This window comes from Orbicella faveolata, unplaced genomic scaffold, assembly GCF_042242905.1.
Source record: "Orbicella faveolata isolate gen_17 unplaced genomic scaffold, um_ofav_v1 contig_3, whole genome shotgun sequence".
NCBI classification, from domain to species: Eukaryota; Metazoa; Cnidaria; class Anthozoa; order Scleractinia; family Merulinidae; genus Orbicella; species Orbicella faveolata.
Window position 1 is genome coordinate 9029879 of NW_028301558.1, and position 139728 is coordinate 9169606.

Here is a 139728-nt window from a genome sequence, read left to right on the forward strand (position 1 = left end):
CAAGAATCGCGCCTTATACGTTCATCTCACATACAAAGATGTCGATCGTTTTCAGGAAGGGTCGGTCCACGAATTATATTGCTTGAAAGTTAGCCAGGTAGGCAAAGTTCACGCTCGAAACGTTCTCGTGAGATCGATAACAACTGAGCCGATTGCGGTATGAGTTCAATCTATGAAAACACTGGCAACAAGAAGCTATTTCTCAGAAAGAAATCGTTTTTCGTTTCCGGAAAGAAATTCGAAGTCTGAGAAAGGCTTGGGTTTGATATCTTGTGCATGAGAAGTCCTGGGGTGAGGGGGATATGTGCTAATGTGCCGCTAGGTCCGCAAATGCTTGCGTGCACCTACATGGTCGCTACGCTTTTGATTTTTAATGCAAGCAGTTCGTACCCCAGGGCCTAAAATTTGTAGACTGCTTACCAACACTCCAACAGTCCCTTTTTTCACGATTATCAAAAGTCCAGCAGGGGGTGTTTATATCTAAACGCGACATTGGCGAGAAGAAGAATTGTCAGACCATTGGTTTGCAAAGGAAAGGAACTGCGTGCGAAACCGTGTTTGCTTTTCGAACCCTTGACGACAGTAATGATTTTCACAAGCATTTACTGACAGCCACTAAGTATGAAATATATCTTTCATATTATATTTTATAATGAATTTTACTCCCTTAGAAGACGTCATGGAATAGATACTGATATCAGTATATTTGGCCTCTTAGATTATTACGCGAATATAATCCGTCCGTTCATTATAACTAATTCGTCGATACTCAACTCTTAAAGATGTGTTGTTATAATCAAGAATTTAATAAATAGTATCGAGTTTTATCTTAATTAAATGTGAAAACGATATTAAATATAGTTTTCTTACTTAGTAACAAGAGAACGCACCTTTTACAAGCGATCGTTTTGTCTGTTCGTAAACTAAGTAAGTGGGGTCCTAGAATTGACACCTTTTCTTTGTAGACACTTGGTTGCAGATTGGCTTTCTGCGTGTCAAAATATATTATAAGGTAGTCTTAATGCTTGAATTTCGCGAATCAAACAGGAAGAAGTTTCAGGGCCGAATTATTCTGCGCCACATGCTTGGCGCTAGCCCAGGGAATGGAGGACAGTAATGTAACCGTAAGTGTAAGCGTTGTAACTTCGTGTGGTTACAAAAGCGACTTACCGTACAAGAAGTTTCTCTTTTCCAATATTTTTCTTCGAAATCAGCCTAAGCTTTGGTAACAGATGAACAATTCTGCGGATGCGTTAAATCATACGTCGTTATAGGAAAAATTTTAATGAAAGTCGGGGAGAAAAGAGTTTTAACCAATCAGAGAGCTTAATTACGTAAGATTATTCAATAGCAACGCCATTGCCCATGCGTCACGAAATGCTATTTCTGTAGCCGTCCTATGCAAAACAACAACGGAAAATTGTCAAGTTCTACGTATTTCGGAGAAAGCGTAAACAGCATGGCATTATTATAAATTATATTTAATTTTCTTTTGGAATTGATCGCTTGCATTACATACTTAGTTTGAATAGGTTTTTAAACCGATCTGCGTACTGAAGAGATCGTGACAATTGAGAAATATCGGGGTAAAATATAAATTCGTAGCGGACCTCCTGCGCGCCGAGGGCCTGCGAGCGGAGCCCCATACCTTAGAAAAATTTGGTCACCCATCGATCTAAAAAAATATGGTTTTCATGTGACTGTCCGTACATAAGTGCGTCCGTCCGTCCGTCCGTAAGTCCGTATGCCAAGCCTCATACCTTGGAAAAAAAGGAAGAGTAGTGCAATTACCATAGGTACATCTTTGATGTTGGACGTCCATATGTTATGGTTACTTGACAACTGTCAAAACAAGTTATCCGCTGACCGGTATCACGTGACGATATAACGGGCTCTGGTTTACAGCTCATCGACATCACGTGTTTTTTCAAGTTAACCGCTGACCAGGTACTGGTTTTCGATTGGATCGCAGGCTCAAGTCAGTTTATTACTCTGGGAGAGAAGTAGGGAGTGCGTGCAACTCCAAAATTTCGGCGCAAATAAACCTCTAGATGGCGCGTTGTTGACTTTTCTTCTGACATATGTACTCCTTGCACAAGTCCCTGATACATTGCTTACGCAATTTTCACAACCTTGGAAAAATTGGGTACGCTTATTAGGGAAAGTTTGTTATAATTTAACTGGAAACAAATCCTCTTTTTCAGTCTATGGTTAATTACTGCAATAAGAAGCTCCGCTTTTACGCTTGGCTAAAGCTATATATTATTTTACAAGGCGTCCTTGGTGTCGCCGTCGTCAGTGCTTAAGCTCTCTGATATATCTTGATCAACCCGAGAAGTCTAGATATGAATATGTGCTTGGAGAATATCTTTTCCATGAGGCTCTCAGAATGCTGTTCATTTCTGGAACAGATAATGTCAACCGGCAAATATCCGTGTATGTTTGGAAAGCGAAGTAATTATTTCAAAATAAGGATTACAGGTTGACAGCTAAATATATATACGCCCAAATGTTTCGACATTATCAAATGCAGATTTTTAAATCATAGAGATCGCCTATATTAAATCTAGACATAAAAGAGTCCAGAAAATATCAGCTGATTAAACAGTTTTCGCGCGAATAGAGTCAGCTTGTGTGTTTAAAGTTTTCAAATTGTCTCTGACATAAGTTTTTCTTGACTCTTTTGCACCAAACCAACTTAAAAACTTATCTGTATTTGATGATGGCGACAAGATGATGCAGAAACGTCATATACAAGGGTTTATGTTAATTTCTTTCAAAATAATTGTATTTGTAAACAAATCTGCGGTGAAAATGATCGTTTTGTGTAGGAGCTAGTAGGGTGATTGGTTCATAAAGTAGCCTGTGAACAGGCACCCGATTGGGTCGCCAACTGTTTGCCTACCCGGCCAGGAACCTGTTCAAATTAGACAGTACAGTAAAACCTATATATATAGCGAAGTCCTCGGTATAACGAACGATATTCCTCGCCCCCAAAATAGTAAAATACATGGAAAAGAACCCCGATGTAACGAAACCTCGTTATAGCGAACATATTTCGCCAGCTCCTTGGCCCTTGATAATATCGAGGTTCCACGGTACTTACATTTGAGATTTACTCACTGATTCCAAGTAAAACTGCCAATTTAAAGGAGCTCAGTCACGGTTTGCGCATATTGAAAAGTTTGAGTCTCAGACTGGAGCTATATATCAGGGGTTATAATCATCGATGTTTATCCAGTCTGATTGGGAGCACAAACAAATTTCAAAAGGACTAACAGTCATTTAAACGCCAAATCGGCCCGGAGAGAATTTTACCAGAGGTGTAGCGGATGACAAAACCTGGGTGCTGAATGTTTTGTGACTTTTACAGACATTTGACGCTATGCGTATTTTCAACCTTGGCCCAAGGGTCTTCTCTTTACGATTTATAAAATTGAAAAGTGGAAAAGACCTTGAGGACGAGGTTAGGGTGTTTATCAAAGATTATAATGCACACCAGCTGACATAAGATGGTACATCGCAGAACAAGTACTGCACAACGTTACCAGCCACATGTATATTCTTCAAATGTATATTCGTCAGATCGTTCTTAGTTTATATTTTGAACTGAGTTTTGGATATTGAGGCTCGACAAGTCATCAGCACATGTTATTGAGTTAATGCCTTAGCGAACAGCAGCCCCCTAAACCACCTCAATGGTGCACTCTGCACTAAAAACCTCAGAAATTTGCCATTTTGATAAGTTGGAAGCCTGCTCTCTTGTGAGTAATTTCTATCCCTTGATTCAACGTTTTTTTTTTCGGCCGTGAAGGAACGAATATGCTTGTAATAACGCGTCCTAAGGCCAGAAACATCGATAACAGAATCGCCCTAGACTCGAGTGCGATAGGGTAATTCTACTGAAAAGAAAGAAGACTTAGAATAAATGTGGATTTGGTCTCATTTGAAAGAAATAAAGTTCATTGTGCCGGTTATTTATCTGTAAAGTATTGTGTACATAACACATTCAAATTTTTCTTCGAACTCATTACAGTCGTAATGATCAAAACAGCTCTAGTGTTCCACCTAAATAAACTTAAAGATTATTTGTAAATTAATGATTGCTGGTCAATTTATGCTGTGTCACGCAAACCTTAGCCACTTACTTTTTGCAATGAAACTGCTACTCAAAAACCAACTGACAACCCTGCGGGACTCAGTTATTGATGTTATGTATTTGAAGGGGCTCAGTCACGTTATTTTGGGTTATTTTGGCCATACACAAAATTACCTTACAATGGTAGGAAACCTGAAAATAACAGTTTAATAAGATAGAAAAACACCAAAGAGATAATGATAAACCATGAAAGACCAAGGATGGCTAAGGATGGAGAAAATTAACACGGATTACAAACGCGACGAATTTGAAAAATTGAGGCTAAACTTTTCAATATGCGCAAACCGTGACTGATCTTGACTCTACATGTACAACACTGGGAGAGTTGAAAATTTACAAAGTATGTAAATAACATGTAATTAACATGTAAATAATCAAAAAGAGACTGTAAAGAATAATTTACATGATTTTCCCGTTTTACACGTTTCTGAGGTTCCATGTAAAAAAACATATTAATATTTCAAGTGAAACATGTGAATGGTGAGAGAACACTGTAATTTTTTTCAAAGCAAAGGGCTAAGATCATGTAAACGGCATGTAAACTGTTCCTGCAAATACTGTAAATAGCCTGTAAATTTCTTGTGATTTAACCTGCAAAACCCGTAAATAACATGTAAATTTAATACACGGAGGTTGCCAAAATACCGTAAATAACGTGTAAATCAAAAAAGGGAGGCTGTAAACAACATGTAAATAAGAAATGGGAGCCTGTAAATAACATGGAAATCGAAAAAGGGAGCCTGCAAAAAACATGTAAATCGAAAAAGGGAGCCTGTAAATAACATGTAAATCGAGAAAGGGAGCCTGTAAATAACATGTACATGTAAATCGAAAAAAGGAGCCTGTAAAGGGGACCTGCAAATAACATGGAAATTGAAAAAGGGAGCCTGTAAATAACATGTAAATCGAAAAGGGAGCCTGTAAATAACGTATAAATCGAAAAAAGGGAGCCTGTAAATAACCTGGAAATCGAAAAAGGGAGCCTGCAAATAACATATAAATTGAAAAAGGAAGCCTGTAAATAACATGTAAATCGAAAAAGGGATCCTGTAAATAGCGTGGAAATTGAAAAAGCCGGGAGCCTGTAAATAGCATGTAAATCGGAAAAGGAAGCCTGTATATAACATGGAAATTGAAAAGGGAGCTTGTAAATAACTTGTAAATCGAAAAAAGGGAGGCTAAAAGCAACATGTAAATAAAAAACGGGAGCCTGAAAATAACCTGGAAATTGAAAAAGTGAGGTTGTAAATAACATGGAAATCGAAAAAGGGAGCCGGTAAATAACATGTAAATAGAAAAAGGGAGGCTCTAAATAACATGTAAATTGAAAAAGAGAGCCTGTAAATAACATGTAAATCGAAAAAGGGAGGCACTGTTTACACATGTCAAGCGAACTTGCAAGTTCACTTGACATGTGTAAACAGTGCCGAGCTCAGAGAGTTAAACCTCTGTCTCACATGGAACAAGGCACAACATGCTGCACAAAATAGGGCTAAATTGAGAGATTGTTGTTGTGTTATGTCCCGCAGGGACTAACAGGTAAATAAATTATTATTATTAGGCGTAGAGGTTAAATCAAATAAGTAAACAGTGTTCTGCCATAAATTTCCCACTTTAGATTTATAACGACTTTTCTACCTTCTCACTTGTAGCAATTCAACTCCCAGATACTAACATTTAAAAACAACACTCCAACTGAATGGAATAAAACTAAGCATGACACCACAAGTACGCTTTGCGAACTTATTTTTATTCTAATGTTTATATTTTTACAGCCCCTTACAGGTGCTCATCAGTTCATGGAAAAATTCTAAGTTTTTAAGTCGAATGCAGGTCAACAATTTCCTTTCTCCAATGTTCTTAAAAATTCAATTATCCGGTAATATTTCGAAATCTTTCTCAGAACATCCGAGAAAAGAGAAAACGTTACCAATCAGTATGGACGACCCCCAGCCACTGCACACTAATGGCTGATAGTGTACGATAGCTCAACCAATAAGATTGCTGCATTTCCATTACTATACTACTGTAGTAAAATTCTACCAAAACCCAATAGAAACACGGAATATGTTTTTCAATTGAATTATTAATTATAACTCTGAAGAGCCATTGTGAATCTTAAACAATGTAATTAAACATTCTCCGATAGCTCGATGCTGTACAAGAGTGTTCGGAACAAAATTACATTCATCACGAAGAATCTCAATATCTGGCATAACAAACCCTCCATGGTTCACTGCTCTTACACCGAGTTTTTCTGCAAGCATTCCAACATATACATCGTCTAGTCTATACGGCTTAATCACATCAAATAAAGGAACCACACTCTTGACTACATCATATGACATAACAAAGCCAGCACCACTACAGAAATCTGGATGTTGTGTTTCTCTGTATTCTTCATAACTGACACGCCATTTTCCGTCTCGCTGTACAAACGGATTGTGATGAAGTTTACCCATATAAAGGCTTTTCTTAGGCGTTGATTTCAATTGTAAGACATCCAGTAAACGTTTAGAGTTGACGAAAATATCGTCGTCTGCTTTGAGAAGGTAAGAAAAATTACAATATCTGGCTGCCCATTCGAAGGCCATCTGTATCTTCAAACTCTGGTTCCAGTAATGTTCATAATAATCCGCACGGATCATGTCGCCATAGACGCTGTTTTCTGTTTTGAGCAAACCTGATCGTGCTGGATTCCGTGTTTGACCAAGGAGAAAGTATGTCTTCCACTGAGGAACGGTGCTGTTATCGGCACCCCATGTTTGACGAATCAAATATCTTCTTTCAAAATTTGCTGGTGCAGACGAGACCAGGATAAGCAGAGGGTAGTGCCGTGCACACACAGTCTTGGTTATCAAAGTAGTTTTGTGCTGGGGCGTTGCGTTCCACGGTTTAAAATCAGGAAGAATGGCAGGCAGTATTGTATTTAATTCAAAAAGAAAAAGAAAAAAATTAAAAGAAATATATCCTCCCTTAACGTCTTTGGCGCAAAAGGCTAGGGCCGCTAGGGAGGTTTGGGGGTACGCCCGAAAGAATGTTACTGTATTTATAATTAGGGCTCGGGAAATGTCCAAAATGATTGGAGGACGGGAAGGGGGGCGGGGAGAGGTTGGGCCGGCCGGAGCATTTGAAAATGTGGTGGATAGAAAACAGATGACCCAGTTTTTCCATTTGTCACCAAACTGAGTAATTCGCCCCTAAACGAAGGTTGAAAATTACATGACCCAACCCCATAATCAAGTTGTTGCATAACCCAACAAAATTACATTTTGTATATGAACTTGTGGTGTTATTTACGTTTTAGCTTTATTTCTTAACAATAATTCAACAGCATAAAGATATGATTGATCATCGCAGTTATGCACACAACTTAAACAGTTGTAAAATTAAAGCCTGGAAAAAATAATCTGAACGGGATTCGAACCCATGACATCCGCGAGACCGGTGCAGTGCTCTACCAACTGAGCTATCAGGCCAACTGGGAGCTGGTCTCATTGTGAGTTCGTAATATACCTGTAGATGGTATGTTAAACAATAATACAAAAGTATCTAGAAATGATGCAACCTTATCTAAAAATGATATTGCTTCCCTTTGCTCTTGCAACTTTAAGTCATGACCGCAACGTATAAACTCTTGTTCTTAATTAGGCAGTGATAAACATTGTATTCCAACGCATTTTAATACAGAACTTGATGTTTCGTATGCTAGTCAATCAACACAGATTTTCAAACACGACTCTTACAAATTTTTAAAACGGTCATTATAAAATGCAGACTGCAGAAAAAAATTATTGTGCCGTTTTTAAAAATCTGATAAATTTTACTTTGGGAGTTATCGTGAACATGGCCGGTTTCGGTCGGCTAGAAACCAATATGGCGGATCAAAGGACTTCTCGCCATCCGTCAATCCAGCTTACTATAAACGTAACTTTCACCATAAACCATTTAAACTGCTTGAGAGAGCTTTCTTTTCACTCACATTATAAGTCGAAAATTTCCCTGAAATTAAAAGTTTTGGTGAGCGAGCGAAATCCTGTAGTGCACATTCAGGCTGCTTTTGGGACACAAATTTACTGCGTAATGAAAGGCCGATATCTCTCATGTTATGTCGATTGAAAGTTTATTACAGGGTAACCTCGATATAACGAAGGGCCAAGGGACTGGCAAAATATGTTCGCTATATCGAGGTGACGTTACATCGGGTTCTTTTCCGTATGTCACGTTTACTATTACTGGGGCGAAGAATATCGTTCGTTATACCCAGCCTTTCATTATATAGAGGTTCGTTAAATCGAGGTTCCACCAGACTATTTAACCTGGGTGTAGAGTTTTATGGCAGTTTTGACAGGGCAAATTAAGAACTGGGAAACTTTTTTAGCACGAGAGAAAAAAATTAAACAAGTTGCTACGGTTTAACCATTTCACGCTCATTAACACGAACAATCATTGGGATGAAGGCAAAGATTTTAAATTATCCTTAATAATCGAGAAAGTGTAAACACATTTTACTAATTATTTAGATGTGAAAGAGTCAAGGAAAAAAATCAGCTGATTAAACAGTTCGACGCGAATGGAGACCGCTTGTATGTTTAAGGTTGATCTACATTTTTCTTGAAAATTATTCTGCAGTTGATAATATTAATGGCGACAAGATGACGCCGACAAGTCATGTACTAGCGTTTATTAATTTGTAACTTTCTAAACCCTATGTAAACAATAACGCATGAAGTTTGGCTGGGAGCACAAACAAATTTCAAGCGGACTGAAAGTCATTTTAACGCCGAAAAGACTTCTCCCCACACCAGAAGCAAGCTCCCAGAAACATCTAAAATGAAGAAGTCAGGACGGGATTTTATTAATAATCTCTTCCTGGAGAGAAAAAGTGGGTATCCAGACTCTCTTGCAAGTTTTACAAACACCTGAGACTATATGGGTGTATCTTAACGGTTATGTCGATTACACTCTTGCTATGGCAACTTCAAGAGACTAGTCACTTGGTAACGTTTAAGGTAACGAAACATCACATCACCCGATATATGATGGTAGAGCGATCTACCGTTGAACAAGTACCACATAGGGGATATTACTAGGCGGCGCGAAGATGTGAATTTTATTTTCGAGTGGTAAAAAAAAATATCGTGTTGTAGGAACGATCGCAGCGATAAAATATGTGGTAAAAGATTAGAAGCAGGCTGGCAACATTTGTCATATATAGCCTTTGAAGTATAAAAGGGCCGAATTTAAATTAGCTTTGTCGGAGTATGAAACACACTGCTAATTCACATCATCACTCCACGCGCAAGTCACGTGAAAGCTTCTGGAAGCTTTGCATCTTATGGAAAATAAATGCGAGTATCATAAAAGCCAGAGCGAAAGACAATTTACAAATTATTAAGGTTAATAGACCAAATTGATAGACCGAATTTTTCATTCGGTATGAACTGCACTACAATATTTTTTTTTTGGGGGGGGGGGGGGGAACATTAAGCTTCGCCAAGTGTTCACTTTTTTGGTGCTATGATTAATTCACCTGTACGTTATGTTTTGTTCTTTGTTTTGGGAACCGAATTAACTAGGTTTAACTACAACTTTATTTTCTTATACGCAAGAATAAATTACTTAGTCTTGAGGACACAATTTGCAAACTTGAACCGCTTTTTGTTTTCGTTATAGATTAAAATATTTAAGCACCGGCTAAGCCAGGAGGAAAAATGATTGAAAACGCGACACTCACCTTTTGAAATTTGCACAATAGCAACCGGACGGGCCAAGGCTATTTCTACACGGTGGGGAAACCCATTCATATAATTCACTCTCACGAATGACACGTACGTGTGTAAACTAACGTAAATTAGTAGAATTCTACAAGCACACTAATGTAAATGCTACAATCTGATTGGCTGAGCTACTCGAGCTACTCACTATCGGCCATTAGTGTGAATCAATCAATCAATCAATCAATCAATCAATCAATCAATCAGTCAGTCAGTCAGTCAATTACTCAGTCAGCCAGTCAATCAATCAATCAATCAATCAATCAATCAATCAATCAATCAATCAATCAATCAATCAATCACTAACTTTATTAACGCGTCAAAATTCTAGCTCAAGGTAAAACAGTAAGCTAATTGGGGACACCTTCACTAATAAGTGGTAGTGGCTTTCGGACAATTTTCGTATTTCTATTTAGAACTGAATAGATTTTCTTATAGACGTCTTCCTCGCCGTCTCCGCCATATACGCACAAGGTACCTTATTTATCCAATATCTACCGAAAGAGGAAGATTGGGTACCACCGTAATTCAGCGAGCATGTTTTGTGACATCAAAGCGTACAAGTGCAGCTGCTCATGCGAGGATAACTTCGTTCTGTTGGAGGACTTACAAGAAATTAAGTACTACTTGAACACTCTGTTAGTTGTATTAGTTGTAATCCCCTTTATTTCCTCTTAGATGATAACTATATAACACTACAACTGCTTAAGGTGGCTCCATAGGGTAATCATTTATGGCGTTGCGCGCCAAAGTGTTATGTTTTGAATGTTGTTTTTGCATTCGCTTTCACACCCAGTCCTTGCAAACTTATTACATGTAATAACGAATGATTAAATAGTGTTTTGCTATCATCTCTGTTAAAATTTCGGGCTTTAGTCTTGAATTATAAATGCCCAAACAAATGTGTTTTTTTACTGTTTGTGCGGCTTTATTTGTGATTTTCTTCAATTTTCTTCGGTGAAATTTTCCAAAATTTTTACAACACATCGCTTCCAGCGGGATACGAATTTTAAACACGAAAAAGGTAGGGTTTGTCAAGGCAGTTTTTTCGATTTTTTCAAATTTATGTCCTTTACCGCTGCAAAAAATCTGGTCTTATAGATTTCCCTGAAAAACGAGCTCCGACTAAAGTAAAATATTTACAACCAATCTGCCAAATTTTACGAATTCCACCGAAGGAAACGCGAGAAAATTCACTATCAGTTGTGCTTTTTGTGCTCATGTTGACGTCAGAAAATATCCGAAAACACTGACGTTTTCCTTCGAGCGCGCATAGATTACTTGAGCTTTCATCTTCAGCGCGCGTGCGATCGTTAAACTATAGGGAGCCACCTTAACACTATCCGAAAAATAACTCTCGCACGCGTTGCGTGCCTATGTTTTCGCAATACCAACAGTCAATACACACGTACAGCGGAGTTTCCTCTTAAAAGTCGCCATGTTTGCTCTTTACTCCAGGATGATCAATCCATTGTTTATTTTCTTGTCGAGTAAACGATTTCGATCAAAGAGTAGTCAGATTTTTCATGTGCTGAAAGGCTTACTCGCACACTGTGGAGGAAGAAGAAGGGTAAATGTGCTAATTACCTCACAGATATCAAATGGGTAATAAGTTGATAAAGTCACGAAGTCGAACGAAGACCGATAAACCAACACCTGCCGCTTTTCCGCGTCAACCAATACAGCCATTGAGAGGTACAAGCTCCGTTTTCTCTAATTTCCCTCGGGTCATCGCTGAGTTGCGCCACCATCGCGGTTCTGCTGCTGGAGAAAGCGAAGAAGAAGAAGGAGAAGGTTCTGATAGCGACGAAGAGGTTCACTGTTGTCTGTTTGCACCTGACGATGAATCTGTTCTCGTCACCTGCTCGACTCCAAGACCTTGTGGGCCTTTTAGCCCTGTCATAGGAGTCGGCCATTTGAGAGTGTTCGATATCAATTCGAGTTCTTGCACGAAGGAAGTCATCACTTTCCATTCGCAAGAATGCGATATCTCGAGGGACGGAGAACTTATTACTTTTCTCACAAACTCCGGACGAGGGGAAGTTGCACTTGTCAAGCGAAACAGAAATTCCCGCAGTGGAATTGCAGATCGAGTCGATAAATTCCAGCCTTGCTGTACAGGCATGACTGGCCAAGCGCTTTCTTGCAAATTTTCACCCGATGCCAGACACATTGTGAGTGCTGCTTCTTTAGATTTTCATAGTATGCGCGAGACAAACGAGTTGAGTTTGTGGAACGTCAAATCGATGCAAATCGAAGCCAAGGTAGTTCTGCGCGATGTCACAGATTTTTGTGGATTTGTTACATGTTGCGAATTTTCTCCAGATGGCCAGTACATCGCGGTGTCAACATCTAAAGAACAGCTGTGCATCCTGAGGAGCAAAAATCTGGACGTTGTGACCGTTTTAAGGAGAAGATGTAGAGGAAATATGTGCTGGAGTGTTTTTAATCCGACGTCCAGGCACGAAGTGCTTGCGTGTTGTTTACAGGATGGACGCGTGGAAATCTGGCGCAAATTGGATATTCAGTCTGGGGCCTGTGAACTGCGATATGTTCGTGAAAGAGAGCGTGTGTCACGTGTCAGGCTATACTCTTGTCAGTATTCACCTGATGGCCAAATGCTGGCAGTTGGAACATCAACTGCCAGCATTATTATGCTGAATAGTGACAGTTTAGAAGCACTTTTCTATCTGGACAGTAAAACATCACCAAGCCCTTTTGCACCCAGACACAATGCTACTGTGCACGGCATCGCATTTTCAAAGTCGCAACAGTATGTAGCAGCTGGTTATAGTGATGGGATGGCAAGGATTTGGGCTATGCCCATAAGGTTTGATTTAAAGCATTTATGCCGAGTTGTCATCTTGCATCATGTACCGGCCAGTAAAATCAGTTCTCTCCCAGTCCCCAATGGTATTAAGACATACCTTCTGAACAGGTGTGATAATTAAAACCATGTCCATAAACATTGTAGCTATATTACGATACTGTTATTCATCTGGGACAGGTTGTTCGAAAGCCGGTTAATACTAACCCAAAATCAAAAGTTAACCAAAGTATCAATTTTTCTTGTATAAAAATGTTTTTCATTGCTTATGTATTGTGCAGTTTAAGATTATTAAGGAGGGGGTAAACATGAATTTAAGTTTCATTGCTTATGTATTGTGCAGTTTAAGATTATTAAGGAGGGGGTAAACATGAATTTAAGTGGGTTATGGAACACCACCAGACAGTTGAACGCCCCCGAAAGGGCACCCCAGGTTGGTGGACAACTGTTTGATGTACGTCTACCAATTTTTAACTCCAAATGCTAATTTTCAAACAAGACCAATTCTTCAAAATTTCCTATTTCCATAAATTTAACTAAATCTTTGAGAAAAACTATTTATCTCCAAACATAACTAAAAATCACCAAAAAATTTACAAAACAGCCCAAAACATAGATATGTGGGGTGAGCAGAGAGATTATTGACTGCTTGAACGAGATTTTTGCATTAAAACCATAATACCCAGCCAAAATATGGCCTTCATGTAGACTCCTGCCTTAAAACTCAAAACTGAAAGACAAATAATATAAACAGAAAACCTCACCAAAAAGTTACAAAATTGAAATCAAAATTCTCACTAATCCTGGGTTAGCTTAATCGTGTTTTGAACAACCTGGCCCTTTACAGTACCATTTCACTGTGAGTTAGAGAAAACATGTGAAATGCAATAATGTATGATACCATGTCAGGTTGCCATTTACATGGTCTTACATGAAGTGAACAGTTGGTTTATGCTTTGGGCAAATGGGGAGCAAATACCCCAAATGGAAATCCAAGATCACCAGGATCATGGTGCATCAAAGGACCCGAAAAATGCACTCTAGGCAAGGATTCTTCGATTTCTTTGCTGAATGTGTGATCTTGGATTGATCTGTTTAGTAAAGATTTGGGATTTTCCCAAAGTAATGCACCCCAAGTCAGTTGATGTGAATTACTCATACATGTGTAGAAGTACACTGTTTGAATTCTTTGTACATGTAGAATATTTGTTTATTTACACTATAACATTTACTGGAAAATGTACAGAGAGTTGGTTTTGACATTCAACTACTGGTACATGTTGCATTTTCTAAGATTGTGCTACATTGTCTGAACCATGTCACATATTTCTGTACTTCCTTTCTGACAATTCTCTGATTAGATTTTTCCGAATTTCTTCAGGTTTCAAAAACTCTTTGGCCTTGTACACAGGTTCCGTCATACCTGGGCAAACAAATATCTCTAAATTAATAAAAACCAGAGTATCCATCAGTGTAAATGAAATCTGCAGTGTATAAATAAAATTTGTATCACTAATCAACTGGTAACTGTCCTGCAATTTATTGTTAAATGCGTGACCCTTAAATTCCAGATTTATAAGTAGAGTGTTTTTTGGCAGGGAATTAGAACAGGAAAAAATCTATCTTGGGAACAACTCATGAAGTACATGTGTATGTATGACTCCCAGGAGGAATTAAACAAGCGACATGTACACCAAATGTGGGGCAAGTTTACCAAATATGATAACTTAACACTTACCCAATAGGCCAATACACTCAAAATAATTAACAATTATTGGACGAGGTTGTCAGTGGCGAGCAGATCATTTATTTTCTGAAGCTGAAGGCTGAGGCAAATAATTGATCAGCGAGACACTGACAAATCATGATGTTTTGCGATATATAACCGACTTCAATAATATTGTTGTAATGTAAAAATGTAAATCTTATTTATAGTGGTCATGCACTTAGCTATACAAGCAACTAAGCTTAGCTAGTTTACAGGCATGCCACTGAAACAAGGAAACAAATATTTCAAATAAACGTAACATAGTTAAAAATCCCAATTGGCAGGAGGCAGACCAGTTGGCTATTAATTGAGAAGTGTGACCGAGGATTTGAACTCAGGACTAATGAGGAACAAAACCCGCAAGTGACAGGGTGGAGGACTTGAACCCAGGACCTCTGGATTACAACACCAGCATCCTAAACCACTTGGCCATGCTGCCTCCGTAATGGTTTTATATATAATAACAAATTAATATTTTAAATAACAAATTAATATTTTAAGAGGAGGCCTCCAATCACCTAGAGGCGATATTTAGGAGGGTCCTCTAAAAAATAAAAGTCTAAAATATATGTTTTATCATTCAATCACCAAGTTTGTTTTCATATTTTAATCATTCTGACAGCTCAGGGAAGCAATATGCCATTTTTCACACAAGAGCTTGGTTACAATAATTATTACACATGAACAGAATAATATTTGCAGCAAAACACATTTAGATGGTATTAAGAATGAGCAGACCATTATTTGTAGGCTGTTATTTGCACTCTTGGCCAGTGAAACAGAAGAAAAAATGCATCAAATGATAAGTATTATTATTAATAGTACACTGTAGGAAGGCCTGTATGCCCTAGATCAGGGATAAAATGAAAGGGATTTTCCACTTTTACAATACATGTAACATGTCAGATATCTATTGAGTATTCTACAAAAAAAATAGACCATAGACATATATAATTCAACATACACTAATATCATACAATGTAATGTACAAAAACGTTCAATCAGTGGTTATAAATAATCTTACTGTAACTGTAGCAGTCAAGACAATTAATACCCTTAAAAAGTTGATAAAAACATTCCCCACAGTTAGCAAAAGCAATTTTTTACTTTTGTTGAGCATCGTGAATATTTTTGTTGCCAATATCCGTTAAATTTGCCATATGATTCATTAATGTGGGCACGTGGTAACACAAAATACAAAACATCTTGTACAGGGAGGGGCTTGCAGTTGGTGAAATTACAGACCACATGTGTTAGGATAAGTAAATATATAGTACCAAGTTTCAACATCTATTAAGATTTACAAAGTGAAGTGCAAGGGACAGTGAATTTCTAGAACTTACATGTAGATCTATTTGAGTGTCAAGTGTGTTTATTATCTCACATTATATAGATCTACATATAGTACTAGAAGTAAGTTTTATTTTGAAGTGTAATATTTATGATTATAATAATATATCAACATTCCAATATGAAGTTGTACAAAGTCATGTACCTATATATTAAATAAACTATTATAGATACTTTAATACTGTACCTAACATTTCCATAAATGTTTGGGTGACACTCTCATCCCACGTGGCTTGAAAGAAGCACAAGCCAGCAGGAGTCAAATGGTTGTCGTGATCAGAAAGAAACTTAGCTAAGGAGAATGTACGACTGGTGATATCTCTGTTGAAAACAATAGTTAATTACTGGTTAGTCCACATTACAGAATAGTTTTTATCTGCTACTTGGAGGGTAAGCATCACGTACATGTACTGTAAGCCAGGTACATGTAAATGAAAGTACTCTGGATTACAGATTGAGTGGAGTGCAGTTTGAGCACAGGTAGGGGGTGTGTTGTGTTCTTTGACAAACATGAATCTCACAGAAGGGGTGATGAATGGTAAATGTGAGACTGCAAGAAGGCGAGACTAGCATTTTTGCAAGCCACAGGCATTTTGACCTCTTCAACTGCGAGACTGAGACTTCAATGTGTCATAAATGCGAGCTGCAAACAAACAAATTGATAACAGTAAACAAATCAAATTGGTACTTCAAGGCCCTTAGCTTTTCTTAGCCTCACAAAAAAAGAGACTCGGTGGTCTACAGCTTTGTAAAAAAATCAAGTGCGAGATGCACAAAAACGGTTACAAAACAAGACTGCACAACCTGTAAAATTCAATATAATGTTGTGATACCCATGGTTTTTGAAGGACCATTGGCCACTCCTCACAGTATCTCTGTTTGTCCACTCTTTACAACTCTTTACTAACTCCTAGAGCACTCTCCAAACTTCTTGTAACTTTATAACAGAGCATTACTGTTATACACATGTAGCTCTACATGTGTACAGTCACACACATTTGCCTGTTGTGTTCACCTCACTGTGCTAAGCTTGATTCACAGTCTGGTACGTACCTTCCATTTCTACAGAGGTCATTTCCTAGATCCAGTTTACCACTTTGTTTGAGCAAACAGAAAACAAATCTATGAAATCCTGTTCCCTGGGCTGACACTGGTGGCAGATATTCACAGAGAACCTCACCATTAGCTATTCTGGAGCCTGGAATATTTCCTCTGAACAGAAAGAAAAAGCAGTAAATATACAGGGGCGTAGCCAGGAGAGGGTTTCAGGGGTTCTGGAACCCCCCTTTTGGGTTATGAAAAATAAAGATATTATTTCAAGAGGAAAAAAGTATCAGAACCCCCCTTTCGAAATATAGCGAGACGAGATTTTCATTTTTGAAGAACAACAAAAGAAAATCAATTTAAAAAGGCATCACATGCTAGATCCCAGGTTACAATATTATAAGGGTACATAATGTAAGTTGGACGGATCATAGTATAGGAGCATGAAATGTGGAACTTTTCCATTGGCGGCACAATTGGCTAAAGGATCAAGACCTACCCAGCAGTGCAGATCAGGCATTAGAAGAATGCAACCATGAATTCTTTCCAAATGTACCTAAGTTGCTGCACATCTTATGTAGGTTGCCAATTACCTCTGAAGAATGTGAGTGATCGTTCAGCACATTGCGGCGATTGAAAACTTATCTGAGGGTGACCATGACCAGTGTGCGAGAGTCTGGACTTGCACTAATGAACATCCATTATGGTAGGCAAATTGACATTGGTGCAACAATGACATTTTTGCAAGGTCCTTGCAAAAATGGCAATTGTTGAAATTTGTGCTCGGAATCAAGGAAATGCCATTTATGAAAACCCAAAATTCAAAAATTTTCCACGGGAGTATGCCCCCGGACCCCCCTAGTAAAGAGCGCCTCCGTCACTCAATTGTCAATCAGGCAAGCAATATACATTAGGAACCCGTCTAAGCAAAAAGGCTGGCTACACCCCTGATGTATATTTAATAACAAGGCTTCTTAGTAATACAAAGTATGATTCATGATGCTTTCACAAACCACACAATGTGTTTGAAGTTCATATCTTATATTAAATAACAAAACATGTTTCAGATAAAATGTCATCCATTGTCAGTTGTACAAGATTACCAATTGAAAATGAGCAATAAATAATTTTAATAACAAATTATGCGTGATGAAAATAAGAATAATTAAGGATTATGATGCAAAACAGAAAAAAATGTGATAATGTTACACTAAAATAGCACAGTCAGACTAACTAATATGAAAGGGATAAATTAACTTGGAAATTAACTTGTACAGTGTACATGTACAAATAATTGCTTTTAATTAATGATTGCAGTACAAACTACAATTTTGTGGTTGATGACTCACATCATCCAGTGTAAAAATTCTGTATCCTTGTCTATCAGGTTGCCATCTAAAAGCAAAAATATGTTTATATAAATAAAATTTAATACTCCTTGGAATAGCTATTGATTACTTTTTCTTGAAATGACATACTTTTTATGCTTAGTCTACAGAAATTTTACAGTATATATAAAACTTTATATATCTATAAAAAATATGCACCGATCTTGGTCTTGAAACCCATTTCAGGGGGAAAAGGTTGGGAGAGAAAACAGAGATAAATTTAGGATTTCTGAGGACAAGAGCTAGAAGCAGGTCAAGGAAAAAGTGCTGTGAAGTATACATTCACCAATAATTATTGTACATACAGCCCAGAGGATGGGAAAGTAATGTACAATGTACAGTGTGTGAAATTGGTACAAAAATGATGTGGAGAGCAGAACCATCTGGTCCACTGCCTCCCCCCCCCCCCCCCCCCCCCCCATTACTGAAAGCTAAATGTTTATACCTGGATTAGAAAATACAAGTGTCCAATGGCTGTCTTCTGAGCAGACATAATTGACAGTTGGCTGACAAGAAGCCTATGACAATAAGAAAACTGTGACTAAAACATATCTTGATCTTGGACAATCACTGCACATGTTATATTTGATTTGTCCTAAAATAATATGACATTTTATTATATAGTTACAAGTGTTTTAGTGGAAAATACACCACTTTATGAAACTACATTTGTGATGTGAGTGGTGGACATGTATTTCTCATATCTTCATGTGTGACGAAAGGATATTGATGACTTCATTTTCAGCTTTTTTCACAGTTCTTTGTACAGACAGTCAATGAAAATGGCAAGCAATAAATTCTTTTATAGTCAGAAAAGAAAATTACATGGTGGCTGGTTAAAAAACCATAGTTCACTTTCTCGCAGTGCTTGTTCATAAAAATACTGTTATTTCCTACCATGTGACATCCTCTAAATAATGAGAGAATGATTTTTCATTCAAATTGAAAGTATTACTAACAGTATTGACCCTGACCTGAGAAGGTGTTAAAAAGTTCCCATTATGCACGTGATCTGTCTCCCCAAATGTAACTGACATCATCACTGTTGGTGTGAACTCTTCTCTATTGAACATGTGCTCAAAGATGTCATAATGCCTCGCAAGCTTTGTTGTTATGGAGAATTCACTCTTTGACATCCATTCCTTTCTCACTGTGTCCAGTGGTATGAGTACTGTTGAATTCAAAATCCCCTTACACTGTATGTCATTATAAGCTTAACACTATTAGTTGATTGTGTAAAATGCATATTAAAGGGCACAGATCCCGATCCAAGAATGGAGAAGGGAGACGTGGAAGAGGAGTGAACAAATGCAAGTGGTGCAATCTCTTCCTTCTGGACTTTTCGGTGAGCAACTGAATTTTGATCATTTTGTAAAAAGCCAAGAACATGTTATACTCATGGGCTTCAGAGTTGCAAAAACGTACTGCGCAGCTTTCTGTGCATCCCCAGCCCTACTTGCGGGCTCAGGTAATAATGCAGGCTGCAATAGTGGAAAGATCGGTGGACTGCTAATAAGCAGTAATAAGGTACAGTGTACAAGGATGTAGTTCGGTTGATTTACTTATACTTGGGCAAACATGAATTTTTTCGGCATTTCACTGTTAAGAAAAAAGCCTCCCCCTGCCAGCTGAGAGGCTCTCTTGCTTATATACACTGTATTCAGTGGGTTGCTTATATAGATTGAAGCAACATGCAAAGATGGTTTGTTGAAAATAATGTGTCTTTGTATACTGTGGGGAAAAAAAGAGTTCGGAAACCTTCTTAATGTTAATTTTAACCAAAAAAACTGATTCTCCAGGAAAACAATGCACCAGGTTTCCATTAGTGACATTAAAATGTTGCTGCTTACCTAGAAAATCAGGAAAGCATATAAAGTTCGTAACTCTTTTTGCTTACACAATCAACTAAATTCCTACCAAGTTTTCAAACTTGGGGCCTGGCAAACACACCAAAACTTGCATATACCTATTGCATTTTTCTGCTCTGAACTTATGGGCATAATGTACAAGTTAGAGAGGTTTATGTTAAAACACTAACATTCTCCTTGTCGTGCTGCTTTTTCCATGGCTGGATCTTGCCTGTTTTTCTTGTATATTGCTGACTTCATTTTCCTGAGCTCCTTCCTTTTTGTTGGCAGCTCACCATCTTCCTGGGATTTAGGAGCTGACAGAAATATATTTCAAGACATCACCTTGTAATTGACTACACAACCTAACACTTATCACAATTATCTCATTCAGTAATCGTTGGATGTTGTCTGAGCCTTGGGTGGAATATTTTTTCTTATCCCCGATGATGCCGCAGATCCGTGAAAGCTTGGATTTTTAAACGATTTAAATATCAATTTTACAGTAGTGTAAGGTCTCAATAGAACCTTTGTCAGTTTCATCTCATTCAGTGTAGTGTTTATCCCTACAGATTTTGGAAAGCCAAAGATATTCCGTCTCAGTATATTTGTATCAGGTTTTACAAAGCAGTGCAAAGTCTACATTCTTACACGTAGGTGGCAAATTGTAATATATCTAGAGTTTGAAATTGAAAAGGATAATTTTATGCTTACAAACAGAAGACATGCACAACAGCCCATTCCACTTCCTAAGGGCAACTTTACGAGATGTATTATTTTCTAGGAGTTGTACTTTCTAGAGAACTCCATGTATAAAGGCGTACTTACCTTCTGTACATGCGCTACGTGTCCTGATTTCAAACGTTTGCCTCACAAGACGCGAGGGGAAAGGAAACATTTCCTTCGAAACACGGAAAACGCACCAACTTTTCGCCATGTTGACCGCCATATTGAAAATGCTCGCTGGTTGTGCACATTGCGGGCGCGGTGTGTGACCAGATCCCCCACGGTCGACCCCACGGTCAAGACAATCGCCATCGAAGTAGGGAGAGCCGTGATTCAAGTGTTTTTAAAATTCGTTTAGTGTACTATGCCAACTTCATCTCAGTTGGTTTCTCTTGTGGTAAGTACTTTACAATTCAACGTTATCACAATCTGCCTAGAAATATTCAGCACATTGAAGTGATCATGTTTTTACGATAACTTGAAGTTCAGTGCAGTGAGCAATATCTAACGGCATATTGTGTCGGACAATTTGTGATCACGTTTGGACGGCCGTGTGGACGATCTTCTACTTCTTATTTGCCTGATTGGGCATGCGGAAGAGAGCTATGACAAAGGCATGGTACACCCTCAGTACCTCTCAAAGGGTTGCGTGTTGGGAGGCCCTGTAACTAGCCGCTGTTGTTATAGCACCGGTTATAGGCAATAGGAGCGGATCAGGTTGGTCCTGGTTTGGGGAGGTTGAGAGGGGTGTAGTGGTGGGGGGGGGGGGGGGGGGGGCGGGGCGGAGGGGGGCTGCTCTGTCAAAAACATTACGGGGATGCACCTTGTACCTTTTGGGGAAAAATTGTTGATCATTCTTGCTTAGCCTGAGTTATTGTGGTAATGTTCAGGATTTTGGTCGGTGTGAACTGTGAACTAATGTTTTAGAATTGTGATCACCTAGTGGTGAAGTGGTGAAAATGGGGCGCTTTCCATTCGACCAAAAAGTCCGAGATTTCCACTCCGAAATTGAATGGAACGGTAAAAATTCCGGGAAAAGTTTTCGAAAATTTAGGAATACGTTTTGAGTGCACCCTCTTTAATGGAATTTCCAGAATTATCAAAAATTTTGTGTTCCATTTGCAAGAGATGTCGGGTTTAGTCTCCCTACCAAGCGTGAGCTCACGTGGACACTTGAAAAAGCAATGATGGCGGGCGGAGTAGCGTTTGCCACACTCCAAAGGAACAGCAGTATTTGTTTTTCTGGTAAAATTGCAGGCCGCCCAGATGAATTGCCAGTTGGAATCCGCCCAGTGTGCATTATTTCTTGTGTCAACAACTGACACGTTTCCCTAGTCATCCAGAAATGGTTTTTGAACTCCCCCAACAAGTACACTGGAATAGTTACTTCAAAGTACCCATTTACACGAGTTAATTCCCTCCGCATAAAGCAGGCAACTGCAGCGAGAAGTATTACGTCGCTGTCGCTATCGAGAATGGTACAACTTGTTGTTTCACACTCATCCTGCTCTAAAGCCGTGAAAATGTTCAAAAAGTCCGCCATTTTCAAACACAACAAAGTTTCACCCAGCATGCCCTGTTTTACAGAGCATGTGACCTCGAATTCTGGGAAGCGGTCGGACACGTTCCATTCGACCAGCGAAAATTCAAAAAATTTGAACCAGTGATTTTTGTTGAATGGAAAGCGCCCATGGTTTTGAGCCATCTCTCTTTTCTGTTTGCCATCTTCAGCTTTGTAGGGGAGTATAGGGGCATGCCCATCTATAAACGTTCTGGTACCTTTTTGAGTTTTGTTGGGTAAGCATCCCTGTCATTTCAATAGATGCAAGCTTGTATGATCAAGTTCTCATAAATGACTGTCCTGTGCTTATGCCTGGCATGTATTTAACTTTTTAATTTTTTTTAAATTTTTCACTGTTTTACAAATGAACCAGCTCTTGGTAACCATGGGCAGGCTCCACAACATCAACTATTTTGATAAACTTCTCTTCTGTTTGTTCTATCCAACAACAAGTGACTCTTTGTAAGAAAGAGGGAAATAGAAACTTAATCATTTGCTGGGATGTCTCCTCATATTTGCAAGCATCTTTGATGGTTAAGATTCAAGGCGTATAAGTTTGGCATTTATGGTAAGTGGTACAGGCATTCCTTACATGTAGTTATTATTTGAACATTGTTTTCTTTTTTTTTTACACAGACTGGCCTTGCAGTGGGCAATGTATTTGGTGTGTATTTAGCTCAGACATATGAGGTAAGCTACCCTTGGTGGGATGCTGTCCAACTTTTATGTTGCAGCTTACAGGAGTAATATTATATAGGAGGGGAATTTGAAGAGTGCATCAAGAAAAGAGAAACATTAGGAGAGAAAGAAGCGAGGGCCCACTCAACATGCATTTTCTGTTCTCATGTACCTTCCCCTTCTTTATCAGTACCTCTCCAATGCTGTTATACTGCATATGCAAAGATTATCCCCATCATTCTTGCCATGTTTCCCTGGAGCATTTTGTCAGTTTTCATTCACACAACTGGGGGGAGAGAGACAATGAACATAGTGTCTTGCCCAGGAATAAGGATATTCAATCAGGGCTGTCAATAACGGCCAAACCTGTAACACCTGCTGTGGCTGAGTTTGTTTGATGGGTCCTTGATGTTTGTGGGTGAACCTGCATACAGTTGATACAATTCACTCACAAGTTTGTTACAGGTGTGAAGATGTACATGTAAAACATAATGGCAGCCCTGCTCCCTGCTCCCTGGCTTGGGAGCAGTCCAGAGTCTTCCCAACTCAGAGTCCAAGATACTGTCAATATGCCCACCATACTCCTCACCTAATTATTAGCAGTGAGATAGCTGTGTTTGGGCCAGTAACTCATGATCAGAGTTGAATCTGTACATGTAGGTCACCTTGTGATCACTCTTGCCAAATCATCCTCATACACTGAATAAGAACAGCGTCAGACACTTGTGGAACAACATACATGTACGTCCTTTATAATAGATGTGATTTAACACCATTCATCTCAACAGACTGCTGCTGGTTGGATCAGGCAACTACTAAGTCAGACCAATAACTTGTTTTGACCACATTGTTTGTAAAATGTAAAATACACTGTGTAAAATGTCATGACTAAACTGAATCAAAAGCCTTTACTTTATTCAATGACTTCTTCAAATCATTTTGGATTTTTTGGCCAGACAGTGAAAGCCATGATTCCTTCAAACAAGATTTTTGCACTTTAGCCACTGATTATCTTATTGGTAGTTAATGTAGTTAATTTACTTTTAATCTTCTAATTAATATATATTATTAGATAATCAGTAGACAATTGAACACAGCTTTTTTTATCTCTCATTACTACAGTTACCAAACTTACATAGCCTTGTGGAAGACCTCTTCTCCAGAGCAAAGCAATATGAAAAATCAACTAGAAAGTCTGATGATGAGAAAGAACAGTAACAGCAAGAAGATGCTGTGAGCTCAGAACAGCAAAGACGTGGAAAACAGAAATCATTACCAGAGTATTAACCCAGGGGGGGTCTCCCATATAAAAGGGACGGGGATGCTCATCAGAAATTTTGAAAAGAGAGTTACCAAAGAGTTACCAAAATCCTGTTTTGTGGGCGTGACTTGAAATGTTTTTCACCGCTAAGAGGTACCAGTTCTCAAACAACACATTTTATTTATCTCCTGTGGTATATTCTTTTGGCTCAATACACTAATAGGTACCATCAAAGTTCTGCTGCGGACCTTTTGTGGGAGAACACCCTAAGAGGGACCAAAAACACGTTTTTAACCCCTAAAGGGTACAACGAACACCCCTGTCCTTTTTATATGAAAGTTTCCCTCCCCCGGGACTATTTGTTCAGTGTGAAGTGAACAAAAACGGCGTGACCATGTTTTCAAGAAGTGCTGGGATCACTGATTTTTCTGGACGACTGGATACGAAAATCTCACTGATTTCAAGCTAGACCTGAGTGACGTTTTCTTTTGGAGGAAACTGAGCTCTGTTATAACGTAAGCTTATGAATGCGTTTCATTCACTAGAGGACACGTTATCAATACAAAGTATTGTTCACTGAATTTACTGGATTACATTACAACTGAGGTTGTACGTTGTTGTTGTTGTTGTTGTTTTTTTTTTCGATCTTTTCCACACAAATAAAGACAAATTTTAACATTTGATACAGACTATGTCACAACTCCATCGCAGGGTTACCCCCAGCATTAAGTTCACCGGTACCCATTTATACGCCTGGGTGGAGAGAGGCACTGTGAGACTAAAGAGTGTCTTGCCCAAGAACACAACACAATGTCCCCAGCCAGGGCTCGAACTAGCCGCCCACGCAGACGCACTTTGGGCTTATCACGCGTTCCTTTTGTGACGAAGTGGCTCATTTCTATCATCAATAAGAGTACAGACGGATAAAATTTTAATTTATGTAAGCTTTCAAGTTCAACTTTCAGTTGTCAAACTGTCAACTTTTTAACCAGTGAGATTTTATGGACTTTTTTATTCCACAGCCACTTTGAAAATGTTATGACGCAATTCATCATCAATAAGAGGCTAGGACAGACGCATAAAAAACTGACGTCAATTTGATACATTGAACTTATAGAAGACAAAACAAAGTGGAGGCTATTCAGTATCGATCCTATCAAACTCACGAGTATAAGACTCTTGAATAATGATATTGCCCCGAGGCCTGTTTTCACCGATAGGCAACAGGTAACCTTTGGTGTCTATGAACAGCAGTCAGTACCGTCAGTAGAGTTCAAACTGAATTATAGTTATGTATAGAGCGGTTTTAAATTGAGTGTCGTAAAACCAGAGCCATAGTAGGCACTCTATCCAAGCGCAAAGGACACGGACGATACAGTGAACCAATTAAAACTAGAAGTAATTAAATGTAGCTGACGCAAAGCGCGGGGAAATTTTGTTGGAATGAATCGCGAGAGAGGTTATTGGTTTTCTTTTAGTTCTGATTGGCTGAAAAAGTAGCCCGAAGTTTTTAAGCCAATCGTGTAGCGTTGTAATGCTTTTCGTTGTAATGCTTTTCGGTGTAATTACTCTTCGACAATCAAGTGGAAAGCCGCTCTATAATTAGCTGTTCTTCCTTGTAACAATTGAAACAATTTACAATTTTTTTTTCTTGTGTTATTCCCTTTCAGTAATGTGTTTTCTCTTTCTCGCTGAAAGTCTCGTACAAAATATAATCGGAAATCCTTGTTCAGACGTAATTCTTTCAAGACTCGGTATAATGTGAGAGATTCATCTTAGCTTTTCAATTGCAGAGAAACAATCCTTCATGTAATTACAATCGAGGAAAGAATTTCAATTTTCCGGTAAACTTTACTTTAGCATACCAAAGAATTCCAATTGTTCTCGCTCGGAATCCGAAATAGCATGATTGTTCGAAGGTGTGACATTAGCCCTACATCATGAAGGGGCGCCTTGTTTCGTAGCAACGCCGCTGTTGAATACTACTGGCTCAGTCAGCTCTCGCAGATGGGCTGCAGACAGAAAAATATTCTTGTTGACGTGAAAGTTATCATTAACGCCTTCGTCAGGCGACTTTAAATCTAGCTCGGTTAACTCTCGGAGGTGTGGTTCTGATCGGAAGAGATAGCTGTTGCCGCGATCGTAGTCATCGGGATCTTCGTTTGATAATTTTAAGTCACTGTGATAGTTCTCCTGCGGAATTAAACGACGAAACAAAATTTGAATTCATATTTAAAATAAAAGAAATCTGTTAACGGCATAGAGGTTCGAGACTTCTAGATCTTTTCGCTCTCGAGACATTTTACGTTTTTTTTTTGTAAAGAAACATTGTTTCTTAATAATTATAAGTGGTACAGAAAATTGTAATGAGAAAGAAGATTTAGAACGTGAGTATTGGAGTAAAGAGCAAGTAAGAAAGTGTTATGGGCATGGAACCCTAATTCCTCTTTAGCCCACTGGTTTGTAAAGCCCCGGCCACAAAAATTGATTTATATCATCCTCTTTTCAAGTAACCTTCAAATGATATATTATATTAGGAAACTTGATAAATGTAAGCTAAAGCTCCGGCTCAGTTATAAATAATAATATGGATGAAAAATCCAGGCCCACCTTCCTATTTATGTCATTCGGAGCTGAACGGGGCCTTACAAGTGTTGATTTTCTTGGAGGCAAGACCAATAGTTCTTCCTCTGATGGACACTCGGGCTCCGGCCGCACCCTCACTTCACGCAACCTGCTTCTCCTGAGAGAAAACGTGATTTAGCGTCTAGATGATAAATTCAGTACAAGTTGAGAATGCAGAGAAAGGATATTTTCAGTAGCTATACCCGACGAAGCCTCAATCCAGTTGTTCATGATCAAAAGGCGATGAACGCCAATCCAGAATTAAAAGTTTAAAAAGAGTTTTACTTCTATCGTTCGTAGGGTTTGTTTTCAAGTTAGTTTCACGACATACGTCGCTAGAAACTTTGAGCTACTTTGATAAAGAGGAAGGAGACTGGATAAAATCATGAGCGATATTTTATGACACTGTATTGTAAGTTAGAGTTTTATTCATCCTGGATAAGCTTTATCCGCATTCCATTACTTTGGTTAGTCATGTTCATTGCTGTGCGCGCATTTGCGCGTAGCGGATAGAAATTAAGAAATCAAACATGCGCAGATTTATATCAGTATTACCTGTAAAATGCAAAACCCACGATAATAGCTGCTGTCAGGCACAGGGCTACTAACAAGTAGGGAAGAAAGCCAGAGTAGTCTTGATTCTGAAGGATAGTTGGTATGTCTGTGACCGTCACTCGAACACTGAGGGAGAAAGATGAAGATTTCATAGGGGGTAGGGTAGGACGGTCCCAAACGACCTCTCTCACAGTCAGGATCTGTACTCCAAGGCGCTTTTCCAGTGGTAGTTCGTTCCTCAAAACTACTGTTTTGAAAACGATAGATGGCACGTATTCTGGAAAAGAGCGAAGACAGAAAAATCGACTTATGCTTTGTCTCATTTTATGCATCTGAATAGAAGCCAGCTATGCTTACTACCAATTAATGGAAGCGTCAGTACGACCGCTGCATCCACACTTCAGAATGAAATAAAGATCTTTACGTTTTTTGTGCACTATAAACAACTTGGGATTTTGAAACTGCACTACTGGTTGGCGCTTACGAATAATTATAGCCAATAGCCTGGAGTATTTGAAAGGCTATTCGGGACAACTGCGAACAGGTCAACTAGGAATGACTACGTCTAGGGATTAGCCCAGAGTTCGAGCCTCAAATCCCTACCATCAGAAGTTCTTAATTACATGTACAATGAACTGGCTACACAACGTTTGAATCGGAATATAACCATCGCGATACGAATTGGCGGGCAAGATCTAGGAGGCAAGATGTAGGTGGCAATCAGCGCTGTGGGAAATTCCCCGAAAGCCATAAAATTATTCCTTTATTTACCAAGCTTGCTCGGTCAAGATGGCTGGATATTGGTCTCTTTTTTGGCTAGTTTATGGACCCCGGCTCTGTTTTGGTCCATAATCACGCAAAAAAGGAACTTGGCCAATATCTTGACCTCACGCTTGGTCAATAACCCATATGTATTCTCCTGTTTCCCTGGCATAGATACCTGAAAATAGCAGACAATATCAGATACATATCTCACCTGATCCGGGAATGTGCGGTACGTTATCGGGAAGCTTCATTTTTACTCGGACAACGACTTCTCCGTTTGAACCATTTGTTACTCTCATGATGACATGCGACATGTTGAAGATAGTTCTTGAGAGAAAAAAGAGGTAGTAAAATATTTTACAACCTTAGACTTGTAAAATTTTTAAACGACATAAACTTTACTTATGAATGGATCAGATTGATTGGATGTACATGTAAACGCGCCCTTAGAATACTCTGGGTCAAGTTCATTTTAGTTCAACTTTACTCCCTCCTGAAGCCTTCTTGAATTCGCTGTATTTATGGTCTTGTTGCAAAATAAACAAACAAAGGCAATAACAGCGTATTGTTTATTACCTATTCACAGTGGTGTTCGATGTAATTTGGCATGGAAGAGGCTGTTTAGTACAATATTCATTGACTTTGTTCACCAGCTCAAGTCGTAATTCTTCCTCCGTTGCGGTCGTCCACTGTTAAAAGAAACAAGACTTATTGCGCTATGCTGACTACAGTGCCCGTGCTTCTCTTTGATTGGACAATAAAAATATTGGACAACATCATAGGTACGCAAAACGGGTAGATTGCTACAATAGTTTGTTGAAGTCCTTTCGCAAAACTGATTAATTTCGATTAATCAATCGACCAATCAATCAATCAATCGGTTATTTATTCAGGGAGTGCCCAGGAGTGCGAAGATCCCGTTAAATAACGTAGATTTCTAAATCTAATCGAGATCTTATGGTAAATATATCAAAAATAAAGAAGACCCGGAGTTAAGCACAAAAAAATTAAAGGCTGATCAGTGTACATGTAAGAGGGCTAAGTTACAGTATAATAACAATCATGATTGTATCACTTACATTGTGGTGAGGTTTAATTTCAATTTCTATTCCATCTGTTGGACGAACTGTGCTTGGACTGGGAGTCATCGAGGAACTTTTAACTTTTCTTGCCGGTGATGGAGTAAGGAAAGAAACAAAGCCATGCGAAGTTGTTTGGAAGAGGGTACAAGAAGACGATGGCGACGGTGTAGACAGCAATAATAACGATGACGATGAGACCAACGATAGTGATGAAGATGAAAACTTTAATGATGAAATTGAATCCAGAGTAGAAGTTTGGAAGCTGGATGCAACAATTATCATGCTAAGTTTAACAGGGTCTCTTTGGCTGTAAAGTGAACTGTAGCGCTGTGTTACAGATATCTCTGGCAGATTCAAAATCAACGAGCTTCCAGAATAGAAGGTCGTATGGTAGAAAGCTGAAGACTTTCGATCAGCAGTAGATGTCACCACGTTTACGTGCATTGTGGTGCATAACGAAGATGTTGCTAATGTTATGGACTTTAAAATAGAAGAACTTTCAGTGATGTAGTTTGTTGTTACTTCGGTTGTGACTAAATCGCAAGAGGAGGAAAGACATGCTGCAATATGAAAGAATCAAATGTTTGAACTATTTCCGTTTACAGTAGTTGTGCTGAACTTTACAGATCGATTACAGTTTCCAAGCTTCGCTTACATATATCCAACACTTACTCAATTTCTCTCCTCCGTATCTTTTTTAGCTCGGGATTACTAAAACTACATTCTTCTCTCCTTTTTTTTTTTTTTTTTTTTTTTTCACCTTCACGGTCCTTCACGTTTGAGAATGGATATTTTAGGATACACTAAAAAAGAGTTAAATCGAGAGAGTCTTGTGGCGGACAAATAGCGAAAAATGGACTATCCGATGCTGCTGATTTCCAGAATAGTTAGTCTCCGTCGAGAGTTGCTTGCTCTTTACACCCAGTGAAACGTATCTTAGTTGATGTTCTAACCTATCTATTTAGCTGCTTCTTCGTTTTGCTATAACCTACATACTCTTTCACACCTGTCTTCCAATCACCCACCATATCAACAAACTACGTACCTTGTGTGCAATTATTCCCCGTCCACCCATCTAGACACAGTATCTCCCCGCTTACAGGATCGCAGTTGTAATGACCAAAGGAATCATTTCTGGGAATGCAAACCTTCTTTTTCTTTACACAGTCTGTAAAAGGATCGTACCAACCATCGTGACACACCTTTCTCCCGGCCGTGAAGTTACAATGATAGTGACCAAGACTGTCATTGCGTGACGCACAATAAGTGTGACAGTCTGGCATAAGATAGTTGGCGCCGCAATGCAGCGTGACTGTCACAGTCATGCACGACCTTGCGCCACATAGCCTCTTAGTTTCCTGCATGGCAGATTTAGGATCCGGATCAGCGCCACGAGCTATTGTGAGAGTGTACTTGTCGACGTAATCATGGAGAGCACCTACATCTGACCGCCGTCATCATCCCAGACTTCAACTACAACAGTGCATCCCTAGAGAAGAAGAAAACGCATCAGATAAGTCAAAAAGGGTTCTCTGCATTTGGAGAAGAACAGTAGGGTCAGTTTCCAGCACTTTTCTAACAGTTATACTTTGATGGATCAACACGACCTATCTTAGTCAAGGGATATTATATCATGAATATTGGTATGATATCACACATAGCTGTTACCACAGCAACATTACTACTTGTTAAATAACATCTTTGAATTTCGTTTATAGCGCTTTTAACTCGAGAAAGAACTTGGTGACTACTACTATTTATTGTTGAATTATGATCAGCTCAATGAGATGCATTTTTGAAAAGTTTATAAAGAGGAAGGGATCCAAAGCCATCTTTTAGAAATTTTCAAACATTTGAAATGGCTCTGAAACTCCGCCTAAATTTACGTATATTTTTTTTACTGAACTTTGAGAAACGTTGCATCTTATCATACTTGTCCCACCTCCACAACAGGAAAATTTGGGTCACCCTCGTTCTTGAGTTATCAGCACTAAAATTAAGGGAGTTTCAACAGGCTGTACAGTTGATATGGAAACCTGATATATAAAAAAATGAACACATTTGTTCACCAATAAATGGGACATTGTGTGAAATTATTATTGTAGGATCATATGAGTGGCAGTATTGATCCGTCAATCCATCAAAGAGTAATTGCTGGAATTCGAATGAGCTGGAAACTGTAGTCAGTTTCAAAATTTTCACGAGCACAAAAGGTTTTGATAATCAGCATCTTACTACGTCTGTGTATACATGTACAATAGCCTCAAAGAAATGAGGAAATGTCATAAACAAGTGCCGTGCAGTCTCAAGAAATCATTAACGACTTGACAGCAGTAGAAATTGTCATAGGCTTTCGTACCTGCCAGGAAGAGAAGTTGTACGTCAGTGGATTCAGAAGATCGATGCCCAAGCTTCCTCCAATACCAGGAAATTGGAAGTCGTCATCCCCAAGCACTTTTGTTTTACTAGAGCCCAGATTACACTGTTTTGAAGAACCAAGTGACGTGACACAGAATTTGAAGTAGTTCTCACACTGATTGGAGGAACACCAAGTCAACGTGTCGCAGCATTCACCGTTGAATAATGTGTGGCCCGAATTTTTATAGTTTACCAGTGTGACTGATAAAAGCCCCCAACCATTGCAACGGCCCTAGAAATAGCGATAACAGTTTAAGAATTTTACAGCAGAAAAGGCAAAGGAATAGTTTAATAGATTATCATTTTCAGTTTACAGTATTCGACGTTCTACCATTTTCAGTTTTCAGAATTCAAGCAATCTGTTTGAAAATAATTTTCTACTACGCAACAACACCGCCAGTAACTACACGACGGCAAACATACCCTATAGGGTCGCAAATGCCTATAAGCCTATATAGGCAGTACCTCACCAAACATACAGCAATTCACTCTCTCAGGCTATCCGCTCACGAGAACAATAAACTACATTAAACAAATTTCTCCCGTTGGTATTTAGTACCATGTTTACATTACAAGGAAAATGCCGGTTGAAAACTTTGCCACAAGAAAGATACACATAATTTGCTTAAGAGCATTGCCTCTTTACTTTATAAAATTAAACACACACCAATCATGACGTCGACATCAATGCTGTTGGGGATTTTATCGGGGTGAAGGCTACAATATGCTGTTTTTCTCCGGAAACCTCAGGTAAGAGGACCACGAGGAAACTCACGTTAGTAGACACTTCACCATGCTTAAGCTACGACACACACCACATTTTTGACCTGCCGCAAACAGGACATTTTCTCGGGTTAATTCTAAAGATGTCCGCCTGCGGAAGGTCCCACTGTAATATACTGTTCTTTAGACTATTCAGACGTTTGTGTTATTCACGCAATCACAAAGTATCAAAGGTGCTCCGTCACGTTTACACTAAGTCAATTTTAATGATGTGCTATTTCTTTAATCCAACAAAATATCGACACACCAGGTTAACTTAGGCAGAAAAAGCCCAAAGGGGTGAAAAGAAACAGAACGAGACTGGCCCAGATCGATAGATGAGGATTGTGACAGTCTCCAAGATACCCAGAGCAAGTAACAGCTTAAAAATATCTACAAATGACATTTTAAAATAATAATAATAATAATATGCTAAACAAAATAATCGTTGATTACCAAGTCTCACCGGACACTAAATAGTATAATAAGTTGAAGGTGTTGATCTCATGGTTTTGTGAAGTTACAAGTATCTGGGGTTAGTATACTGGACTTCAGGGTTAAGGAGAGCACGTTACCTATTCAGACTATCCGGTCCATGAATCCGATCATGGGATGACCTTTAACTTACAGTACCGGTCGGTTAACCTGAGAATTCAAACACCACTAGCACAGGTCGACCAGAACTCTATTGAAGACCCCAAGCCTCAAATAAGCTCATTTTCTTAGAACGCCTTTTTTTCTTGCGCAAAATAATCATTCCCTTGCATTGAGGGTAATTTCGTTTTCGTTTGTTTGTTGACTATGAAAAACCACAGTTATCGCCCGATAAATGAAAAATGTTACCCTTTTGATACCCACGGAAAGAAAATTAAATAAAACTGTATAAACCTAACAACTGTTAAGCCTTTGGGAGGCTCAAAAGGCCATTAAAATGTTGCGTTGAAAGGTTTAGCTAAAATGTTGATTTGTTCAAACTTACCGGAATGAGTAATAATAGAACAGGTATGCAGCTTGTCAGCATGGCGAGATTATATCCCAGGTGTATACATATGCAGCGCGTAAAAAGAAGTGTTGTTTTGTTCCAATTATATTCCGCGCAGCAACTTTGAGACACAGTCCAGCTGAAACATGCACTAAAATGTTGCTAAATTCTACTTGTTGACGCCGAACATGATGACATGTTGAATGATGATTTCTTTTGTTTAAATACTTGATTGTATGTAAAACATGCATTGTGATTGACAGTATGATAAACATAATATAGAGAAAAGCTATCAAAAAATGTTATTGTTCGGCTCATTGAGGCACCCCTTCCAAAACAAAAGACCTGTTGCGCATGTCCTGACGTTGACACAACAGAAAATGTTCTCCTTTCTTGTCTTACTATAATGTTGAGACTTCATATGACGACACATCATCACTGAGGGAAATAATTGTATAAGATTTGAATTCATATGAAACACATGATTAGAGAGGTGACACGGAAAAAATGGATGAACAGCAAACGGCAACTAAGGGTGCGTTCCTTTGGGGGTGATCAGCATCAGGATCAGTGATCCAAGATAACTCAGATCACAATGCATCAAAGGAACCGATGAATCCACTCTGGTCACGGATTCATCGGCTCCTTTGATGCACCATGATCCGAGCGATCTTGGATCACTGATCCTGATCCAGATCACCTCAAAGAAACGCACCCTAAGTCTAATGCCAGAATTACTGATAGAGCAACAATTAACTTCATATTAGGCACTTCGTCAAGCACCTACGTACAGGCAGTGACGTTAATATACAAAAAACACTAAAGAAATCCTTAATCGCAAACTAAATGTATGGCCACCATGTTTGAGCGAATAGAAAAAAAAAAAGCGCGATGCCCTTTGTTTGGATGTTTTAGGCTTCTGACAGCCGACTTCTCGGACCATTGCCCTAAAATAGTCAACCCCAAAGCACAAAAAATCATTAAAAAAAAACAAAAAAACATCCTCATCTGTGAAATGGCCGAAATGTTGCGACGTAGCATGGTTATCCAATTTGATAAGGATTCCAAACTGTAAAACAAACATCAACGAGTGGAGTGGCCTAGTCTGCACAGTTCAGCACAGCTCATATCAGCTATGGAAAACCGTGAGTAAATAGCGATAGATTTTTGACTTTTTTAACTCAATATTTGGATAGATAAAAATAAGCAATGTTGAAAATCATCCAAGGCAACAACCGAGCGGTGTATTATTCTAAAGACAATGAGGCGTTTTTAAGCCAGAGACCTCTTCTCAATCATCTTTTGTGCTTTCTGGAGCAAAGGGTAAACAACATTAGTTCAAGATAAAAAGCACAAAATAATGATAATAGCCAGTGAAATAGGAAACTAAAAATATAATAAGAACGTTACAAAAAAAAGCTCAATCTAATTCTGTTGCATTTTACATGATTATGCAAAAAGTTAGAAGCAAAAAATTCTGAGGTGTTAAGGTGTGGTATCATCGAAGTGCTAATCCTTACATCTGCCCTCTGCTTTATTTGAGAAAAAAAATGACGATGCACAAGCCTGTAGGAATTGTCAACAATGCCCTGAGTAGTCTCAAGGAACAAACTAAAAAAAAAAACTGAACGGAGCCTATAGTTTTATTCAATTCAAAGAAATGATGATTATATTGAGAAATCAAGCATGCGCGGTCTTGGAAGTCTAGACCGATGGGATTTATCTTTCATTTTGTTTTTGGAGGGGAAAAATTAATCGCATCGGTGAGTGAATTTTTACGAGATCGTTAGAACTTATTGAGCAAGTAGATTTCCCTGCCATTCCTCCACTTAACCCTTAAAATGGTAGAACAAAAAAACCCAGAGTATAACAAACGGCTGCCCGGTGAAGTCAGTTTTTCTTTACGATTGACATACTCATGGCGTTTACTTGTGATATCTTTTTGTATTCACCCAAAGTCAAATGATTAAGTGAATATCGTAGCTTTGCGCTGTTGCCTTGAATTGTCGAAATAACAATTCAGAAATCTTTTATTCATGCATATATTTGAACTAGTTGCACCTGCGTGGATCTTTTACGTTACCCAAACAGCTTCGCGTATGAAGAAGTACCTTTTTAACACATTTCTTATTAATGCTGTGTGTAATTGTGTGTTATTGGGACCACCCACTAGATTAGATGACCTTTGCTATTTGAATGATTTCAACTCATCCCATATTTAGCTGTTACTAAAGTTTTTCTTTTAATATGTATTTCTGTCTATGTTAATTTCTTTAGAAATCCCTACAATCTGTAAAGCTGAACTGGGTAAAATAAATTATCTAGTCACAGTTTTCAGCTATTAAATTTGCTTCAGCTTCAAATTACCCTTACTGCTCTATTTTTGCAACTGCTTCACAGTGCTTGGCTTTCCCGTCGTTAACCGCGCTTTTAGTGCTTTTATCTTATTGGCTCAATCCACAGGCTATGCATGGCTGTTATGACCACCTTTCACCTCTTTTCCCCTGCTAGCTAGCGCTTTTCATTGATTGCCACTTCTTTCGTTCGTTGGCTCATACACCATTTGAAACCTAGACTAATGGTTTTATTAACGCCTCACTAAGGAAAGAATTGTATCCACGTTTCAATTTACAGAAACGGTAAAATTGTCGTTGTTCAGAGCGAAATTTCCCTTACCCGACCCCGAGAAGGGTGATATTGTCAACATCTGGTCGTCAACGAAGATTTTGAGTCTCGCGCTCGGAAATTTGCTAAGCGTTGGTTCTTTCAAACGTTTGTTCTAGAAACAAAAGAGCCTCAAAGCTGCAAACAATAAAAATGCCCACAAAAGGAAGTTAATCCCAGAGCATTCTCTCCCAAAGATTAAACATAAAGTTTGATATGATTTTGGTTATTAACTCTGGTATTGACCTTATAACGTGAGGAGGGCTCCAATATATGGATCATTTTCAACCTAACTTTGCTCCACTCAGCTCAAATCCTAGACATAACGCCACTTTTAACCACTGAATAATTAACAATAATTATTAACCGAAGTGGAAGTAGATATCTAACACTTTCACCAACACTGAGGTGAAAAATTGTTTAAGACTCTCCAGTATATACGACATAAGTTGAATAACTAGCGGGCTAAAACATTCTTCTTCGGTAGCCGATGAAAAACAGCAAACCATTTTGTTTCTCATCGGCTGCTCGGGGGAGAAAAACCAATCAGAAACCCTAAAATGCACTATTCAATTGTGTTATATGTGTGTACAATACAACTCAATGTTATGATACAATGAGAATTGAAACAATCAGAATCTAATTCATAGTGAGAATAACTAAGATCTCGCAACTGTTGCCAAGCGCAGAACTTGTCGACTTGTAATTTAACACATTCAGGTCACGATGGGACAGAGAAATTCTTTTAGTTTCTTTAAGCTTTGGGTTGCAAGAGAAGGGGCATAATTTCATAATGTAAATAGTCCAGATTTGATATCAATTTTTTAAGTTTTAAGGCAATAAAATATGAATTGATAAAGATGTTGCTGTTGGACTGTAGAATTCTGTAAGATTCAAGCTCCGCCATGAGTCAAAAGTCACCCTAGCGAAAGTAATTGACCAATTTTTCCAGCGACTGCATTACAAAGAAAAATCATAAATGCCAATGTCACGGGAATGAATGAGAAATGCCTTATTATATCTTTGAATGTTTAGCACGAGTTAGGAACTGTCCATTTGACAAAGCAGCAGCCTTTAACAAACTGAAACGAATCACGTGGTCTAGTCCGCTGTCAACCTGGTACAGCTGAACACAACTCACATCAGCTAAGAAAGAGAGTGCGTAAATAGTAATAAAGTTTTATTTTCGTTGTTGACACAAATGTAGTTCTCATTCCTATGTAGTGCTCAACAAAGAAAATATAATTTTTTTGACTGATTTTCATGCTAAGACCAACTTATGTGAAGACACTGCGACGTACTGAAGTGCTTCAAAAGTTTCTTTTTTCTGACGAACACAACATGGTTAACACGCAACGTGCTTTCGCAGGGTAATAAAAACCATTTTAAATGTTAAGTTACCGACTACCAAGAACGTCACAGTTCAGGCGAAAACTGAATAAACGCGATAAAAGTGAGTGTAAATGGCAAAATGCGATGGATTTCTGGGGGCCTGCTTTCTTATTTAAACACCTTTTGTTTCACCTGTGCAAATTACAAGCGTTTCATTGTAAAATGACACCTCCTCGCACTTAAAGACAGAAGCTAAGTTGGCAAAGACAACAGAACGCACACACTTCGTGCCTATCAGGAAAAGTTCGAGGGAGGCTTATCATTTCATCGTACGGTCAGTCATGTCCTGGAATACTCCTGTTGTGTTACTTGGGGCTCTATGCATCTTTGGTAAGACGTACGTTCTATTTTAAAGCGACTCTAGGTCGCGCTATGGTATGTGACTCTACTGCTTACAAACTTTCGTGACTGAAACAATGGTTTTAAAAGTGCACAGCAGTACAAAAGGAATTCTAGCAAGAGAAGAGATCAAAACTAAAAAAGAAGATTAAAACGGATTGCAATAATCAGTGCTTTATTTTTGTCATCAGCACAAAGAGGGCGTGACCTAAAAAAGTGCCTATAAGTTATGGACCACATTAAATATATGTTGAAAAATGCTAACAGTGCCTGTATTTGTCATCCTCTTTCAGGCGGACTTCTCAATGTTAAAGGTAAGGCAACAGGATTCAACAGAATCCACATGAATAGCGCAGGAAATATAAAACATATAAAGTGTTATAGCTTCAGGGTAGCCAGCTGTTCTACCCTCTTATACTATTAGTCAAACCAAGCACAAAGGGGTCTTTAAAATCTGAAATTATTTCACAGGCCGATTCCAAACCCAAATGCATGCCTAGACGTTAAACCTGTCTATTAAAAGACCTCAAATCCTTGCGATAATCACATAAAAGCAGCTTCATCGTCCAAAAGTGAAAATTGTCAAAGCATCCAATCTGATTATGACGAACAAATGGTTGAACTTCGTTTTCGTGAAGGGTTTTAACGACTTCACTTGCAAATGTTTGGTATTTTGTATGGGTGGTCGTTGCCTGAGAGGTGGTAGCACGTGGAGTTTCGTCATGCCAGTGAATCCCACTGATCAGTAAGGACGCACAGAAGTAAAGGAGACAAGTTCAATTTTCTTTGCACACTATGGAGTAAAGCCAGATTCGGAACCGCTCATATATGGCACATATGAACTTTAGAGTTGTTGGGTGCGTGTAAGCTAAAAAATTGGCTGCTTAGTTTCTCAGTTGTTTTTAATTTTCGTTATGGAGAATTACTTCACAATAGTCGAGAAACGGCTGTTAAGGTGGCTCAAAACAGTTTCCAACAGTTAGACTTTGGTGGGTCGCTACAACCACTCTTTATCACTTGATGCTACAATCATGGAATGAAAAAACTCCCCAAACATCGGTGAGCACGTTGGTATCATTTTAGTACCGCAATAGGTTACCATAGCAACAGTATGACCTCCTAAAAACACTCTTAATTACACGTACAGCGGTGAAATTTTTTATATTATCAACTTTTGATAACCCTGATAAGACGTAACTTTTGGCGAACTTCTGTAGGTAGGTTTCAGAGCCATCTTAAATTTTCGAAAATTTAAGGAGCTCTGAACCCTGGAAACTGTTTTGAGCCACCTCAAGTGCATGAAAAACGAACAGGTCGGGAAAAGCCGACAAACTTTGTTTTAATAATGAGAGCACATGTATGTATGTAAACTTTTCGCGACTAACCAACCAACCAGCTAACCGGCTAATCGAAAAAAACAATTAGCCAAGGAACCAACTAAAACATCATGCGCTCAACCAAGACATTAACGCTAACCAACTAACCAAGCAACCAAGCAACCTGCCCAATCAAGAAAAAGACAAACGAACCAACCAATCAAGAAATTAACCAGCTGACCAACCAACTAGCCAGCTGGAATGTATATAACTCAGGCCGCCTGATACTCTTGTTTGAATGAGCTATAGATGCAATCAGCTAGCAGAGAACCATACTTTAAGACCTTCTTGTTATATATTGCGATAATTTTCTTCTACCGCAAGAAGAACTTCAGTTCGGTCAAATTTTCAGTCTGACCATCAAGAGCCACTCAGATACGGCCACATTGTCACCGTTCAGAGTTTTGGGGCATGTTGCTTGTCCCCAGTGATGGACGGGGCTCCTCTCAGCTCTTCTCCACTTTGGCAAAATCAGTGCTTGTTAGGGTTAACTACTAACCTTCAGTTTTATTTAGGCTCATATGAAGAGGACGGCTTGACTGCACATAACAAGTATCGCGAGATCCATGACGCTCCTCCCATGAGATTAGATTCTAGCATGACCAGGCAGGCAAGGGCCTATGCTCAGCGGCTGGCAAGAATGGGCAGTCTACAGCACTCTAGTTCTAGTGAGAGACCGGGTCAGGGTGAGAATCTTGCCATGGCGTGCGGCTCAGGGGGCTTGTCAGCCCATAGAGCTGTAGAGATGTGGTGAGTAGCATCGTGCTACAGACAATATTTGCATGAGAGACTATGAAGGGTCAGATCCCTCACCTTAATCACAATTTGATCCCGGCTCTCAAATTAATTTTAAATCACTTAACTTGTGTCGTTTTTAACGTCTAGAAATAGTTAATCTAGATTACAAGTATGTATGTATGTACGAGTAGTCCCTCTTTCGCTTTGTCCGTCGTACGTCACGCGAAAGAAAACCGCGAGAAAAAAATGCCGCGCGAGCCCCTGGCGTCTCGACCCCAGGGATTTCACGCGGCCATTTTTCCTCGCAGTTTATTTATGGTCTCGCTAGTCGGACTAAGCGAAAGAGGGACTACTCTTTGTCTATAGTTAATCCTGTGACGCTGACTTTACTCAAGGGGACAGCCCAAGAACCTCAACGTTAAATATATGGCAACTAGTAAAAACATTTCCATCTGGATATCCCAAAGTTCATCCTGAGTTATGGATGTCAAATGAAATCGGACTAAAATGGGGAGTCAGCCACCTTAGATGACAATGATGCACTCATTCCACTGCAACTCATTCTTCCTGGAAACGGGTGTATAACTAAACTAACGATGTATTTCTTTTTGTTTCCCTCCTTTCTTTCTTCGTTTCTTCCTTAATTCCTTCCTTCCTTCCTTCCTTTCTTCCTTGCTTCCTTCCTTCTTTTATCCTCCCCTCCCTCCCTCACAGGTACAAAGAAGTTTGCCAGTTCAACTTCAACAATCCCGGATGGAGTTACGGCACAGGTCACTTCACTCAGATAGTATGGAAAAATAGTGTGGAACTGGGGATAGGAAAAGCTGACTCAGGACGCTGTACCTATGTTGTTGGCCGGTATCGTCCCGCAGGAAATATGATGAATGACTTCACGAATAATGTTGCTAAAGGTAGTTTCGATAGAAGTTATTGCAGTGGTGGAGGTGGAGGTGGAGGTGGAAATGGAGGAGGTGGCGGAGGTGGTGGAGGTGGTGGAGGAAACGGTGGAAACGGTGGAAACGGTGGTGGTGGTGGTGGTGGTGGTGGTGGAGGAGGTGGTGGTTGGATACCAGAAGGCGGTGGTGGTGGTGGAGGAGGATGGAGACCTGGAGGCGGAGGTGGTGGAGGAGGAGGATGGAAACCTGGAGGCGGAGGTGGTGGTGGAGGAGGATGGAGACCTGGAGGCGGAGGTGGTGGTGGCGGAGGCTGGGGAGGCGGCGGCAACGGAGGTGGATGGGGTCGACGTCGACGCTAAGCATCATATGTGTATCAAAACTGCTACCTGTGTTAAACTAAAAAACAAACCAATAAAGTAGTTGTTACCTTGTTTTTGTGTACCTTTCGTGCAAATTCACGTTTTGCAAGCTGAAGTACCTTACCCGTATCTGTTTTAAGGGTCCGAAGATTTTCCCAAGGCCACCGATGATTTTCCAAAGACTTCCGATACGCATGCTTGGAATCGGCCCTGAAAGCTATAAGGGTGATTTACTTGCAAGTTTTTTGTCCAAGTTCTTACCTTTTTCTCTAATAAATGAATCTGTTTGAGGTTCAGAAGTTCATAATTGTGATTACGAGTTAGGAAATTCGTTTGTTTGAGATCGACGTTTTTTGACCAGCTGCCAGTACCCGTTAAGCATGGGACTCATTGTAACTGTAGGCAGGTCATTCTCGTCCCCATAGCCCTTTTCGCTCCTCTTAGCCGGCAGGGCCTTGGCACGAGAATCGAAGGGCTCTGGAGACATAGGATTTTCCCGTCTTAGATTCTAGGACTTCCGGTCTTCATATATGAAGTCGTAATGTCTCTACATACTGTATGGGATTGTCAATGGCGGCCATCGAGGCAGGAGTCGAGGAATCTTTGTTTCAGGCTTTAAATGGTATCAATTTGGAGAATGTTTCCGTCAGTGTAGAACAGAAAGAGGTGATAAGGAACATTGCTGTTTTAGGGAAAGACACTAATTTTTTTACCTGCTTTGGCAAGTCATTGATTTTTCAGTTATTACCCTTTGTTTTTGACTCCAGGCATGGATCAACTGAATCGTTTATTTTCGTTGTTTCGCCTTAAAATGCGAGATCAGACCGTGAAACAAAACGATTTGCAAGTCAGCTGTTTAATGGTTCGGAATACTGAGTCATTGAACGAGGTTGAAATTTAAGATATCAAACAACCGAAGTATCCAATAAGTTATGGCCACCCGGAGGCATTTGCTGGAAAATTAAGGAAGTTTTGGATCGTGAAGATGTCATGGCAAGTATTTAATATCTGTCTTGAGCTATTCCCATTTACTACAGTATAATATAAGGCTTTGCAAGTGAACGAATTTTGCTCAGCAAATATGCATTGGGGCAAAAGAATGTGACAAATAAAATTTTGTACCTTTTTTGAAATAATTAAAATGTCTTCTTATAGATGGCTTTTTGTGTACAAGAAATGTAATTTAGCTTCTTTACTTAGTCTTGCCCCACCTTTAATTGAAGGTGGAATTTTCTGATTAGGTTAAAAATTATTACATTGAATGGTGGCATTGTTTATGCGATCATCATTTCTATTTTATTTCTGCACTCAGACAATCCCAATCCTGTATGAGTAGCTTTCAAACTAAAATTAGTCTGTGACAATTTGATATACTAGTATATACTAATGCAAATGTGGAAATTTAATTGGCTGAGCTACTTGTATGCTATCACTGATCACAAACTAATTATAATCATTGTTAAATTAGCAAACGTTTGCATACATTGTATTTACAGGAAGAGTTTTTGGCCTGCATATGCCCAACTAGGTATGCTAGGTACCATATTTGCCATGGTGCCTGTAGTCGCACTAACTGCAACAGTAAGTGAGCAAACAAAATGTTATACATCAACTTCCCTTGGAATGGTGGATCCAGAAATCATTGCAGTGAACCCCAATAGGCAGAAGATTTTCTACACATGTTCAACATGACCACACACTAGTGATGACAAAAATTATCAAAGTGCTCAAAAGGAGCACAAAAGGCTTTGATAATCAGCATCTTACTACGTCTGTGTATACAGGTACAAGTAGCCTCAAAGAAACGAGGAAATGTCATAAACAAGCGCCGTGCAGTCTCAAGAAATCATTAACGACTTGACAGTGGTAGAAATTGTCATAGGCTTTCGTACCTGCCAGGAAGAGAAGTTGTACGTCAGAAGATCGGTGCCCAGGCTTCCTCCAATACCAGGAAACTGGAAGTCGTCATCGCCAACCACTTTTGTTTTACTAGAGCCCAGATTACGTTGTTGTGAAGAACCAAGTGACGTGACACAGAATTTGAAGTAGTTTTGACACTGATTGGAGGAACACCATGTCAATGTGTCGCAGCATTCACCGTTGAATAATGTGTGGCCCGAATTTTTATAGTTTACCAGTCTGATTGATAAAAGCTCCCAACCATTGCAACGGCCCTAGAAATAGCGATAACAGTTTAAGCATTTTAAAGCAGAAAAGGTCAAGGGATAGTTTAGTAGATCATCATTTTCAGTTTACAGTATTCGACGTTCTACCATTTTCAGTTTTCAGAATTCAAGCAATCTGTTTGAATATAATTTTCAGCTACTACGCAACAACACCGCCAGTAACTACACGACGGCAAACATACCCTATAGGGTCGCAAATGCTTATAAAGGCTATATAGGCAGCACCTCACCAAACATACAGCAATTCACTCTCTCAGGCTATCCGCTCACGAGAACAATAAACTACATTAAATAAATTTCTCCTGCTGGTATTTAGTACCATGTTTACATTACGAGGAAAATGCCGGTTGAAAACTTTGCCACACGAAAGATACACATAATTTGCTTAAGAGCATTGCCTCTTTACTTTATAAAATTAAACACACACCAATCTTGACGTCGACATCAATGCTGTTGGGCATTTTATCGGGGTGAAGGCTACAATATGCTGTTTTCTCCGGAAACCTCAGATAAGAGGACAATGAGGACACTCACGTTGGTAGACACTTCGCCATGCCTAAGCTACGACACACCACATTATATGACCTGCCGCAAACAGGACAGTTCCTCGGATTAATTCTAAAGATATACGCCTGCGGAAAGTCCCACTGTAATATACTGTTATTTAGACTATTCAGACGTTTGTGTTATTCACGCAATCACAAAGTATTAAAGGTGCTCTGTCACGTTTACACTAAGTCAATTTTAATGATGTGCTATTTCTTTAATCCAACAAAATATCGACACACCAGGTTAACTTAGGCAGAAAAAGCCCATAGAGGTAAAAAGAAACAGAACGAGACTGGCCCAGCTCGAGAGATGAGGATTGTGACAGTCTCAAAGATACTCAGAGCAAGTAACAGCTTAAAACTATCTACAAATGACCTTTTAAAATAATAATATGCTAAACAAAATAATCGTTGAATACCAAGTCTCACTGGACACTAAATAGTATAATAAGTTGAAGGTATTGATGTTGTCGTTTTGAGAAGTTATAAGCATCTGGGGTTAGCATACTTCAGGGTTAAGGAGAGCACGTTACCCATTCAGACTATCCGGTCCATGAATCCGACCATGGGATGACCTTTAACTTACAGTACCGGTCGGTTAACCTAAGAATTCAAACACCGCTAGCACAGGTCGACCTGATCTCTATTGAAGATCCCAAGCCTCAAATAAGCTCATTTTCTCAGAACGCCTTTTTTTCATGCGCAAAACAATCATTCCCTTGCATTGAGGGTAATTTCGTTTTCGTTTGTTTGTTGACTATGTAACACACAATTACCGCCCGATAAATGAAAAATGTTACCCTTTTGATACCCACGAAAAGAAAATTGAATAAAACTGTATAAACCTAACAACTGTTAAGCCTTTGGGAGGCTCGAAAGGCCATTAAAATGTTGCGCTGAGAGGTTTAGCTAAAATGTTGATTTAACAATAGAAATTCTGTGCGGCGTAGAACGAGATTTGTTCAGACTTACCGGAATGAGTAATGATAGAACAGGTATGCAGCTTGTCAGTATGGCGAGATTATATCCCAGGTGTATACATATGCAACGCGTAAAAGGAAGTGTTGTTTTGTTCCAATTATATTCCGCGCAGCAACTTTGAGAAGTAGTTCAGCTGAAACATGCACTAAAATGTTGCGAACTTCAACTTGTTGACGCCGAACATGATGACATGTTGAATGCTGATTTCTTTTGTTTAAATATTTGATTGTATGTAAAACATGCATTGTGATTGACAGTGTGATAAACATAATATGGAAAAAAGCTATCAAAAAATGTTATTGTTCGGCTCATTGAGGCACCCCTTCCAAAACAAAAGACCTGTTGAGCATGTCCTGATGTTGACACAACAGAAAATGTTCTCCTTTCTTGTCTTACTATAATGTTGAGACTTCATATGACGACACATCATCACTGAGGGAAATAATTGTATAACATTTGAATTCATATAAAACGCATGATTAGAGAGGTGACACGGAAAAAATGGACAAACAGGAAACGGCAACTAAGAGTGCGTTTCATTGGGGGTGATCAGGATCAGGATCAGTGATCCAAGATCACTCAGATCACAATGCATCAAAGGAACCGATGAATCCACTCTAGTCGCGGATTCATTGGCTCCTTTGATGCACCATGATCCGAGTGATCTTGGATCACTGATCCTGATCCAAATCACCCCAAAGGAACGCACCCTAAGTCTAATGCCAGAATTACTGATAGAACAACAATTAATTTCATATTAGGCACTTGGTCACGCAACTACAGGCAGTGACGTTAATATACAGAAAACAGTAAAGAAATCCTTGATCGCAAACTAAATGTATGGCCACCATGTTTGAGCGAATAGAAGAAAAAAAAAAAGCGTAATGCTTTTTGTTTGCATGTTTTTAGGCTTCTGACAGCCACCTTCTCGTACCATTGCCCTAACATAGTCAACCCCAAAGCACAACAAACCATTAAAAAAACATCCCCATCTCTGAAATGGCCGAAATGTTGCGACGTAGCATGGTTACCCAATTCGATAGGGATTCCAGACTGTAAAACAAACATCAACGAGTGGAGTGGCCTAGTCTGCACAGTTCAGCACAGCTCATATCAGCTATGGAAAAGAATGAGTAAATAGCAATACATTTTTGACTTTTTTGACTCGATATTTGGATAAATAAAAACAAGCAATGATGAAAATAACATTGGGTTTCCCGTGGCTGAATCGCAAAAAAAAATGGCATGACTCGCGTACTAAACAAGTGGTCAGTCTCTACCGTACTGTGGCGGGAATCAGTTTTATTGTTAGTCTAGATATGCGCGCTCGAAGAAGCCTATGAGAGCGCGCTGCTGTGGAAAAAAATTCCAGTAATGTTGCAGCATAGTCTGGGTGAACGGCATCTCGTTTCTTGCGATCGGATCACGTGTCAGTACGTGTTGTACAAATAATGCAGATCAATAACGCTAAAGGTATCTGTCGCAATGTAACTAACTAAGCAAACAAACAAACCATATATAGCCCGATTGACTCAACAATGTCAACCACGCAATGAAATTAGCCAAACAACCAGCCAACCAACCAACCAACCAACCAAAAGCTCGATCGACTGGCCGACCGAAGGACCAATCGGCTTAGCGACCCTGACCAACCGACCGACAAACTGAAACATCCGACCGGCCTAGTGACCAAAGGACCGACCAGGAGTTGCTATCTGCAAGACACCAAAAAGATCTTGAAGAGTCGTAATTAATGGAAGCATACAATTACGACCTGTTGTCGTATGTGGTTTTATTCAACAAGAGTAGGACAATGACATTCAAGCTGGTAAATAGCCCGTCTCTACACCACAAAATGCATTGAGAGTTCAAAATTACTGCAAGTGAAGTCTCTAACTATGTAGTGTTATTTTCTTTTCTTTTCTTTTCTTTTTTTTACATCCGGGTGTCATTATATATGAGATACATAGAGAAACACATTTTAAATGCACATCTTTCTTGGGAGTTGTACCCATGAAATTTTAGTCAGTAAATTAGAATGATGGAATGAGTAATACATTAGTTTCTATTCTAGGTTTGTCTTAATCAGGAATGGCCTAAAAGACTCCGATTACTGCTTCATCCGTAGCTCAGTATTACCCGTAAGTTTGAACGAGATATCTCCCTCAGTTACAACAACACTAACGAATTTCTAAATATAGGGGCCCTCTACACAAGACAGAACGGTTATGTCTTGCTATTCCCATCCCTGCTTTAATTCGTCAGAACATAGACATCAGCACACGCATGCCCAGCATTGTTATGCTCGCTCTGGTAATAAAGATCCTGTCTATACCAGATTCGGAATTCCTCGCCGGCAGCGACTCTCAGGGGAGGTGATAGCGGACTAAACACCAGTTCAAATGAATTGATGTGGCAGCCACGTAGGAAGTAAGAGTTGTTGTTGTAATTTTGAGGAAAGATTACTTTATTCATGCCGTTTGTAACAAGCGTTGTTAAATGATATCGCTTTATACACCCCCAGTGGCTCCCGTGCGGATGTTCCTCTGACTGCCTGCATTTGAGATAGCCTGAGATGTACACAAGTCTTAACGATATGACAGCTCCGCTCCAAGGAATGGTGAAATTACCGTATGAGTCATTTCTGGCACCAAAGCAGATGTTGGCGGCGTTTGCTTTCAACCAAGGAGTAGCTATAAGAATCGGGAGAACAAACGATAACAGTATCATTATGATCGCAGGTTGAAGAGGGTAGCTGGGTAAGAATTGGTCCCTGGAATTCCTGGACTGCCTGATTGCCCCTCTTGAGCCATTTCACACACACGCGCGCACACAAATAAATTAAAATGCTGCATTGGAACCTCCGCTAAAGGACACCTTCCTGTAAGAGGACACCTCCTGTAAGTGGACACCTCCCGGGGGGGGGGGGGGGTACGCAATGCCCGAATGCGAGAGTGTTGAAATTAGGATGCAAACGCACTCAAATTGAATGAAAAACAAAAATGTTCGTAATTTCCACATCTAATGAAACTGCTATAATTCCAAAAATAGTTATATTCAAAGCTGACAGTCTCAATCCGAATAAAATCTAAAAATAATTAAAAGAAGAAATTAAAAGAAAAGTAAGTAACTAGAAACGTTATTTACTGGTTTTGGAGACGTTGCCCGAATCATTAGCGTTTTTCCCGAAAAATCACATAATTTCCGTAGCTGAAGGGGGGCTGCAGTCCCCCTCGTTTCCCCCCGCCCCCCCCCCCCCCCAGCCCGAACGCCTATGGACGGTCCCAGCCACATACCAGTCCTCCACTTTAACCCGCCTATAAGCTGAAACCTCTCTTAGGCGGGTGCTTTTCTGGTCACGAGGTCGTCTGCTTACGGGAGGTTCGATCGTAGGGTTTGAGTGCCTTTTAGTTTCAGATTTAATTTCTCCAAGACTGGTTTGTCCTTTTAGAATATTGTTAAAGGGGGATGGAAAGTGGAGGCCCAGATGGAAAAAAAAAAAGAAAACAACAAACAAGAAACAAGCTAAAAAACAAACAAAAACAAAAACAGAGCTCTGCATGGACCTTAAGTGATTTTAAAAGTTTATTCGATACAAATAAGGTAACTGCCTCCTTGTCTTGACTATCAATAGAGGAAGAAGTAAGTTTGACGTCTTATGCCCTACAGGGAAAGTAGAATATTAAATTTAAAATTCCCCTATGCGGCCTTACGCAGGGACGCAGGGACGCAGGGACGCAGGGACGCAGGGACGCAGGGACGCAGGGACGCAGGGACGCAGGGACGCAGGGACGCAGGGACGCAGGGACGCAGGGACGCAGGGACGCAGGGACGCAGGGACGCAGGGACGCAGGGACGCAGGGACGCAGGGACGCAGGGACGCAGGGACGCAGGGACGCAGGGACGCAGGGACGCAGGGACGCAGGGACGCAGGGACGCAGGGACGCAGGGACGCAGGGACGCAGGGACGCAGGGACGCAGGGACGCAGGGACGCAGGGACGCAGGGACGCAGGGACGCAGGGACGCAGGGACGCAGGGACGCAGGGACGCAGGGACGCAGGGACGCAGGGACGCAGGGACGCAGGGACGCAGGGACGCAGGGACTCAGGGACGCAGGGACGCAGGGACGCAGGTAATGCAATACTCTGTCATCCTTTAGTTTCACCATGACCTTGAAGTAGCACAAACTGCCCTTGTGTTGTAAAATCGGCTTAGTCATATGTAACGGCCTGCATTTAGCCGGGCGGTTTTTACCTTCTTCAGTCCTTCCAGGACTCCGTTCGCATATAAAACTATTGGATCCGTACAGTGGAAGACATGTTGCACCATCCCTACAAGGACTGTATTCACACGGGCTCTGCGAAAAATGTCAAAATGGTTTTACTTTAATTTGGCTGCCTACAGATAATTGCTTCAGGTAAATGACTATCTATAAACCACTGAATTTCCCCACCAATTTACCGCTTTACGTAGCGAGCCAAAAATACGTTGCTTTGCTTGTGGATCTAGTGATGTCCAATTCATAGACAAAGATTTCTTAAATGTTACTAGAAGCGTAACAGATTTTATCGATTTAACATTTTGTCTCTGCCAGGCAAATTTCCTTCGCGAAAACAATTCTTTAACTTTCCTTCCTAGAAAAGCAACTATCGTTTATCTCCGTTTTCAAATTTCCGGACAACTTGGTTGGACGGAAGGTGCCCTTGGTTTGGGACACCAACGTTTCACAGGCTCCTTATTAAACCAGGAAAGGGCAAAACTAGCGGTCAGGAAAACATCGAATAGTTGTTTCTTTTCCACCCCTTGGAAATTAAAATATTTGAGAATGATTAAAATCTTGAATCTTCTATTATCAACAGCGACGACAATAAAAAGGAGTGGCTTCAAATGCATTTTGTAAGAAAATGGCTGATATCTGAATCGGAAGCACACCTTGAAAGAAATACCATTGATTGCAAGAAACGTTACTCTTGAATATTTCTTTCCATTTCTTTCCAAGTGTACTTTATAATCAAACTTTGTTCAAATACATCAGGACCAAAGATGTTAAAACTTTAATTCTCTTCGGACAAATGATACGGTTACGATTTTTTTTCTAGTTGTTTTAATGATGAAAACTTCAAGTGTACTTTATTATAAAACTTTGCTCGAATCCATCCGGAGCAGTTGCTAACAATAATACGCCCTTCTTTTCTAAACACTATCTGACACAAGTCATAACAACGTAGGAAATTTAGCCTCAGTGCAAAAAGCTGAGAGGTTCTTATATTGAAAATCAATGAAGATATCCTGTGAAATAAATTCCAGGACCGAAATAGCTACGTTTTTTCTCTCCTATTTTATATTGAGCTTACCTCAACACTGTAGTGGTGGAAAGAATAGCTTGTCTCAAATTTCTTGGGAATTGTATATTTGTCGGATGACAACAACTCCCAAATGTGATATCCTCGGACGTCTCGGTATCAACAGCAAAATTGACAGAGTGACAAAATTCATGGCGGAGACACTAAACAAGACATAACATCGAATCCTGTACTTGGACGGATGTTATGGGTGGTATGCCAAGGACTCTGGCATGATGCACAACAAATTGAGCATGACTCTCCGTATCAGACCTTAGATAAGTTTGCAGTCTTTCAACATTTCCATGGGAAACAAAGGTGAGGGTAGCAAGAACTGTCACAAATCGCGAGAAGTTGCGGTAACGGAGCATTTTTACAGGCTCGATTTTCTGGTAAAACGTTGGCGTAAAACGTTTTGCGACACCACCGCACACAGTCACTTGACAAATTTTAGCATAAAGAACTTCGAAGACAATTTTTGCCTGAAAGCAATTAACAGGAGTTAGAGTCATTGAAGACAATTAAAGGTGGAAAGAACAGCTGTGCTAAAACAACTGGGAAAATGACTAGTTCAGTAAATGCATGAGTAATAAATTGTGAAAACAACGCATGCCTATTTTAAATAAATTGCCTTTCTATTTTTGTAGAAAAAAAAAAATTGTGAATTATTTTAAATTCAGTAGCCTTTCCAAGTTCATCCAAGGCAGCAACCGAGCGGTGTATTATTCTAAAGACAATGTGACGTTTTTAAGCCAGAGACCTGTTCTCAATCATCTTTTGTGCTTTCTGGAGCAAAGGGTAAACAACATTAGTTCAAAATAAAAAGCACAAAGTAAGGATAACGAGTAGCGATAATGATAGCCAGTGAAATAGGAAACTAAAAATATAACAAGAACGTTACAAAAAAAAGCTAAATTTATCTCTGTTGTTTTTTGCATGATTATGCAAAAAGTTAGAAGCAAAAAATGCTAAGGTGTTAAGGTGCGGTTTCATTATCATCGAAGTGCTAATCCATGACAATATTTACATCTGCCCTCTGCTTTATTTGAGAAAAAAAAATGACGATGCACAAGCCTGTACGAATTGTCAACAATGCCCTGACTAGTTTCAAGGAACAAACTAAAAAAACTGAACACAGCTTACGGTTTTATTCCATTCAAAGAAATGATGATTATATTGAGAAATCAAGCATGCGCGGTCTTGAAAGTCCAGACCGATGGGATTTATCTTTCATTTTTTTTTTTTTTGGAGGGGAAAAAAATGGTAGAACAAAAAAAACCCAGAGTATAACAAACGGCTGCCCGGTGACGTTAGTTTTTCTTTGCGATTGACATACTCATGGCGTTTACTTGTAATATCTTTTTGCATTCACCCAAAGTCAAATGATTAAGTGAATATCGTAGCTTTGCGCTGTTGCCTTGAATTGTCGAAATAACAATTCAGAAATCTTTTATTCATGCATATATTTGAACTAGTTGCACCTGCGTGGATCTTTTACGTTACTCCAACAGCCTCGCGTATGAAGAAATACCTTTTTAACACAAAAAAATTTCTTATTAATGCTGTGTGTAATTGTGTGTTATTGGGACCACCCACTAGATTAGATGACCTTTGCTATTTGAATGATCTCAACTCATCCCATATTTAGCTGTTATTAAAGTTTTTCTTTTAATATGTATTTCTTTGTCTATGTTAATTTCTTTAAAAATCCCTACGGTCTGTAAAGCTGAACTGAGTAAAATAAATTATCTTGTCACAATTTTCAGCTATTAAATTTGCTATTAAATTTGCTTCAGCTTCAAATTGCCCTTGCTATTGCAACTTACTATTGCAACTGCTTCACAGTGCTTGGCTTTCCCATCGTTAACCGCGCTTTTAGCGCGTTTATCTTATTGGCTCATTCCACAGGCTATGCATGCTGTTATGATCCACCTTTCACCTCTTTTCCTCTGCTAGCTAGCGCTTTTCATTGATTGCCACTTCTTTCGTTCGTTGGCTCATTACACCATTTGAAGCCTAGACTAACGGATGTTATTAACGCCTCACTAAGGAAAGAACTGTATCCACGTTTGATTTTACAGAAACGCATTTATATTTTGGTTGTTAACTCTGATATTGAGCTTATAACGCGAGGAGGGCTCCAATACATGGATCATTTTCAACCTAACTTTACTCCACTCAGCTCAAATCCTAGGCATAAATCCACTTTTGACCACTGAGTAATTAACAATAATTATTAACCGAAGTGGAAGTAAATATCTAACACTTTCACCAACATTAAGATGAATAATTGTTTTCGACTTTTTAGTATATACCACACAAGTTGAATAACTAGCAGGCTAAAACATTCTTCTTCGGTAGCCGATGAAAGACAGCAAACCATTTTGTTTCTCTTCGGCTGCTCGGAGGAGAAAAACCAATCAGAACGTCTGAAAAGCACTATTCACTTGTGCTATACGTGTGAACATTACAAATCAGTGTCATGATAAAATGAGAATTGAACCAATCAGAATCTAATTCATAGTGAGTATAAATAAGATCTCGCAACTGTTGCCAAGCGCAGGACTTGTCGACTAGTAATTTACACATTCAGGTCACGATGGGACAAAGAAATTCTTTTAGTTTATTTAAGCTTTGGGTTGCAAGAGAAGGGCATAATTTCATAATGTAAATAATCCAGATTTCAAATATCATGTATTCAAGTTTTCGGACAGCAAAGTATGAATTAATAAAGATGTTGCTGTTAGACCGTAGAAATCTGTAAGATTCAAGCTCCGCCATGAGTCAAAAGTTACCCTAGCGAAAGTAATTGACCAATTTTTTCAGCGACTGATTCCGTGGGATGCCTGTGGCAGGCCACGGTAAGGTTTCGCCGCGGCAGGTTTACTTTGCAGGTTGCAGGTTGCAGGTTAAATTTAATTATAACTGGAAAACCGCTGGCACTAAAAATAATGAATAACCTATATACTCGTCAGGGGTTCTTACATAAAGTAGTTCGCCTCTTTCACATAGTGAAAACACGATCGATCCGCTATAAGTACTTATCGATCGACACGCTGAGACTAGTGAAATCTCTTCAAAGCCATCTGGATGGCCGCTCCACAGATGTTTCCATCGATTCCAGATTTGGCTCGGGTCTTCCCTCAAGAACAGAAGATTGCCATCACAAATGAAGCAAAAAAATAAAGAAATGAAACAATTTTTAAAACAAGATTTTAAAAGACGGAATATACTAGCACAAGCTCAGTGTACATCTACATCTACATCTACATTTATTTAGTTGATAAAGTCCCGCAAGACATCACATCAACTGTACCAAACATATATGCACATATGCATAAGCTAGACAAAAAGGATAATTAAAAAGAAATAATTGTTAAGTACAATTTACTTTACTCATTTCACGTGTTTTCCTAAATTTAACTTAAAATCAGATAATGACTTGCAATTTACTAAGTCAGCGGGCAGTAGGTTCCACTCTGTTATTGATCTAGGAAAAAAAGAAAACTTAAAAACGTCCTTAGATACTTTTGGCATCCTATACTTAAAAGCATGGCTGTTGCGTGTTCTTTTTTCACTGTTTAGTATTAAGTGTTCTTCTGTGGTTATGTCCATTAAGTTATGACTAAGTTTGTACATTAGAGTCAGTCTGTTTTTCTTTCGTCTTGTTTCTAATGTGTCCCATTTCAAGTCAGATAGCATGTCTGTCACGCTTGCTGAGTTGTTGAAGTTTTGAAGGCAAAAACGAGCAGCTTTCCTTTGAACTCTCTCCAGGGTTAAAATATCTATTTTGTAATGTGGGTCCCACGAGGCACTTGCGTACTCCAATTTGGGTTGGACGATGCTGGTGTAGGCCGTTTCGCGTACTTTCCTGGGGCAGTTCCAGAGATTTCTCTTTATCACCCCCAAGGATCGACTCGCCTTGCTTGATATAGATGAGATATGGTCAGACCACCTTAATTTACTGTTAACAGTAATTCCTAAGTACGATGCAGAATCTACTTGCTCAAGTTTGGACCCACAGAACAAATATGACCGTTGGGGAGGGCATTGCTTATTTGAAATACAGATGATGTTGCATTTAGAAGGGTTAAGTTGCATCTGCCACTTATGTTGCCAGGTTTCTAGTTTATTGAGGTCGTCTTGGAGATTTTCGCAATCTGAGTCTTCAACCACCACTCCGTACAAAAGGGTGTCATCGACAAACAGCTTTACTGTAGAGGTTAGACCATTTGGCAAGTCGTTGATGTATGTTAGGAACAACAGCGGGCCTAGTACTGATCCTTGTGGTACACCCGAAGTCACTGGGGAGGAGGTAGATGTTGCACCCTCACAGATGACAGTTTGAACCCTCTTAGTGAGAAAGGATTCCATCCAGGATAAGAGGTTACCATGGATACCATGACGCTCCAGCTTCATTAGTAAGCGTTGATGTGGGACTTTATCGAAGGCTTTCGAAAAATCTAACACAGCAGCATGAATAGGTTTGTTTTGTTGTAGAGAGCTTGCAATGTCATGAATAGTAAGTATCAGTTGGAGTTCTGTAGATCTTTTTGATCTAAAGCCATGCTGACAATCTGTTAGTATGTTATAATGTTCAAAATGTTTCATCACATGGCTATGTACAATGTGTTCGAGGATTTTCGATGCTATGCAGGTTAGAGATATGGGTCTGTAGTTTGAAGGATCAGACTTTTTCCCTTTTTTAAAGACACCACATACGTTTGCCGATTTCCATCTACTGGGTACGGTTCCACTCTCGATAGAATCTTGGAAGATATTAGTTAGGATAGGAGCAATCTCGGCTGCATATTCTTTTAGAAACCACGGTGGAATGGCATCTGGTCCAGAAGCTTTATTTGTCTTCAATAGCGATAGCTGCTTTGCAACTCCATTGATGGTGATAGACAGACTGTCAATAGCTGGTATCCTGTCATATTCAATATCAGGGACGTTTGATAAGTCTTCCTGAGTAAAGACACTTGAGAATTGATTGTTTAACAAGTCAGCCTTTGACTTGTTATCACTGATTATGGAGCCGTTTATTTCGAAATCTGCAATCCCCAGCTCTTCTTTATTCAGTTGTTTAATATAGGACCAGAATCTCTTAGGGTTTTCTTCAATAGCTTCCTCTAAATGATCAGAGATATATGCATTTCTTGCTTCTTTAAGCCCTTTATGCATTTGTTTTCTAGCTAAACGGAATGCCTCCCAATCATTTTGATTTCCAGAAGATTTTGCTTTATTATAGAGCCTTTGTTTACGTCTGGCTAGACATTTCAGAGAATGATTGAACCATGGTAGATTATATCTTGAGCTAGTCCACTTTGAGGGGATGCAAGAATCCATTATACGGTGGATGTTGTCTTCGAAGCAGCTCCATCTATCGTCGACTGAATTAAAGCCCCGTGTATCCATATGAAGTGATAGATTTGTAAGTTCTACTTTAATGCGAGTAGAGTCGGCTTTCTTTCTAATGTATATTTTGCGTTTGGCATTTTTCTTTCTACGGCAGGAAGTGTTCACAGTGAATAAGACAATGTCGTGATCACTAATACCAGGGACGACGCTGATATTTTCAATGATATTGGAATTATTTGAGAAAATTAGATCTAAGATGTTTTGTGAATTCCTGTCCCTTCTAGTTGGTTCTTTGACATGTTGACTCAGATCGTGATCATCAATTATCTCTAACAGTCTGTCAGAGGCAGGAGAGTGACTTGAATATTCAGTATCCCAGATGATATCAGGAGCATTGAAATCACCAGAAACAATGTTATTTTTATGCACGCTTGACCCAAGTTTTAACAGTGATGCATCTAGTTCATCAAGGCTTGTGACGCTGGAGGAATTTGGTCGGTAATATGATCCAAATAGCAGTGATTTTGTTTTCTTGTACTTTCATTTTGGTACTCACAGGGAAGAAACCACATTCAGCAGATATTTCAGATGATATTTCAGATGTTTCTTCGAAAACAATAATTCATTGCATGCTTAAAATCATAGGAATATACTCTCCTCCCATCGCTTCGGCCGGTTTAGCACTTACACCTTTCTGAGCGATTGTAATCAGCGTCATGTAACAGTCACGGTAAGTCTACCACCTGTACGTTTCTTTTAAGTGCCAGCGGTTTTCCAGTTATAATTAAATTTCAACCTGCAGCCTGCAACCTCCAAAATATACCTGCCGGTTTCGCCGGGGTTCCTTTTTCATTGTCGACACAAAACGACAAATTTGATTCACAATGAAATCCACGTCACAGCTGGAACTGATTTCGAAAGACTCTGCGATTCTGGCAAGGAGTAGCTTGTGTAGACAGTATAGTGCTCGAAGCAACGTGTACGTATTTAGGAAATAGACGGAAGGTAAGACACCTTAGAAAGTGTTCTGAATTTGTGTATTGAATTGAACTGTGAAAATTGCATAGAGTTTCGCGGATCATCCGTTTCGTGTTACGCATCGAACCAACGAGTTCACTGTTCACTCGGCCTGCTAAAGCGAAACAACGAGTTCATCGTTCATCCGACCTACGTGACTAACGCTTAGTCTGAACAAGCAACACATTGACACACGGTATTAATACAATCTTCACACGATATTCATAACGATATTCACACACGATATTTCGATCAATATCAGCATGTGGGCAAATGACATTATATAAAAATAACTACATAAAATTATCAAAATCGCCTTATATAACTCATGACTCCGGGATAGCCCTATGTAACTTTATTCTTAAATCGGTCGAATTAATGTCCGTAAATCGGCCGAATTAACAACTTTAAATCGGCCGAATTAACAACCTTCAATCGGCCGAATTAAAAACCTTAAATCGGCCGAATTAACATCTTTAAATCGGCCGAATTAACAACCTTATATCAGCCAAATTAAAAACCTTAAATCGGCCGAATTAACAGCCTTATATCGGCCGAATTAACATCTTTAAATCGGCCGAATTAACCTTCAATCGGCCGAATTAACAGCCTTATATCGGCCGAATTAACATCTTTAAATCGGCCGAATTAACAACCTTATATCAGCCAAATTAAAAACCTTAAATCGACCGAATTAAAAACCTTAAATCGACCGAATTAAATACCTTAAATCGGCCAAATTAACAACCTTATATCAGCCAAATTAAAAACCTTAAATCGACCAAATTAAAAACCTTAAATCAGCCGAATTAACAACCTTCAATCGGCCGAATTAACATCTTTAAATCGGCCGAATTAACATCTTTAAATCGGCCGAATTAACAACCTTATATCAGCCAAATTAAAAACCTTAAATCGACCGAATTAAAAACCTTAAATCGGCCAAATTAAAAACCTTAAATCGGCCAAATTAAAAACCTTAAATCGACCAAATTAAAAACCTTAAATCGGCCAAATTAACATCTTTAAATTGGCCGAATTAAAAACCTTAAATCGGCCGAATTAACATCTTAAAATCGGCCAAATTAACAGTCTTAAATCTGCCGAATTAAGAACCCTAAATCGGCCGAATTAAATACCTTAAATCGGCCAAATTAACATCTTTAAATCGGCCGAATTAACAACCTTAAATCGGCCGAATTAACATCTCTAAATCGGCCGAATTAAAAACCTTAAATCGGCCGAATTAACAGTCTTAAATCGGCCGAATTAAAAACCTTAAATCGGCCGAATTAACAGTCTTAAATCGGCCGAATTAAAAACCTTAAATCGGCCGAATTAACATCTTAAAATCGGTCGAATTAACAGCCTTATATCGGCCGAATTAACATCTTTAAATCGGCCGAATTAACAACCTTATATCAGCCAAATTAAAAACCTTAAATCGGCCGAATTAAAAACCTTAAATCGGCCAAATTAAAAACCTTAAATCGACCAAATTAAAAACCTTAAATCGGCCAAATTAACATCTTTAAATTGGCCGAATTAAAAACCTTAAATCGGCCGAATTAACATCTTAAAATCGGCCAAATTAACAGTCTTAAATCTGCCGAATTAAGAACCCTAAATCGGCCGAATTAAATACCTTAAATCGGCCAAATTAACATCTTTAAATCGGCCGAATTAACAACCTGATGAGATCCAGAAGGATCGAAACCGCGGTCTTGCCTGATCTACAAGGCTACGAGCCTCCTAACAAAAGAGGGACTATTAACAGTCTCAAGAAAACCTGACTGTCACGTTCCACAACCGATGGAACTGGTCTATTGCAATGAACTGATACGACACACGAATCAAATCTAGAAGTCCGCCATGCTGCTTTAATAATCAACTTCCCAACTTACATTGCGCGCTTAAGTATATTATGTATGATGCACCGAAATGTACCTTACAAACACTACACTGACAGCATCGCAAATAAAAGCAATGACAACCACAACGTGGAGCTGGATGAACAATCATAGGAAGAACACCTAAATTCAGAGCTTTTGCCTGAACAAAACCACACAATATCATAAACAACACGCAAAACAGTCCACAGACTTGCGCGTCAACACCTACATTTGCAGTTCCAGAACGAACAAACTGGAAGGACAAAAAGCTCGATGAAATTGATGCAAGAAGAATAAGAACGTCTCTCTAAGACAGACTCATAGCTTTCAACAAGGAAAGCTACAGCTATCCACGTTGCAGTATTATTTCAGTTAAACACCATGCACACTCTCGTTCCATCTTGTAGATCACCCGGAAAGAAAACAATAGGAGCCGGGGAAGGAGGCTCTTCTCGCACTGTAATTTTCCGCCTACCCTACTTTCCACTACAAACACAGTGACCGTTACTGCAACACTTTCTACGGTGATTTCTATGGCTGATCTAACTGGTTAATCGTGGCATTTTACTGTAACTTCACAATTAATTCCAATGCTACGCTCCCGAGCAAAAGCGTCTCACGGAATCGCCTTTAGGCGTCTTGTTGACTAATTTTTCCAGCCACTGCATTTAATACAAAGAAATATCATAAATGCCAATGTCACGGGAATGAATAAGAAATGCCTTATTATATTCTTGAATGTTTAGAACGAGTTAGGAACTGTCCATTTGACAAGGCAGCAGCCTTTAACAAACACAAACGAATTACGTGGTCTAGTCCACTGTCAACCTGGTACAGCTGAACACAACTCACATCAGCTGAGAAACAGAGTGCGTAAATAGTAATAAAGTTTTGTTTTCGTTGTTGACACAAACGTAGTTCTCATTTCTACGTAGTCCTCAACAAAGAAAATATAATTTTTTTTTGATTGATTACTATGCTAAGAACAACTTATGTGAAGACACTGCGACGTACTGAGGTGCTAAGTATATTATGTATGACGCACCGAAATGTACCTTACAAACACTACACTGACAGCATCGCAAATAAAAGCAATGACAACCACAACGAGGAGCTGGATGAACAATCATAGGAAGAACACCTAAATTCAGAGCTTTTGCCTGAACAAAACCACACAATATCATAAACAACACGCAAAACAGTCCACAGACTTGCGCGTCAACACCTACATTTGCAGTTCCAGAACGAACAAAGACTAAGACAGACTCATAGCTTTCAACAAGGAAAGCTACAGCTATCTCTGGCGAAGCCGGACAAAGATAAATATGACACCCGTGATAACAAGCAACATAACTTGCAACAGTAAATCAAACAGCCGGGCCCGGCGTAATAATACAAAATGCAAGTAACCAACATGCCCACGGAATATTTCAAACTTTGTTCCTCCAGAGCTAATATTTAGAGAGCTGAAAACATACCTTGCAATCAAATGAGCCAAAAAAAGTAGCACGTGGCCAAAAACGCAGGTGTCAAACTCAACAAATTACACGCGGATAACAGCGGAAACCACGCAGACCTATGACCTCTAACGGTTCTACTCTGGTGAAATGTCCACCTAAAAAACAGGATTATTGCTTAGCGAAATATTCAAAGATCCCCCTATCGTACAATAAAAAAGGGGCAGATCCTCAAAGATATACTAGTTCGAGCAAAACTCTCAAAGCGGCTATTACACGTGGATAGGAGTTGTGTAGGCCTGTCACCCCATTGTTATCACTATTAATTCGGCCGATTTAAGGCTGTTAATTCGGCCGATTTAAGGAAATTAATTCGGCCGATTTAAGGCTGTTAATTCGGCCGATTGAAGGTTGTTAATTCGGCCGATTTAAGGAAGATAATTTGGTCGATTTCAGGCTGTTTATTCGGCCGATTTAAGGCTGTTTATTCGGCCGATTTAATGAAGTTAATTCGGCCGATTTAAGACTCTTAATTCGGCCTATTTAAGGTTGATAATATGGCCGATTTACGGACGTTAATTCGACCAATTTACGGAAGTTTTGACCGATTTAAAAATAAAATTACATAAGGCTATTTTGGAGTAGAGAGTTACATAAGGCCATTTTGATAATTTTATATAGTTATTTTTATATAAGGTCAGTTGCCCACATGCTGATATTAATCCAAATTAACAACCTTAAACCGGCCGAATTAACATCTTAAAATCGGCCGAATTAACAACCTTAAATCGGCCAATTTAACAATCTTAAATCGGCCGAATTAGTAACTTTAAATCGGCTGATTTAAAAACCTCAAATCGGTCGAATTAACAGCCTTAAATCGGCCGAATTAAAAACCTTAAAGACTGTTAATTTGGCCGATTTAAGGTTTTTAATTCAGTCGATTTAAGGCTTTTAATTCGGCCGATTTAAGACTATTAATTCGGCCGATTTAAGGTTTTTAATTCGGCCGATTTAAAGTTTTTAATTCGGCCGATTTAAGACTGTTAATTCGGCCGAAATAAGGTTTTTTAAGTCAGTCGATTTAAGGATTTTAATTCAGCCGATTTAAGACTGTTAACTCGGCCGATTTAAAGTGTTTGGTTCGGTCGATTTAGGTTAATTCGGCCGATTTAAGACTGTTAATTCGGGCGATTTAGGGTTTTCAATTTGGTCGATTTAAGCAGTTTTAGTTCGGCCGATTTAAGACTGTTAATTCGACAGATTTAAGGTTGTTAATTCGGCCGATTTAGGGTTGTTAATTCGGCCAATTTACGGACGTTAATTCGACCGATTTAAGAATAAAGTTACATGGGGCTATCCTGGAGTCATGAGTTATATAAGGCGATTTTGATAATTTTATGTAGTTATTTTTATATAAGGTCATTTGCCCACATGCTGATATTGATCCCGATATTTTTAGAATCAGCATAATTATTCAAAAGTCAAGGAGTCCATCACAGTAAACATCGACACCAACCATTTAAAAAATTCGCTCAAATATTTGTTGGTTTGCAATTGAAGATATTTAAGCCTCAGGAGTTTTACTCTATCGAAACTTTCACAGTTCAATCTATGAGTCGACAATCACGCCACGTGTATGTTTAAGGTTTTGTGTATTCTTGCTGACATTGAGCTTACCTGTTTACCAGAACGCACATTTTGTGTTTGCGAGAAGGTTTATTCCGGTCGATGTTTATTTTATTTTCAGTGTTCCACTGTTAACATTTATAAATACAAAAGGGAAATATTTGTTTAGAAGAATTCCTCATGTTTCTCATGTTTCGCTTTCGTTATCTCGAATAAACAAGCACACATTAGCAATGGGAATATACTAGTTGCGTTACGTTGCGTTACCTTTTTTCTCACACAAGTGAGCCTCTAAAGACAATCAGTACTTTTGTTAATGTGCTTCAGTTCTTCTCTCACACAAAAGAGCTTGTAATTATAGAACAGACAATCCGTACTTTAGCCTGTTAATGTTTTAGTAGATTCGTTACGTTCATTGACGGCAATACAGCCCTTCACAATATTTAAGTCTTCAAATGATTAAAACGTTGCGTTACCATTCACGTCTTTAGATTTCCTGGCAGTTCTCAACGTAAGTGATATGGTCTTATTAGCGAACAAAAAAAAAAATTCCATTTTCCACGTTGCAATATTATTTCAGTTAAACACCATGCACACTCTCGTTCCATCTTGTAGATCACCCGGAAAGATAACAATAGGAGCCGGGGAAGGAGGCTCTTCTCGCACTGTAATTTTCCGCCTACCCTATTTTCCACTACAAACACAGTGACCGTTACTGCAACACTTTCTACAGTGATTTCTAAAGCTGATCTAACTGGTTAATCGTGGCACTTTACTGTAACTTCACAATTAATTCCAATGCTACGCTCCCGAGCAAAAGCGTCTCACGGAATCGCCTTTAGGCGTCTTGTTGACTAATTTTTCCAGCCACTGCATTTAATACAAAGAAAAATCATAAATGCCAATGTCACGGGAATGAATAAGAAATGCCTTATTATATTCTTGAATATTTAGAACGAGTTAGGAACTGTCCATTTGGCAAGGCAGCAGCCTTTAACAAACACAAACGAATCACGTGGTCTAGTCCGCTGTCAACCTGGTACAGCTGAACACAACTCACATTAGCTAAGAAACAGAGTGCGTAAATAGTAATAAAGTTTTGTTTTCGTTGTTGACACAAACGTAGTTCTCATTTCTACGTAGTCCTTAACAAAGAAAATATAATTTTTTTTTGACTGATTACTATGTTAAGAACAACTTACGTGAAGACACTGCGACGTACTGAGGTGCTACAAAAGTTTTTTTTTTCTTTTTTCGACGAACACAATATGGTTAACACGCAACGTGCTTTGGTAGTTTCCAGCGTAATAAAAACCAGTTTAAATGCTAAGTTACCGACTACTAAGAACGTCACGGCCCAGGTGAAAACTGAATAAACTCGATAAAAGTGAGTGTAAGTGGCAATATGCGATGGATTTCTGGGGGCCTGCTTTCTTATTTAAACACCTTTTATTTCACCGGTGCAAATTACAAGCATTTCATTCTAAAATGACATCTCCTTACACTTACAGACAGAAGCTAAGTTGGCAAAGAAACAGAACGCTCACACCTTGTGTGTTTCAGGAAAAGTTCGAGGGAGGCTTATCATTTCATCGTACGGCCAGTCATGTCCTTGAATACTCCTGTTGTGTTACTTGGGGCTCTATGCATCTTTGGTAAGACGTACGTTCTATTTTAAGGCGACTCTAGGTCGCGCTATGTTATGTGTCTCTACTGATTACAAACTAACGTGACTGAAATAATGGTTTTAAAAGTGCACAGCAATACAAAAGGAATTCTAGCAAGAGAAGAGATCAAAACTAAAAAAGAAGATTAAAACGGATTGCAATAATCAGTGCTTTATTTTTGTCATCAGCACAAAAATGGCGTGACCTACAAAAGTGCCTATAAGTTATAGACCACATTAAATATATGGAAAAATGCTAACACGGCCTGTATTTATCTTCCTCTTTTAGGCGGACTTCTCAATGTTAAAGGTAAGGCAACAGGATTCAACAGAATCCACATGAATAGCGCAGGAAATATAAAACATATAACGTGTTATAGCTTCAAGGTAGCCGGCTGTTCTACCCTCTTATACCGCTATAAGTCAAACCAAGCACAAAGGGGTCTTTGAAATCTGTAATTATTTCACAGGCCGATTCAAAACCCAAATGCATGCCTAAACGTTAAACCTGTCTATTAAAAGACCTCAAATCCCTGCGACAATCACATAAAAGCAACTCCATCGTCCAAAAGTGAAAATTGTCAAAGCATGTAATCTGATTATGACGAACAAATGGCTGAACTTCGTTTTCGTGAAGGGTTTTAGTGACTTCACTTGCAAATGTTTGGTATTTTGTATGGGTGGTCATTGCCTGAGAGGTGGAGTTTCGTCATGCCAGTGAATCCCACTGATCAGTAAGGACGCACAGAAGTAAAGGAGACAAGTTTAATTTTCTTTGCACACTATGCAGTAATGTCAGATTCGGGACCTCTCATATGTGGTACATATGAACTTTAGAATTGTTGGGTGCGTGTAAGCTAAAAAATTGGCTGCTTAGTTTCTCAGTTGTTTTTAATTTTCGTTATAGAGAATTACTTCACAATAGTCGAGAAACGGCTGTTAAGGTGGCTCAAAACAGTTTCCAACACTTAGATTTTGATGCGGGTCGCTACAACCACTCTTTATCACTTGATGCTACAATCATGGAATCAAAAAACTGCCCAATCATCGGTAAACACGTTGTTACCATTTTAGTGACGCAATAGGTTACCTTAGCAACAGTATGACCTCCTAAAAACACCCTTAATTCCAGTTTTAGGGGCTTATAATTCAAAAACAGCAAGGTGGAATTTTTTATATTATCAACTTTTGATCAGCATGATAAGACGTAACTTTTGCCAAGTTTAAAAAAACACCTGTAAGTAGGATTCAGAGCCATGTTAAATTTTCGAAATTTAAGGAGGCTCTGAACCCTGGAAACTGTTTTGAGCCACCTTAAGTGTATGAAAAACGAACAGGTCGGGAAAAGCCGACAAACTTTGTTTTTATAATGTGAGCACATGTATGTATGTAAACTTTTTGCGACTAAGCAACCAACCAGCTAACCGGCTAATCGAGAAAACAACTAGCCAAGGAACCAACTAAAACATCATGCGCTCAACCAAGAAATTAACGCTAACCAACTAACCAAGCAACCAAGCAACCTGCCCAATCAAGAAAAAGACAAACGAACCAACCAATCAAGAAATTAACCAGCTGACCAACCAACTAGCCAGCTGGAATGTATATAACTCAGGCCGCCTGATACTCTTGTTTGAATGAGCTATAGATGCAATCAGCTAGCAGAGAACCATACTTTAAGACCTTCTTGTTATATATTGCGATAATTTTCTTCTACCGCAAGAAGAACTTCAGTTCGGTCAAATTTTCAGTCTGACCATCAAGAGCCACTCAGATACGGCCACATTGTCACCGTTCAGAGTGTTGAAGCATATTGCTTGTCCCCAGTGATGGACGGGGCTCCTCTCAGCTCTTCTCCACTTTGGCAAAATCAGTGCTCGTTAGGGTTAACTACTAACCTTCAGTTTTATTTAGGCTCATATGAAGGGGACTTCCTGACTGCACATAACAAGTATCGCAGGATCCATCGTGCTCCTCCCATGAGATTAGATTCTAGCATGACCAGGCAGGCAAGGGCCTATGCTCAGCGGCTGGCAAGAATGGGCAGTCTACAGCACTCGAGTTCTAGTGAGAGACCGGGTCAGGGTGAGAATCTCGCCATGGCGTGCGGCTCAGGGGGCTTGTCAGCCCAGAGAGCTGTAGCGATGTGGTGAGTAACATCGTGCTACAGACAATATTTGCATGAGAGAAGATGAAGGGTCAGATCCCTCATCTTATTCACAATTTGATCCCTCTCAAGTTAATGCTAAATCACTTACCGTGTGTCGTTTTTAACGTCTAGAAATAGTTAATCTAGATTACAAGTATGTATGTATGTACGAGTAGTCCCTCTCTCGCTTTGTCAGTCGTGCGTCACGCGAAAGAAAACCGCGAGAAAAAAAAGCCGCGCGAGCCCATGGCGTCTCGACCCCAGGATTTCACGCGGTCATTTTTCCTCGCGGTTTATTTATGGTCTCGCTAGTCGGACTAAACGAGAGAGGGACTACTCGTAGTCTATAGTTAATCCTGTGACGCTGACTTTACTCAAGGGGACAGCAAGAACCTCAACGTTAAATATACGGACAACTAGTAAAAACGTTTCCATCTGGATATCCCAAAGTTTATCCTGAGTTATGGATGTCAAATGAAATCGGACTAAAATGGGGAGTCAGCCACCTTAGATGACAATGATGCACTCATTCCACTGCAACTCATTCTTCCTGGAAACGGGTGTATAACTAAACTAACGATGTATTTCTTTTTGTTTCCCTCCTTTCTTTCTTCCTTTCTTCCTCAATTCCTTCCTTCCTTCCTTCCTTCCTTCCTTTCTTTCTTCCTTGCTTGCTTCCTTGCTTGCTTCCTTGCTTGCTTCCTTGCTTGCTTCCTTGCTTTCTTCCTTGCTTGCTTGCTTCTTTTATCCTCCCTTCCCTCCTTCACAGGTACGAAGAAGTTTGCAAGTTCAACTTCGACAATCCCGAACAGAGTCGCGGCGCGGGTCACTTCACTCAGATAGTTTGGAAAAATAGTGTGGCGCTGGGGGTAGGAATAGCTCACTCAGGGCGCTGTACTTATGTGGTTGGCCGGTATCGTCCCGCAGGAAATAGGAGGGGTCAGTTCAAGAAAAATGTTGCTAAAGGTAGTTTCGATAAAAGTCATTGCGGTGGTTGAGGCGGAGGTCGTGGTGGAGGAGGATGGAGTCGACGTTGACGCTAAGCATCATATGTGTATCAAAACTGCTACCTGTGTTAAACTAAAAAAGAAGCCAATAAAGTAGTTGTAACCTTGCTTTTGTGTACCTTTCGTGTAAATTCACGTTTTGCAAGCTGAAGTACCTTAGCCGTATCTGTTTCAATGGTCCGCAGATTTCCCAAGGCCACCGATGATTTCCCAAAGACTTCCGATGCTCATGCTCTGAATCGGCCCTGAAAGCTATAAGAATGATTTACTTACAAGTTTTTTGTCCAAGTTCTTACCTTTTTCTCCAATAAATGAATTTGTTTGGGGTTCAGAAGTTCATAGTTGTGATTACGAGTCAGGAAATTCGTTTGTTTGAGATCGACGTTTTTTGACCAGCTGCCCGTACCCGTTAAGCATGGGACTCAGTTGTAACTGTAGGCAGGTAGGTGTACGGTGATGATGATCATGTCTCTCTCGGTCGAACTGCTTGCCTTCTAAGACCTGTCATAGTAAACTTAATTTCTGCTACCGTGATGTCACGAGTGCGCTTATGACAAGTAGAGTTAGGAGCAGCCTGGATTCTTTCAAAAAAGTACTTAGACTAAGGATGTCGTGAAAACCCTTGACTTGAAATAAATGTTGGGCAATTTTGCCTAAGCGTTTGGAACACAACCAAAGTCGATTCTGATCTGTTTCTACATGCCACGATCAGAACAACAACATCACCCACATTTAAAAAGGGAAGAGTCGCGATCTTGATCTACAGTTAAGTTAAAGTGGGAAATATTGTTAAGCCTGCATTTTTGTAAGTTGATTAGTTATAGTGGGTCGGGTGGAGTAGGGGGGGGGGGGGGGTGGGGGACTCGTGATTTGTTGCTTTTTCGTTTCCCTCATATGTTCCAGTGCAAATCGCAAATAATAACCCCTTTGCGAATCCGATATGAAAAGGTCGGGGATGTTCGTCGGAAAATTTGAATTAAACCCCAAAGGAGACCAATCTGAGCGAGGTTTGAGCTTTATTTAACCCCAAAGAGATACCACTTAAAACAGAATAGGCTCGATCACCAGCCGCTGTTCAGGAAGGTGCCCGCGCTAGTAGACTGGACTCGAGTGACCGACGGAAAGATGAGAATAAGAGCGGTTTTTTTTAATCATTTAAAATTTCTTCGAGTGCACCCTAAAAGATACTTTGACAGCTAAGAATAGTGGCGTTTCGTCATGAACACCTTACGTGAGACCAGAATCCTTGATTTATACCTCTAGCGAGACAAAGAGTCATCCTGGACCTTTTCATAGTCAGGTACCTAATTACACCAGGGATAAGGGGGAGTTAATATGCGGGTGACCCTAAAGCTCCTAACATTGCCTTACCACGTATAGCTTAATACCCGCTATTAAATAGGCAAGCAAAACCGACCGATGGCGCGATGGAAATGCCGATTACTGCAGAAGTGCAAAGACAAAGCCAAGCGAAACTTTCGCTGTAATGATATTTTTTTCTTTCCGATTTTACGGGGATCGAGACGGGCGCGAAGAGAGTGATGCACGCGTCAGGAGAAATGACTGGCACGTTAATCAGCAAAAAGTCGCCTGTTTTGCAGGCTAGTGCGATTGAGCTACGATTTGATAAATAATGTAAATATTTTGGTTGGAAGTGGTTTACTTTAAGGCATAAAAATTCCGAGTAAAACTGTTTTGAAAATCAACATTGATAGGCTTTTAATTTTGGCCAATGTTATTACAATCGCGCGCAGGAGGTCAGCGAAAACCTACCCGGATCACTTTCGTAATCAGTTCTTATTTCATTTCCGCTTTACACATAAAAGAGACTATTCCATTATCGCAGCCGAGTAAATGTTTGATGAAAAAGCTTTCGAAAGGCAAACAACAGGGTCAGCGCTTCATTTTCCATATAAACTGCTACCTTTCCTGTTTGTTAATTTATGAACGTGTTAAGCTCTGTGCCCCTCAAGCTGTGGGGTTACCAGTGGCGGACATCTGTTTTGCGTTTTCTCAGAGGTTAATCCTCTCTTGAAATTATTCTTTGCCACCGACGTAAAAAAGCCACGTTGTTGCGGCGACTATTACGTAAATATCTACTATCACGTAAAATTATTCACCATCACGTAAATATCTACCATCATGTATTAAAATATTAAGTCAGCTTAAAGACCTTCGCAAAGTCACGTACAGTAATATTATCCATTTGAGATCCGTTGCGCAAAATGAGAATATCCAAAATCTTATGCTTATTTCAAGACAGTTCTTTTTATACACTTTCAATAAGCTGTGAGCAAGGCAAAGCAAATCTGAACTGAAATTGATCGATCAGGGTATCATGACTGAACGTTCGCGCCCGGGGGGGGGGGGACCCCCAGAAAAGTTGGGTGGGGGTTGTGCGACCCACTTCCCAAAACCCTTACCCTATTTATGACCGTTGCGGCTGGCGCAGTTGTCTTAAACATAAGTTATGAAGGGCTTTTGTTGACGGTCTTATTGATAATGATGAAAAAGTAGCTACTTCTAAGAAACATACCCAATTTAAGACTAGAGTGATAAAACCATACCTTATTAAAGACCAAAATGGCCAAAATCGATACTCTATTTATGACCAAAACGGCTGAAAACCCCTACCCTTTGGGGCCGCACATACCTATAGGAGTATCCCCCCCCCCCCCGGGAATTCTCGTCGTTCACTTTTGCGACTTTTAAAAGCCCGAAGCCAGCTGATTTCACATTGGAGGTTATCATGACAGATGGCCTTCTTCTCAATGAGTTGATCGAAGACAAATTAAATTATTAAACGTCACCTCTTTTCAAAATGAAAAAACGAGGATATCACAGTCAAATTTGTTTGTAAAGGACTGCGTAACTTTACTTAAGGTAAGCCATTTACAATCCACGCAAAGAAATACGGATCTGTTTTATTTCTGCAGTATAGAGGCTACAGCTGCCGTCAAATCTCCCGCGCGCTCAGAATAAATGTTGCGAAACTAGTCTACGTCTTATATTTTGTCTTTGCTTGCTAGGCAAAAAGTTTATTTTTCTACTAAAAGCTTTACGTCAACGGTATTTCACCATATAATGCTTGTGATTGGTCTGAACGATGAGAAGGCCTACAATGCTCCCGGGACAATACTCCACTTTTCCCTGAGGAAAAAAAATGCACTGCTAACGGTTAGGTTACAGGGTGATAATCGAAATGCTTCGTAAAGTAGCAAGAATGCTGCGTAATTAAAACAGGATTCGTTCCAGTATTTTGTAGAGCCTGGTGGTGATAATATGCGAATTGCGCCAACAGTGCCAACAGAGCAAAGAGGAAGACAAGATCCACTATATATTTCGTCACAAGCACTTGTCACATGTATCACGCCTTCTTTGAAGGTTAAGTACTTCTCATCCGATCTATTGCAAAAACATCACGAAAGTTTCATGCCACCACAGGTAACGTCAGCGAGAGATATCTCCACAGACGAAGAGATCTGCTTAAAAAAGAAAAAACCTCAGGGTTGTTGAATTGCAACATGGAACAATTGTGTTGGGGGAGAGTTGTTGTTAACCGATGTTTGTGATAACATTCAAGTCATTGAACGTAATTGGGTTGTCAAACTTCGTGCGTTTTAGCTATTAGACGGATCAGAGTTCATGACGCGCGGATAAAATTCTGATATTTCATAACAAGTTCGTAACCTGTTTCCGTGAGAGCGCAAAATAAGCAGACTAAAGTTTCTACCTGAGTTAGGCGTTATTTCGACCATCAACTTCGTCGGCAAACAATGCAATGCGTCCATTCAATCCCCTTCCCGGTAGAGATCAAAGAAAACAAAGTGTTGACCTACTAACTGAATGCAAACGACGTACTCCCATTTCAAAACAACGTGCAATCATGTTCTCAAACCGGAAACGAGCCTGGCCTGGCCTAGCGCACATGGGTTGCACAAGGCCGCGTTTGAGAAAGATCACGTGATCAATGCGTGTATCCTAACTCAGCTAGCCACTGCCAACATTTTGTTATTTTATCGTGGACGAGTGTGCGTGCACTGCGAAAGCAGATTTTGTCGGGATTTGCAGAAAGCTCACCTATACCCTTAGTTTCGGGGTTGTGCATTTTCCTTAACCTATATCCTGGTTGAGTTCTAATTAAGGAGAATCTGAAAGACTCGATGGAACTTTTCTTTCCCTCGGACGCCAGCGGAATTTTGCTGCTCTCTCTCCTCGTCGTTTTTCAGGTAATTGAGTTTCCGAGAAATGTGTTTTTGTAATAATTGTGGGTGTTGAAAGAATGGGAGATTTTTTGCACATCAGTTAAAGGCCGCAAGTACCTCTCAGCTTTAAGGAACAAAATTTCGTTTTCTCATATGCCCGACTCAAAAATCTTTTTTACGTAATGGGTGCAAAGTTTTATAGAAAAATACTCTTCATTGCCAAAGGAGATATTGCGAACAAACCGGCTATTTCAATGTTTGAAATATTGAAACACTAGCTTCAAACAACGTTGCGATACGTTTCAGTCTGTCTCTGTGTGTGGTGGAGGCAATTTGATTTATAGGTCGGTGTTGGGTCACCTTAATTTCCTGTTCTGTGATCAGGGCATTTTATAAATCATTAAGCAACATATTTCTTATAAAAGGGCATTCAAATTTACAATATCTTTTCTCCGTCAGCCCAAGTTGTAGCAAGTGAAAGGCGCGAGTTACAGTATGCATCTGTGTCAAAGTACGGTGTCATATAAGAATGTTGTGTGTAGTATTTACAGTGAACAATAATTCACTTCTCTCAATAGTCCTCAATAGCAATGTACCGGTAAGGACGCATATCTTGTTTTACAGTTTGGTTTCCGGTTGGATTCAATTAGGGTATCAGCGAATCGATTTTCAAAAATTAGAAGACTTGCGACTTCTTCTTCCACGGCCGGACTCTCTCTTAACTTGTGCAAAAGTGGCCAGATTCTTTGGGCAGCCAACTTTTTTCTATCAAGTTGTGACATCCGTTTCATGGTCTAATCGTGACATATTTCTTTCAACGGTCGGGCTGGAGAGTAAAACGGATTAGCGAGAGGGTTATGTTGCATCAAGAAAGGGGCGTGTGTATATTACGAGAGACTTGTACTTGTTTGGCTTGGCTGAACCTCGGATATTATATTGGCGAAACACGTATTGAATCCAGTGCTTCAGAAGACTCGAGCAAAAGGACAAATATTGGTTATGTCTCTCGGAAATGAATATTTTTACGAATTTAAAAGAATAATTGCCACTCATTATTCAAAGTATAATAACAGAGGTCATTCTGTTGCGCACGCCAGTCTGAGGCCAAATAACAAACAATGAACGATGACAAGCTTAGGTTTACAAACGACACAAATCACCTCAAATCCATGGAAAACTTCATTTCTTTTCTTTTCTTTTCTTTTTTTTTTTTTTTTTTGTAAAAGATACTGCGAAGATCAGGTGTCAGTGACTTTTTGATTCTTTTAATTGTTATTCATTAATAATGAGTGTACACTGGATCGAACCCCTTTAATACGGTCACCAAAGGGACATGCAGAAGTGTCCGCATTATCCGGGTGACCTTTTTAGTTGTCGGGACAAAGAAAACTGTCCGTTACACTGCGGTTTTGATTCGCAGCAGTTTCATTTAGCCAACACAGAGAAACCCGTTTGTTTTTATTCAATGAAAACAGACGTTTATTCAAAACATTATTAAACCTTAACGTTTGTTTTGTTTGGTTCAGTTGGTCACGATCAGTTCGCGTGTGGATTGATTGGGGGAGAGGATTAGACGATTTGTCACGATTATACTGGTTCATGCCCGCAAGGTGCCATAACTGATTCACGTTCTCAACAATCAAAAAAATACTAAAACTACACACTTATATCTTTCAGAATGACTCTGTAAACGATTTCAAAGATCAGATGTTAACACCACGCTTGCCTTTATACTTTTTCCGACTGGATGAAGAGAAAATTTGCTATAGAAATGTCGGTGCAACTCACGATCACCAAACTAAAGGTGAATTTGTTAAATTCACCACGCGATCAAGACAATTAGCAAGGCAATGGTTACATTGTATTGATATCTGAGTGGCTGCTAACAGCTCTTGTCCAATCAAAGCTGTCTTTTTTGTTTTAGAACAGGAAATTTAAATCTAGCAACCAGCTAGAGACTCGTTCAGTTCTAGTTGTTTTTGCTTCTTTGGAGCTATTTTTAGAAAGACCTCCTTCAATTGCAAGTTGACTCCTCACCAAGAGATCAATTTTAATCGGCACAAAGTGTAAAGGATTATCGAGTCAAGTAAGCAGCTTTTCAAGCTTGCCCCAAGTGTCACTTTGTTGTCCATAGTGGCAAGTACAAGAAAGATCAAAAGAAATATCAGTTATTTTTAGCACTTTAATGCAGACGACACTGATTCAGTGCCAGAGTTAAATAAATAAATGATCACGCGAAATGTAATTTAATAGTCACACACTAGGGCAATATCAAGAGAGTAAAAAGTTAGATCGACTTTTTGGAGGATAAAGAGTAGCATCGCATGGAATTGAAGTAGTGCAAAATACCCGATTGCTAAAACTCATATTAAAACACAATCACTCTTTGCTGAAACATGCTAACTGACACAATAGTGTAACAATCCTTGTTAATGAAAGTTTGAAAATAGAGAAAATCAGGGGGCAATCTCTCCTACATGAGCAAAATCAGTCCAATGTGGACTGGAAAAATGTGATCAGCTGGTTTTCGATGGGCAAAGTGTATTACTAGAGCACAAGAGACACAGATCATGGTATCTTGTAGGAAATTTAAATATTATTCCTTGGCTCTGAGTACAGTGGTTGTCATTAAAACAGCACAGTAGGAAAACCAGCAGGTGAACTATGATGAACAATATTTCTCAATAGCCTGTTTCCTTTTCTTACTCCACAGGTTCCAGCATCAGCTGGCCCAGGAGGGAGATTGACCGTTCTTCTGAAGACTTTCTCGAATCCATCAAGTAAAGACTTAAATGGAGATTGTTGTGAATCGTCGTGTAGAGGCTGTGATTATTTTCTGCAAATCTGTTTGAAACAAACTTCCGGGGCATCCTGTGTAGCGTCTGCCACGACAAACATCTATTATAACACCAAGTATGTCGTCTTCAAAAACGGCGAGGGTTTCTCTAGTGGCGGAAAAAACCCTTTGATATGGCACTTCTCTTCGTGGACGGTAAGCTGACTAATAAGTAAAGTAACCCCTCTACCCAATCAACCTCTCATCTCGATAGACTCTGGAAAGAGGATTTAGAGTCCCATTAATTAATTTCTGTGCACCCGGTAACTATTTGTGCGTGGTGTTATTCCCTTTTTGAACACGAAATAGGGATTCTTTTATTCTCTACTTACTTTGCATGGCCCAAAAATGACTTTGAAAATGGCAAAATTGAATGCGGGTATGAGTGGGCCTCATTTGCATTAGAAACACCAAGAAAGTCTCTACCACCACCTTGCAGATGACATGTTTATTTTCTTCCCCTGATTCGTTGACAGTGTATTTATGTTGCAAGGACAATTAAGATGATAATCACAAAAACGATTTAAATTAAACACCATCTTTTCTTCTAGGGATCATTTGTGGCGAGCATCAAAGCTTTGGACTATGATCCACTTTCTTCTGATGATGTCATTGACAGGTACCAACAGAAAGTCAACGTTAACCCAACGTCATGGGTGTCTCCCACCAAATGGCGACAGATTACTCTTGGAGGTAGCCCCTCAACTACTATATTACAATACTCCGTTCAATGTAATCAAGATTATTATGGACCCAGTTGCACCACGTACTGTGTTGCACGCAGTGACGACTTAGCTGGTCATTACACGTGTGATAAAACCACCGGTCACAAGGTTTGTCGAGCTGGATGGCACGGTGTCAGCTGTAAGATCTATTGTATGCCTCGTGATGATGACACGCACGGACATTACAACTGTGAGTCTGGTACAGGAAGAAAGATTTGTTTAAAATACTGGTATGGATCTAGCTGTAACGTGCACTGTGCCCCTAGGAATGACTCCCTGGCTGGTTACAACTGCAATTCCCAGGGGCAAAGAGTTTGTTTGCAAAACTGGTATGGGAAAAACAAGTGCGACGTTTATTGTAAACAGACCAATGATTCCAAAGCTGGTTACATCTGCGACACAAATGGAAACAAAATATGTTTACAAGGCTGGTATGGACCATCTTGTGATTGTACGCCAAGGAATGATTCGTCCATGGGTTACATGTGTAATATTACCACTGGCAAAAGAGAGTGTCTGAAGGGGTGGTTCGGTGATCGCTGCGATATTTTCTGTTCACCGAGGAACGACCCTGCAGGTCATTACACTTGCCACAGTGGTACTGGAGCTAAGGAGTGTTTGCCCAATTGGTTCGGGAAAAACTGTACCGTGTACTGCAAGACCAGGAATGACTCTCTAGGTCAACACGAGTGCACAATAAATGGAACCAAATTATGCGCCCGCAACTGGTATGGACCGAATTGCACTGTTTATTGCACCTCAAGAGATGATAATGCAGGACATTACAGTTGCCATCCACAGACGGGGGAGATGGTTTGTAACCCAAACTGGTACGAGAAGAGCTGCACAGCATACTGTGTGCCTCAGGACAGCGATTGGTACGGTCATTACAACTGTAACAAGATCGATGGCAGCAAACAGTGTCATAACAATTGGTTTGGAATCCAGTGCTCTATCTTCTGTGTACCACGCGATGATTCACGCGGGCACTACGAGTGCGATAAAATCAACGGCAGTAAGATTTGTATGGAGGACTGGTTCGGAACTGAGTGCAGAACGTATTGCAAAGCAATGAACAACTCACAAGGACACTACCACTGTGATGTCGATGATGGGACCAAGATATGTAACAAGGACTGGTTTGGACCAAACTGTACAGCGCACTGTTCATCGAGAAATGATTCGCAGAGGCATTATGAATGTGATTCTGGCAATGGAAACAAGATATGTCACAGGAGTTGGTTTGGCCCTAATTGTTTAACGTATTGTATGCCAAACAATGACTCTAAGGGGCACTATGATTGTGGGTCAGCGGATGGTGCTAAGATTTGTCATCCAGCTTGGTATGGCCGTAACTGCTCCGTGAACTGCATCCCAATGGATGGTTTAGCCGGGCACTATAGTTGTGATGCCGCAGATGGAAGCAGGCTGTGTTACAGGCATTGGTACGGACCTAACTGCACGGTATTTTGTAGATCACAAAATAGCAGTCGAGGGCACTACACCTGTGATAAAGAAACGGGCCAACAATTGTGCCTCGAAGGCTGGTATGGAGCCTTGTGCCTTCAGAGTAAGTGGATTCGATTGGCTATGCCAACGTAACATATTCCAGATTTATTTATAAAACAAACAACACACTAAATGACTGTTCAGGTTAACAGATCACATTTCAAAAAATGTCCTCATCCAACCTGATTCCACTCTCAACTAATAAGTGCTTTAGTAGTTAAGCGCTGAAAACGAATTTAATAGGTGGACCCTGTCGGGGTCACCATACTAAATCGTTCACATAATATATAGAAGTGTCAAAGCCATGTATGATATCGAGATCCTATGCGCTCTTTTAAACACATTTTGTCTGTTCAAGCCCTACTGATTTGCGTTCCGGGCAAATACAGATGGAAGAGGAGAAATACTTTTATTGCTCCTTAAAAGTAAACTGGCGTCTTCACGATTTGGAATCATTTAACGAGATCGCATTCAATGTGACTATGTTACGACTGTTTCAGTTAGAAGGAATACGGAAAACAAACTGTTGTCCTTGACCTTGAGGTATCTAATACCTTTAATTCCTTCGTTATATGTTTTGCGCCTTACTTATAGAAGTTACTACAACTTACGCACATGAAAGGATACCTTCGTCATCACCGCTTCCATCAACCGAGTCGAAAACCATGGAGCCATCTCCGGTCTCTTCAACAGAACTGAGATCTACAGAATACAGCATCCTTCCTCCGTTACCAAGTGAGGAGCAAGTTCCAGTGCAGAAAGAAAGCAGAAAGACAGCTAAGGGAGGATGGATGACAAACACGCGTATTGGTTTGATCACTGGTGGCTTTGCGCTTCTGTTGTGCCTTTGTGCTATAGTAATGATGTATTTGTTAAGGTAAGCCGCGAGAAAAGGTTAACAAAAGTACGTGTTTGTATAGCTTGAGAACCCCGACTGTATTTCGATAGCCAATGCAAGCCCGAATCGAATCGCACTGCGGGGGAGGTAGGGGGAGGTGAGGGGAGGGGGGGGGGGGGGAGGCGTTCAAGTTCTCGTTAAAAACTTGCAATAAAACTTCATCAAGAGGTCTACTTGCCTGACATCTAAATTTCTTATTCCAGTTGTAGACCCAGAATGAAGAGGATTCGCTACTCTAGACAACGTGATAAAAAAGAAGGGCGTTCCTTGAAGAGGAGGAATTCATGCGGCATAGTAAACACAGCAGCGGACATCCTTTCACAATATGAAATGAACGACATGTTCTGTAAAGTTCAGCAAGTGTCATGGTAAGTAATGTGAAAATTTCCAGAGACGCAATTGTAACATATATTTTATGTAACATAGAACAGTCTTAAAATATGTTTTTTTTTTCTGGAGGACAAAACATATTTGCTTGAAATGTCCATAGCAAAATCATCGCGTACTAAGCCATACTGTGCTACTCGTTGCGTATTTTTGCAGTGAGCAACAGTCTTATAATGCTACTCATGATCATCGTCTTTCAAAACAATGGCTTTTTTTGTAGCTTTGAACAACCCTCGACAAAAAAAGCGATATCGTATGGTAAAGATGGGAAAGCCCTGGTATTATTTTACTCAGAAAATGAAAGTTTCCAGCGCTACCAACTATGAATAAACGTGGATAACAAGATGCCCAAGAGCAAAATAGAAAATAACTTGTTGGGAAGAATTACAGGATTCATTTATCAGGGTAGAAGTGAAGAATTTTCACGGATGAGTACTATCCATCCGGGTATTTTCCTCGGACGGGTACTATGGGCTTATAGTGTCTCTCCGCGGATGAAGACTATCGCGTCACGTGGTCAATTTAAACCAATAAGAATCGGAGAAAATTTAGTGTTTAACTATAATTTGTGATAGGATCTCAAGAAATCAAAATTGCCATTCTGGTTAAATTGTGAATCCTTCAGTCGTTATATCTTGTTTTTGGCTGATATTTCTTTGCTTTCGATATCTTTTTGTTTTACGTTTCTATGTTGCAACTTACCAAAGCAAGTTTATAAGCAAACGTCAGGCCCTATTTATTAATACATGATATTTCCGCTGGAACACGCCCCTTTAATAATTAACTGATCACGAGAGATTGGTTTTCTTTTCCAGGACTGAAGACGGTTCAAGGCAGGTGGATGATCACTTGGTAATGTACAACAACCCTTTGTCTAGCGCCCGAAAACAAGTCAAACGCGGTACTGGTAAGAGACAACTGACCTTGGACAGTGATTGGAACGTGGTATTTGACTTATGAGCTAACACGTGCGTCCACGTGTCCTATGACATAAGTCCAAAGCGTAGAACATTAACACGACAATAATTGTCCAATAAAAGGCGTACTCAGTAGGCTCTGATTTTACTTCGTTCACTGTATTATTACTTGTAATGGAGTAGAAAGCGAAGAACCCTTCCATCGAATCGTGTTAATATGGTCACGTTTTAAGAACTGTTCAGCAGGTTAGATCTAGACTATGAACTGTCCTTCTGTTCATTTAATTCCTATGGTGGACGTCATCATGGAGCTACTGCGAGAGCAAAATACATCGAACAGTACTGCGTTTTGTGGGGATAGAAAGGTAGATATAACTGCAACAAAGTCAGTACAAAATATTGGTAAACTATGGATTGGTAGCGGTCTAACTCTCTCAAATCTTAGTCAGCTCTTCGAGCGGGCAAGGTTAACCGCATTCTTCGCTGTGATTGGCTATCCGAGAGGGTAACATGGGTACGGGATATGTCTTGTCCGCTGGGGATTGCTGGTGTTTCCGGCAACAAAATCGTGCCCTGTATGCAATAAAATGAATCCCTTATTGACCAATCTTTTTCGCTCAAGATGGTTGGGTATTCACCTCGATCTTTTGTTAAATTGTTTATGGACTCAAAAGAGATCTGCGACAATTATTTCAAGCCGTCTTCACCTCACGCTTGGCCAATGCTCCCTAAATCTATATTACGTTTTTGAATGTATTCCGGCTCACAAGTTATTTCGTCTGGTTAACGAAAATGACGAGTAAATTAATTTAGGAATACATTAAGAAACAAAGTGATTAATGTAGTCGTTCAATATAAAGAACTCAAGAGGCTATGATCTAGATCATAGTAGTCTCTTGAGTCCTAATATTTTCCTTGGATAAAAGGTGCGTATGTAGTGTTGGTGTAAATTTTTAAGCTGTTCTTAAAGGGATAGTGTGTCTGTATTCATTTTGGGACAGACTATGTTATTTGCACGCTACTGAGAGCGGCAAGTTAATAAGAATTAAGGATGATGCAACTGAAACAAAAAAAAGAAAACAAATTACACCGTAAATGTCTTTCATGGCCACCGAGAGGCTTGTTCACCGGTACTGAACTATGTAAAATACAGGTAACGATAAATGAAAGAAAAATGACAAAGAGAAATTGGCTTCAAAGATTCATCGAAATGTTCAATGTCCAATTGTTTAAGAAAGTAATTTAATGCCCGATTCGAGAGAATTTGTAAAACATATTGTAAAAGGGACTTGGCTTTAAGCAATTTTTGAGATTTTCAACATGTACCTACAATCAGCGACAAAAGTGTTGAGACATTTTGCAGTAAAATTCGATTTTCGAGCGTTCTGAAAATATCCCCCCACCCCCCTAAACAATATTGGTTTTATTATTTCTAAGACTGCACAGACCACAGCGCCTACAAAACATTGAATTTGGTTACAGGGGGTATCAGAGAATTAACGCTAGATGTAAATAAAATATAAGAAGAGGTTAATTATGGGAAGCGTCATCTTCTAAAAGTGTCTCAACTCTTCTTGTCGCTTATTGTAGTTTAAGTTAAAAGTAAGTGTAAAAGTATTATTGTGAATCCATAGCCTACGAGAATTGATACTAAGGCGACAGAGGAATGGCTAAAAAAATGCTGAAATCCCTATAGTGATACAGGAATTTACCACCTAAGTGTAATTAAGTTAGTGTTATTTCTGCAATGAAGTATTTCTGCAATAAATTATTTTGATATGTGTACAGTGTGACAAAATGAAATTGACTATAGGAATAAGAGAATGTATGTAATATAATCTACATTTCAAGTAATAATATCAATGGAATTCAAATATAATAGCATGTTATATAATAAGATTTCGTGTTTCTTCTTTGACGCTAAATGAGGGGTTTTACCATGTTTGCTTTACAATATACTAGCTGCAATGAAAACGTTGCAAGATACTACATGACAATGGCTTTGACAATTGCACTAGGAAATTTCCGCGTTGCGTGTGCAGTAAAATCAAGTGCTGGAATTTTCTCTAACTCTAGTAGCTTCTTGTGCTATGTAATACCGTAATACAGCACTCTACGGTTACGATTACACCTTTAAGCAACAAAACTAAAATTTATCTAATTAAAATGTCAAGTTTGGTTATTATATAAAGGCCATGGCCGGGAATACGTCTAATTGGACGACGCCGGGTGAGAACAGATTTAGAACATACTAGCTTTTCTGGCTTTTGTTGAGTGTGTCCGGCTATTGAGGTTCAGTTGGATTGTTGCAAACTGGTGCAGAGACTCCTAGCCAAGCGCGATCCTGAACAAAAAGGCATAACAATGCTGTGGTCGTTTTTCACCGCAACTGTAATCTTTCTGAACTTGGTGGTAAGTTAGTTACTTCATAATGCCGACATCACGCTGCCTTACGGGGCGGGTACGTAAATATATGTTGCATTTTGGTCTAAAATGGAGTGTCCCCTAATTCAGAAGACTACAACAAGGGGTCCAATTTTCGCATTTACCCTGAAACAAGTGACAAGGCAGCTAAATGAACTTCACTTTTGGTTCGAACTGGCAGATTCTTTTGAACGAGGGAGACACCCTCTGCTAGAGGCCAAGCGCTTCAGTTTCCTATTGAAATTTCGGGTATTCCACTGACTTAGTCTTTCAAACAAGTCGCTCTCCGCACAACATTTTGTTGTAGGTAATGGATGAAATATTTTCCAACTGCTTTAGACTGTTGCCGTAAACAGCAAATGCTATAAAGGCGTCTTTGTAAAGAAGAAAAGTTCTAGAGAATAAATCTTGTTAACACCGGAACCGCTGGAATTTAAACTAGCAGCCGAACAACTTGATTTGATTACCGAGCTACTTTTAGATTGTAAAATCATTTGATTCTGCGGGAATTTTCACAAATAAACTGGAAGTTTTAAATCCTGTGGGAGATACAGTGAGCTGTAACACAAAAATAGAGGAAGAGGGTTAGGATGTACGTGTGAATAAAACGCTGGCCATCAAATAAACAAAGTCCCGGAACAAACCCTATATCTGATGTCCAGGTGCAATGAAATATCCTCAATGAAACTTCACGCCTTCATAAACTGATCTTCTTGAAGCTAGGCCAAGGGCAAAGTTTTTCTTGATACGAACCGACTTAAGTCCGTAAATAACGCTTTTATTTCTTTTTATTCTTTATGATTCTTCGTTCAAAAAAGCTCCTAAAATTAATAGCGAAATACTGAAAATACGAAGTGAAATAGCCATTCAAATATCGACGCATTCGGAAATCTTGCGAAACACGGCTTAACACTTGATTTTTTGCTCCCAGTACAGTTTCTAAGAACGTTTGGCCTTGAGAAGCACAAGACCGTAAGTTATGATGCCGTTTCTGTACCTTTGCGCAAGTATCGTCCCGGCACCGCTGCATGCCTCGAGCAGTCCTGAGGCCTCGAGAACTCCAGGCCATCCCCTTACATCCTCCTGGCCGGGGCATTAGGCCCTTTTTTTTTACAACAAATGAATTTATTCACTCTTTTTTTTTAAATGTATTTTATAAGAATATCGAGGCTGAAGTTTGCGAAATTATGTTGTTAACTAAACCTTATAAAATTCTTCCTTTCTCTAAACGGCAAAACTAGCCAAAAACCAAAACTAAAGAAAAAAAACTATGTTCGATGCCAACAACATTGCTACAAGAAGTTATGTGCGTCATATCAGGCTTAAATCCCTGCGGGCTGGCTCCAAAATTACTTTTATTAACACCATCCAGACACCAAATTCATTCGAAAACAAATGTAATACGCTATAACCTAGCTAAGAATATTCACAAAATATATTTTCAGCTTCAGCCAGAGAACAATATTTTTAAAACAGAGTGAACTATGGAAAAAAAGAGTGTACACAGAGGATATTATATGCCCACGCGTGGATACGAATTCTAGCTTCAAGAGTTCAACTCCATATCTTGCGAGTAAGCGCAGCGAACGAATGAGATATGAGAAGATAGAATTCGTATCCACAAGCGGGCATGTAATATTCTGTTATTATATAAACATACTCAGTAGTGACGACGTTTTTTGACGATTTTCCGAAGATTTCCGACCACTTTCCGAAGATTTCCGAAGATTTTCCAATATTGTTCCAAAGGCCAGACGGACGCTTCCGAACATTTTCCAAAGATTACCGAAGATTGCCGAAGACGACCGAAAAAGATCGGAAGATGTTAAAGGACAAAAGAGAAATGTTATCAAAAAGGAATGATATCTTCACAGTGTGAAAGATAAAAATAGTATCTTCACTGCGCGCGATGAAGATATAATTTTTTAGTAAATAATGGTGATTGAACAGAGTGGAGTGCAGTTTGGTCTGAAATCATACGAGTGACTTCAAAATCGAACGAGCGCGCAGCGCGAGTGCGATTTGAAATCACAAGTATGATTTCAGACCAAAATTGTACGACACGAAGTTCAATTGCCACTTTATTAGCTCCATTTTGAAATCGCACAATTTTTCAATTTAAATTTTAGATTTTTGTATAGCGGAACCGGAAACGCCTTTACGTCTCATTTAGTTTGCAAAACGATGTCATGTGACGAAAACTCATTCGAGCATGACAAAGAAACAAGCAGTTCTGAAGTCAGAACGAAAAGTATAAAAGTTCAATTCATGTCGCCTGAATCAATGATGGAAGGCCTTCCTTTCTTCTATGGTTGAGGCGGAGACTCTTCGTTGTCTTTGGAGAAGGAATCTGAGCGTGCATCATGTGTAATTCTGCGATGGATTTCTTTTGAGTTGTGAAACTTCCTCGAGTGCACGATGCCCAGTGGATAGTACGTTTTTTTCTTTTAAACACCGTTAAATTGCATGATTTTAAGCGAGTCCAGCTCGTTATCATCTCCGTTTTTTTTTGTAACGACCACTGAATAGGACTCAATACTCAGGACCTTGTCAAGTTCTTGCGGCGCCATTTATTTCATGATATTTTCAAGATGGCGGGACTGGCACCAGATTCGTAAGACGTTCGCCCACTCACTGTTTTGTGCAGTAGGGCGTATTTTGACTATGTTTATTCCTGCTATTCACAGTGACAGAGTTGAGAGCTCATGTGTTGCTTCGTTTGAAACTACCGGAAACCTAGCCTGCGAACAGGCTTCCAGCGAGGGCGGAAAAAAAAATTCGGCGAGCGAAAGCGTGATTCCGTGAGCGAAGCGAGTGAGAGTCGGAGCGTGAGTCCGCGAGCGAAGCGAGTGGGACGCGGGGGAACCTGTAGACATTGTTTTTGATACGCCGTTCCGCCCCTTAGTGATTAGCCTGTTACAAATCAGTCAAGTAGGTAATTAAACCCGTCAAAATTGATGGTTTTTCCCGCGCTGATATATCGGCTTTTTATAGCATTCTACCGCACGCGGGTTTTGCGGTAAGGGGAAATGCAAGGCGAACGGGAACGTATTTGCCGTTTCTGCATAAAGTTATTAAATCCGCTTGAAGGGAAAAGAGTGCCGGTGGTGTCAGTTTTTAACAGGGTAAAAAACAAAGAACTGACTGGGGCTTCTGGTCAAGAGAGTGTGGTTTTGGCTGCCGAAGTTGAAAAGCTAGGACATTGTTTACACCGTGGAATGAATTTCCCTGAATTGTCTTGCCTTTCTTGTGCCAGGCAAGTCGTTCGCGTGGTTTATTCTTGCACAGTAATAACAAGCCGACATGTACATAACAGCGGAAACCATGCAGACCTATGACCTATAAAAATTTGCCATAGCACGATCTAACGGCTCAACTCCACTTAAAATTCTTCCTTATTACACAACATGAAGTGCCCTTCATGAACACGAGTGAAGCGACAAGAAAGGTCGAGTGACCGAACAGAGAACGGCAAATGTACAAATGTCACGAACCGTAGAAGTCGTGTAGGCTAGTCAACCCCATTTTACACAGAGATGTGATGAAAATGTTGCAAAGAATTGCTCAAAGCTGCCTCGAATTCCACGTCAGTGAACTGTACATTGCACGCAGAAGCCATCTTTGTCGGTCGCGGCAAGAATTATGCAAATTTACATGCAGTTGTCAGTATCTGTCAAATATTTATCTCAAAGCTTCTCAAAGCTGTCAACAGTCATCGATTCAACCAATCAGATCTTGATACCAGGAGCTGGTATCATGGAACGGCAGCATCAATGGAATGTCTACAGGCTCCCCCGTGCACTCCCTCGTCACCAGACCGCTCTCGGCTCGTCCCGCTCGCCCTGTTCTACACTCGGCTAGCTCGGCTCTGAAACCAACCGGGAGCCTGTTCGCAGGCTACCGGAAACCTGGAAACATCTACCTTTTTGGCTGTGAATTTATTGTTGTGTGGTTTTCGTTTGTTTATGTTTTACTGAAGTCGGTATCATATGGATCTTGAACAGATGTTGGAGAAAAATCGCCAAAATATTCGTCAAAATGGGCACTGAAAGTTGGAAACTTCCATTAAAGGAGGTCTTCAGCCTGAAGGGTTCTTAATCTTCATTCAGAAACTGTAATTAATTCAATTCATCAATTTTCTGGGGAAAAAACAACAATAACAACAAAGTTTTGGCAGTAGTTGCAAAATTCTCCACACAATGGCTTTTTGCCTTTCATTTTCCTAAAATTTTATTGATTACTTTAAATTAACCTTGAAATCTGATTGCTTGTTCTGTTTTACTGTCCCATCCTACTCATTCTCATTGGCTGAGAAAAAGATGCGATTTAGAGCAAAAAATAGTGCGATTCGTGAATAAATCGCACCACTGAGAGCCAATCAGATTGCAAGGATAACCAGTGATTTCAAAATGGATTTAATAAAAGGAAAAATCCTGGTATTTCACTGGTGTATGTATAATGATATAAAATGTAATATGAAAAAAAAATTGTGTTATCAATAGGTATCCTGTGAAGGACGTGGCCATGTGGTAGTGAAAATAAGAAGCTACAAGAATCCGACCCATCGCGGGCTCGATAATGAATGTTGCGACAGAAAAATCTTCGGTTGCTCTGCATGTGATGCATACTTTAAATTGTGCGTGACCCTTTCAGCATCCAGCCTTGCTCACAACTGCAACCTCGGAAGACTCGACACTGGCGTGGTAGGCCGCGGGGATGATCATAGCTTTGACGAAAATCGCTATAAGAAGAGCTTTGCCTTCAGTTCCTTCCTGGTAAGTGTATTACTATGGTAAAAGAATCTTCCCCAGAGCCCTCTCGTATAAATTCAGGCAATTCCATCTACCAATAAAGCATCAAAGAGCTCTTAAAACTTGGTTGTTAAGTGCGGACTAATCGAATCGAGATCAAGCTGGAATTTAAAGTGGTACTATGACGAAAATCGCATCTTTCCTGTCTAAGCCCGGTGGCGGCACTGCCATATATCGGCTATATAGGTATGTGCCGCTGTGAAGGGTATGGTTTTCAAGCTGTTTACTCTAGGATAGGGTATATAAATCAGAGCATTTGGGTCTAGAATAGGGTATCATCACATCACAAAACTGACCGGTTAGTTGAAGATTTTATCTAGAGTAAGGAAACCAGGAATTGCCACTCAAAAATATTAAAAAATCAAATCGGCAAGTTTAAATTTACGCAAATCAGCCTCAACAGTGTCGATAGATGGGGGGATTTGGGGAGTTTACTCTAGTATAGGTTAGCAAAATTCAGCTGAACTAGCTCTGGTATAGGCTAAGGGTTCCAGGGTCCCAGCGGCACATCCCCACCCAGAAATTCCCAAAGTACCCCCCCCCCGGGTGTCTAAGCCATTTTAAAACATAGACTAGTAGTCTGTACGAGAAGAGAAACGCTGTTTGCTACTTTCAAATATCTCTTTTCGTTCCAGAGAAATTCAAGTTTTTAAAATATGCATATTAGCTAAGTGATGCCTTAAACTTAACCGGATTTTGATCAAATATGAGGAACAAACATATCTCAGCCAATCTGAATCAGAAATTTTTGATTCTTGGAAGTACAATTCTACTAGAGATACTCCAGAATATGAGCCTAGCATTTGTGTTACCATGTAAACATACTGGTTTCCAGACTTCCCCGATATTCAAGACTTTTCTGGCACATTTAATGTTCTATGTTGATATTCATTTGCCAATGGTACCTGATCTGCATGATACAGCAAGCATATAAATATGTTAGGTCAAGTTTATGGCCTTGTTTAATGTTTTTCGAGCTGAAAATCACTAAAATATTAAAATCAGGTTGCATGGGGGGGACTGGACTTGAAGAGTGAGTTGCCAGTGCAGATATTTGCAAACGGTAAACGACGTTTTTAATCTTTCGTGGAATTCTATGTGATCAACCAGGAACCTAAAACTTCGAGGAGTGAAAATTTGATCATTGTATCACTTAAAAGACTTTTTTGGGCAAAATTATTCGGCGGAGTAAAGATGAGAGCCAATTAAACCTGAACAAACCCAGTAGAAGCATAATTTTGTGAGGCTATCATATGAGTTCAGGATTCGAACCGGGTCCACATTGTTGAGGAGCGGACCAGAGGGTCAGAGCTAGAGTGAATTAAAATCTAACAGCTCCTAAAATTTAAATTACAATTCGAGCGTGAGTGCAGTAAATTGCCTTCAATTCACCTATTTCCGAAGTACTAGCCTTGCATCTCAAATTGTCTTTTTAAACTGCAATTGAGATACAAGTGCAACTCGTGAATCAAGGAAGATAGAGAATAAAATTAGTCCTCCATTCAAACATTTGATTTATATTTTGACTTCAGGGAAGAGTTAATTTGAATCTGGAAGTTTGGGATAAGGACATATTTACTGCTGATGACTTAGTGGACAACATTAAAAAATCCTTTCAACCAAGGGTAACTTCTGGCAGCTTCAACAAGCAACTTGTGACGCTTTCTGGCAGTCGCGCCACCGTAACACTTCAGCTGGAATTACATTGCGCCAAGAACTACTACGGACCAAGTTGCAGCTTGGAGTGCATCCCGCGGGATGACTCAAGCGGACACTACACGTGTGACAACCAGGGAAGGAAGATTTGCAGGCAACATTGGTATGGAGGTAGCTGCACTCGGTGGTGTATCCCGCGAAATGATCCATTTAACGGTCACTTCAACTGCGACAAACAGGGAAACAAGATATGCCTACCCCGTTATGAAGGGCTTAATTGTAAGAGATGCGTGAAAAACTGGTTCGGTCCCCGCTGCTCTACGTACTGTGTGTCTCAAGATAGTCATGAGCAAGGACATTACAAGTAAGTAATTTCCTAATGATTAGGGTGGGAGGGGAAGGAGTTTCGCTGGGACGAACAGTGAGAAGAAGCCACGAACCTGACTTACCATGACCAAACTAATACCAGTGTACTGGTATTAGAGAACTTAAGCGGGAAAATAACAGGGAACATATGACAAATAAGACACTCGATCAGTTGTCAGGACCCTAGTCAGTGTCAATACGTTAACAGTGTCTGTATCTCATTTGTGTCCTACAGAAAAGAAATCCGCATCGGACAGATGCGCGTATGCGTAGACTGATAGAACGAACTAAGGGTTCAATTGTTTCCATAAATACTGTGCCCCGAATACTGCGCATGACAAAAGTGCCATATGCTTAGTTTGTTGGAAGTGGCGAACATCCAGCACAAATCGAATTAGACATCTTTAACTTCGATACAGAAAATGACTACGATAAAAGTCGACCGGCATAGCAGTGAACATGTCAACAATTCACCGAGTAACTAAGTTGTTTGTCTTTACAATGGTTTGGTTGAATCGAGTCCGTGATAATGTTTTTTTTTTTTTTTTAATTGAAATTTCGTATGCATGTGCTCAAAAGTCGACACAAGAACATACCTTGATACCCTCTTCTCTTGGTGCGGAAAATAATAGGTTAGTTCAGTTTAAAATCTCATGGAAAGCAAAACAAAAATTGCTCTTTATACAGATGTGGACGATACGATGGTTCGAAGGACTGTCTACCGTGGTGGTTTGGTAACGAGTGTAAAGCGCACTGCATTCCTCACGACGATGACGACAACGGACATTACAGCTGTGCGCCTGACGGAAGTAAGACGTGTCTTGATGGATGGTTTGGCGGGAATTGCACGGTGTTCTGTGTTCCCCGAGATGACGAAGGAGGGCATTACACTTGCGACAAGGAGGGTAACAAAGTGTGCTTAGATGGATATCGTCCCCCGGAGTGTATAAACTGCCTTCTGGGTCGATACGGCGCCAACTGTTCCTTGCCGTGTTTGGGGAACGATACGTCCACATTCCAACAAGGCTACTTTTACTGTACCGAAGATGGAGCGAAGAACTGCAATCGGTGGTGGTATGGGCCCGCGTGTTCGCAGTACTGCGTGCCTCATGATGACAGCATGAACGGGCATTACACGTGTGATGAACGTGACGGAAGTAAAGTCTGCAGGCCTGGCTGGGAAGGGCCAAGCTGTCTTGATGGAAAACAGAAGTGAAAATGCCACGCGGAGGCGAATATTAGAAACCATCATGCCTACGACAAGTTCAATATAACACAGCGTGAACTGTAAGAATCGTTTTATCCTTAGCCTGTTTCTTAAGTTGCTCCATTTTTATGATATGTCTAATATTTTGGAGTTATAATGTCCCCCTTTTTCAATTTTGTTTGATATGTGCACTAATAAAAGGCCACATGGATAGGCTTGGTACAATTAGCTAGCCGATACATTTTTAAAAACGTAGAAAAAAATGTATTCAGTCATTAAAGATTGCACAACAAAGCGAGAGATGATCAGCCTTCAGTTAAGGGCAAAATGTGTTTAAAATTATCTCATAGATCCATATGATTAGTTTTTCAGCCTTATTACATACTATGTCGATTTTAAAGAGACAATGTGTGTAAACTTATCTAATAGATGATTAATTTTTGCTGCTTGATACCGTTATCTTTAATTTTCTCGTGACTCCAACAAATGTATAGACAATAGAGGATTAATTAAAGAGATATAACCATATCGACTCTTATCACTGGTCTCCATACATCTTATTTCTTTTTTGCGGAAATAACAAAATAATTTCAACCTGTAAAGATAATTTCCCGGCCCACGGATTCAGGTATCTTTGCATACTTTTTTATCTTTTCATGACTCCAACAAATGTGAAAACAATAGAGGATTAAAAAGATATAGCCATATCAACTCTTATCTCTGGTTTCCAAATATGTATTTTTTTTTTTTTTTTCGCGGAAGAAAAAAAACAAAAAACAAAAAGAAATTTAAACAATACAATTTCCACCTTTATAGATTATTTCCTAGCCCTATTGACATTATTATCTTATACATGGTGATAACTCTGAGTCAACTCTTGGGTATTCCTTAGATGAAAACGATCCTAGTACAAGATGAAGTGATGAACACTGAGAGGCTGAGGTTGCCACGAGCGAGCTTCAATTTTCGGTGATCCTCCTCGTGGTACCCCTTAAAAACTATGCCGCTTCTCAGCCTTTCGTCTATAAAAGGCAAACAAAAAAAAGGCGAGAAGAGCAAGACGGCGGCTTCAATTCACCTTGCGTGCGTGTAAATCTTTTTATTGAATATCATTGCGTGGTATACGTCCATCTGTGTCCGTCTAGAACGATCTAGGAACTTTGCCAAATGCCAGTCATTGGGTATCTTATGACCACGGTGGACTATTTATGCATGGATATTTGCCACGCTTTTCACAGTTGTTGTTCACTGAGCGAGCAATCTAGCGATATCTCCCCAGATCTGCAAGGGTTCAATTCAGAAATCACAGCGCCGCTCTTCGATATTGCTACACGACTGGAAACAACACCAGCTTACTTTAAGGCAGAAAATGCTTGAGAAAATGCTCTTGACGTTCGTCAGTGTTGCTGTTGTCATATTGGCCTTGATGGTGAGTGAGTTCATATGAAGTACGACCTTTTCGAGAGTGATTTCAAAAAGCTTAATACGGAGGTCGTTCCACACTGCACACGACTCTCAATTAGTGAATATGAAATGTGGCTACCGGCAGTCGGGGTGTATTGAGGCAACGGTGTCGGCGTACTGGGAGAAATGATACTTTCAGTCATGATAGATATTGAAAGTTGAAGGTTGTACAACATAAACGGAAGTGAAGAAATTTGGCTTGGGTACTACGTGGTCTAGGTGAGGACGAGGAGACGAAAAGCAATTTCACCCTGTTTACAAAATGGTTTCAATAGTTTTTCAGAAGCTATCAACGAGTCCTTTCTTTCTTTTTCTTTTTACAACAAAACATGAGCCTTACGAATAATTAGAAACCATACTGGTCTTTTAATTCACTTTCGAGAAAACAGAAATGACAAATCACGTGCAGTCACGCACTGCTGAAAGTAAAGGATTCTGTTACACATCCCTTAACAAGTTCCTCCAACTCTTGGCCTTCCTAGGAGATCAAGAGGCAGCGCAGTTAGTTGGAGCGGAACAAAGTAAACACGGCAAAAATTGAAGTGATGAAAGTTTGACATTTTGAAACATTTCATCGCTTCAATTTTTGTCGGATTTACTTGGTTCCACCCAGCTGTGCTCGCTGAGCGATGACTTCTCACCGATAGCACTTCGTGTTGTTACACTTTCTTTCCCTTTTAGATCTTTTACGAAATAAAGCGCATTTGCTTCATCTCTCAGAGAATACTTCACCAACGTTAAAGGCGACGCGACGAGTGATGGAGAGAAGGGCGAGGGCGGGAGGGTGGGCGTTGGAGTATCAGTCTGTTGGTTTCCTGGAGGGGTACTCCTTTATATGGGCTTTATAGGTATGTGGGCCCGAAAGGGTAAGGTTTTTCAGCCGTTTTGGTCATTAATAGGGTATCGTCTTTGGTCATTTTGGTCTCAAATGAGGTATGGTTTTTTTACTCTAGTCTTGAATTGGGTGTGTTTCTTAGAACTTAGGGCAACTGTGCCAGCCATAACGGTCATAGATAGAGTGCTGTATTTTTGGTCTGGTCATAAATAGGGTAGGGGAAAATCGCAGATTTTGGTCAAAAATAAGGCAAGGGTTTTGGGAAGCGGGCCGCACCCCCACCCAATTTTTCTAGGAGTGCCCCCCCCCCTCCCCTCCAAGTGGAGTGTGGTTTGCAAAGGCTTGAAGTAGCGGCTTATCTTCTCTACTGTGTTCATGTGATTGAGTCATGATTTCGTTGCACAGTAGTCTCAATAATCTTAGTGCTGTCATTTCCGGCACTTCTTAGTTTGCTGGCGCACCTTATTCATATCAGGCCATGTGTAATTGTTTAGAAAAATTTACCATTAATTTCCATTGTTATAATTTAATCGAAAACATAATAAATAGCCTGCAAGCGACACAATCAAAATATGGTAGATGGAGTACGGGGAAATAAGAAAGGATCTTGAGGGCGAGTTCTAACTTCTAACTTGTTAATGTCTTCCTCACTATCCGTTAATTTTGTTTCCTTGCTTTCGGAAGCACTATGGAGGCTAATCCCGTTTTGTGGGTCAGAGAAAAAAAACACATCCTGTAGTGAGGTTTGATGAAAAAAAAAACTCACTTCCGTCGCGTGGGATTGCATGCTACCTTTATGTTTCAGACAGAATAAAAGATGATATGCGTACAGTCCATACACCCACTCATTAAGGTTCCAACAGCTCAATTTTTCTAGCTTGTGTTTGCCAAGTTAATATAAAAAGATAACAGTTCTTAACCTTTTGCGCAAAAGCTTGACGAGCAGAACAGATTTTTCAGGAAGTCCATGCTTGTTTTGAATTTAATTACCTGCAGATCAGGATCACTGATCATGATCGTCTGCATGTTAGCGAAGCGCTTGAAAAGGGAAGCGCTCCCTTTGACTTTCCGTTGCGTAGTTTGCATAACAGTGCAAAAGGTTCAAATGCGAGTTTTTCTTTGTATCAGTAATGAAAGTCTCGTTTTCATTTTGAACAGTTACCCTGTGAGGGCACTGGACATGCAGTCGTGACTCTGAGAAAATACAAGAATCCGTCGCATCGCATGAGCAATGGTAAATGCTGTGATCACTTGATGTTCAACTTTGGCCGGTGCTATCCGTGTGATGCTTATTTTAAACTGTGCGTGAGCCAGTCTGTTTCCGGATCCTCTGCGTACAGCTGCAACATTGGACGAAGTGAGACAGGCGTGGTGGGAGACAGGGACAACCATACGCCGAACATCAGGAGGGTGTTTCCTTTCAGCACTTTTCAAGTAGGTGTTCTTATCAGTATACAAACTCCACTCGATGAATACAAATTAGAAATCTTACAAGAGCGGTTTTTACTTGAACATCGAATGCAAGTCACATTCAGTACTTTAACGGTACATCTTGGACATTCATCTTAGATAAGTAGCATATTTCTACTAGTCGTGTCATATTTGGGAACTTGGTAGGTAATTTAACAAATGCAAGATATACTGAACAAAAATACTTTGGTTTTCCTTTCAGGGCGCTATTACGATAAGAGTGGAAGTCTGGGACAAGGACAAATACACGAATGACGATTTCGTGGGAAATCCGTCCATTACTCTCCGGTCTGTCACCCCAGGAACATTTCGCAACCCATTACGTAAAAGTCTGACCCTGAGGGACAGAGGCGTTAGCTTGGCGCTTGATTTGGAGCTGTCTTGCGACGAGAACTACTACGGGCCCAGCTGCCGTGTGGAGTGTGTCCCGCGGGATGACTCGAGCGGACACTACACGTGCGATAATCAGGGAAGGAAGGTTTGCAGGCCGCATTGGTTTGGAAAGAGCTGTACTCGTTCGTGTGTCCCGCGGGACGACCCGGATAATGGTCACTTTAACTGTGACAAAGTAGGAAACAAGATATGCCTGCCCCGTTGGGACGAGCCATCTTGTAAGACATGCGTGAAGAACTGGTTTGGTCCCCGCTGCTCTACGTACTGTGTGCCTCAGGATAGCCATGAACAAGGACATTACAAGTGAGTGTTTGAGGAACCGCGTACTTTTTGTTTAAAATGTTTGATCGTTTCTTTCTGAAAAATTTCGTCTGAAGATGGAGGGAGATAGTGGAATAATTTTAAAGAGGACATATTTTTCCGCGATAAGACTTCAGAAGACTTCGCGGTATTCTTTTTGCAACCTGCGTCATCAGTTTCGGTGGTGCTTATTATAATATACTTTTTGTTAGTGTTTCGCTTCTTTTCAACTGTTCTTCTCGCTATCAAGGTGAAGTTACATACATGTACAAACCGCTTGGCCGGTAAAAGATGAGAACTAGGGTCATATTCATACATATTCATATATCAGCTTGGTAAGTGTCAGTTTTTATAACTTTTTATACAGTGGTTTTCGCTTGAGTGTCAAAAAGTAATCGGTTTTGCATTACTTAGCTACAAGATTTGCTTAAACAACTTGGGCCGTTTTTTCATCAGGAGTAGAACCAAATCCAATCGTCACTCGCACGCACAGGTTTTCCCGCGCTTTGCGTCAGCTACATAAATTTACCTTCAGTTTTGATTGGTTTATTGGCTTGTCTGTGTCCTTTGTCATTGGCCAAAGTTATTACTTTGCTTTGCATGGCTTTACGACATTCAACTGAAAATCGCTCTATCTTTCAAAACAGATGCAAACAGTCCGATGGTTCGAAAGAGTGCTTACCGACGTGGTTTGGTATCGAATGCCGCACGAAATGCATTCCTCGCGATGACGACAGCGGACATTTTGGCTGTGCGCCCGACGGAAGTAGAACGTGCCTTGAAGGATGGTACGGCAAGAACTGCACGGTGTTCTGTGTTCCTCAAAACGACCTCCAGCTGGGAAATTACACCTGTGACAACGAAGGCAACATGGTCTGCTTGGACGGCGTTCGTCGATTCGACGCCAACTGTTCTCTGACGTGTTTAGCCGACGAGAAGCCAACCATGGAACAAAAGAGCTATGACTGCACTGACGAAGGAGTAAAACAGTGCTATCCGTCTTGGTATGGACCCGACTGTGGCGTGTACTGCGTGCCTCACAACGATACCAAACACGGTCATTACACGTGCGATGAACGTGACGGAAGTAAAGTGTGCTTGAAAGGCTGGGAAGGGCGAAACTGTCGATTTCGCTCCCAAGACTCGTTGTTTACGATTGAGTGATAGGTTCCACTCATTTCTTAGTTTTATTGTCGTTGTGAAGTTGTGAAGTATTCTCAATAAGCTCATCTGATGAACAGTAACTCGTAGGAGGAACATAAGTGTATCATGTGTATCATTACAAAGAAGTGCAAGAAAATCGGTAGTAAAAGAATAGTTGTAACTGGTGGTAGCTTCCGGTGTCCTTTGCAATTTGCGAACAGTAGAGTCATTTCAATGAATTCATTTAGTAAAGGAAAGAAGTATGTTATTTAGATCAAGCAATTAAAGTAATTTTTCTTAAAGAGCAATGTGTTGCAATTTTTGTCTCTTAAGCTTTGCATGAGAACTCTCTAGTATACATTGATTAGGTCCAGATCGATTAGAACCTTCGTCTGTACTTGTCTGGCTCGTCAACATCTTGGGTGTTAATCTACGCTACAGGGAAGAACGGCGGAGTGAGACATACCGTCAGAACTCCTGGTACTCTATGAATGAAACAAATAAAATAGCAGTGGGTCGTTTGTCTATATACGTTGAAATCATAAGAGATTCAATTTCTACGAAAGTGCATGCAGTGGTTTATGCGCCACAGTAAAGGAGAATAAAAAAGAAACAAAAAGTAAAAAAAAAACTAAAGGAAACCTGAAAGTAATTCGATTTACTTGATAAATGCATTCAATGCTTGCTAGCCATGGACACCTCTCTTTACTTAAGTAAAAAGGTCTTTAATTAGGGAAAAAATCTAAGAAAATAGCAGCAGGAGTGGAAATTTAAAACAAAGTCGGCTGCTATGGCATACTTATCTTGATTCGAATGTTGAGAAAGAAACGTTGCAAGAGCTAGAATAGTTTACGATTTTGTTAAGTATAAAAAGTAGGATCAAAGAATTAACCCATAATAAAAAAGTATAGAACATTTATATTGTTTTATCAGGGGTCAATTCTCTGGTCACACTCAAGCTGACTCACTTCTTCATCCTCATCAAAGACCCTTGATACTAAGGCGATATTGTCTCCTGTTGACAATTCGCTACATGCAGGCGTTACCTTGATCACACGTACACGAGATTTTCTTCTGTTAAACAGAAAGAGGAAAAAAAATGCCTGAACGCATTTTATATAAAAAAGAAGAGACATGGAAAAAATTCTTAACGCAGTCTTTTTACTGAGATTTTAGAGCAAGATCTACATGTTTTGGCATTTCACGATAAATTGAGCCTGAGCTGGTTTTGCACGAGAAATCCCCGGAATGTTTCCTGCTAATATAGCGCAATTCTGTCCGGCAAGCAGCGGGATGAATGGAAAGTGCCCGAAAATACGGTTAATTTTCAGTGCATGCGTTACGCGCCATTTTCTCCATAACTTGCATAGCGTCGCCCATCTAAAGCCTTAGCGAGTGCAGGCTAGTAGATATAGTGTAGCTGCTGCAGGACGTGGAATTATTCCAACTAAGCATGTTAACGAAGTTCAAAACACATGAGCAACAGTTTGACAAATGCACAACAAATGACACGAGGTACACGCAATTACCTGTACTTGATAATACTCCACAAAACAATGATGAAAAGAATAAGAACAGCTGTGAAACCCAAGGCGATGATGACATACACAAGAGAAGAAGACAAAGAAGTTGACGACCTCGTGGACACTGCTGACCCTGAAAGGCCCGGCTGCAGGCTCGGCGAAATAACGTGGACCTCTTTTACTTCCGCCGATGTGACATTTCTAATGGCGTCTTTGTTGATTATTACCACCTCTTGCAGCGTCCGACTTGGAACCGATCCTGAAAAATGCATGCGTGCGACACGAGTTTTGGTTAGAACAAGAACCGATCATTGGTTCCTGGTTAGTCACGTCGCTGGTTATCACGAAGACCTTAAGCCCCGGCCAAACGATCGCAACATATCAACACAACATATCCCAACATTGTTGGCCCAACATTTGCAAGCTCCGGCCAAACGATCGCAACATTACAGCACAACAGATCGCAACATTGTTGGGCGCAACATGTTGAACGCGTTTGGCCACCCTGTTGCGACGTGTGGCGACATGTTAGGTATTGAAAATCGAACTAGTGCGCATGCCCGAGTGCAACATTGTTGCACGAACCTGGCCAAACGACCACAACATCATGCAACATTTGAGGATGTTGCATGAAAAATTTGACCAGTTTCAAATTTGAGCCAACAACACCCAACATGTCGCAACACATCGCAACAGGGTGGCCAAACACGCGCAACATGTTGCGCCCAACAATGTTGCGATATGTTGCGTTGAAAGTGTTGCGAACGTTTGGCCGGGGCTTTACGCAACACTCAAAATATCGAACACAAGTGAACAGTTTACCTTTGACACTTGCGGGAAGCTTCACGGCTACTTCAACATTTAGAGTTTCGTTTGAAAGTTGAGTCGCTTCCACTAAAACACTGTCAGAGTCAAAGAGTGATCTGAAAAATAGATAAATAGGCAGCTGTTTTGTGTCTGTTGTTTGATAAAGGAAGATATATTTCATGAGATTCGTTAATAACAATTCTATTTTGAAATTATCGGCACATTTCGCAACATTGCTCTTGCGTGAAGGTGAAGCATTTGGTCAAAACAGTCCAAATTTTGAGATATCTGTTGATTAAGTACAGATGTTAAGGGTGAAACACTATAACTTTGTTCACCGTTAGCATTTAATTTCGCGCCATTTATCAGCTAACCTCGCCCAGACTTGAGTGAAGGAGCCCATTGCACTCCACTGTTCACTTATTCAAGCTGCCCGATGACAAGAACAAGTGATAATCCTGCAGATTCACTAGTACACCTAAGCTCATATGGGACAATCATGTGGCTAGTCAAACTCAAGAGTTTTAGAACTATTGTAACAACCTATTGCGAGAAAACCAACTTTCTGGAAGTCCACATTGGAAGTTTTTTGTCAGTCCACAAAACTTGTTCAGTTTCTTCGCAAAGAGAGTTTTGAGATTGTCGAGAGCCTCTCTCAAAAACTGTTAAGATATAAAAAAGAAGTGCTTAGTTGGCAGTTATTTACTTTAAAATAACTCCCTATTAGTAAGACAATCAAAAAAGAGCATTTATTTTAGCTATGGGACTCCACCTTTTCTCCTTTCCATTGATGCCAGAGCTTTATTACTATCCTTCCGTTGTCATACTGTGACGGCAAGGTTGGATGAGTCCATGGCAAGGAAATTGCTTTAGAAGTTGGAAAGGTTGGCCCTTTTGTCACTTGGTCGGTTTCTGCAAAATTAACATCACGTAAAAAATTGTCAATGAAAATTAAAGGAAATAATTTATTGCTCCTTTTTATTCCATTTCGCAGAGCACGTCTTTGGAAATGGGTATTCCTTCGAATTCTTAACGATTTCAGTCCCAAGACCGCCAGCACTACTGAAGAAAGATGCGGGTTCAATCTACGAGTAAACGGTTAACTCTAAACTTTGCCTAAGGTTTAGAAAACGAAGCACCAAAACTGCATATTTCCTAAAGCCCATAATTCTAAGGAAAGCAATTTAGTCGCGACACAATATGTATCGCTATTTTGTGGGTTGCTACACACAAGGTAACTATAGATACGCTGTTGTTACACTGATTTACTACTTTGTCAGACACGTCTACCTAGAAAGCTTTATCTATTTAATGGAAATTACTCACCACGGTTACAGAACTTCCCAGCCCAGCCTGGAAGACATAGTTTGGTTCCAGTCTCTGAGTCACAGGTGTAATGTCCCTCGGATGTGTTCCGTGGAGCGCAGTGAACGGAGCACCGGGGACCATACCAATCGTCCAAACAGCTCCAGCTCCCGTTCACCCCATTACACTCATAATGTCCCCAAGAGTCATTCCTCGCTTTGCAGTACACACTACAGTTTGGTCCGTACCAGTGCAGATGGCAAGTCTTACTGCCATCCTTAATGTTGCAGTCATAATATCCCTCTTTAATACTTTGCTTAGCAGAGCAGTGTGTTGAACAGTTTGGACCGTAAAAGTCCCGATGGCATATCTTGCTCCCATCGTTAGGATCACACTCATAATGACCTCTAGAGTCATTAACAGCCGTGCAATGTACTAAACAGTTGGTGCCATGCCAGTGTTCGTGGCATGTCTTAGTGCCATCCTGGATACCACAGTTGTAATGCCCTTTTGAGTTGTTCATTGCTTTGCAATAAGTTTTGCACTCGGATCCAAACCAATCTTTCAAACAAACCTTACTACCATTTGTCCTATCACAAGTGTAATGCCCATGTGTGTCATTGTGAGGTTTGCAGAAGAGCGTACAATGGCTCCCATGCCAGTCACTATGACACTGTTTACTACCATCTATCTTGCTGCAGTTGTAATGGCCAAACCAATCACTATTTTGAGGTACGCAGTAAGTGGAGCAGTTGTCCCCATACCAATCGTTCCCACAAATCTTCCCTCCCGTTTCTGGATGACAAGTGTACTGTCCCTCTTTGTCATTTCTGGAAGTACAGTAAACGCTACAACTTGGACCATACCAGTTTCTGGCACAAAGTCGGCTTCCGTTAAGTGTGCACTCTTGTCGACCCGAAGAATCATTACTGGTCTTACAGAAAACAGTACAGTTTTCCCCAAACCAGTTGGGAAGACACTCTTTAGCTCCAGTCCTATTGTGACAAGTGTAATGACCTACTGAATCGTTTCCTGGTAAACATTGGATGTTACAGTCGACGCCGAACCATCCTTTAAGACACTCTCTTCTGCCGTTGCTAATATTACACCTGTAACCCATGTATGAATCATTCTTTGGCGTGCAATCGCAAGATGGACCATACCAGTCTTGTAAACATACTTTGTTCCCATTTAAGCCACAATTGTAACCAGCGCTCGAATTGTTAGTTTGTTTGCAATAAACGTTGGACTGATTCCTACCGTACCAGTTCCGCAAACAAACTTTTTGCCCCTGGGAATCGCAAGAGTACCCCGCCAGAGAGTCATTCCTAGCTGCACAGTGCACTGTGCAGCTAGGTCCATACCAGTCTTGTAGACAAACTTTTCTTCCTGTTCCAGACTCACAAGTGTAATGTCCACGTGTGTCATCATCATGAGACACACAGTAGATCTTACAGCTGACACCGTGCCATCCAGTACGACAGACCTTGTGACCGGCGGCTTTATCGCAGGTGTAATGACCAGCTACATCATTGTCTTTTGCCATACAGTACGTCGTGCAATTCGACCCATAATAATTTGCATTGCATTGTACGTTATATTTCAATGTCATGGTGGAAGGATGGCCTCCTCCGCCAAGTGTAATCGTTCTCCATTTGATCGACTCCATCCAAGGGGTTGGCATCACGTTCAGTTTGTTCACACTGAAGCGATCAACGACATCAGCTCCGGAAAAGTAGTCATAGTCCATGACTTCAATGCTAAAGCTTAGCACACCCTGTGCGCGTAATATAAAGTAATTTGTATCAGTTGTTGTTGACTAAGGAAGTAGTTACTGCGCTTTTCTGGAGCTCAACAAAAGACTACTCTTACTGTACCAAGTTGTCACAGTAGAGATAAGCGAAATGAGACTCGATCATACCATACAAGTGTGTTGCGCGAGAAACCAGGTTAGCATGTATTTCTTTCATCGTATAACCCTTAGCTAGCTGATCGATGATAAGCCTGTTTAATTGATTTTCTTTACCTATCTGCTTGCACAATGTAGTGTGTATGTTACAGCTAAAAATTGACTCTTCGAGGGAATTATGGTTATTGAGAGTGGAACGCCACTAGCACAATCACCACCGGGTATCAAAATATGATATTTTGAAAGTGGCAGCCTTCAATGAGCAAATTACTGACAAAGCTTTTTGCCTCAAAATACCCAGGAGGGTCGAAAGGCCAGGTTCTACTACAGGTATCATATAGTGTCAATACAAGAAACAAGAGCAAGAAAATGATCTTACCTTCCAAGAACTAAAACTTCCTTCCACAGGATTTTGCCAGCCGTTTCCAAGAGAATCGCCATACGTGAACACCAAGTGTTTGTAATTGTGATATGTCTTGGTTTTACCCGATACCAAGCAGCTGGCAGAGCTCGGGTCATTACGGATACAAAACAAGAAGTAATAGTTGCAATCCGCACATGCTGGATCACAGCAGTCACCGCTCAATAACAGGTTACTTGGGTTTGAAAAGGCGCGAAACAGGAGAGACACGTGACCGCCTAGACCACCGACTGCTATGACCTGGCAAGAAATCAGCAGAAACAAGACAAAGACACAATTCAGCATGTGAAGAGCATGCAAAGAGCCAGAGCTTACGACGCAAGATTTCATCATTGCGTGCAATATTGCAAGCAACATAGTGCGCCGTACTTAATACATCATATTTAATTAATTTTGATTATCCCGCAAAACAGTTTCTCGCTTTGTGGGAAACTTGATCCTTTCTTATGGGATCGTCATTTTTTCGGAACCGCGTGACATCCCAGCTGCGTTCTCTTTGATGCGACAAAGTAAATATCTTCTTTAACATTTACACCTTTTTGTCCATAAGTGTCTTACTGTCAACAAAATTGTTATCGTCCTTGCTAAACAAACACCTAAATGTCAGATCATCGCATTTTGTTGCGACTAAATTTCAAAGAAAAATAATTGTTCTTTGTTTAGCTTAAGGTTAACTAAACGTAGAATTAAGAGAAGAAGAAGAAAAAATAAAAACGTTCTGCTAAAGACGATACATCTCGTGCCCGCTCCCATCATCCCACGCATACAGCGATAAACATAAGGCAAACGATCCACTTCTGCAGTTTCTCAATCCATTATATTCAACCTTTTTTATAGTAACTAAAAGTAACAGATAAAAAGAATACACATATGAGCTTACAACAGTTGCGACCCCGGCTCCCCTAAAAAAGAGAAAAATTGAACAGTTTGAAGAGAAAAATCCATACACATATACACGCCCTAAAGTAGCACTGACACGAAAAATACTTAAATTGTCCGCAGTGTAACTACCAGTGAGAAGCGGTGATTCAGGATTAGCATTGCGTGTGAGACCCACTCAGCGTGCTTTTAACCTCTTACCCTCGGAACGAAACACTAGTACATATAAGAGGTTTATTTCACAGGCAAACGAAGCCCTACATGATGTTGGCACGAAATAGGATCACTGCAACTTCGAGTGACACTTGGAAAACAATAGCTAAAAAAAGGGTTGCTTCAATATAGGTTTATCTCTTACGAGCTGCTTCATTATAACCAACGTTACAGTGACTGAAAACTCCACGATGTCCTTACTGTAACAACTTGACTCATCTTTCACTGCTATAACTCATCAGTTCTCTGTAAACAGTGGTAATTAATTTGCTAAAGAAAACTACTGACGGTTCTTCTAAGGTTGACCTGGCGTCCCCTTGAATGTCGTTTTAGTGATGACCACCCGCTCAGTTTTATACCAATTCGTGCTTGGCGGATCTTCTTTCACTCCAAATTACACTAACCAGCAGGAACTCCCTACAATGTCGAACATTGCGAGAGCCGTTTAATTTGTGTCATCAGAGCTCGTTCTTACCACATCATATCAGCTAAGCTCAGTCCTAACTAATTCTAGACTCGAAAACCGGAATTGAAAGAGCAATGGATATCGAATCTGAGCCACTCGTTGCCTCGATTCAATTTAATAAGAAATATCGTCACAAATTCTAATGAAAGACTTCGAGTTTACTGATTTCCTTCCTGTGTATCTGTTAGTCCTTTAAACTAAACAAAATGCAACACTCTTCTAGCTCAGTCTTGTCTCGATCACCAAGAGATAGGTCACTATTATATCGTAGCAGATTACTTGGACATGTGTCCTGTTATCTATATAGTTGTAACTCACCGTAGGGACCACCAAAATAGCGAAAATGGACAACATCAGCGAATGCATTATGGTACGAAGATGCGTTAAACAAATCGACCGTGTCGTCTGAACTCGAGTTTGAATCAACAGTAACTGCAGCAATGCGACTTCACTTAGCTTTTATTTTGAAATACCTCAAGTGGAGAACTTGCGAAATACTAAATGTTTGTTTTCGTGCACACTCAGACAGAGGGCGTGGCCAAAAATAGAAATTAGCCATGTGGTTTTAACTGGGGTGATACATGAACGTACCATTCCTGGAGTAAAGGGTTAGTCAGTAAATCAGGGAATTAACGGTGGGATTTGCTACAAGATTCGCGGCGTATTTCGTATTTCGTAAAAAAAAAAAAAAACAATATAGAAAAACTAGGCCAGTTGCTGCTTTCTCTTTATTCTCAAACTGAAAAATTATTGCCTTAGATACACCCCTTTAATAAGCTTACCCTTTCTGTGACAAATAGCAAAACCTACAATCCTATTTCAAACCAACTAAATTATTATCCTTTGGATGGTACATGACTAATATATAGATTTAGCCAAGCCGAAAAGGGGAGCTCCTAGCCAGGTTGTTGAAAGCCCGATTAAGCTAGTCCAGGAGAAACGAGAATTTTGATTTGAGCTTTGTAACTTTGCGGTGAGGTTTTTTGTTTATTTTGTTTGGCCTTCTGTTTTGAGTTTTAATAATCCCAAACTACACAAAACATAAGCAGTTAAAAACATGATTGCAACAAGTTAAGCTGTGAACTTAAGCCCGCGATATGGTCACGTGATACTGGTCATCGGACGCCTTGTTTTGACGGGTGTCAATTGACTGTGGATGTCCAATATCAAAGAAGTACGCTGTGAAACCCAGGCTGCATGCCTCTGTCAACGTATTAGCTGGAGTATGGCCGCCATGTTGCGCGACGCCGTCGCCGTCGTCGAGTCGTGCGCGCGCGCCCACGAGCAATACCACTACCCTTGATAACCATGAGAAAATCAATTCACGGGTTTCCTTCAATTGTTTTTGCCATATGGGTATGGTGCTCCGCTTGGTGGCCCTCATCACGGAGTACTTCCACTCCGGTGTGCGTCCCCAGGCCCTCTTTGACTAAGACACGGTGATGTGGAAACAGGACTTTTATGGGACATTTCCTAGCAGATCGTGACCCTTCCCCATCATTTTACCGAAGCACTGATCCTTCTAATCATAAACCACACAGTCAATAAACTCAGGCTACCAAGAATGACTAAAATTGGACATCAATGCAACCTTTGAAATAAAAAAGCACGAATCATGGCGAATATTTTCATTGTATCAAACCAATTTACACAAAATGAATAAACTCGCCGACACAACTGAATCTGGAGGGAAGGGTGCCACCCATGATATCAAATGACACCTGAAATGAATTTTATATTTAGAGAACTGCGGTCTCTTCTAGTTCAAAACAAAAATCATATTTTCAAGAAATCGTGCCGTGTAGTAGCTATACGTACTATTGGATAATGAAGGACTATTGATAACTTTTAACAAGGACTGCGATTACAATTATAATAATACACATGAAAAAATTACTCGATGCTGATTGGCTAAAAGCAGTGCAGTTCAAGTGTAACATCAGTGCAAAAAGTGTAATATCAGTACAAAAAGTGTAACACCAGTGCAAATTACACATCGAAATTCTGGATTATGATTGACTGAAAGAAAATAGGAACTTTTCTAAGAAAATGATATCATGTAAAATGACGACGAAAATTTTGTGCTGAAACTTTGAAAAATGTTTTCTCAAATGAGAAAAAATGGCTTCAAGAAAGATCTTCCGGCACTTCCTCCGCGCGAATTTTTCATGTTTATATTATTAATAAGTAATCATACGGTTTTTCTCGTTCAATTTGGAGTTAATTTGCACTTGTGAGTTTTTCAAAAAGCTGAAATTACACCCGCCGAAGCGGCTCGCGCAATTTCAGCTCTTTGAAAAACTCACTCGTGCAAATTAATTCCAAATTGAACTCGGAACCGTATGATTACCTATACTAACAATGGTAGAGGTTATATGTTAATGTGTTTATTGTTTGATTTATGCCTATCTGCAAGGCAGCTCTTCTAATCTGCAAACTTACAGTATTAGCTACTTATTGTTTTTGTAGACATCGTGAATATTTTTGAATTGTACTTAGTTTTTATACTTTTCTTTTGTATATAAGCTTATATAGATTTTATTCCTGAATGTACAAGTTACAAATTTCTTCGTAACGCGCCATGAGCATAGGAATGGCGTTATATAAATAACAATTATCATTAGTTACTATTATTATTACTGACTGTAATCAGAAGTTATAAACTTCCACTGGTATTATTTTCCTCCAGCTCAAATTTTGTTCTGTCTCGCATACAACGAATCAACCACGTTCGACCATTCAAGGTGTGGCCTGGCCTCCTTGTCATTTCAGTCTGTCGTCATTTGGGTTGTCACCCAACGCTTCACCCCTCCATACTTTGAGCCTCTTTAGGCTCGTCACGGCATCATTGGGAAGGAGTGCGTGACGATCTATAAGAACGTCTACGGGAGGTTGCATTTTGCCCAATCACAGCTTGGCTCGTTTCTTGTAACTGACACATAACGCAATCTCATTTCCCAAAATGGTGGACGATCAGGCTGCTGCGTTGAAACAACGTGCGATCGAGGCGATCGACCAGCGTTCTTCTGAGTTGTACGATCTAAACAAAAGAATATGGAAAAATCCAGAGCTATCTTTTAAAGAGTCATTTGCTCATGATCAACTGACGGAGTTTTTAGCGGCGCAAGGTTTCCATGTGACGCCCCATTACACTCTGGATACAGCGTTTCGTGGTGAATACGGTGAAGATGGAGGTCTAACAATTGGTCTGATTAGTGAATATGACGCTTTACCAGAAGTAGGACATGCTTGTGGACACAATCTGATCGCTGAATCAGGTGTAGCTGCTGCTTTAGGTGATACATTGCTGATAGTTTAATCCATATCCCGGGAGGGAGCGGGAGAATTCAAGTAACGCAATGGCTTACATACTGTCACACAATAACGCATTTGATCACTGTGTTTGAGATATTTTGGAAAGCCTTGTAAATAAGCCGATGGCACTTTTCCTCAAATCCTTTTTCCAAATCCCTAATGCCTACTCTTCTACATGTGTATACTTCCAGCTTGAGAAAGTGCCCCTTTTGGGTACAGCCTATGAAGTAACTCTCCCCCCACCCCCCACCCCTTCCCTCCGCCACCTCCACTTCCCGGCTCCATTTGTTTGTGGGCCACCATGCTTGCACATGTAGTTTTTTTTTAACCACTACAGAGTATGTAACAATACTGGCATTGCTATGACCCATTCCATTTGTTCCCCTTCCCCTAGATGGGAGGCCAGTTATTTCCACAAGAAGTCAAGATAAAGACTCAAGATCTAATTCTCTTCATGTAAATCACATCCTTCCCAGGGAAAACCTGAAGACACCTCCCCAAACACACATCAGCCCTTGAAAACTCTTGAGTAACCCATTTACCTGTTTATTGGGTATTAAAAGAGGGGAGGCAGTGGACTATGTGGAGAGGAACCTTTATTCAGGCTGAAGGATATAATGGAAGGCATTTCACCAGTTGAAGTGTAGAAAAGGGCAGAAAACTGTTAATTTAAGTGTTTCAAAAAAAATCTCAAACAAATGCACCTAAAGGTTGAGTGTGGGGATACTCAACTGAGATGTTTCCATTCAGTAAAAGGATGGTGTATTTCTACTCCAGTACTTGATTTGATGGTGGTACCATTCTCTAAGGAGAGTATAAGAAAGGGAAACGTTCCCTGTCAAAAATTGTACCATAGAACTCGGAAAGTATCAGCCCAAATCACTGTCAGATTTTGCATAATTTCCTAAGGGGCCAATTTTCCAGTTTGTTCTGAGAACATAATGCTGGAATTTTCACTCCAGACTGAAACCCTCTCAGTGTCATTGCAAATTAAATTTCAAGAGGATTTGTTTTGGAAGTGTTAGCAGAGCTGAAATCTCAGCCCAATCCCTCCTTACCCTGTCTACATGTAACAATGAGGCTGAAATGAAGTTTGCTATATTATCACCCTCTCAGATCAAGAATTTGAACAGGTTTCATAATCACTGACAGCCCAGTAACTAAACCTTTACAGGTCTCAAGATTGCTTTGGAATCAGCCAAACAGAAGCCAAAAGTGAAAATAGTTCTTCTTGGAACTCCTGGCGAGGAAGCGGGAGGTGGCAAGATTCTGATGATCAACAATGGATGTTTTAAAGATATCGACATCTGCATGATGGTGCATCCTTGCCCTGGAGATGTACTTAAGCCATCAATTCTATCAGAGCAAGATGTAATTGTAACATACAAGGGACATGCTGCTCATGCTGTGGCTTTCCCTTGGGAAGGAATCAATGCTCTTGATGCAACAGTCATGGCTTATGACAACACAAGTGTGTTACGACAGCAGATGAAGCCTACATGGCAAGTTCATGGAATAATATCTGAGGGTGGGGTAAAACCCAATATCATTCCTGATCGAGCCCAGTTAATATACAATATCAGAGGGCCAAATGATGATGAGATGAATATAGTTTCAGAAAAGGTCACAAGCTGCTTCCAAGCTGCTGCATCAGCTACAGGTTAGCTAACTTTGCTGTTTCAGCTTTCTACTGCAAAAGTAGCTTGTTTGCCCTATTGTCTTAAAGCTGGAAAGCTGTTTGTGGGGTGCAGGATTTAACATGCTCTCAAATTTTCACTAACATGGGAAATTACGTCACTTTCAACATGAATCTCTCTACTTATCCACCTCTGATATCTTACCCTCGCACTACTAGCATAAATTTAAAAAAATGCATTCCATAGTAAGTGTGAATGGATTTATACAAAGTATTCAATAATACTGTTAGTAGCTATATGAGACTTCAACAAGGGGTACCATTTCTGTTTTATGTAGGGTGCCAAGTTTCTATTGAGTGGATATCTCCTCGTTACTCAAATCTGGATACCAACCACACCCTTGCTCAACTCTACCAAGCAAATGCAGAGTCATTGGCAGTAACATTTCCAACTCAAGAAGACTTTCCAGCCTCAACTGACATGGGAAATGTCTCCCACGTAGTTCCATCAATACATCCCATGTATTCCATTGGCACAACAGCTCCAAATCACTCTCACGCATTTACAGCAGCAGCAGTCACAGAAGTTGCTCATGAGAAAACTTTGATTGCAAGCAAGGCGATGGTTATGACAGCCATTGATGTGTTGTGCAATAAGGATCTGATTGACAAAGTGCGGAATGACTTTATGACATCACATAACACAAGTAACAAGTGAAATTGTGAAAGAAATTGAACAATGCAGGTTTAAAGCCATTCAGCAAGCTGAACAAAATAGCATTAATTTCCTTTTTGAGGGAATGACAATACTAAATTTATAAAATTCTGTCCACCAAATAAGAAGATAAGGGAATAACCCAGATCCAGAGACATGTTTGTTTTTCAATTATTTAAATCATATGTTTTTAAATTATTTCCGTACTGCAAGGTCCCAATAAGTTATGTCCAAAAACAGAATGGCAGTTTTCCCGGTTTTTAACACTACTTTCAATTGATGGATTTTCTATCACTGATAATTACTGTGGAGATTAACAGATTATTTGAATTTACACAGTCAAGTGGGTAATGTAACAATTTATGCCAAAATACAGGACAGATTATTTTTTTATTTCACGCCAAAAATTGTTATCATTTTTTCTGTTTTATACTGACCTTTCAGGGGTGTAGCCAGGATTTTTCAAAGGGGGGGGGGGGAGTCACACTGTGTCAAAGTGAGGGTACTCACCATATTGTCATGTCGTTTTCGCCACCTGTTGTAGGTTGTTTGCTTAAAAAAGGTTTACAAAGGGGGGTCACGGGCACCCCAGGACCCACCCTAGCTTAATGCCCTTGCCATTTGTAATTTAGAAATCATTTCCATTATCCTTGTTGACTAAATTTAATTGTGCATTTCAATTTCAATGAAATATATTAATATATAGCAATAATTTATAAACTTCTTTAAAACTGTGGTAACTTTTCACTTCTAAGTTCTAGTCATTACATTTTATCCCTTTCTCTGTCTTTCTGTGTGAGGCGACCTGTGCAGTTTACAAGGCTCTTAACAATTGGCCTAACAAAACAAAACAAAACAAACAAAAACGACAAAGAACACAAACAGATAAATATTCCCCTAGCCCTGAGAGCAATTAAAAGAGGTGCAAATTATCAAAATAGCTGAGGTTTTGAAGAGTATCAATTAATTACATCTAAGAAAGAAAGATTTTTTTTATAAATTTTTATTAACCTGCCTGATCAAGTTAAGGGATTGCACAGATAATTTCAAGTAGTAATTATTGTGAAAAGGGATTGCTGTGACTGGGAAACCTAGTCCATAGTTGTCACATCATGGGTTTGATCATCAGCCAATGCAATCGAATGTACTGTAAGTACATGATTATTCTAATTTTAAGACAGATTTTGTTACAAATTTTGTGCAAAACCCACCTCCCTATATTAAAAAAAAAAGATGAGACATTATAACAAGCTAACTTGGCCTCAGAATGTCTGAAATTCATTTCCAAGGACCTCAATTTTAAACATTTTCTGGGAGAGGATGCCCCCACCCACCCCTACAGGGAAGCACAGTCCATATCTTGAACCCCCATCTCTAAAATCCTGTACCCAACCCAGTAGTCTTTTATAGTCAAAGCTTGTAAAAAAAACGTAATTTACAATAAATTAAATTCACTGACCTCTGAGGTTTATCTTTCTTTGCTGGTCTGAAGGCTGTTACATGTGTAAAATGAAGGTTGCAAATATTCAAATTAGTGCCCATTCATTCTCGAAACATGGCTCTTTTTTAAGGCTTTTTTAAAAAATGCTTTTAGCATTTGGTATTACTTTTAATCTGCCTCGCTTGTGGTATCCTCCCCAACCGTTTTGGGGGCTATCACGCAACGCTCCCCCCAAGAGAAGGGGGAAGCGTTGCGTGACATCACCAAAAACGGCTGCGGACATCTCTAGGCAAAACAAAAGCAATTGCTTTAGTTATTCAATCTGCTCCTGGGTGATTGTTTCCGAATATTCCTAATAAGAAAACATATCGAACATGATAAAACTAGCGACAAAATCGTTCTAAACGAAAACTTCCGGTATGAGGCGCCAGCGTTAACATCCGCTGCTTACTAGGATTCAATTTCCACTCGTGCGTCAATCATGCGGAAACCGGAAAACAGAAAACATGGCGAGCGGTGAGGCAGATATTCTGAAACAAAAGGCAGAAGAAGCGATTGACATCTATTCTCCTGAGTTGTATGATCTAAACAAAAGCATATGGGAAAACCCAGAGCTAGCTTTTAAGGAGTTCTACGCTCATGATCGACTGACGGAGTTTTTAGCCGAGCGAGGTTTCGACGTGACGCCCTATTACACTTTGGATACAGCGTTCCGTGCTGAATGCGGTGAAGATGGAGGTCTAACAATTGGTCTGATTAGTGAATATGACGCTTTACCAGAAGTAGGACATGCTTGTGGACATAATCTGATCGCTGAATCAGGTGTAGCGGCGGCATTAGGTAAGCTTTAAGTTAAGTTTGGTTTCGTTTTCGTACATGTACAATCGAACCTCCCACTTTTCCTTGCACAAACGTGTCCCAAAACGTTTGAGCAAGGAAAAGTGTCCACTTTGGAGAGCTGTCCGGTTATGGAGATTAAAAATGTAGTGTATGCAGGCATGCCCGTCAACTTTTTCTGATTCTCAGGGGAGAGATTCCAAGAGTCGATTTAGACATCTAAGGCCCGGCGGGAACTCCCCTATAAAAAGGACGGGGGTGCTCGTCGTAAATTTTAGGGGTTAAAAGATGCGGTTTTGGTACCTCTTAGGGTATTCAGCCTGAAACGGTCCAGAGCAGGAGCTTTTGCTGTACCATTTAGGGTATTGAGCCGAAAAAATATGACAGGAGATGTGTTGTTTTAGAATTGGTTCCACTTAAGGGTGTAAAGTAAAACATTTTCTAGCCACGCCCACAGACAGGATCATGGTACCTCTTAGGGGTTCTTTTTAAAATTTGCGACAAGTGCCCCAGTCCTTTTTATATGGGAGTCCCCCTCCCCACTCCCCGGGAGTCCCGAAACATGTTTAGTCCCAAGTCCCGAGACATATTTAGTTATTGGATAGTCGTAAAGCAAGTTGCCCATTTGATTACCATTAAAATCTTATGGGAAGCCAAGCACTGTATCAATGCTTTTAAGTAAAAACTTGCTTTGTGCCATTAAAATGTTAAATTAAAGACTTGTTAAAGACTTTTAATTGCTCTGTGTGTTCAGGTCTCAAGATTGCATTAGAAGCAGTCAATCAGAAACCAAAAGTCAAAATAGTTCTTCTTGGAACTCCCGCTGAGGAAGAACGAGGAGGCAAGATTCTGATGATCAACAATTGGTGCTTCAAAGACATTGACTTCTGCATGATGGTTCATCCTTGCCCTGCAGATGTACTTAAGCCAGTTATTTTTGCTCGTGAGAATGTGGTAGTTACCTACAAAGGTCATGCAGCCCACGCTGCAGCATTCCCTTGGGAAGGAATCAATGCACTTGATGCAGCAGTCATGGCATACAACAACATAAGTGTGTTACGACAGCAGATGAAGCCAACATGGCGTGTCCATGCCATTATCACTGAGGGGGGTGTTAAGCCTAACATCATTCCTGATCGCACGCAGCTTAAATGTTCGGTCAGGACTGTGACTGACCAGGAACTTGAAGTGTTGAAGGAAAAAGTCTCAAAGTGTTTTGAAGCCGCAGCCTTGGCCAGTGGTAATTACTGTTGTATTATTGATATGTATAACCCCGGCGTGATCGATCGATGAAACCAATAATCGATAGCAATCGATGGCAATCGATATCAATCGATAACAATTAATCGATTGATATCGGAAATCGATGACCAATCGATGGCCAAAAAACTTGTGTTTTTTAATTGCCATCGATTGTCATCGATTGTCATCAATTGTCATCGATTGTCATCGATTGTCATCGATTACCATATCTTTTGGGGAGGTAAAAAAATGATTTGACAGGAGAAATATGGTCACATGTAATTGTGAAGATCATCATTACCATCAACAACAGTAACAATAACTTTATTGATCTCTCTAAATGCGGGTATAATGCAAGAAAATTAACATTGTTAACACAAACTAAACTGGGATGAAAATGTTCGTACTCTTTCAAGTTACAACAGAAACCTACAGTTTAAAGTTTTCTGGTTACTGGTGACTTGAGCTTGTGATTATCGATTGGTCATCGATTGGCCAATAGCAATCGATAACAATTAACTAATTGTTATCGATTGATATCGATTGATCGATTGGTTTCTGATGATCGATTGTCATCGATTGATCACGCCGGGGTATAACCAAAAATATAATATTTATTTATTTACAAATAACCTAGAGTCAAAGTACATGTAATATATAATCAGGCTAAAAAATGTAATATGTCAGCAAGTTAAAAGCCTTACAGGTGATTTAGTCAAACAAGTTTGCTAGTTGAAGAGTTGTTACTTTAGAGCCTCTTTCTTTTACATGTATACTGTGCACATATATGTATGTCCAGAAAATGTAATTATCATTATATACGTACAACATACAGTAACCACATGCATACACTTACAATATAATAATACAAATTATAAATTACAAATTACAAATTATATATCAACAATAGCCTTTATTTGGCGCAAAAATATGCTTAGAGATTTGTCCGGAACACCATGTATGTATCTGTTCTAACTTAGAAGTGAACAGTTTTTCAAGGAAAACTGTGAGCTCTGAGGAACGGATAAAGTACAAGGACATTAGAGCATATTTTTTCATATTTTTGTTTCTTATTCTTCAAATACTTTTCCAACACACAGGAGTTTTAGCTGGGTTATATTCAGTCACATGATGTATATTTGGAACAGTCACGTGTGAGCAAAAAATACTTGATGGATTATAATATAATTCGACATACAGCTTGTTAAATCAATGTCTCATCTACCTAACTTCCATTTATAGCGGCATTGACAAGTGCTAAAGGAGAGGGGGAATTCATATACTGCATGTACTCCGTGTATTGCTATCTTTAGCAGGGGGATGGAGCACAAAATGATGTTTCAACCATGCCTTGTGCTCAGTAATTTTTTTCTACCCCCTATTTATTAAGAAGCCAACCTGGATTAAGTTGTCATTTAACTCCCTGAGGATTGCCACCCTGTAAGAGGCGTTTGCCAGTAGTTTCCTTCTTGGTATGATAGAAAATTCTTTCTTCTTTCCTTCTTCAGGCTGCAAAGTTGCCATGGAGTGGATGGCTTCCAGTAAATATTCACATTTAGACTCCAACAACACCCTTGCTCAACTCTACCAAGCAAATGCAGAAACTCTCGGGATAACATTTCCTCCTGAAGCAAGTTTTTCCGCCTCAACTGACATGGGAAATGTTTCTCATGTAGTTCCATCAATACATCCCATGTATTCCATTGGCACCACAGCTCCCAATCACTCTCATGCATTCACAACAGCAGCAATCACAGAACTTGCTCATGAGAAAACGTTGATTGCAAGCAAAGCAATGGCCATGACAGCAATCGATGTGCTGTGTAATAAAGATCTAATTGACAAAGTGCGGAATGACTTCACAAACTCACCCAAGTAACGATGCAAATTGTTAAATAGTATAGGAAACGCCAGCCTGAGGAAAGTGCTTTTCCGAGTTCTCCTGAACTCTGGCCATAGTGTTTCTATAATCTGAATACTGTTGCTTTTTGTTATTACTTTAATTTTATTTTCATTTATATATATATTTTTTTAATATTGCAAGAAAAAATAACAAATTACAAAGTTGAGCTTGTGGTTAATTCCCCCCCCCCCCCCCCCCCCACCAAAAAAAAGTCGGTAAATTGAAGAGTGTATCAAAACTATTCAAGGAAACTAAATTAAGCTCACCACAGTCAGGAGACAGTCAAACATTGCTTCCAAAGTAACTGTAGTTTAGAGGGCAAAATGTGCTTTGCAATGTAGAAACAAGGCTATGACAAGTAGTAAGATTAAGTAGAGTACTGTTATGAGCAAGGGCAATTGGATTGTAATTTTGAAATTGGTAGGGCATGAAGTGCATTTGGAATCACAAGCATGCATGATTACTTACTAATGAATCGTCCACTGATAAGCAGGGATATGTTGGTTCAAAAGTGAACATTGATGATACAGCCTGTACTTGACTGGATCATTAAAATGAAAACAAAATAAGTTAAAAATTGTCAATATTGTCACGTAAGACACAATGTTCGGCCCTCGGGAAACATTTAGAGAATCTTCAGTAAAGTTCGGAATAAGGTGGGACCAACGTGAACTCTAAAAGCTTCTCCGATTTCTTAGTATGAATGGTTAGAAAGTTATACTCAGAAAATCTCTCGGAGGGAATTTAAGTTGCTTGAAATATGAAAGACATACCAAAAAATTGTGGACAGCCTTAGCCTGGTGTAGAGGTATAAAGTGCAACTTTATGGCAATGTTTCTGCCTGTGTAAAGATATATTATAAGATTGCATGCAGTAAATTTACAAGCGCGATCGACCGTCAGGGGCGTAGCCACAAAAAAAAAATGGCAATGCCCATTGAAAAATTCTCTTCTTAGGTATTTAGCAGTGGTTTATTTTTTTCCTTCGAAAACAAAACAAAAACAAAAACAAAAACGAAAAAATGACAGAGGCAAGTGCCTTGGTTTGCCTGGCACTGGTTACGGCTCTGATCGTGCTAACTGTTTAGATCGACTTTTTTTTTTCTTTTTTTTTTTTCTTTATTAAGCTTCGGCCTACTATTACACATAACGAAAAAAAAAAACAAGAAAAAACGAAAAAAAACAAAAAAACAAAATGGCCAGGGGAGCCGCTACAGCTTAGCCAATTACAGCGGCCCCCTTAGATATAATTAAGAGACAAAATTATACAATATATATAAATCTAAATCTAGTAAAGGGAGCTTAAAAGCAGCAATGCGGTGGGCGCGTTAAGGTCTTAGCGGTATTGCACTTTGGGCAAATTGTCCGCCACGTCCTTATATCTTCTTGATCAAAAATATCTACAGCGTTTGTATAATATTTAAGTAAGGATCTCTTAAAAGCAAGGGGTGTTTGATTGTGTTCCTTAAGACTTTCAGGCAAAACGTTCCAGATTCTAGCACATCGGACAAAAAACGAGCGTTGATAGGAGAGAGTAAAGGTTGATAGGAGAGAGTATAGACTTGGCGTGAAGTCGCTGGAATTTCTGCAAAGAGGACGCCATTGGATGAAAATGTTGTTATTTCATGTCAGGTAAGTCACTATAGCTCTAATTTGTGTGTCAGTTTTACAATGGTAGTATTTTGAGCCTGAGGGCGGGATATGAATCACACTTCAGGCTAATTTAGTTAGAGAATGTCAGAGAGCCTGTATAGCAAAATACTAATGGTGGTCGGCTGAAACATGGAGACCTAATCAAAGAATTTCATCCACAAAAAACCTTCCATTTTACATTTCAGGGGAAAAAATGAGACCGTTCATAGGCTCCTGGACGCTCTTGGTAACTGTCACGCGCTCGTAACGAGGAGGATCGCGTGATGCATCACAAAGCAGCCACGTCTACACTTCCTTGCTTGACCACTTTACAACCCAATTAGACGCCAAATTTCAAAAAAAAAATAATTAATAAGGCAAACACAGGCCTGCCGCATCGTTAACAAGAAAACGAAACAAAGCAAAAGACAAAAAAAAAAAAAAAAAACCTCCCCGTCGCAGTATTTGGTCACGCCAGAGGAAAGCCGTGATAGTCACGTGAGGTCTCTAGCGTGACCTTTATGAGCTACGCTCTTTACAAGAGTGTTTATTATTTTTCCAATCGTGCATGAGACATGGCGAGTGATCAAGCGGAGATTCTGAAACAAAAAGCCAAAGAAGCCATCGATGTCTATTCTTCAGAGTTGTATGATCTAAACAAGAGCTTATGGGAAAACCCAGAACTCTGTTTCAAAGAAACGCACGCTCATGATCGACTGACGGAGTTTTTAGCCGAGCGAGGTTTCGATGTGACGCCCCATTACACTCTGGATACAGCGTTTCGTGCTGAATGCGGTGAAGATGGAGGTCTAACAATTGGTCTGATTAGTGAATATGACGCTTTACCAGAAGTAGGACATGCTTGTGGACATAATCTGATCGCTGAATCAGGTGTAGCCGCTGCTTTAGGTAAGTTCATAGTTGCTCTTCGTTGCAGATCAAGATTTCATGATCAGAATAATTTTCCTTTAGAACCATACCTACTCTACATAGAATCTCCTTTATTCTATTCTTCACACACAAATGAATGAGTCATAAATTGAGCGAGACTAGAAGAATGAGTGTCGCACTAGATGAAAATAAAATACTCCATAAAGCATCTTAAAACGTAATTGGAATCGTTAATACAATTCTGTGAGACCTAGCACTTCAAATTTAGAATAATAGTCCTCTCAGATTACTCAGAGGCTTAGGGGGGAAAAAACAAAAGGAATTATTTATTTATCCGCCATCCTCCATGTAATTTCTTTTGTTTTATTCCCCTAAGCCTCGGAGCCAAGTTAGAATTTTGATATTTATACCTGTATCGACCAAGGTGTTTTTCCCAATTTCGGTTAGTTAAAAAAATAAGGTGTTAATTGCATTGTGTAGAGAACTGCCCAAATTAATAATACAAGTTGATTTGCACACTATCCATATGGAAATTATTTTTCATAATATGTAAAATAACATGTAAATAAAGTTATTATTATTATGTACGATGAAGTAATCATGCATTGCTTGTCTGGGATTTTGGGCTGCAAATGTAATAATTATAATTTTTAATAGATGTGTGTGTGTGCATGTACAGGTCTCAAGATAGCTTTAGACGCAGTCAGTCAGAAGCCAAAGGTGAAAATAGTTCTTCTTGGAACTCCTGCGGAGGAAGGAGGTGGAGGCAAGATTCTGATGATCAACAATGGGTGCTTCAAAGACATTGACTTCTGCATGATGGTTCATCCTTGCCCTTATGATATGTTGAAGCCTCACTTTTTAGCTTCTCAGATAGTCAAAATTACCTACAAAGGTCATGCAGCCCATGCCGCAGCATTCCCTTGGGAAGGAATCAATGCGCTAGATGCAGCTGTGATGGCTTATAACAACATAAGTGTGCTACGACAGCAGATGAAGCCAACATGGCGAGTCCATGGCATTATCACTGAGGGGGGTGTTAAAGCTAACATCATTCCTGACCGTACCCAGCTTGAGTACATGATCAGAGCTCTCACTGATGAGGAACTTCGAGTGTTGAAAGGAAAGGTCACTGCTTGCTTTGAAGCAGCAGCATCTGCTACTGGTATGTCATCAAAAACTTCATGGCATTCAGTTCATTTCAACCAATTTTGTTACATTGGTTTTTTGGGGGAGTAGGGGAGGCAGGGACAGAGCCGTGGGGGAGGGGGGTTGCATGTGGGGGACACATAGTGACTTAATGGCTAACAACTGGGTTTGGGATTTAGCGGTCAGGTTTCAAGCCCTTGGGCCAGACTGACTTTTTTGTGTTCTTGAGTGAGACACTCAATTGTCACTTGATGTTGTTTCCAAGCGGGAGTATAATACTTAAGGTATGTGTGGCCTTTCAGGGACAAAATATTGGTGAAGAGGGAGGGGAGAACCAATAGATAGCATCACCCTGTAAGTCATTTCATGTAGCACTGACATTGATTGAGCCACTGGCTCCTCACTGGAACAGGGAGCAGTGTGCACCTGGTGGCCAAAACTAGTGGTTATGGTGCTGAACTTGAAATCTGGATGTCATATGTTCAAGTACTACGCTGACCACTAACTGGAGTTGTTTGACTGTACACTCACTGTAGATTCACTGTAATCAGATCCCTGATTATGTTTGTAAATAGCCAACAGGTTTGCTTCCTGCCAGTTGGGGTTTTCAACCTTGTGTTTCGTTTGAACTGTTTGTTTCTGAAATTTAATTGCTCTGTCTCAGTAGCATTTGACACCGACCAAGGTTAAATTGGTTAATTTTATAACTAATAAATTAATTATTAAAGTATTAATCTATTATTAGCATTATTATTTTGTTTTGACCAGACCTTGGGTTTAAGTTAGTTGATCAGTATTTGCTCTTTCATTCTTTAAAGGATGCACAGTGTCTCTGGAGTGGGAGGTTAGTTATTCCAATTTGGTAACTAATTCCACACTTGCAGAGCTTTACCAAGCTAATGTGAAAACCTTAGGAATAACATTTGGTCCACTGAAGGATGGAGAAGCATTGGGCTCAACAGATATGGGCAATGTCTCTTACATAGTGCCTTCAACTCATGTGATGTATGGTATTGACAGCAAAGCTGTGAACCATTCCCATGCATTCACAACAGCAGCAATAACAGAGATTGCTCATGAGAAAACCTTAATTGCAAGCAAGGGAATGGCCATGACTGCTATCGATGTTTTGTGCAATCCTGAGTTGATGGTTAAAATCAAGAAAGACTTTGAAGAAGAACAGTTAAAGACTGATTCATGATGATAGTGTACATGTAGACTTTTGTTTAACCTTGACAAAAAAAAAATGGAAATAAGGTGGCACTCTGCCAATTAAATTGAAAAAAGATGACCTCTGGGTTACTGGTACTATATGGTTATTATCAAGTACTTGTAATGTCAGTCTTTTGCTAGAGCCTGAGAAATTTAAATTATCATTTACTGAGACCAAAGACATTATATTAGAAGATACTCCGTAATTAACATACATGGAGTTGCAGTTAAGTAGAAAAAATCAGTTGTTAATGTATCTGTTACGCAGAAAAATCAGTAACAGTATTTGCATTCAAGTTTTATAAAGGACTGCTATGTTCTGCCTGTTTTTTCATGTATTTGCAAACAAATATGAATAAACCTCTGCATACATGTACATCTTAAGTTACATGGCTCATTGAAAGCAGAAGAGATAGTTCCATACTTTCCAATAACTCTAAACTATTTCTGGCCTTATGAATAATCATCGTTTTCTTTGAGTTTCATGTATGTCATAACAAAGCTAGCAACTGTACAAAGTTGTAATACAAACTTACATATTGCAACAAAGATTTCTGAAGCTAGGACAAGGATATTTAAAGACTGCCAATAGTCATCTGAGGTATTTGGAAGGTGGTCAAAGTTTGCCAAGATCTTCTTAATAAAGCCAACAATAATCAGACATATTTTCTGAACACCTCCAAAGTTTAACCAAACCCTTCCAAATAATTATGAATATCACCCAAATATTTTCAAACAACTCCAAAGATCAGCCGAGCCCTTCCTAAGATTTCCAAAGAGTTCCGAAGGTCATCGAAAGATTACCAAAGATTACTGAGGATTACCTGAAGGTTGCAAAAGATTTTCCAATACCATGGGAAGTTTCTGAAATTATTTTTGGAAATTAAGATGGGTGCAGCACACTGCCAATACTCAAATTATATTTGATATAAAGCTAAAGGTTGCAAATAGTCTATTTTTATTTTTCAAGTGCATCTTTGTTAGCCTTTGAAGATGTACTTGACTGTGCATGTGCTGAACACTGATCAAGTTTGATGTTAAACACCGGTAATGTATTGATCAAATAGAGGATATCAACGTCCTGCTCTCCCCAAGGGCATTCCCAAGCATTTGGCATTATATTTTCATTATATTTTCAGTTGCTATTGGGGTGGGGCATTTGACACCTTATGGGAGGGTAAGGGGGAGATTTGCCTCCAAGTTAGTGTTCATTGGGACATTTTGCCTGGAAAAGAAACCGCCTCAAAAGCTCTGTGCTGTGTTTGAAAGTAAATGTAAAGTTCTGCTTGGAAAAATTTTATGACTTAAAAATAAAATAAAGAAACAAGGAAGAAAAGAAACAAACAAACATAGCAAGCTTAGATCCCGGGTGGGGGTGGGGGGGGGGGGGGGGTTAGATAAAACAGAGTTAGTAGATTTCGAGGGTGAATTCTTTTCCATTACTCATTTCTGCCATTTATGTTTCGGTAGTACGACCCGAAAGTAGGACATCTGAACAACATTTTTGTCCCGATGGATGGGCATCTGGTCTGACCAAAATCCTAGTGCCTGAGAGTTTTCCAGGGTGGAGGATGCCCGAGAGGGATGTTGAAGTTTCGAATTGACTGACAGATCACTGATACATAAGAGTTCCAACACGTTTCTACCTTTTATAGCTTTTACAGAATTCTGCTAGTACAACTTACTTTATTTTGAAGAGCAGCAATTCATTTGTTTCTCCCAGGTCCAAATGACAACGAATTGATTGAGAACAATGGCGATTTTCATTATGTTTGATTTTCCCGCCCGCAAGTGAGCCTGGGCCGAGAGGGGGCGCGCAAGAGCTTGTGGGAGAACATAGTCCTTTTCGCTTTCCTCAGCCCGCGGGACCTTGGACTCATAGAGCTTGTTATCAATTCCTTCTCAATCTAAAATTGAATTCACGATTCCTGATTTACGAATTGGTGTTTATTCAGTGATGCATTTGAATTACGAAGAGGCAGGTAAAATCATGCAAGCGTTTACATGTAAGAATAGCAAGGACATTAGGAAAGACAACAACCGCTGTGGTCATCGAGGGAGTGCCTCATCTTCTGGACTTCTTTCTGATTTCTTGATCATACCTAAGGCGACGTTTATACTGACTTCGTAAACGTTCCCATTTTAACTTTTACTTTTTTTCTTTTTTTTTTTCCCTCCTTTATTGAATGTCGTCTTCAAAAGCTATTGTTGTATTACAGTTTCTTTTTTTATATATGTGTGTACTTATTAAACGCTTTTATTAAGAAGAAAGATCAAAAAAATTAGTACACACAAAATTGATTTACAAAGTTCGCGCCTGTGCCTTGCACAAGCCGTCTGAACACAAGCGAATTTGTCGCTTAGTGTTTACCGCAAAGAACACGGCCAATGTTGTGCTCCGAAATGAGCAACTAATAACAGTTATTCTACAGGAATAGCCTTACCGTCTATGAATAGCTTCCCTTTTGTAAATCGGACTTTCCTGCCTTGGTCGAACGCCTCTTTCATGATCGGGAGTGCTTTTTCCCGGATTTCGAAGTCATAAGGGGTAAAGTCTTCCACAAATCTAACTCCGTTCAGCGGGGTTTCTGATTCTTGGCGACACGAAGTAGCTCTCGCTTGAAAGGTCCGTTATAGAGTTTGACAATAATATTCCTAGGTTTTTCCTCGTGTTTTCTTCCAGTACGGCAAGCGTTCTCAATTTCGCCAACGTCATCTTCGAAGCCAAGAAGAGTGAAATAGTCTCGTATAATTGATAAACAGTCTTCACCATCCTGTTCAATTACGCCTATCACACGAATATTAAAGTCTCTGGAATATCTTTTCAAGCGTTCCACTCTCGTTTTCAGCTCCACATTACATTCTTGAAAAAGGTTTCTCGTTTCATTCAGCGTTATATTCACCGACTGCTTCATGCCGACGACATCTTCCTCGAGCTTCTCTACTTTCGGCTTTAAGTCGTCAATTTCATCAATCTTTGAAATAAAGCTTTCAATTTTGGCGAGTCGGGCGTCAGTGGTGCCTTACAAGTTCATCACTAATATTTTGCATTTGTTGTGTGAGGTGGCTTGAGGTCGCTTGTGTAATAAGAAGTAAGGCCTATTCTAAATCGAAAAAACGAAAAAACTTTTGCTCAGTACGGAGCTCAACACGACGCGTCTTTACTCCATCGTGTCCAGTCCCTATTTTAACTTTTACTTGATGAAGGCACATCTCTCTTGTCTTTATCAAATCATTATTTCATTGAAATTTGAGTTAAATTAATCCCTCAAGTGATTTCTTATTACAGCAATATTTGTATTTACAAGATTTTTGCCGCTAGTTAGGGCATCCTTCAGCGGCTCCTAGTGTTTATACTCCTTCATTTATAATACGATGGTTCCCTGAGAGGTCCGAACTTTTCAAAATAGATCGCTAAGATGCATGGACATCTCACGAACGAGTTACGTCGAATTGCTTTTTCAGGCACAAAAGAAAAGAGTTTGTTGTTAAAGAAATCTGTCTTTATTCATATTTGGTGGACAACATAAGTTAAACTTTACGAAAACAACCTAAAAAAACGGAAATAAATGCTTAACATTTGCGCGCGTGCGACCTTGCATGCGCTTTTACCTAGAATGGATGGCCGTATTGTTCGAGTTCTCTTCTGGCACGTTTTCTGAACCTCACCTGCGACTCCGGCGGGGCATAAAACTTGGAACGAAAACAGAACTTGACCAAATATTTCTTCAATACGGCCCACGCGCTTATTAGTAACATATATGTATTTATTTTTTTCTCAAGCTGAGCATCTGAGCGGGCTGGAATCCTCAATCCTCGAATTTGATTCGCTCATCATACGCATGTGACCGGTCCAGCTTTTTACGATACGGCCCACGGGCCGGATTTTTTCCCCGCTGCCTGAATTTCTCTCCTAATTAAAAGTTAGCGATAATCGTCAATCTTTTGCCTTTTTACACATCCATCGACGATTAGTCAACGCAACTTTATCTCTTTTTGACTTTAAAATGGCAAGGAAGGTCACTGTAAGTAAATTCAATTAGTGTTTTGAAGTTGTGAGAGTTTGTTTGGTTGTTTGTAGCTTGGCGCTGTAATGGCGCGTAATCCTGTGTTTCTCTCGCCGTAAAATTTGAGTCAATTTCATTTGAGTTTATACCTCTCTGATCGTTGCTGTATTTAGGAGAACGGTAGAAAAGTCTGGTTTCAAGTGATTTTAAAAGCAGCGACTCACAGAAATTGTTTTTGTAGTAAAACTTCAAACTTTGCACGAAATTTCACACCGCAAAAACAATTCTGGAGAACTTAACTGGTGAAATAAATGCAACTAACGTGAAGTAGTTCGAAAAAAAATATGTTCTCTAATGCATCTTTCTTTGTCTACTATCTTAGTTACTCGCTCGTTGCGAAGAGCTTTTTACAAATCGTTAGTAGACAGCGCGGAAGCTGGTTCGATGACAAAGTTGCGTAAACAAACCCATTTGTAATCTGTAAAACCAATTTACCGCAGGAAAAAAATAAACATGTTATTTGCCGGCTTAGGGTCGGTCCGTATAGTGAAAAACTGTGACCTCGGGCTTGAAAATGCATTTTCAAGACCTTTCACCACACGGACCTCCCACCCGGCAAATAACATATATAAGTTGGATGTTCTTTAGTAGTCAATATGTATTAAAAGATCTAGAGATTCTAAAGTGATCTCTCGATCAGAAGTAATTGTTACCAGCAGTTACTCTGTTATTGGTTCGTCGCCTTGTTGGTGCAATGCCCGGGAACAAAATTTATTTTCAACGTTGTAAAACTAACACTATCGTCGAAAGTGGGGTCTTTAGGAAAGAAATCTTCGTTTTAGTATTGGTAAGTAAAGTGACAAATGTGTGTTGTCCATTGCATGTGTGAGATAATTATTCAAAATTGGAACCGTTTTAATTGATGAAAACATTTAAAAGGCCCAGGTTCGAGTATTCAGTTGTTAGAATCCTCTTTGGAGTAACATGTCAAAGCGAAAAGAGCTCCCGATCAACGCGCTGCATTTCTTGCACAGATGACATGCTGAAAATTTGTTTATTGCAACTCGCGCAAAGCGTTACTTTAAATACGATGGTTAAGTGATACATTTTATCACCTCTCAATTTCAATGCCTTATAGCGTCGGAGTGTGTCCTATTGTTTGTGGAGGCGGAGCTTGGCAAATATTAATATTCTACCCGGGAAATTCAAAAGAGTTTCGCTCTATTGTTCTTCCAGTCTCCGAGGCGAACGAAGGCTGAAAGATCGTTACGAGTGTTCGAAAGTTGGCAGAACGACCACTTCGAAACATTGTTTTCCGTTAAAACTTGGCATAAAGCTTCCTTTAACAACATACATTCAAAGCCGTATGATAACCGTTAAGAAGGGCGCTTTGAAGGAGTAAAATTCTTCCTCCAAATATTTCCTCATATAATATTTTCCCTCAAATGGACCAAATTCAGGAAAAGAAAACGACTAAATCCACTTTTCGTAACATTTCAAAAAATGTCTCCTTTATTCCATCAATGTCTCATCTACAAAAGCCCTATGATAACCACTACGAAACACAAGTATGAAGCACGTAAACTCTAAACAAGTATGCGTAGTCGGCCATTTTCTGGTCATTTTCTTTATTGTTTAACCATCGGCAGCCTAATTAATAATTAAATTTCGCGCGCACTCTACATTTAAGTCCCGGATGTGTCGCGGCATTCTGCGCGATGTTTAGTGTTAGATGTCAATCATTGCCCTGCGAATTTCTCATCCATCATTGAATTAAATGATGTTGCGAAACCGGCCGAATTTTTTTTCGTTTGTCGTTGTTGTTGCCAGTTTGGGTGTTGGATATCTTAAGGCAAAAATCTTCCGAGTATCTAAGATATCGTCTGCAACATGACTAAAAACTGTAACCAGAGAAACCCGAGGAACAGTGCAAGTTTGTGGATATCTAAATTATAAATGATTTTCTTCGATTGCTCCTGGTAGGTGAACCGCATAATTATCCCTGTTGTTGCTGACTTCTTCTTTATCTCTCTAGAACAAGAGAGTGAAAAATGTAAGAATTGTGGTCTAACGGTACAAATGTAAGAAAATCGACTCCTTAAAAACTGGCTTGGGAAAGACATAAGAGAACTGAACGAAGCTTTTCTAAAATTTCAGTGTCGCTTTGTGCCAAAGGGACATTTTTTTTTCTATCGCTGTTGATAATGATTTTAATTCACTGATAAAAACACATGATCAAGGTACATTCTGCGCAAGTAGGAAGCTAATCTTTGAAACTTTATAACACCGCTTTATATTTTAAGAAATAAGACCCTTTTTTTATCAAAAATCTGCTTTAAAGGCGTTTCAAGAGGTTTCTGCTTTTGCTGACTACCATTCAAAAAACGCACGACGAACAAAGCCTCTGGAAGCTTGTAAAGCTGACTTTGTAACTACATTAGTAAGATGCATTACCTTGCACAAATATTTCCCCTTAGTTTGAGACAGGAGGACAATGGTGTCAGACTGGCATTCGTCAGCTCGCGAAGGCAGCATCTCATCCTCAACACACGGATGAACTCTAGATCTGTTCCTATTGAGTTTTTCCCTAAGGAAGAAGGAAAATGGACGATGTAAGCTTGAAGTTTCTCGGTACCTCTTTGCTAAGCCTACACCTGTACATGTATTTTACGAAACCGTTTGATCAAAGAGCTGCCAAGGAAACCGTTCGACTTCCAAAATTACTGGAGCACAACTGGCTTTACTGGAAATTACCTGAAAATTTGCAACGATCATTCACGATTTTCCGACGATCGCCCAAGCTAAGTCCGATTCCACTCGTGCTGCGGCAGGCGAAAACGCTTCTTTTGTTATTGATAAGTGGTCAAGTGCTGAGTAGATTTGCATTTGACGACGAGCTAACCCTCGGCACTACAGCTGCCTAAATTATAAATCAGCGGCTACTTTCAGGAAGTAATAGGTGTACTGGCTTTGATGAAAAATTCGTGCATTTCTGACATTCGATCACACTTGAAATAGTGACAGAAATATAAGATGCAACAGACAATTCTGAGAGCCAAAGTGTTCATAAATTGCCAAATTTGTGAACTTGTGTGATTGGCAAGCTCCATTATAATTGGCTGCTGGAAAGGAATGGTGGCTAGGAAGAGAGTAGGAGAGTTTCCTCTGGTCTGAACTATTTACTTAAAACTGAAGATAAGGGCACATCCTACCGCAAGACTAGAAGTACCACGACAAGTATCAATCCTGCGCCTGCAATTCCGAAAATATAGGGCAGTGGACTTGTGGTCTCTCGCGACGAGGTATGAGTGAGCCGACCGGGGCCTTTGCAACTGCTGCATGGAGTAGTGAAACCATAAACTGGTATCCAGGTGATATTTGCTTGTGTTGTGTTTTCAAGATCTTTCTTGCTCATTTCAAAAACTTCCAGCATTGTTTGAAGAGGAACCATTCCTGAACAAAGGGGAAAGAAGGTTGAGTGAACTGTTAGCAGCTTTCCATAGTTCAACAGATAGTTTGAAATTAAATGAGTCCAGCTGATAAACTTAAGGCCACGAATTCGTAGGAGACTACAGAGGAGTTTATACTCAGTAAATACTTACAAAATAGCACGAGGTCTGAAACACACCATGAAACAAGAAACTACATTTTAATACTGTACTAAACTTTTCATTTGCTACTCCGCACAAATTTCTCAGTTCGTTGTCTAGATAGGTGTCCACCTTTGCTAGAACTGAAGCATTACGAGAAGAAGTCTCAGTTTTTCATTGAAGACGAGAAAAAGCTTGCTAATTAACCTATCAGCAGGGCCTAACAGTAATTTTCAAGAAGGGGCCGTTATTTTAGGTTATGTTGCATCATCAGTTGTTATTTACCGTTCAGCGGTGTTGGTAGTACAGCTGTCACTTTAACGGACACGCCTTGTTCTCTGACGTCATCAATTGCAACATTTACATCCGTAGGACAAAACCAGACACTACGATGAAAATAAAAAAGGAGTTTAAAATTGTCTGTTTTTACCTGGTAAGAGAGGTTTTCAATGGACTTTAAATTGTGTTGTGGTTATTTTGTCTATGCACTTTGTTATCTTGTAAATGGGTTTAAAAAAAAACCAATGTGAAAGAAAACTGTATATTAGAGCAAAAACGTTCCTTTATAACTAATCGGGAGCAAAACGAAAGACAGTTATGAAGTGGCAAGTGCCTTCTGTTCCTTTTTTTTTTCTTTGTATGATTTACCAGCACGAGTACGAAATCCAGTTGAAAACCTTTATTCTTTAAGATTTAAAGAGAGCAGTGTGTGTGTATGATCTTGTGTGTGTATGATGAACTCCCCAATTTGCAATTAAATAGGTACTTGAATCGTGTAACGGGGAATGGTGACACCTACCCGTCACTATTCGCTTAAGGTAGTATCTGATTACCAAAAGCGCTTATCTCCCCTACTCTAGTTTGTTTGTTTCTTATGTGCCATGAACAGTGTAATGTCATTTACCTGAACATTTCTTCCTCCGATAAATCACATGCCTCAGAGATTTCTCGGCATACTGAGTTCAATCGCTCGGCCAGAACATTCTTGATCACTCGTACTACCCAAGGCACCCCCTATGAAATAAATAGTCCAAAGATTTACTGTCAATTATTACAAGCATTTACGTACTGTTTTCTCCATATATTCAGGATAATGATTCTTATCTGATATTGTAAAAATGTCTGTCGACTGGTTGCTCTTTGAGTCCTTACCAATTCCTGATCGCTCTTGGCTGGCTGGAATTGCACCATGATGCCCGGTATGCTGGACGTTTCTTCAGGTTGAGCAGTTGGTGGCGCAGCTACGCCCTCGTTTGTAGCGCAACGCAGCTCAACAGATGAGGTCGACATCAAAGTAGATGCCATTGTCTGTAGACTGGAAATGCTTAGAAACGTCTGACGTTGACGACTTGTTGACGGGGTCAGTTCTTCCTTCGTTTCAGTTGGTTTTGTAATAATCTCTTCATGTGTGGTACAAGGCAACACAATAGTAGATGTTAAAATCAAAGTGGGCACGTCCAGCTGTGAACTCGACGCACTCGAGGGTGAGCTTAGCTGGGACAACGACGTTTGACGTCCAGAAGTTATATAGAGACGTAATGAAGAAAACGTCATCTTGTCCATTTCAGTTGGTTGATCTGTGGGTGCACTTATCCGTGGACTGGGAGCACTTGGTGATGAACTAAGTTGAGACAGGGACGTCGACATTGTCACTCTCGCAGTCTCAATTCGTTCTAATTCTTCTGATTCACTAGAAGTCGTAAGCCGTGATGGAAGCCCATGCAGAGTATTACGAGATACCAGAGAAGATTCGGAAGCACCGCTCACACTCGCAGTCGCCCATGTTGTTGTAAGAACTGGCGCGGTATCCATGGCGACAGAATGTCCAGTACTCGTGGTCATCAGCGCGCTTAAATGAGGAAGTTTATTTCGTGTCACCCCATGGCCAGATACACTGGAAGTCAAAGCCGTACTACTAACTCTGTTTGCAGAGAAGCCAGAAGTCTTGACAGTTCCCTTAGACTGCGATGAAGTGCTTTTTCCTACATTATGAGTTGAAGTAGGCAGTAACAAGTAAAATGACGAAGGCGTCAAGGGGGTTGGGACTGTCCTGGCTGCAGATAACAAAGGCAAAGAGAAGGTTGCTGCTAAGGAGATAGCTGTGCTTGAACTTGCTTGACAGGCTGAATTCGTTTCTAATTACAATGACAAAAAAACGGAGGGGGGGGGGGGGGGGAGTGGAAATTAGCCACCTAAAAGATTTCCATGAAAACAACAGTACACTGCAAATTCATTTTGTACTTTAAGCCCTTCAACGTATTGGAAATCGCTGCTCCGAGGGTCTGCCATCATTAACGTTACCTAATGTAGAGGCAAAATGGTTAGTTACTTGCTCTTGGTCAACGTGCAAAGAATGTTTTGGGCAGGAGAAGGCCAGTTGCACAGTAACGAAATTCAGTGAAGTCACCCGTGTCGTGCTTTCTTATCTCACCTTCGGTGCAATTTTTCTCTCTCCACCTTGGTAAGCAATCAATATTTCCAGTACTGTCGCATATGTAATGTCCTTGCGTGTCATTCCTGGACTTGCAGTAAATCAAGCAGTCCTGCCCATACCAGTTTTTTAAACATTGCCTTTGCCCATTTGTATCGCAACTGTAATGTCCTAAAGTGCTGTTCCTGGGCTTGCAATAAACCAAGCAGTCCTGCCCATGCCAGTTGCTTAAACATTGTTTTTGCCCATTTGCATCGCAACTGTAATGCCCCAAAGTGTCATTCCTGGCCACACAGTAAGTGAGACAGTCACTACCAAACCATCCAGACAGACACACTCTGCGGCCTTGTATATAATCACAGATGTAATGTCCACTGTTGTCATCTCGTGGCACACAGTATGTGGAACAGTCTGGTATGAAATAATTTACGTCGCAAAACACTTTCACCTCCACGTTCAAGTACGAGTATCCCGGACCCGTCAGTTTGTAACGTTTAGCCCTTGCGGAGGCAAGATTTTCAGAGGGGCTTGTTCGAATGGGTAACGAGTAGCGATCCACAAAGTCCTTATCCTGACCTACGATATTGCCATCATCATTGTCCCATACTCAGCAACATCAAACACAATTGGCTGGAAGTGAAAAAAGTAGAATATGGTTGTTTGTATCACGCGCTGTCTTAGTACATCTCCAGGATTTCAACTACAGCACAAGTTTCAAAAACAATTTTTTAAACAAACAAAGAGAGCTAACAGAACAAAAAAATGTCTCTTGGCTTGGCTATTATACCAAGAATGTGTTGGCCCTGAACATGCTGTTATAGTATATTGTGGCACTAATATCATTCGAGAATTTTTTTTAGATACGTTTGCTTGGTTTTGCAGCCCTTGTAATTCTCTTAGAAGTGAGCAGGAACAGGGGACGATCTATAGAGGTCATGGTCTCTTGGCAGAGATTATGACAGGACAACACAATCATTCTAATTTTGGAAGAATTTTGTTGAATACGACGCAGTCTTACTCTAGCAACCATTTTACTGAAATTTGTGATGTCGCTTCTTTGCTGCCTGTACGTCTTACCTGCCAATGTGTGAAGCTGTAAGTTACAGGGTTCGTGATTCCATTCCCAAGACTTCCTTTTGAGAAGGAGAAACTGTCGCCACCTAGTACAGCCGACCAACCTTTCCACAGCGCGCACTTGTCGGAGGAAGAGGTCAAGGCGAAACACAGCCGGAAGAAATTGTCGCAGCTGGAAATGCACCAGTTCAAGTTGTCGCAGCAACTGCCGTCGGCTAGTTGTGATTTACTGTTGCCATAGTTGATAAGGAGAACTGTTACTTTGCCTGATGCTGATGCGTTCTGAAACAAACAACGGTCTTGATGAGATCGATTACCTTTGTTGAAAAGAACTGCAAGTAAACCCTCTTGAAGTTTTGTTAAGCTTTTATTGCCTACTGAGAAATGATACCGATTTCTCACAAAAATGTATTCCTGTTCACGGTCCTCGCCGTTTCTACATAACTGATGCGATTTAACTCATAAAGTATTGATCTCCACGTCAAACCTGATTTCGTGTACTCCTGCTTACTGTGCGCCAATCAATACTAGCTGAAAAAAAACACCCCCTACAACCTGACAACATTTTCCGCTTTCAGCACTCCGAGGGGATGATTTCTGAGTCTTCCATAAATTGTTAGACCTGCTCGGAAGGACTGCCAGCTTTTTAATCAGGGCTACACTGAGGTAATTCCAGATTCGTTGCTCAAAAAACGAACGTTTCATATCAGTACCATTCTTACCCCTCGGTGTTGTGATAGTTGTGATTCATTGATGGCTAAAAGATTCAGATCAACGTATTTACTTCACAGTATTTGTGTAAAAGCCTGACCAAAAAAAAAATGATCCAGTTTGAACAAACATCTACGACGTTGTTTAATTACAGAACTCATTTGGCAAATGGATAACTAGAACACAGAATAATTCCCTTTGATGAGCTCTTGATGATTAATAGGCACTTGATGGGGGTAAAAACACATTTCATTATCGCGATCACCCGCTGAAAAAGTAAACACTGAAGCATAATGAGTTACTTCACTAGTACTTTAACGAATATCTATTTACTCAAAAACGATAGTAGAACAATTCCGCCAGACTCTAGACTTGCTTTTGCAAAATGCGCAAAAATGCTTACATATTATAGAGGACTTGAAAGGATAAAATAAAAAGATAAAATAATTGAGACACGATAAATCGAGTAAGAAACTTATTGCCGCTGTAGAACTGAAACCTTGTCACAAGTTCCAACTGGTTAGGGGATCACCATTTGTCTATTTACAAAGCGTAGAGGAGTTTTTGGAACCGCCATCAAAGACAAATCCATCCAGTGGCGGGGCAGGATTTGACCCGGGAACTCCGGATTAAAAATCCAACGCACTGACCACCACGCCACCTCCGAAGTATCAGCATTCAGACAGAATCGTAAAGTAAAAACTCCGGGATAAAACCAAAAGCCATGAACCTTACTTTGCTGATATGTGCCACTTTCCCTTGGTAAGTTATTTACAGCTTTTTAATTCATTACACCCTCACAGTTGTAAGATCTGTACTTCTGTCCGAGTTGAGGTCACAGGCTAAACGGCGACATTCTGCTTTTCGGATTGGTTCTCTCTTTCATTAATGCACAATACCCGTGCTGTAACCGTTTAAGCTTCTAAGTATATCTTATCTACAGAACTCTTCCTTCTACTAAATGTTTGAAAGAGCGATACAGTAATCTATTCTAAACTCCTTCTCAGCAGCACACGTATATAAGCATGCATGACATGCGTACATCGACTAGAGAGCTTACCTTGAATGCCGAAAAGAGGGTTAAACTTCAGAATATTTGGACCAGCTGCTCTTTCATGTTGTTGAACATAGCTCACAGATTGACCGCCATTTTTGAACCCCAAAACATAATTTCTACCCTACCCTTTCTATCGTTACTCCCAAAGAGAAACATTTAGCAACAACGCAATCCGCTAGCTGGAATTCATTAATCTCGAATGGACGTTCATCGGCCATATTGTGTTTCTGATATACAATAGTTTCAGGGTCATTGGGGCTAATTGGCCTAGCTTATTCCGTTCTCTTGATTTGTTTATAGGAACTACACAATTACCGATCCGTCTTGTGTTTCTTTTCCCAGAAAACCCTGTAAAACAGAGCACTGAGTATTAAGTAAACAAAAGTTAACTCTATTGGTCTCTATATTGGAACAAACACTCACCATTTTCTCTCATTTCAAAAGGCCTGGTCGTCGAAAGACCTGTCTTTAGATCTTTTCATCGATATAATTCGTCGCCTGAGTTAAGGGTGGCCTCCGCTTACCCCTTTTCATATCACACGGCCGGTATTTACCCTGTGGCATTTCCTTTGAGCGGTTATGGACGGAAGGCGGGTCTTTCGGGCTTTTATCGCCTGAGGCGACAGAGACAAATGTGGTAAATGTATAAACACACAAGCTGCCCTCGAGGACCTCTTGCTAAAGTTTGCAATGAGAAGAAAACATATCTATTGCGCTAAGCGTCTGCTTTTACGGAATGCAAAGGTTAAACGGTTATAAGATCTTGAAACGGAAAATCGAGCTTGCTTTTAAAAACAGCGTGGTCACCAAAAAGATGGAGTAAATTTGATTTTCTAGTGTTTCTGTTGGGTTAGTAGTTATTTTGTTTCAAGAACTCTCAAACGTGTACTTTTGTTATATCTTTCCTGTGTATTATCTGCTGCATGTAACTTTCTGAAGTCGCCCTAAAGGAAGTTGCTAGTATCACACTCATCGTTTTGTTTTAGCACTAAGCACCCATCCTCCTCAACTATTTTTGATTAATTTCGTTGTTGGTTTTTATAAAAGAAAACAGGTAAAAAGGTCATTTAACCCTATTAAGAGAGAGATTATTTTTGATCTTCTACGACTGTGGTTTGGTGAAATCGCCACCCCACTCTATGCGTACATTCAAGAATATTTAAGCAAAGATAATGAAATGCAGAGAATATTCAGTTTCAAATTGTGGCATGAGATGACGTAATATCATGTCATCATGTTTCAAGCAAGACGGTGTGGTTTACAGGTTTCCCTGTGAAAGCGTTGAAGTTTTCATCGGCAAAACCGCCAGATCGATGCACAAAAGCACGATCGAGCAGGATCGAAGCAGGACCAGAATATTCGAGTCGCCCACACCCCGAGCCGGCACACCTGCCCACGGTTTCAGAGCAGGCCCACGAGACCGGCCTTGATCCGCTTTGGAAAAGGTTACGTATTTTAACCGAAAATCGTATCGGTACGTACACACGCAGAGTAAAAGAGGCTATTCACATAAGACTTCAACACGATATCGAAAACAGGAGATTCCATAACTGATGCATGTTCCAGGTCAATAATCAGAACAACAAGGGATCGGTGATGGAGCAACTTGTCACCGGTAATGCGAGGAATGAAGGCAACCAATCACAGCAGACCATCGTGCTACACGAGGTGATGCCAAGATAAGATCAAACAAAGTACCTTGATTTTCTCTCGGTGATGCGCATTCATTCGCCCTTATTGCCTGATGAAGACTAGCAGTACGCAGTTGCTTCGAGTAACTACATCGTAAGACAAACGATAGAACATTTTTGGGGTTATACTGAAACAGTCAGAGTGATTATCAGCCGATAGGAAACTCGAACTTGTGGTACCAGTCAGTACAAACTAAGCACACAGTTAGAGAATAAATGAGATGTTTACCAATATTGATATATTCTGGTTGTTCTGTTCTACAGGCCCGCAAATGACCCCGGTCCGCAAATGATCCCGGGACCGCAAGTGATCCACAAATTGTAACGCAAATGATCCCAGAACCGAGTATGATTCCTACAAATGATACCGCATAAAATAGGAATGGCGTCGATTCCATGAAAAGTCTATGAATGCATGTATATATTAAATCATCCTAAGTAAAGGGAAGACAAGTGCCTCGGGCATAATGGCAACGTTAAAAAACGTTTGATTAAATACTGCCCAAAACACACACTTAGTTAACATGTGTCGACTGCATATAAATTTCTTTCGTATAGGGAACGCACAGAAAAAATGAACATGAATATTCGAAGATGCCGCTGTTGTCTCTAATGGCTTAGAATTTTTCCCCGTACACTACTTGCGCGGAAGATAGACAAGGGCTTCCGAAAGTGAACAGGACGTCCACGTGCGAATTTCGGCGAGATTATGAAACATTTGTAATTTATTAAATTTTATTGCGAATATCAAATCAAATGCAGTAGGCGCTTGCCGGTTACGGCAGTGTCCTTAGATAGATTTATTTGCATACCGTACGAGTATGGTTTTTGCACGTGAAAACTGTTTTAATACTGTGAAACTTGAGAAATCGTGAACAGGTGAATTGTGTACTCTTCCCAGATTTTTTTCAGTCATACAAAACCAAGATAGTGGCGGTTCAACTCTTCCATCAGACAGAAAAATATGGTGCTGTCAACACTCTACATAAGTTTCTGGTCTCTTTATTCATTTTATTGCGTCAAAGACATGCGTATACACGATTTTCCATAGTTTTACACGGCATATAGTTTCTTGTCTAAACTAACTAGGACCACTCGAGTACGGATGATTTATTGACTTGCCAGACGGAATTCGCTTGTTTTACAACAGCTTTGCACCATAAATTTACTTGCATCGCAAATCTTCAGATCCTGTCAAAGGGAGGATTTATAGCAAAGGAAAAAGTTATTTTCTACCAATTGAACCATCATTCAAAATACACTGAATTAGAACGGCCTCCTGAACGACAAGTTATCGCACTTAATCATGAGTAAACATGAACATGAAGGGGCATGTATAATAGGCCGGGCACACCAGTTTATTTATTTTTTAATTATTACTTTTTCTTTAATTCTCTTTCTTTAATTAATTTCAAACATTTTTCTCATAATTATTATAATTTTTTGATGTTCCGGAATATTCCGGAAAGTTCCATGCTCCGGCTTTTATCGACGGCCATAATTTTCATTACAACTCGCGTTTAAAAAGAACCTGGGCAAATCTCGAGATATTTTCGGCCTCGCTTCGTGAAATCCGAAAAGTCACGGACTAATCTTACCCACCTGTTGGCATTACGGTTACTGGCTTTTAGCTAGTAACCACTAAAAGGAAAAAGAAACTCGACCGAAACTTTGACGGATAACAAACCTTGACGGTAAACTCAACCTAGAGCAGAATAAGTCAGTGCCTCTAAACCGCTAAGTAGCTCCTTTTATGTAAACAATTCAGGAAGGAAGATTATGTTTGCCCATCTCACAATAAATCCGTCACAAAGCTTCACGTAAAAATTAAAGAAGCCATGTACATCAATTGGGAGAAGCCTGCTTTTAATCAGCAAAATCATCATGTTAATTTCTCTCTTTCAATTTAATTTTTTTTCTGTACCTTTTTTCTGCATTCGCCTTTTGTTCTTTTTTTTTTCTTTTGTTCTACGTATTTTATTTACGTTACTCTAGGTAACAGCTATTGAACAAAACTTATGTATTAAGATGTATATTCAAATTCACTTCAAGTGTAACTGACCATGACAGACGTTACTGTGAAAAAATGCATTTCAAACTGAGAAGCGTTGCCTATTTTTTAAAATCCAAAATAATATTAATAGGTTAAAACAAAGCATTTCCAAATTTCATTTTTTTCGGAAAATGTAAAATCTGAAATGACGGACTTGAAAATTTCATTTTCTAAGTTTCTCGTGCAACGTCTGATTTTATGACGTACTTACTGATATCCGGTGTTTACTTTCCAAAGTGAACAGTGTACAACAAACCTGATAGTAAAGTTCACTTCATGCAAGGAATACAAGCTGGTCTTCAGACTTTTATATCAACATTAGCGTGGTGAGTACAACTTCTATTGAATTGTATGCCTTAAGTTTATATTAAATCTTTACTAGTTTAACCAAAAAGGGAAAATATTGTTTCGCAAATATTGAAGACGGATCGAGCAACAAGTGCAAAAAAGATTTACTAAAAATCTACTCCGTTATAGCGCAGTAACTTTTGGAATACCATTTAAAACAACTCACTTTATTTCATTTCTCTAAGTGAACCCGGGATTAAATTCTCAAGCATGTATTTTCGAGAAAGTTAATGTAAGAATGCTGAAAGCGTGTGTTATTGTAGGCATGATGATAGATGCGAATGCAGCCATAACACTACTGGAAAAAAGACACGTAAAGGACCAACCCACACACGACCGCTCTCATGCGGCTTTGATAGCTCAGTTGGGAGAGCATTGCACCGGTATCGCAAAAGTCGTGGGCTCGAATCCCGTAAGGTCTAGGAAAAACCTCACGACAATAAAGGGATAATCAAGAAACACGTTCGCGGCAAATGGGAGACTTTTGCACTAAATGTTTAGTAGTTTATATGCTAAAGAGAAAAGATGAGTATTTGGGGCGACAAGGAGAATTTTTTGTCTATTTTGTCTATTATTTTTAATTTCAGTGTTATAGGGAAAGAAAACGAATTAAGACGAAATTTTTGCCATTTGTCGTTGGCTTCTTCAACCCACTTTTTGCTGTCAACAAAGTTGAATTTACTTATGAAAAGATTCCTATAGCCGAAGTTGATTGGTACATTACATCGTTTTGTGGTTTGAAAGCGAACCGGAAATGTCAAGTACAACATGGCGAAAATGAAATTGTACACCCCAAATGAATTCGGTCCTTTTACAGTAAGCACTCTTTTGCCATTTATTTCTTTAGTTCATTAGACTCGCAGATCTAATGAACAGATTTAGAATGCTAATCTGCTCGAGAAAGGGGGGGAGGTGGGGTTCCTCCTTATAAGGGTTATGTAGGGTTGTGTGTACCCAAGGAGTATGGTTTTTTGATTCGTTTGGGTCAGAAATAGCATATCAATTTTGTCCATTTTGGTCTTAAATAGGGTATGGGTTTTGCTTCTCTAGTCTTGAATTGGGTATGTTTTTTAGAAGCTATCATTTTAAGGATTAAAGGATAAGGTCTTAAATAGAGTATCAAAATGTTTGGTCAGGTCATAAATAGTGTAGGGAAAATCGCAGGTTTTAGTCTCAAATAGGGTAAGGGTTTCGGGAAGTGGGCCGCACATCCCTGACAATTTTTCTGGGCGTATACCCCCAGGGCGGGGGGGAGGGGGGAATTTGCTTAACCTTGGCTATTTCGAGTTCCTGCGCTTCTTCGTAATGACACAAAACTCATTACGTAATGTGGCAAAATTCTACGCTCAGCTTCACTCGGTTTATTTTTCAGTTACAAGACTTACCGAGGAAGGCGTCATGAATCACAAAGAAATTATACAAGCCATCCATATAGGCTGCTTTGTTGGCCATGCTTTAAAAGCCATCGAGTTATGCAAGGAAAGCTTGGTTTTGCGCAGTAACAAAGCGCTGAGTAAAGAAAAGCAATTAGGTCAATTATTTTACAAAAACATCTATTACATCATGTTTGAGGCGTACCGCCGTGTTAGCGATCACACAAATGCGATAGCGTACGGCAGGCAACTTCTTGCCATTGTCCACGAGTGTGGTGATACATTCAAAGCAGGTCGGCTTAGCATAAAACTGGCACAGATTCATATCATCAGAGTCAAAGTACATGTATACATGCTGAGGCAAAAGAACTTCTTGAGAGAGCAATCCCTGCCAATTAAGCGAGCAAGTGGTCACAGAAGAGAAGAAGCAGTCGCTTATGGAGGGTTAGGAAATGTGTTTTATTCTTTCGGTGAATATGTCAAGGCTAAAGAATATTACCAAAAAGCACTTGCGATCAGCATGGAAATTGGTGACAGAAAAAATGAAAATGCATGTTATAGAAACCTAGGAGATGTGTTTCAATATCTCGGTGAATACGTCACGGCAAAAGAACATCAGTAGAGCAGGAGAAGGAAGATGTTGTGGAACGCTAGGAACTGTGTTTCATTCTCTCGGTAAATTTGTCAAAGCTAGAGAATATTCCGAGAAAGCACTTGCGATCACCATGGAAAATGAAGACAAAGTAGGAGAAGCAACATGTTATGGAAACCTAGGTAGTGTGTTTCAGTCTTACGGTGAATATGTCAAGGCTAGAAAATATTACGAGAAAGCACTTGCGATCAGCATGGAAATTGGTCACAAAGAAGGGAAAGCAACAGGGTGTAGGAGCCTTGGAACTCTGTTTAGCTCTATCGGTGAATATGTCAAGGCTAAAGAATATTACGAGAGAGCACTTGCGATCAACATAGAAATTGGTGACAGAGCGTGAGAAGCATCATCTTATGGAAACCTAGGAACTTTGCCTCATTCACTCGGTGAATATTGCAAAATAGTTCTTCTTGGAACTCCTGCGGAGGAAGGAGGTGGAGGCAAGATTCTGATGATCAACAATGGGTGCTTCAAAGACATTGACTTCTGCATGATGGTTCATCCTTGCCCTTATGATATCCTGAAGCCTCACTTTTTAGCTTCTCAGATAGTCAAAATTACCTACAAAGGTCATGCAGCCCATGCCGCAGCATTCCCTTGGGAAGGAATCAATGCGCTAGATGCAGCTGTGATGGCTTATAACAACATAAGTGTGCTACGACAGCAGATGAAGCCAACATGGCGAGTCCATGGCATTATCACTGAGGGGGGTGTTAAAGCTAACATCATTCCTGACCGTACCCAGCTTGAGTACATGATCAGAGCTCTCACTGATGAGGAACTTCGAGTGTTGAAAGGAAAGGTCACTGCTTGCTTTGAAGCAGCAGCATCTGCTACTGGTATGTCATCAAAAACTTCATGGCATTCAGTTCATTTCAACCAATTTTGTTACATTGGTTTTTTGGGGGAGTAGGGGAGGCAGGGACAGAGCCGTGGGGGAGGGGGGTTGCATGTGGGGGACACATAGTGACTTAATGGCTAACAACTGGGTTTGGGATTTAGCGGTCAGGTTTCAAGCCCTTGGGCCAGACTGACTTTTTTGTGTTCTTGAGTGAGACACTCAATTGTCACTTGATGTTGTTTCCAAGCGGGAGTATAATACTTAAGGTATGTGTGGCCTTTCAGGGACAAAATATTGGTGAAGAGGGAGGGGAGAACCAATAGATAGCATCACCCTGTAAGTCATTTCATGTAGCACTGACATTGATTGAGCCACTGGCTCCTCACTGGAACAGGGAGCAGTGTGCACCTGGTGGCCAAAACTAGTGGTTATGGTGCTGAACTTGAAATCTGGATGTCATATGTTCAAGTACTACGCTGACCACTAACTGGAGTTGTTTGACTGTACACTCACTGTAGATTCACTGTAATCAGATCCCTGATTATGTTTGTAAATAGCCAACAGGTTTGCTTCCTGCCAGTTGGGGTTTTCAACCTTGTGTTTCATTTGAACTGTTTGTTTCTGAAATTTAATTGCTCTGTCTCAGTAGCATTTGACACCGACCAAGGTTAAATTAGTTAATTTTATAACTAATAAATTAATTATTAAAGTATTAATCTATTATTAGCATTATTATTTTGTTTTGACCAGACCTTGGGTTTAAGTTAGTTGATCAGTATTTGCTCTTTCATTCTTTAAAGGATGCACAGTGTCTCTGGAGTGGGAGGTTAGTTATTCCAATTTGGTAACTAATTCCACACTTGCAGAGCTTTACCAAGCTAATGTGAAAACCTTAGGAATAACATTTGGTCCACTGAAGGATGGAGAAGCATTGGGCTCGACAGATATGGGCAATGTCTCTTACATAGTGCCTTCAACTCATGTGATGTATGGTATTGACAGCAAAGCTGTGAACCATTCCCATGCATTCACAACAGCAGCAATAACAGAGATTGCTCATGAGAAAACCTTAATTGCAAGCAAGGGAATGGCCATGACTGCTATCGATGTTTTGTGCAATCCTGAGTTGATGGTTAAAATCAAGAAAGACTTTGAAGAAGAACAGTTAAAGACTGATTCATGATGATAGTGTACATGTAGACTTTTGTTTAACCTTGACAAAAAAAAAATGGAAATAAGGTGGCACTCTGCCAATTAAATTGAAAAAAGATGACCTCTGGGTTACTGGTACTATATGGTTATTATCAAGTACTTGTAATGTCAGTCTTTTGCTAGAGCCTGAGAAATTTAAATTATCATTTACTGAGACCAAAGACATTATATTAGAAGATACTCCGTAATTAACATACATGGAGTTGCAGTTAAGTAGAAAAAATCAGTTGTTAATGTATCTGTTACGCAGAAAAATCAGTAACAGTATTTGCATTCAAGTTTTATAAAGGACTGCTATGTTCTGCCTGTTTTTTCATGTATTTGCAAACAAATATGAATAAACCTCTGCATACATGTACATCTTAAGTTACATGGCTCATTGAAAGCAGAAGAGATAGTTCCATACTTTCCAATAACTCTAAACTATTTCTGGCCTTATAAATAACCATTGTTTTCTTTGAGTTTCATGTATGTCATAACAAAGCTAGCAACTGTACAAAGTTGTAATACAAACTTACATATTGCAACAAAGATTTCTGAAGCTAGGACAAGGATATTTAAAGACTGCCAATAGTCATCTGAGGTATTTGGAAGGTGGTCAAAGTTTGCCAAGATCTTCTTAATAAAGCCAACAATAATCAGACATATTTTCTGAACACCTCCAAAGTTTAACCAAACCCTTCCAAATAATTATGAATATCACCCAAATATTTTCAAACAACTCCAAAGATCAGCTGAGCCCTTCCTAAGATTTCCAAAGAGTTCCGAAGGTCATCGAAAGATTACCAAAGATTACTGAGGATTACCTGAAGGTTGCAAAAGATTTTCCAATACCATGGGAAGTTTCTGAAATTATTTTTGGAAATTAAGATGGGTGCAGCACACTGCCAATACTGAAATTATATTTGATATAAAGCTAAAGGTTGCAAATAGTCTATTTTTATTTTTCAAGTGCATCTTTGTTAGCCTTTGAAGATGTACTTGACTGTGCATGTGCTGAACACTGATCAAGTTTGATGTTAAACACCGGTAATGTATTGATCAAATAGAGAATATCAACGTCCTGCTCTCCCCA

At 39.8% G+C, this 139728-nt stretch overlaps 15 protein-coding genes across 21 annotated transcripts; 10 read left to right on the forward strand and 5 right to left on the reverse strand.

Moving 5' to 3' along the window:
- Window positions 1-6249: 6249 nt before the first annotated feature.
- LOC149106280 (beta-1,3-galactosyltransferase 5-like) lies at window positions 6250-9237 on the reverse strand. The gene is made up of 3 exons (XM_089298393.1): window positions 9157-9237; window positions 8729-8785; window positions 6250-7032 (listed from the first exon to the last, which is right to left on the reverse strand). Exons 1-3 carry the CDS (start codon window positions 9235-9237, stop codon window positions 6250-6252), a joined length of 921 nt encoding a protein of 306 aa, XP_089154519.1.
- Window positions 9238-11355: 2118 nt separating this feature from the next.
- On the forward strand, window positions 11356-14279 carry LOC110067906 (uncharacterized). The gene has a single exon (XM_020775248.2). The coding sequence runs from the start codon at window positions 11538-11540 to the stop codon at window positions 12885-12887; it is 1350 nt and encodes a 449-aa protein (XP_020630907.1). The 5' UTR covers window positions 11356-11537; the 3' UTR covers window positions 12888-14279.
- On the reverse strand, window positions 13949-21158 carry LOC110067903 (large ribosomal subunit protein mL38-like). Its single transcript, XM_020775247.2, has 8 exons — window positions 20989-21158; window positions 20352-20477; window positions 19288-19484; window positions 18759-18831; window positions 18275-18320; window positions 16935-17093; window positions 16069-16202; window positions 13949-14186 (listed from the first exon to the last, which is right to left on the reverse strand). Exons 1-8 carry the CDS (start codon window positions 21107-21109, stop codon window positions 14083-14085), a joined length of 960 nt encoding a protein of 319 aa, XP_020630906.2. The 5' UTR covers window positions 21110-21158; the 3' UTR covers window positions 13949-14082.
- Window positions 21159-21163: 5 nt separating this feature from the next.
- On the forward strand, window positions 21164-24998 carry LOC110067904 (uncharacterized). Its single transcript, XM_089297952.1, has 3 exons — window positions 21164-21283; window positions 23084-23137; window positions 24248-24998. Exons 1-3 carry the CDS (start codon window positions 21251-21253, stop codon window positions 24341-24343), a joined length of 183 nt encoding a protein of 60 aa, XP_089154078.1. The 5' UTR covers window positions 21164-21250; the 3' UTR covers window positions 24344-24998.
- A 1326-nt stretch (window positions 24999-26324) lies between these two features.
- Window positions 26325-30738, reverse strand: LOC110067930 (uncharacterized). Its single transcript, XM_089298394.1, has 7 exons — window positions 30459-30738; window positions 29411-29973; window positions 28908-29020; window positions 28543-28658; window positions 27567-27843; window positions 26997-27129; window positions 26325-26579 (listed from the first exon to the last, which is right to left on the reverse strand). Exons 1-7 carry the CDS (start codon window positions 30736-30738, stop codon window positions 26325-26327), a joined length of 1737 nt encoding a protein of 578 aa, XP_089154520.1.
- An 8427-nt stretch (window positions 30739-39165) lies between these two features.
- On the forward strand, window positions 39166-41411 carry LOC110067899 (Golgi-associated plant pathogenesis-related protein 1-like). The gene is made up of 2 exons (XM_020775244.2): window positions 39166-40096; window positions 40799-41411. Exons 1-2 carry the CDS (start codon window positions 39777-39779, stop codon window positions 41337-41339), a joined length of 861 nt encoding a protein of 286 aa, XP_020630903.2. The 5' UTR covers window positions 39166-39776; the 3' UTR covers window positions 41340-41411.
- Window positions 41412-56565: 15154 nt separating this feature from the next.
- On the forward strand, window positions 56566-66683 carry LOC110040110 (Golgi-associated plant pathogenesis-related protein 1-like). Of its 4 annotated transcripts, none has more exons than XM_089297986.1 (5): window positions 56566-56763; window positions 63317-63408; window positions 63709-63729; window positions 65334-65568; window positions 66338-66683. In XM_089297986.1, the coding sequence occupies exons 2-5, from the start codon at window positions 63360-63362 to the stop codon at window positions 66564-66566; spliced, it is 534 nt and encodes a 177-aa protein (XP_089154112.1). In that variant the 5' UTR covers window positions 56566-56763; window positions 63317-63359; the 3' UTR covers window positions 66567-66683. The 4 variants fall into 4 exon arrangements, with proteins under 4 accessions (XP_089154112.1, XP_089154111.1, XP_089154110.1 ...); XM_089297985.1 differs by having other exon boundaries at window positions 56567-56763; window positions 63265-63408; XM_089297984.1 differs by lacking the exon at window positions 56566-56763 and having other exon boundaries at window positions 62978-63408.
- A 3868-nt stretch (window positions 66684-70551) lies between these two features.
- Window positions 70552-79949, forward strand: LOC110067919 (uncharacterized). 2 transcript variants are annotated; one of them, XM_020775267.2, is made up of 7 exons: window positions 70552-70804; window positions 72458-72584; window positions 73494-73772; window positions 74168-75911; window positions 76445-76727; window positions 76952-77116; window positions 77951-79949. In XM_020775267.2, the coding sequence occupies exons 2-7, from the start codon at window positions 72528-72530 to the stop codon at window positions 78093-78095; spliced, it is 2673 nt and encodes an 890-aa protein (XP_020630926.2). In that variant the 5' UTR covers window positions 70552-70804; window positions 72458-72527; the 3' UTR covers window positions 78096-79949. The 2 variants fall into 2 exon arrangements, with proteins under 2 accessions (XP_020630926.2, XP_020630925.2); XM_020775266.2 differs by lacking the exon at window positions 72458-72584 and having other exon boundaries at window positions 70553-70804.
- A 370-nt stretch (window positions 79950-80319) lies between these two features.
- Window positions 80320-94429, forward strand: LOC110067929 (uncharacterized). Its single transcript, XM_089298395.1, has 8 exons — window positions 80320-80464; window positions 84979-85251; window positions 86820-87307; window positions 87997-88523; window positions 89770-89945; window positions 91974-92249; window positions 92488-92981; window positions 93626-94429. The coding sequence occupies exons 1-8, from the start codon at window positions 80417-80419 to the stop codon at window positions 94140-94142; spliced, it is 2799 nt and encodes a 932-aa protein (XP_089154521.1). The 5' UTR covers window positions 80320-80416; the 3' UTR covers window positions 94143-94429.
- Window positions 94143-103878, reverse strand: LOC110067928 (uncharacterized). Of its 3 annotated transcripts, none has more exons than XM_089297979.1 (9): window positions 101963-103878; window positions 100045-101595; window positions 97778-99533; window positions 97224-97363; window positions 96995-97113; window positions 96467-96567; window positions 95651-95903; window positions 95090-95195; window positions 94143-94606 (listed from the first exon to the last, which is right to left on the reverse strand). In XM_089297979.1, the coding sequence occupies exons 2-9, from the start codon at window positions 100441-100443 to the stop codon at window positions 94547-94549; spliced, it is 2934 nt and encodes a 977-aa protein (XP_089154105.1). In that variant the 5' UTR covers window positions 100444-101595; window positions 101963-103878; the 3' UTR covers window positions 94143-94546. The 3 variants fall into 3 exon arrangements, with proteins under 3 accessions (XP_089154105.1, XP_089154106.1, XP_089154107.1); XM_089297980.1 differs by having other exon boundaries at window positions 100045-100326; window positions 101963-103875; XM_089297981.1 differs by lacking the exon at window positions 95090-95195 and having other exon boundaries at window positions 100045-100326; window positions 101963-103876.
- Window positions 103879-104587: 709 nt separating this feature from the next.
- On the forward strand, window positions 104588-108769 carry LOC110067917 (xaa-Arg dipeptidase-like). Its single transcript, XM_020775264.2, has 3 exons — window positions 104588-104940; window positions 106134-106619; window positions 106934-108769. The coding sequence occupies exons 1-3, from the start codon at window positions 104607-104609 to the stop codon at window positions 107311-107313; spliced, it is 1200 nt and encodes a 399-aa protein (XP_020630923.2). The 5' UTR covers window positions 104588-104606; the 3' UTR covers window positions 107314-108769.
- A 442-nt stretch (window positions 108770-109211) lies between these two features.
- Window positions 109212-113310, forward strand: LOC110067916 (xaa-Arg dipeptidase-like). Its single transcript, XM_020775262.2, has 3 exons — window positions 109212-109591; window positions 110343-110828; window positions 112339-113310. Exons 1-3 carry the CDS (start codon window positions 109258-109260, stop codon window positions 112707-112709), a joined length of 1191 nt encoding a protein of 396 aa, XP_020630921.2. The 5' UTR covers window positions 109212-109257; the 3' UTR covers window positions 112710-113310.
- Window positions 113311-113445: 135 nt separating this feature from the next.
- Window positions 113446-118277, forward strand: LOC110067890 (xaa-Arg dipeptidase-like). The gene is made up of 3 exons (XM_020775236.2): window positions 113446-115273; window positions 115935-116420; window positions 117223-118277. The coding sequence occupies exons 1-3, from the start codon at window positions 114940-114942 to the stop codon at window positions 117603-117605; spliced, it is 1203 nt and encodes a 400-aa protein (XP_020630895.1). The 5' UTR covers window positions 113446-114939; the 3' UTR covers window positions 117606-118277.
- Window positions 118278-123454: 5177 nt separating this feature from the next.
- LOC110067894 (uncharacterized) lies at window positions 123455-126696 on the reverse strand. The gene is made up of 6 exons (XM_089298858.1): window positions 126366-126696; window positions 126118-126227; window positions 125499-125599; window positions 124836-125076; window positions 124078-124210; window positions 123455-123654 (listed from the first exon to the last, which is right to left on the reverse strand). Exons 1-6 carry the CDS (start codon window positions 126516-126518, stop codon window positions 123574-123576), a joined length of 819 nt encoding a protein of 272 aa, XP_089154984.1. The 5' UTR covers window positions 126519-126696; the 3' UTR covers window positions 123455-123573.
- A 10307-nt stretch (window positions 126697-137003) lies between these two features.
- Window positions 137004-139298, forward strand: LOC149106281 (xaa-Arg dipeptidase-like). Its single transcript, XM_089298187.1, has 2 exons — window positions 137004-137439; window positions 138242-139298. The coding sequence occupies exons 1-2, from the start codon at window positions 137052-137054 to the stop codon at window positions 138622-138624; spliced, it is 771 nt and encodes a 256-aa protein (XP_089154313.1). The 5' UTR covers window positions 137004-137051; the 3' UTR covers window positions 138625-139298.
- Window positions 139299-139728: the final 430 nt, after the last annotated feature.

Excerpts from the sequence above, each read along its gene's own strand:
- LOC110067894 (XM_089298858.1), bottom strand. The coding sequence starts at position 126,518 with ATGGCATCTACTTTGATGTCGACCTCATCTGTTGAGCTGCGTTGCGCT. Across the intron at positions 126,228-126,365 it reads CCAAGAGCGATCAGGAATTG|GGGGTGCCTTGGGTAGTACG; the intron begins GTAAGGACTCAA and ends TTTATTTCATAG. Across the intron at positions 125,600-126,117 it reads TCGGAGGAAGAAATGTTCAG|TGTCTGGTTTTGTCCTACGG; the intron begins GTAAATGACATT and ends TTTTCATCGTAG.
- LOC110067917 (XM_020775264.2), top strand. The coding sequence starts at position 104,607 with ATGGTGGACGATCAGGCTGCTGCGTTGAAACAACGTGCGATCGAGGCG. Across the intron at positions 104,941-106,133 it reads AGGTGTAGCTGCTGCTTTAG|GTCTCAAGATTGCTTTGGAA; the intron begins GTGATACATTGC and ends AAACCTTTACAG. Across the intron at positions 106,620-106,933 it reads AGCTGCTGCATCAGCTACAG|GGTGCCAAGTTTCTATTGAG; the intron begins GTTAGCTAACTT and ends TGTTTTATGTAG.
- LOC110067929 (XM_089298395.1), top strand. The coding sequence starts at position 80,417 with ATGCTGTGGTCGTTTTTCACCGCAACTGTAATCTTTCTGAACTTGGTG. Across the intron at positions 80,465-84,978 it reads TAATCTTTCTGAACTTGGTG|GTATCCTGTGAAGGACGTGG; the intron begins GTAAGTTAGTTA and ends TGTTATCAATAG. Across the intron at positions 92,250-92,487 it reads TTCCTTTCAGCACTTTTCAA|GGCGCTATTACGATAAGAGT; the intron begins GTAGGTGTTCTT and ends TTTTCCTTTCAG.
- LOC110067890 (XM_020775236.2), top strand. The coding sequence starts at position 114,940 with ATGGCGAGTGATCAAGCGGAGATTCTGAAACAAAAAGCCAAAGAAGCC. Across the intron at positions 115,274-115,934 it reads AGGTGTAGCCGCTGCTTTAG|GTCTCAAGATAGCTTTAGAC; the intron begins GTAAGTTCATAG and ends GTGCATGTACAG. Across the intron at positions 116,421-117,222 it reads AGCAGCAGCATCTGCTACTG|GATGCACAGTGTCTCTGGAG; the intron begins GTATGTCATCAA and ends CATTCTTTAAAG.
- LOC110067904 (XM_089297952.1), top strand. The coding sequence starts at position 21,251 with ATGCCAACTTCATCTCAGTTGGTTTCTCTTGTG. Across the intron at positions 21,284-23,083 it reads CTCAGTTGGTTTCTCTTGTG|ACTGGCCTTGCAGTGGGCAA; the intron begins GTAAGTACTTTA and ends TTTTTTACACAG. Across the intron at positions 23,138-24,247 it reads ATTTAGCTCAGACATATGAG|TTACCAAACTTACATAGCCT; the intron begins GTAAGCTACCCT and ends TCATTACTACAG.
- LOC110067930 (XM_089298394.1), bottom strand. The coding sequence starts at position 30,738 with ATGACTGTGACAGTCACGCTGCATTGCGGCGCCAACTATCTTATGCCA. Across the intron at positions 27,130-27,566 it reads GTGGGTTTTGCATTTTACAG|GAGAAGCAGGTTGCGTGAAG; the intron begins GTAATACTGATA and ends GTTTTCTCTCAG. Across the intron at positions 26,580-26,996 it reads CGAATGACATAAATAGGAAG|GAGAACTATCACAGTGACTT; the intron begins GTGGGCCTGGAT and ends TTAATTCCGCAG.
- LOC149106281 (XM_089298187.1), top strand. The coding sequence starts at position 137,052 with ATGATCAACAATGGGTGCTTCAAAGACATTGACTTCTGCATGATGGTT. Across the intron at positions 137,440-138,241 it reads AGCAGCAGCATCTGCTACTG|GATGCACAGTGTCTCTGGAG; the intron begins GTATGTCATCAA and ends CATTCTTTAAAG.
- LOC110067899 (XM_020775244.2), top strand. The coding sequence starts at position 39,777 with ATGGACGGGGCTCCTCTCAGCTCTTCTCCACTTTGGCAAAATCAGTGC. Across the intron at positions 40,097-40,798 it reads CATAGAGCTGTAGAGATGTG|GTACAAAGAAGTTTGCCAGT; the intron begins GTGAGTAGCATC and ends CCTCCCTCACAG.
- LOC110040110 (XM_020745297.2), top strand. The coding sequence starts at position 65,249 with ATGGACGGGGCTCCTCTCAGCTCTTCTCCACTTTGGCAAAATCAGTGC. Across the intron at positions 65,569-66,337 it reads CAGAGAGCTGTAGCGATGTG|GTACGAAGAAGTTTGCAAGT; the intron begins GTGAGTAACATC and ends CCTCCTTCACAG.
- LOC110067919 (XM_020775266.2), top strand. The coding sequence starts at position 70,739 with ATGGAACTTTTCTTTCCCTCGGACGCCAGCGGAATTTTGCTGCTCTCT. Across the intron at positions 70,805-73,493 it reads CTCTCCTCGTCGTTTTTCAG|GTTCCAGCATCAGCTGGCCC; the intron begins GTAATTGAGTTT and ends CTTACTCCACAG. Across the intron at positions 77,117-77,950 it reads AAAGTTCAGCAAGTGTCATG|GACTGAAGACGGTTCAAGGC; the intron begins GTAAGTAATGTG and ends TTTCTTTTCCAG.
- LOC110067906 (XM_020775248.2), top strand. The coding sequence starts at position 11,538 with ATGGGTAATAAGTTGATAAAGTCACGAAGTCGAACGAAGACCGATAAA.
- LOC110067903 (XM_020775247.2), bottom strand. The coding sequence starts at position 21,109 with ATGGCGGTCAACATGGCGAAAAGTTGGTGCGTTTTCCGTGTTTCGAAG. Across the intron at positions 18,321-18,758 it reads ACTTGTATTTTCTAATCCAG|ATGGCAACCTGATAGACAAG; the intron begins GTATAAACATTT and ends TTTTGCTTTTAG. Across the intron at positions 14,187-16,068 it reads AACATTTATGGAAATGTTAG|GTATGACGGAACCTGTGTAC; the intron begins GTACAGTATTAA and ends TTGTTTGCCCAG.
- LOC110067916 (XM_020775262.2), top strand. The coding sequence starts at position 109,258 with ATGGCGAGCGGTGAGGCAGATATTCTGAAACAAAAGGCAGAAGAAGCG. Across the intron at positions 109,592-110,342 it reads AGGTGTAGCGGCGGCATTAG|GTCTCAAGATTGCATTAGAA; the intron begins GTAAGCTTTAAG and ends CTGTGTGTTCAG. Across the intron at positions 110,829-112,338 it reads AGCCGCAGCCTTGGCCAGTG|GCTGCAAAGTTGCCATGGAG; the intron begins GTAATTACTGTT and ends TTCCTTCTTCAG.
- LOC110067928 (XM_089297979.1), bottom strand. The coding sequence starts at position 100,443 with ATGTTGCTTGCAATATTGCACGCAATGATGAAATCTTGCGTCGTAAGC. Across the intron at positions 99,534-100,044 it reads GAAGTTTTAGTTCTTGGAAG|GGTGTGCTAAGCTTTAGCAT; the intron begins GTAAGATCATTT and ends TTACGCGCACAG. Across the intron at positions 95,904-96,466 it reads GCTTCCCGCAAGTGTCAAAG|GATCGGTTCCAAGTCGGACG; the intron begins GTAAACTGTTCA and ends TGCATTTTTCAG.
- LOC149106280 (XM_089298393.1), bottom strand. The coding sequence starts at position 9,237 with ATGTGGTACTTGTTCAACGGTAGATCGCTCTACCATCATATATCGGGT. Across the intron at positions 8,786-9,156 it reads GTTACCTTAAACGTTACCAA|AATAATTTTCAAGAAAAATG; the intron begins GTGACTAGTCTC and ends TATCAACTGCAG. Across the intron at positions 7,033-8,728 it reads TACAAGCGGTCTCCATTCGC|CACAAAACTACTTTGATAAC; the intron begins GTCGAACTGTTT and ends GCAACGCCCCAG.